At 31.8% G+C, this 108,101-nt stretch overlaps 3 protein-coding genes across 9 annotated transcripts; 2 read left to right on the forward strand and 1 right to left on the reverse strand.

Moving 5' to 3' along the window:
- Positions 1-15,683: 15,683 nt before the first annotated feature.
- Positions 15,684-31,065, reverse strand: LOC134711222 (serum response factor-like). Its single transcript, XM_063571691.1, has 8 exons — positions 30,644-31,065; positions 30,048-30,314; positions 20,705-20,933; positions 20,054-20,161; positions 19,323-19,433; positions 18,533-18,685; positions 17,616-17,671; positions 15,684-16,661 (listed from the first exon to the last, which is right to left on the reverse strand). The coding sequence occupies exons 1-8, from the start codon at positions 30,926-30,928 to the stop codon at positions 16,572-16,574; spliced, it is 1,299 nt and encodes a 432-aa protein (XP_063427761.1). The 5' UTR covers positions 30,929-31,065; the 3' UTR covers positions 15,684-16,571.
- Positions 31,066-38,704: 7,639 nt separating this feature from the next.
- LOC134711224 (calcium permeable stress-gated cation channel 1-like) lies at positions 38,705-85,016 on the forward strand. 7 transcript variants are annotated; one of them, XM_063571693.1, is made up of 25 exons: positions 38,705-38,793; positions 47,913-48,088; positions 50,148-50,230; positions 51,757-51,792; positions 53,808-53,898; positions 55,056-55,093; positions 56,369-56,508; positions 58,711-58,762; positions 59,583-59,691; positions 60,104-60,177; positions 61,009-61,089; positions 63,120-63,240; positions 65,931-66,064; positions 66,884-67,009; positions 67,625-67,781; positions 68,517-68,623; positions 69,339-69,425; positions 70,197-70,253; positions 71,224-71,386; positions 72,229-72,334; positions 72,839-73,006; positions 74,577-74,692; positions 78,002-78,022; positions 79,240-79,290; positions 81,356-85,016. In XM_063571693.1, the coding sequence occupies exons 2-25, from the start codon at positions 47,948-47,950 to the stop codon at positions 81,500-81,502; spliced, it is 2,406 nt and encodes an 801-aa protein (XP_063427763.1). In that variant the 5' UTR covers positions 38,705-38,793; positions 47,913-47,947; the 3' UTR covers positions 81,503-85,016. The 7 variants fall into 7 exon arrangements, 6 of the variants coding, with proteins under 6 accessions (XP_063427763.1, XP_063427765.1, XP_063427762.1 ...); XR_010106155.1 differs by lacking the exons at positions 38,705-38,793; positions 78,002-78,022 and adding exons at positions 46,238-46,363; positions 76,348-76,380 and having other exon boundaries at positions 81,356-81,411; XM_063571695.1 differs by lacking the exons at positions 38,705-38,793; positions 78,002-78,022 and adding exons at positions 46,238-46,363; positions 76,208-76,225.
- Positions 85,017-95,511: 10,495 nt separating this feature from the next.
- On the forward strand, positions 95,512-96,620 carry LOC134710652 (uncharacterized). Its single transcript, XM_063571040.1, has 2 exons — positions 95,512-95,739; positions 95,865-96,620. Exons 1-2 carry the CDS (start codon positions 95,512-95,514, stop codon positions 96,618-96,620), a joined length of 984 nt encoding a protein of 327 aa, XP_063427110.1.
- Positions 96,621-108,101: the final 11,481 nt, after the last annotated feature.

Raw genomic sequence — 108,101 nt, forward strand, 5'->3', positions numbered from 1 at the left:
AATGGACATTTAAAAAGTCAGAATGTGAATATATAAAAAAATATGGACATGCTTTGATACTACTTGATAACATTTTTGTTCGCTTTGGAGATTCCGTATATCGTCAGGTTATCGGAATTCCAATGGGGACTAACTGTGCACCACTTATTACGGACCTGTTTTTGTATTGCTATGAGTTACAATTTACGACAAAAATAAGCAAAGACCCAACGAAACAACATCTGATAAACAAATTTAATAATACTTTTAGATATTTGGATGATATTTTTGGCTCTCAATAATGACGACTTCAGTATGTATACTAAAGAAATTTATACTGTTGACCTTACTTCAAATAAAGCTAATACTAACAATGACCACTGCCCTTTCCTCGATCTTGAAATCTATATCACTAACGGAAAGCTTAATACTAAAATGTATGATAAAAGAGATGATTTTTCATTTCCTATCGTTAATAATTACTATCCATTTTTTGGAAAGTTTGCTATAGCATAAAAAAGTGATTTTTGATAGTTACTGACGAGACAATGGTTTCGTTTAAAACATCAAAGCTGTGATGAAATACATATTTGAAATAATACACGTCTATGACCTTTTTGGAATAATACACAGCTACAGTTGCAAACTTTCCACCACTTTTATTAGATGGTGACGTTTCCTTGTCACCATCTTACGTTGTTTATATATCTCAACTTCTACGATTCGCTCGTGTATGTAAGTTAAACAATGTTTTAGATTAAAACGAGCGAAATTTATGTATTACTGAAAAATTATTACACCAGGGTTTTCGATATCACAAACTAGTCAAAACATTTACTAATTTTATCATCGGTATATAGGACATCATTCATAAATATAGCTCAACATGCAGACTTTTTATACATGTACATGTACGTTCAGGTATTTCACATCCAATTTTTTATGGAAATATTCTTTATAAAGCACAAAGGTGTCAGTCTTCACCTCAGAAACAATCAAAACCTTTAAATAGACTTATTACGAAGGGATATAGTTACGATACTGTTGTCAAGTCATTAAAGATGGCATATTTTGGCGTTTATATTGATTCACTTATAGGGTCTTTGCATCGGAACTAAACACATTTATTAAAAAAAAAAAACAGTTGTTGGCATGACACATTTATGTTCTTCTAATATATGTTATGATGGTATGATACCAAACCCCTAACGGGAAGGATTATGCCTGATGTTCCTATGATAAAATCATAATCTTTTAGTCAGTTTAATTGAAGTCTGGAGCTGGCATGTCAGTTAACTGCTAGAAGTCTGTTCGCCAATGTATTGTATTGATTGTCACATGTATTAATCTGTATTATCTCCCTTACTCCATGTGTCATGGTTATACATGTATGATTGATGGGTTATTTCCCTTTACTGTTTACCGCCTCATGATCATTATTAAATGTGCCTTTCTAACGATCACATGTGTTATGTTTTCTCTGCTTACTGGCGTGGCGGCAGCGGTTTAAGAAACCCACATCTCAAATAACTCAACAATTTGAACATTATTCCACTCTAAAAGTAAAAGGTGAGCAGGAAAATTTGTCATTTATTCTGACTAACACGACAACATTTTCTATTGTTGGACTTAACTGATCTTTACAAAATGGCAGGCACACGTGCTCCAAAACAATGGTCACTCTCAAAACTTGAAACAATAACATCGTTTGAAGCATGGAGACAAAACTTACAATATACCTTGTCCCTTGATCAAAACTTCGCAGCGTTCCTTGTAGATGGATTTACATGGCTGAAGAAAACCAACGCCAATCCTTTACGTGGCATTGTTGACGATGGCGAGGCGGTTGCCGAAGCTAACCGACGAACAGCAGCCCAAAAGTGCACACATTTGGACCTTATGCTTGGGCAAATAGCAAATTACTGTCCGATTATTTCAAGAAACACTATAATTAAAAATTCGACATCCATTAATTCTATTTGGCAGTCAATTCGTCTACACTACGGATTTCAGTCTACTGGTGGACACTTTCTTGACTTTAATAGCATCTTTTTGGAACCAGACGAGCGTCCTGAGGACTTATTTCAGCGATTGGCTAGTTTTATAGAAGACAATATGCTTCGTGCTGGTGGCAATATTCATCACCACGGAGAAGTACCTGAAGCCGACGAAGAACTATCGCCTTCTTTGGAAAACCTGATTGTACTAACTTGGTTAAGACTTATTAATCGTGACTTGCCCAACCTAGTGAAGCAGCGATATGGAACTGAGTTACTGTCAAAAACATTAGCTTCTTTGAAACCTGAAATTTCACAGGCACTTGATAGTTTACTTGACGAAATTCATTCAGCCACCGATGCCAAGGTTTTACGGGCGTCAATAAAAGACAAACATTTTGACAGAAGTGCAAAAAAAACAGGTAGTATAAGAACTGGTCGTCAAATAAAGTGTTGTATTTTATGTAAGCAAGCAGGTCGTCCATCCCAACATTTTTTAAGTACTTGTAAATATTTACCTGATGAAGACAAACAATATATGTCCAGAGTAAGGCAATCTTATTGTACAGAAGCACAGGCGTTTGGGTCTATGATACAGATTTTTTTTTTTTTTTTTTTTTTTTTTTATTAAAATATTCAATTTTCTATATTTATAATACATATCTATCACTTCTGTGCATGTCTCACTAAGTTTCCAGTGATTTAAACGACCCAGAGAAAATACCCAATTTTACTATCCATACTAAGAATTTAAACGACCCAGAGAAAATACCCAATTTTACTATCCATACTAAGAATTTGTTTCTTAGTATGGATAGTAAAATTGGGTATTTTCTCTGGGTCGTTTAAATCACTGGAAACTTAGTGAGACATGCACAGAAGTGATAGATATGTATTATAAATATAGAAAATTGAATATTTTAATAAAAAAAAAAAAAAAAAAAAAAAATAATCTGTATCATAGACCCAAGCGCCTGTGTACAGAAGTAGGTGATAGTGAGTCTGAGGACAATGTTGATAATTAACAAGTCTCATTTTTAAATGATAATGTAGGTCCTAGTAAGCTTAGAGTTGTATCTGCTTTAAGACGGGTGAGCACTAAACAGTCCCCTTACTTTAAGGCATTTTATAAACATTTCCCGCTTGAGCTAACACTAGATACGGGCGCTGAGGTGAGTATGATAAAAGCTTCTTCCGCGGATTACATCGGCGTAACAATCAAGAAGAGCAACCATTCCGCTTTACAAGCTGACGGTGTTACCCCGTTAAATATAGTTGGTGAATGTCATTTCACACTTTCGAGAGACGGAATCGAGTTACAGTTAGAGGCCCTAGTAGTGAACGACTTGGACGTTGATATACTCGCCGGTATTCCTTTCATGTCATCGAACGACATCGCGATTTTCCCTAGCAAACATAAAATCGTAATACGAGACAAGGTAACTGTTATGTATGATAGCCCAAACGAGGAACTTAACTCTAGTAATACTCGCGTACGTAGAACACAGGCCTTTCTTATCCGGGCTCCATCAGCAAGTTCAGTAGTTTGGCCAGGATGTTACGGCGAATACGACATCCCATCGGAAATAGAATCGGATTGCATTCTCGCGGTCGAGCCTCACACTGACGCTTCTCGTACTAAAGATTGGCCCAGTCCCCAAATTGCTCAGTCCGTCGCAGGCAAAATACGCATCGTGAATGACACGTCGGTACCGCAGTTCATACAACGAAATGAACATTTCTGTCGAGTACGACTTACGACTACCATAGACAACGCACCAGAGGCTCCGGACAATATCCGTGACATAAAAACAGCAAACTACATAGACTCCACACATACTTCCCAATTTTTCAAACAAGTCTCTGTAGACCCAGATAATTTACTTAGTCCAGATCTCCAAACCCAGTTTAATGAACTTCTCCGAAAGTTCAGTGAAGTTTTTAGTCCTAACTTTGAAGGTTATAATGGGGAAATAGGTCCTTTTGAAGCATCTGTTAATATGGGTCCTGTCCAGCCTCCCCAACGGAAAGGTAGAATGCCACAGTATTCAAAAAATAATTTGGTAGAACTCCAAAACAAATTTGACGAATTGGAATGTAAAGGAGTGTTCCGTAAACCCGAAGACGTCGGAATTTCAGTCGAGTATATTAACCCTTCATTTCTTGTCAAAAAAGCTTCCGGTGGTTTCCGACTTGTAACAGCATTTGCCGATGTTGGCAGATATAGTAAGCCGCAACCCTCTCTTATGCCTGACGTGGATTCCACACTCCGTACGATCGCACAGTGGAAATATATAATCAAGTCTGATCTTACGAGCGCATTTTACCAAATCCCACTGGCAAAAGATTCGATGAAGTATTGCGGAGTCGCGACCCCTTACCGTGGAGTTCGCGTATATACACGTTGTGCGATGGGAATGCCTGGTTCCGAAACGGCTCTTGAAGAACTAATGTGTCGTATAGTGGGGGATTTCTTACAAAAAGGTTGCGTAGCTAAGTTGGCAGATGACTTATTTTGTGGCGGTAATACCCCGGAGGAGCTTTTATACAATTGGGAGTGCGTTCTTCAGTCGCTACAAAAATCAGGAATTTGCCTATCACCTAGCAAAACTGTTATTTGCCCAAAATCCATAACAATCCTAGGTTGGATTTGGTCACAGGGTTCGATTTCCGCTAGCACACACAGAGTAGCAACACTAGCCTCGTGTCCCGTACCAGACACTGTGCGAGGTCTTCGATCATTTATCGGTGCGTACAAGATGCTAAGCCGCGTCATTCCGAATTGTTCCAACTTAATTACCCCATTAGAAGAGAAAATAAGTGGTATGAAATCAGCTGACAAAATTATTTGGTCCGACACGCTAAGAGACCATTTCGAGTTTGCCCAAAAGTCTCTGAGCTCCCGTAAAGCCATCACGCTACCTAAATGCAGTGATCAACTGTGGATAGTCACAGACGGTTCCGTCACTAAACGCGGTATCGGAGCGACCCTTTACATAAATCGTGACGGTAAAGTGTCCTTAGCAGGATTTTTCAGTGCTAAGTTGCGTAAACATCAAGTGTTGTGGCTACCGTGTGAAATCGAAGCGCTTTCCATTGCCGCTAGTGTCAAACATTTCAGTCCCTTTATTATCCAGTCAAAACTGCAAGCTAATGTGTTGACAGATAGTAAACCATGCGTACAGGGATTTGAAAAACTATGTCGCGGTGAATTTTCGGCCAGTCCGCGTGTCACATCGTTTCTTTCTGTTGTAAGCCGATATCAGGTCAGCGTCAACCATTTATCCGGTCGTGCAAATATTCCATCCGACTTTGCAAGCAGAAACGCTCCCGTTTGTACAGAGCCTAATTGTCAGGTTTGTTGCTTTATATCGCGTACCGAAGATTCTGTCGTTCGAGCCGTAAGCATTCAAGACGTTCTCAATGACGAATTTCGCTTACCTTTCACCACCAGGTCGGCCTGGATTAATATTCAATCAGAATGCCCTGATCTTAGACGCACTCACGCTCATTTAAAACAAGGCACTCGGCCCTCCAAAAAACTGACAAACATCAAAGACGTCAAACGTTACCTGAATGTTGCATCAATCGCCAAAGACGGTTTGTTAGTTGTTCGACGTTGTGATCCTCTTGCTCCACCCAACGAATTGATCATTGTTCCACGTAACGTTCTTGACGGACTCGTCACCGTTCTACATATTAAGTTGGACTATCCGTCAAAACACCAATTAAATCTCGTCTTAAAACGTCACTTTTACGCTTTGGACATGCCAAAGGCGGCCGAACAGGCTAGTGACTCCTGTCACACGTGTGCGTCTTTAAAACGGTTCCCTAAGAGCCTCGTCGAGCAGTCTTCAGAAGACCCACCGGACTTGGTTGGCATATCTTACGTGGCCGACGTTCTTAAGCGCAACCGTCAACTCATACTGGTCGTCAGAGAAACTGTAACGTCGTACACTAGTACATGCTTTATCAAAGACGAAAAACTTGGTAGCTTGCGAGATGGGCTCATACACTTATTGATACCTTTAAAGCCTTTAAACGGTCCAAGTGTTGTCGTTCGAGTTGACCCGGCCCCGGGTTTTCGCCCTTTATGTGACGATTCATACTTAAAGCAACTCAACATATCAATTGAAATTGGCCGTGTTAAAAATCGGAACAAAAATCCAGTTGCCGATAAAGCCATCGCTGAGCTCGAAGACGAGTTACTTCGTGAGGAACGCGATCATTCTCCTCTATCTGAAAATACACTAGTTATAGCTACTACGAGACTTAATTCTAGGCTTCGCCAGCGTGGATTGTCATCCCGCGAACTATGGACTCAAAGAAGTCAGTTTACTCATGAACAGTTGCCAATTTCTGACATGCACCTTATTTGCGCACAACACGAGGCTCGAAATAAAAATCACGGATTTAGCGAAAAGTCTAAATGTAGTCGACCCGGTCGTCCGACCCCTGATATTAATATAGGGGATTTGGTTTACCTATATACCGACAGATCAAAGACCCAATCGCGAGATCGATACCTTGTTGTAGCCCGTGATGGCGAATGGTGTTTCATCAAAAAATTCTCAGGCAATCAACTCCGCGCCTCGTCCTACAAAGTAAAACTTTCGGAATGTTATAAAGTTTTAAACACTATTAGTGCCCAGCAAAATCCAAGATATTCTCAGAATGTCTACAATCAGGAGTCTGATTCAGATGGCCATGACGAAGATAGCCTTCCTGGGCCTATCCGTGACCTACCACCAGATCGCGCGGAGCCCCCGCCTATTCTTATTTGCGAAAATATCGACGACGTTGAAAGTCTGGACGAGCCGACTGCGCAACATGATAATAGTCTCGAACATGACTTGACACTTGGTAACTCGAGCACTGAACAAGATAAGCGCGTTCTCCGTAAGCGTTCCGAATTGAAAAAGCCAGCGTGGTTTAAAGATTTCATTTCCTTTTAAATGTAATGCTCACTCGTCACCTTGGGTAAATTGTTTAAGAGATACAACAAAATGTACGTCGTTTTTCAATTACTGCTTATTTTTATGTTTACAACAATGTATATGCAAAGTATTTTTTGCCTAACTACTTACCGGTATATAGTAATATGTATTTGATGAAGATATAGAGACTTTAAAGGAGAAAAAAAAATGTCAGAATTATTTTGTTTCTTATTGATAGCTATGTGTTTAGTTTATGCATATTAATAACATTTATTTTCATTCATGTTCTTATAATAACAGAGATTATTAGTTGACAATTGTAAAGAGAGAGAGAGAGAGGGAGACTTTAAAGGAGAAAAGAAGTTGCGCCAATGTATTGTATTGATTGTCACATGTATTAATCTGTATTATCTCCCTTACTCCATGTGTCATGGTTATACATGTATGATTGATGGGTTATTTCCCTTTACTGTTTACCGCCTCATGATCATTATTAAATGTGCCTTTCTAACGATCACATGTGTTATGTTTTCTCTGCTTACTGGCGGTTGTTATTTATGTATTACTGTCATTTGTTTATTTTCTTTGGTTACATTTTCTGACATCAGACTCGGACTTCTCTTGAACTAAAATTTAATGTCCGTATTGTTATGCGTTTACTTTTCTACATTGGCTAGAGGTATAGGGGACGGTTGAGATCTCACAAACATGTTTCACCCCGGTATCAGGTCCGTTCGCGCCCAATATACTTTCGCACCCTACACGTTCGCACCTCGCACGTTCGCACTCTACACGTTCGCGCCCAATTTTAATTCAAATTCCAGTTGAATAATTAGAAAATCATGATTGTTGTTTTTAATTGCATTGATGTAAATACTGAATGTATTTATAGCTTGGTATGAGTAAAAGATAAATATTTTAAATGAAAAACACAAAGGATAATTGTTTTTAACAGCTTGGTCCCTTTGATCTGAAGCAATGAAATAAGGAAATATAGCAATACACTATTATATAAACCAAAACGTGATAAAATTTATTGAACGCAAAAAAAAACGTAGTCAGAATTTTACTTCATTTTGAAACAAGTCAATGAAACAAAGTTATAGGCAATACACTAAACAAAACATGATGAAGTGTTATTCAACACAGAATAAAACGTTGACAGAATCCCTTTTAATCAGAAAGGAATATTATTTTTTTTTAACAATACACTCTAAAAAACATGATTAAGATTCATTAAACACATAAAAAATGCTGTCTCGCTTTATTTTGAGACAATAAAATCAATGATACTTTTAAGAATACTACTTGCCAAAACTTGATTACAAAGTTATTAAACACAAAACCTGCAAGGACTTAAAACATATATACGTCCCTGACAAAACCAATTAAAATTGGGCGCGAACATGTAGGGTGCGAACATGTGGGGTGCGAAAGTGAAAGGGGGCGAACATGAGTGGGTGCGAACGTGAATGGCCTTTGTTAGTCTTGTATTATTTTAATTTTAGTTTCTTGTGTACAATTTGGAAATTAGTATGGCGTTCATTATCACTGAACTAGTATATATTTGTTTAGGGAGCAGCTGAAGGACGCCTCCGGGTGTGGGAATTTATCGCTACACTGAAGACCTGTTGGTGACCTTCTGCTGTTGTTTTTTCTATGGTCGGGTTGTTGTCTCTTTGACTCATTCCCCATTTCCATTCTCAATTTTATTAAAATCCTTTTATTGTATACTTTGATTGAGTTAAGTCTGCCAATTGATATTTTATTGTATGTTTTTCTATTTTGTGATGTTATGCTATTGTTTCAGAAAAAGGGAAAAGGTTTGGATCCATTAAAACGTTTAATCCCGCTGCAAATGTTTGCACCTGTCCTAAGTCAGGAATCTGATGTACAGTAGTTGTCGTTTGTTTATGTAATATATACGTGTTTCTCGTTTTGTTTATATAGATAAGACCGTTGGTTTTCCCGTTTGAATGGTTTTACACTAGTAATTTTGGGGCCCTTTATAGCTTGTTGTTCGGTGTGAGCCAAGGCTCCATGTTGAAGGCCGTACTTTAACCTATAATGGTTTAATTTTTAAATTGTTATTTGGATGGAGAGTTGTCTCATTGGCACTCACACCACATCTTCCTATATCTATGAAGATGCATTAAAAATATTTGTTTGGAACTTCTATGTTGGCATGGAAACGACAGCAAAAAAGTCAAAATTACAAAATGCTCCAAAAAGTACTAAAACTTCATAGACATATTGACTGTTTGTGTAAATGTCGTCATTTGAAGGGGATAATTTCATTCTGAATTGGTTTTTACCTTGCATAGAATTTCCAAATGTCTGCCTTAAAGAATGATTTTCTCAGTTAAAATGGTAGGTCATACCCAAAGAAACTTTGAAGGTAATAAAAAAATTCCCAACTTGGCTGCAGCTTAGTGGCAATGTGGGAATGATGGGATTCAATATTGCTTGCAATAACACTTCTACTATATACTTCATTTATAATCTATTGTGTAGAGCCCAGAACTGAATACGTGTGTGTGTTTGTTAATGCTCTTCAACTTTCTACTTTATTTTTTCTTCGTAACTAATTGTATTCATGAAAATGCATGTCTCACTTATACAACTTTGAAGCTTCTTTCCATGGTGCGTTTATTTGTATGAATTTGTATCAAGTTTTCCATATCCCTGGTTCATGCCTTTTGAAGGATCTACCAATCTGTAATTTGTTCTTGTTCTGAACATGTATGAATCATTTGCCACTGGATTATAATAAACAACAATCAATTTATCAAATGAAGAGAAATCTAATTAATAATACTGATAACCTGTCATGTGCATGTTAAAATCGAACTAAATGAAAGCAGAATGACATGTGTACTAGTTTTACATAGAGGTAGATTTTTCAAATATGACAAATGTTACAGTCCAACATGACATTCTGATCTTTTTCTTTTTATATTTTGCAATATTTTTAGTGAACATTAATTAATTTTTGTGTAGTAAATCTATGGTATAAATAGGATTAACAAGAGTATTCTTCAATAAGTAAGTGAACCACACCACAACATCACATGATCTTTATAACAATGCAAATACATTACTGTTTGAGGAGTTTGGCATATAGACAAATAGGTAGACAGGGTAAGATGATATAGCTCCTTACTTTTGTTTCAGGAATATAACAAAAATCATGTTAGCGATATAACTATTCACTATTTACATGTTGATTTAAGCAGAGTGAAAAGGGGACAATTTAAAGCCCATCTGTTGGAGAAAAGCAAACAACACCTATTTGGTAAAAAAAATAATGTAAATACATGGCAAAACTGAAAGAAAGAAAATATACCATATAAAGTTATAAACAACAGACTGTAAGACAGACAACTGGAAAGAGTTTTCAATAAGTAAAGAGTATTTTATCTTAGATATATTTATTGTGACATTAATTTATCCTTTGTTGCATATTTTAGGGAATGGTGTCCATTTAGTAATGAAGGGGGTAATTTCATTCTGAAAATTGGTTTGTACCTTGCATAGAAATAATTTTGGGTCTGGTAACCTTGAATGAATAGACAACTTTCGAGTTCCATGCATTGACATCAAAAACTTTGGTTTTAATGAACATCATTCATGGGTTTAGGGGCATGGTCATTTTCATTTCTATGTTGAGCGAGTGCTTTGAAAACTATGATGCTATATTGCACGAATAATTAGGCAAATTGGAATCTCATGATCGACAAACAGCAGTACTGTCATTAGGAAATTGTGATGAAGTACCTACAGAACAAACATTATTTTAGTTAATCCTGCACAATGTATTCACTAAGACACTTGATGAACGTTTATAGTGCAGAGATACATGTGATGACCATAAAAAGTGCAGAGATACAGGCGATGCTCTCTATCGGGTAAATACATTATAAAGGCGTGCATAATTGACAAGTTTTTTCCATGGAAGGACAAACTCAAAAAATATCGATTGAGAAATAACTCACCAAGCATTGAAGATAGAATGCACAGATATCCTAGTTGGTACCCTATTTCTGTGGCACAAATAAAATAACACAACTTTTAATATTATATCAAAATGTATTTGTATAAAAATAACAATACAAAATCTAAGCAAAAAAAATCAACAAGATGACATAAGTTATACAATTCAATAACTGACTAGAGAAAAAGATTTCATTCACAAAGAAAATGTTTTCATAAGGCCACACAAAATAAATATCAAGCTTTTTGTAGAAATTCTATAAAAGGACTATATTTTCCATACGAAATTTAAGTCAAAATTTCATAAAAAATTATGTGATAATCCTTATTACGATAATGATAATTTTTTTAACAATACATTATAACAAGATCCAATTTTAAGACAGAGGATGGATGAGAAGCTAAAAAAAATGTTTTTGCTGGAAGATGAAATTTGATATGTGCAATTTAGAATATACATTTTTAAATTTATTTGTATCAATAATTCAAAATTACCTTATCAATTTTATATGGAACATAAAAATTATCTAAAGTGTATGCATACAGTAATAATACATTATGCATACATGACTGTATTGGGAAGCACTACGAAATTGCAAACATTTAGGCAAGTAAAGTTAAGAGTTTTACATTATCATTTTTTTTCAAGTCAAACTCGCAAGAATCTACTGACTTAATTAAGTTTCATTTGCAACAAAATTTATTTTAAACATAGCTAGAAAATGCATGTAGATTTAATCAAGATTTGGTAATTGGCAATGATAACTTTGTCAAAATACTTTGTAGCATCTATATTTTTCTCTGCAATAAATATTGAAACCTATTCCATATAAAAGCTCCAACCACCATTGATACATGGTAAACTAAATCTATCAAATTGAAAACAATACTGCTGATATTTTGTAATCTTATTCCATTTGGATATGTTAGTTTTTTTAAATGTTCTGACTTAAAATAAATCAAATGCAGATTTTATGATTTTTAAGTAATAAATAAGCAAGTGACAGTTCCAGGCTCCACATAAATGTGCAACACTTGCAAGCATATATGTTAAAATTTGCAAAATCTGAATTTATTTTTTACAAACAGTGATTGCATTAAATGCATCTATTTTCATATCATTAAGCAAATAAAACCTAAAAGAATAACAATTAGAAGAATAAAATAAATATGCCGTCACAAAATAAAAGTGAAAATTTTTATGATAATTAATTAAACCTTGTGGTCAATAATATTTGGCCATAGTTTTTATGGAAATTGAAAAAAATTGAAATAAGTAGGATGAAAAAAGTTTATAGAACATTGGTCATTAATATGGAGTGAACATTTACAATATTTTACATGACTTAGGATTATTACATTTGTTAGGAAGTCAAACTAAACTTTAAAGCCAAAAATAAATCATTTCACAATAAGAAAAAATCTTAAATTTTCAAGCCTCAGCAACAAAAAACAATTCTTCAAATCTTTGATTTCCTTATTTCATTTGCATACACATTTTAACTACAAACCATTCTTTTTCCCCGTCTATACTTCCATATTTAATTTATTCGTGTAAATTGAATAACCTGGTTTAAAATCATAGCCAAATAAGTATCAGTTGCTGAATAAGATCCTTGTAAATATATTTTCAGGAATAAATTAGAAAAAAAAAATGATTTGCAAACTACCATTCTGTAAATAAAGAAAGAAAAAATCAGTTAATTTACTGGTGACTGAAAATGAATTAACTATTTATGCTTTGTTTAGAAAAAATGACAATACCTGAAAACATCATCACAATTAATAGAATTTTGTCCAACGAGAAAGATTGTAGAACTCATACATGTATGCATACAAAAGACAAAACTATTTGTACAAAGATAATAGATAATAAAGCATTTATTTATTCTACAACCCCTTTAAAATGATATGATTCTCATAATTTGCACATATTAATAACTAACTTAATGTATCCATGCATAACACACATTAAATGACTTAAAATATACATGTATATACATACAAATGCATATTAATAAAAACCTATATATATTTATACAAAAATATAACAGATATATCTGGATTTCTATTTTGTAGTATTTCATAGTAATTTGATATTAAGGATCCCTAGGTTAAAAAATAGAGTTATTTCCCCTTTTTTTCCATCATCAACATTGATCAGGAACATTTTATTGTCTAATTATCTCCCCTTTCAAAGCAAGACATTACAACATTTGAAAGATTTGTTCTTAAGCAGATTTTTTTTTTCCGTGATGGATTAATTATTGTTTGTCTAATGTAATTAATGTCTACAAAAAGAATTCAAATCTGAAATGAGACAAAACATTTAGCATTGCAACCAATAAAATTTCACAATTTCAACAGGTGTATTTACACTTTTCCAGCATGTTAAACCAGATGCTTCGCAGGGCGTAGCTTTATACGACCGCAGAGGTTGAACCCTGAACGGTTGGGGCAAGTATGGACACAACATTCAAGCTGGATTCAGCTCTAAATTTGGATTGTGATTAAATAGTTGACACAGCATAGGTTTCTGACACAGAATGAATGTGTTCTAATGAACTTAAAAATTTTGTTTTCTCTAAGAGCAATTCACTATGCTGTTCAATATTAATCCTCTCAAAATAATGTTTGAAGAAATTTTCTTTTTATTTATGAAATTTCAAATGAGAAAAATTGAACCCAATTTTTTAATCACATCCCCCTTTCCCTTATTCCAAAACTAATCTCAATTAAAATATTCTAATGGAGTTTGCAACAATAACTACTTATTTAAATACATCATAAAATAAACTAAATAAAATGTAAAAAAACTGCTTGTTATCACTGAATGGTAAAGATTATTTAAATTTATCAGTTGGTAGTAAAAAGTGAATATACATTGTATATTGTATATAACAAAGATTTAAGTTGATTCTGGACAAAGAAAGATAACTCCAATCAAAAAAAAATTTTGCAATAAGATATTTCTTGCTTACTATTTTGGACAAAGAAAGATAACTCTAATTGAAAAAAAAATTTGCTATTTCACAATATTGTGAAATTAGATATTTCTTGCCATTGCACAATACTGTGCAATTGAAAAGACTTGCTATTCCACAATACTTAATATAATAATTTTAGATCCTGATTTGGACCAAATTGAAAACTGGGCCCATAATCAAAAATCTAAGTACATGTTTGGATTCAACATATCAAAGAGGCCCAAGAATTTAATTTTTGTTAAAATCAAACTTAGTTTAATTTTGGACTCTTTGGACCTTAATGTAGGCCAATTTGAAAACGGGACCAAAAATGAAGAATCTACATACACAGTTAGATTTGGCATATCAAAGAACCCCATTTATTCAATTTTTGATGAAATCAAAAAAGTTTAATTTTGGACCCCGATTTGGGCCAACTTGAAAACTGGGCCAATAATAAAAAATCTAAGTTCATTTTTAGATTCAGCATATCAAAGAACCCCAAGGATTCAATTTTTGTTAAAATCAAACTAAGTTTAATTTTGGACCCTTTGGACCTTAATGTAGACCAATTTGAAAACGGGACCAAAAGTTAAGAATCTACATACACAGTTAGATTCAGCATATCAAAGAACCCCAATTATTCAATTTTGATGAAATCAAACAAAGTTTAATTTTGGACCCTTTGGGCCCCTTTTTCCTAAACTGTTGGGACCTAAACTCCCAAAATCAATACCAATCTTCCTTTTGTGGTCATAAACATTATGTTTAAATTTCATTGATTTCTATTTACTTAAACTAAAGTTATTGTGCGAAAACCCAGAATAATGCTTATTTGGGCCCTTTTTTTGCCCCTAATTCCTAAACTGTTAAAACCAAAACTCCCAAAATCAATCCCAACCTTTCTTTTGTGGTCATCAACCTTGTGTCAAAATTTCATAGATTTCTATTAACTTAAACTAAAGTAATAGTGCGAAAACCAAGAAAATGCTTATTTGGGCCCTTTTTGGCCCCTAATTCCTAAAATGTTGGGACCAAAACACCCAAAATCAATACCAACCTTCCTTTCATGGTCATAAACCTTGTGTTAAAATTTCATAGATTTCTATTAACTTTTACTAAAGTTAGAGTGCGAAAACTAAAAGTATTCGGACGACGACGACAACGACGACGACGCCGACGACGACGACGACGACGCCAACGTGATAGCAATATACGACGAAAATTTTTTCAAAATTTGCTGTCGTATAAAAATAAATATACTCAAAACAGTTTAGATAAAATTTCACAAAGTCATACAGATGTATTACAGTATGTTAAAATGAAAATGCATAAAAAAGTTTACAAATATTAAAGAATACAAACATGATCAATTAACATAATCTCATAAAGTTTGCTTTGCTAAATACTGTAAATTCAGAAATTATTGCGTGCATTTATTATTGCGATTTTGTCATTTTACACTTAAATGCAATTTTAATTATAACAATTTTGAGAAAAATCCTGTTTCATTCATAAGAAATATTTCAAAATGCAAGTTTAAATTATTGTGTTTACAACTCTGTCGCATTTTTCGCAAAATTAAAACCTAGCAATAATTTCAGAATTTACAGTACATAAGTATTATGAATTTTCCCCTCTTAGTCAAACAACAGTGGCTGAATAACAATTTTATGCTTTCATAATTTACACACTATTTAACATGTTTATGAATATAAAATGTACAAATATCAGCCATACAGTTAATACGTTAATATTAACCATGATAACAACATGTGTCAAAACATTTAAATATTTCCTATGATGACAATGTTTATAGCACAAATTGATTTCAATAAACATCTAAACTGGAAGCATGCCAGGCAAATAATTTAAAATTGTTTAAGAAATTAATGTTCATACACCATTAATATACTTTACTTTTGTCTACAAACATAACTACATGTACTGAACAAGAATGTGTGCCCATAAAACTCTATGCACCATTGACAAAATCAAAGAACTTGAAATATTGGTCAAAAACTTAATGCAGCATATATTTTCAAAAATTTACAATTTAATGAACATGCACACTTAATTTCTTACTTCTATAGATGTGATGCAAGCTTCATAGTTTTTAACTTCTTTAAACTAAAACTTGTATGTTGCATTTGATGATAGATTACGTATAATATATTTATATTTTGTATTCATCCAGAAAATTAAGGATTTTAGAGCTCGACGAAAATATGTTCATGAGAGAAATGAAAATAAATTTATGAAATCAATGTCCTATACAGATAACTTATAGCTTCCATAGAAGACAAATTCTTTTTATCAATCTATATATATGTACATTTGTGGACCTAACTACTGAGTACAATCACACTCAAAGTCATACTGACCCCATCCAATCAAAATACAATATGAGAGGATGGATCTTTAAACTGTTCCCTCTTTACCATCAGTCTAACATTACAAGACAGGTACCCAGTCTAACATAAAAAGGCAGGTACCCTTTCTAACATTACAAGACAGGTACCCAGTCTAAAATTACAAGACAGGTACCCAGTCCAACATTACAAGACAGGTACCCAGTCTAACATTAAAAGACAGGTAAGTGACTCTACATAAACTAGTACAAACACTGGGGTCACTAGGAAGACGACCTTCACTGAAGGTCAAAGCACCATCATATCATTAGCACAAAGGAGAGACGATCACTTTCGCACTTTCTTAGCTGCACTGGGCTGTGATAATGTAACCTGCTGAGCTTGTTGTTGTGAATCAGCTGATCCTAACTGTACAAGCTGTAAATAATCAATGATATAATTTAGTATCAAATATCTTCTGAAGATTTTTTAACAGGATAACTTTATCAAGTGAATTGGCACCAACTTTTGTCAAATTTGAAAAAAATATTGAACATAAAGCAGGGTATAAAACTATTTATGAATAACATAATAACCAAATTATTCTTTTATTGCTGTTGTGTGATACGATGTTAACAAATTCACCAGCACAAAAACTCATATTTAATTTAAATGTAGAAATTGTAGGTGTTTTTATCTGATAGTGATGATTTTTTTGCAAGAAATCATAATGTCAATGAAAATACTATAGAACATAACTTTCTAGAACATTGTTATACAAATTGTTATTAAAAAAAAATCTTTTTTACTTCGTAAAGGCTTGTTGAAGACTGTATTTATTGGCAATCAAAAAATATCTTTTAATTTTAAGGACGCTGGAGGGTATTAAAATTTCAGAAAAAAAATAAACAGTTATTTTTCATTACAAATTTTATTTATTACCCTTAGTAGTTGTTAATTAATCATATGGTTCAAAAATTATGTTGTCCCCAGGTGACTTTTAACATGTATATATCATTGAGAAAGCTCCAAATTATCTTCCTTTAGTGCAAATAGGCCTATATTTTTTCTTATAATTTTCAAATAAGCTGTACTTAAACCAAACTTTTGTAAAATTTTAGCAATTTCTGTGTGTAAGTTCTTTTTTTATTTTGATAATATCTCTATTTTTCCTTTTAGTTCAGGAAAAAAGTGCCTCTACGAAAATGTATGCTTCTTTCGAAGCCAGATTGTGAGCGTAAATTAATGATGACCCCATGTTTTTATATTATTTTTCTACTAAGTATAAGATAAAGTTCTTATATAGAAAATATAGCCAAATCCTATATTAGAAAAAATATTGATTTAGACTAGCGAGCCTCCTTAATAAGAGAAAAAAATATTAGTACATACCTGTGTGGTGCCATTCATTGACACGGGTACCGGTATCGTTATATACTGCTGGCCCCCTGAAATTTTATAACATATTATCAAAAGGGAGATATTTCAAATAGTTAAAATAAAAGCATTAAAATGTAAATTTTCCTCTTTAAAAAATGGACAAGTGTCAGTCTGTTATTTGTATCCTTGCCTTCTATCATTATTATCAAATTAGGCATTCATATATGAAGCAATACTTTCAGACCTCACAGGTGTTGTCATTGAACCCATCTACAAATGTATCAAAACTTTTAAGTTAATACTGATTATATCTGTAATAGTAAAAGCATACATGAATGATTGAATAAGTATATGAACTTGCTATATTTGTTGTGTCTGATCAAAGCCTAAAATCAAGCATTTATTGGCTGTCAATGGTATTGAATCGTACATCTTTCTTTAAAAATAAAGCATTTGATTTCTTAATTTTCCTAATTACAGATTTTAAAGAGGTTCATATAATCATTCAAGTTTGGCTTGATCAGCATACTTGAAAGATTAGACCTGAGTAAAGGGAGATAACTCAATAAATCTAAGAAGAGTTTCAAGTCAGTTCCAGCATTCCTGAAAGATAAAATTCTGTACCAATGATTGAGATATTATGTAATAATTGAATGTATCTTTTGGTAATTTTATTGGGGTGTAAAAGCTTGAAAAATCTGAGCATGATAAACACTTTAATACCTTATAAAATTCAATCAGAAGAATTACATTCTTATTATTTCATTTTATGCTACAATCAAGAAATTCGGATTAAAATAATATTTGTTTTCCAATGTGTTACTGTGATATTTCTTATCAAGAAATGTAGTCATACACAGCTACAACTTTTTTTTTTTTAATTTTCCTTATCTATCTATACACTACCCTATCACTACACACTTATTTACCTTCATTTTGAGATAATGACAATGGCTGAGCAGGCTGTTGGAAGTTAAACACTTGTCGATCTTGTAATGTTGCTGTTGTAGGGGCATATACGATTCCTTGTGGTGTCTGATACATTACAACACCAGGTGTCATGGCCGTAGCTGAAGGTGTACCTGAAAAAAATCAAAATACATTGAACATAACTTATACAATTAAAGCAAGATATGATAAGATAAAACTCTGATCTGTGGATTCATTTATTTCAATGGATTGAGAAAATAGTTTTTTTGTTTATATATATATATTTGATTTTGTTGATTTGTCAAAGTCTGTACACTGCCAAGATCAGAGAGAACATGCCTCATAAAAAATACATTTGTATTGGTGTTTTTATATGTATTCAATTTTTTTCATTTACATGTTGTACTGTTAAATCAATCATCGTTAATCAGAACGATAGTTGTATGTGTGAGTGTATGCAAGTGGGAGAGAAAGGCTTTTTATTTTTACTTTGTGTGATTAAATGCTTGTTATGAGCCCTATGATTAGGAAATAAAAAATATCTTATCTTATCTATCTTATCTTATGTATACAGGCCTATAGATAATGTATATTTTGTTGAACAATTAAAATCTTGAATAACCTAAACCAACAAATTATGTTCAAACTTTGTTCACCATGTTCACTAATTGAAAATGAAGCAATGTTCAAATTCTTTCATTGTGAAATCACGGCAAGATTTGACATGCACATACCAACCATTCACAATCAATCTTTATCAATATTCAAACAATGCTATAACTAACTTACTCAATGTCTGTAATACATTAGATGATGAAGGTGCTGTTGATGATGAGGATGCTGTTGTAATAGAATGAGATGTGTCTGCAAATGTCTGTTGATGTAAGCTGGTCCCTACATCTGTAAATAAATAAATAAATAAATGAACTCAGATGTAGATCAATATCAACAAGAAAGCAAGCTAATGACAACTTATAAAGTCTTTAACAAGCAACAGATTTCAGACCCTTACAAGTTACATGTAATTACACAAAAATATATTCCTCATAAAATCAGTATTAGGAAACTTCTATTTTATCATCTTTTGTTTGATTTTACCTGACATAGAAAAAATCCAATGCAGTGTTGTAGTACCATCGTTATAGTATTTGTTATTAGCAAGGTACTGTAAATTTAGAAATTATTGTGAGGTTTTTATTATTGCCGAAGATGCAACAGGGTTATAATCGCAATAATTAAAATTCGCAATTTGATTTGTTAAATATGAATTAAACAGGATTTTTTTTCTCCATTTCGCAAAAATAAAAATGGCATTTAAGTCTAAATTGACAAAATTGCAATAATAAATGCATGCAATAATTTCTGAATTTACATGTACAGTAACCGGTTTAATTTCTGTCATACATGTATGCATGTTCCTTGTCTTAATATAAACACTTACTAGGTATAGAAACAATCTGATTGGAGTTCAGTAACAGTTTAAAGTCTGTATTGTTCCCTGTTTGAATACAAACACTTACTTGGTATAGAAACAATCTGATTTGAGTTCGGTAAGCGGTATAATGTTTGTCCCTGTTGTTGTAACCCTGTGTGACCATTTTGTTGTTGAATTGGAATCAGAGGTGTCCCTACGAAAAAAAAATACAAAATGTTATTATAATGGTTTATCAACATGATCAATGCATAAACATCTTGCAAAAGTAAGTGGCAAGTATTATACTAAGTATGTGCCAAGGTACCTTCCCTACACTCAATTTTTATGACATAAATGTATGGCAATGTACCAAATTTAGAAATTTTGTTCATCATTTTATTTTTTTCTGCCCATGTCTGCATCATCTTTTTTTTCCTTCAAAACCTAGCACAAATGAACGCAGCAAATAACACAAATGAACCAAACAGACAACCTAGTTTGACTACATGTACAGTTTTTTACATCAAAATTGCCTTGTTCAATAGTTTTAACTGCCAATTGCAAACTATCCACTAAATGACTATTACAGAATGTAATTTTTTAAACCAAATAATCACTCAATTCTATATCGACCTTTATAAAAATTCTGATTATATTGAACTTAGTACGTGGAACAGCCAAAGCGCTAACAACAAGTGATTGTAAAATAAACACAACTTAGACTAAAGTAAATTGAAGAGACGTTGTAAATAACTACCTGGTGGAACTAAAACTGTTCCCGGAGGTAAACCAGGAATTTGTACTGCCACATTTGATGGTTTGTGCGAGACCTGTTGAGAAAATCCTGTGGATGTGACTGTTACGGGGGCGGGTGAGCTAGATGATGTCTGGATTGTCTGAATAACTTCCTGTGCGATGGATTGATGTAAGGGTGACGATTCCGCCTGACTGGAAGTTGTGTACACAGGTTTGTTGTTGTTCTCATTCTGAAATACACAAATAAACCCTTCATAAGAAACATCTACAATCTTTTCCTGGTCTGCCTTTAACAGGATTGTACAGGTGAGTTCTACCTACATGATGTACATGTATGGACAAATAAAAATGTTTCTATCTAGATTATCATTATTTCTATCAAGTTGGAAGTATTTGACAAATAAAATTAAACTAGACTCTTCTGAACAGTCTTCGTGTATAGGCAATTCCTTTTTGGTTATACTACATTTTGTTTCATTGTATCCCTTTTACATCTCAGAGAAAGCAAAGCAAGACAGTGTCTGTGTGCATTTACAACTTCTGAGATCTAATTCAATGCATTAAATTAATATTAAGTTCTTCCATTCTTTTATTTTCCAATGACAAGGGAAATAAGAAGTGCAATACAAAACAAGTGTCATGTTAAAGAATATAAATAAGAAGATGTGGTATAATTGCCAATGAATACCTCTTTTAATAACAGCAGTTTATTTAAACAATCAATCAACAGAAGAAAAAAAAAATAACATTAATTTTATATTATGAATTTTGTATATGGAAATTACAAAATCAAAGAAAAATTAGTGTATTATCATTTAATTGAATGATCATGAAATATATATTGATTTTTTTCCTTCAGATATATCAACTATCCAAATTATTCACAGTGAAGAAGTTAAAATTTAAGTTAGAGTTATTTCCCATACACCTTAAAGTATAAAAGGCAGTTGGCCTTTTAAGCTGCTTAAATTGCAATCACAACTAATCTGTTTTTTCTGTTTTAATAATTAATTAAATGTATTAAATGCAGCTATGAGATTTAAATTCCTATCTAAACATGTAAAGGGTTTATAAGCTTTATATCCCCAAATATAAACCTAAACCAATAAAATCTATAGACATTTCTTTTTTATCTGTATACCCTCATTGGTGCCTCCATCTTCATAGCTAAGAATGGTGCCTTATATTCTACATTCCTAGATCTTAACAAAAAATGTTTATTTGCAAAGTAGCAACAATTTCCTTACCAATTTGATAAAATTTGCACAAATTTAGTGAGAATAAACTTCAAATGAGTACTTGGTCATAAATTCATTAAACCTACTTAAACAGTAGGCATCCAAATCAAGATTGCCATGGCTAAAAGGATGAAATTGTCTATTAGGATGATTGGAATTGATTAGAAACAGATGTTGAGAAAGATAAGGTCTGTATGTAAGAAAATTTGCTATGAATCATTTTCACCTATATATAAACACAGATAAATATTTTGGCAGCTGATGTTTCTATACCATTTCAGATATATTTACAACACATGGTCAAAATATGCCTAAGGCAATCAGCCAAACTTGTAGGGTGTACAGCACACTTATATCTCTAAACTTCTGTCTGTCAAATCAAGTGGAATAATATTCATGCAGTGCTCTTACTACACAAATCACTTAATCTTTTAGTTTTCTCAGGGAAAAGTTTTTACAAAGGTTAACCTGGCAATCATGTTTATGTATATTTTAGATGAAATTTTTACTGATAGTTGAAAAAGATAATGCCTTAACGATTTTTTGTATTCCTTTTCCTAGTAAAATAATATTTGAATGCAAAAAATCAATTTTCACAAGATAATAATCCAGAATCATTTGGCAATAACCCTTTACGAAAGTTGAAAATCAGATGAAGTAGGTTGTAATTATTTAATGGCAATACAAAACATATTTTGGAACAATAAAGAAATATATTTTCTCTTTTTTTATGTCTTGCCATACATGTACAACAGGTACCATATATCTGAGACTACTATAAACATGTGTTATAGTAGTCTCAGCATATATATACAAGTATGCATGTGTTAATAGGAAAAAAATCAAATTTTATAAATTTTTGGGTCTTGCTCGAATTGTGCACATTTTACTGAAAACAAGTCCTTAAAATCATAATATGCATGGATCATATTGGTCACCATTACAAAATAGTCAAACCTGTATATAAGGCTGTCCTTGGTACCAAAGATAAACTGACCTAATCAGGTAGATTGAATTTGTGTTTAATGACGCTTTCAGCACTATAGTTCTATTTTGTGGTGATGAGTTTTTATTGATGGTGGAAGACAGAGTGCCCAGAGAGGACTTTTGAGAGAGAGGTGACATTTGAATAGAAGTTCAAAATGCTTATGTATTGCTATAGCTAGTAAACAAGAAGAAGAATATATAGATGGAACATGGGGTTTAATGTCAAAGTCTATATGCATTCTAAATTCTTAAACTCCAATTTAAAACAAAATGGTTAAAGAGATCACAAAGATGATGAAAATAATTTACAAATTGACGTCATAGATATTTGTTTATAATACATCAAGAAAAACTCAAATCTTGACATTCAATAAAATATTAGGACCAAATGATGTAAAAGATTAGCAACTATAGGTCACAGTAACACCTTCAAAAATGAGCAAAACCCATACCACATGGCAAAGCTACAATGTATAACAGGCCTAGAAATGAAATATATGTAAAACAATTTGATAAAAAAAAATAAGCCTAATTTATGAAACAATAAAAAAAAAAAACTACCCCCCTTTTCTTTATATTATTAAGATTTTTTTCCAATTTTGTTGATAACAGAATCATGAGAATCATCATATTATATATTCAAATTTTGGTTAATTGAATAACCTGGCAGATAAAACAATATAATGTGAAGAAAAAAATATGAAAACATTCCCATAATATCAATTTAAAACATCAAACTTCTTATGTATCATTTAATAATTTCTTGTTTATTCCCCCAATGCTAAAGTTCATTAACTCCTAGGATTTATTATATATATGTGTATAAACCCAGAAATCTATTTGGTAAAGCAAGCGCCCCTGCTGTGTAAATGGAATGAGTGAAAGCAAATTTTATCTATAAGTGTCAGAATTGTGTATAATGGCAGTGATTATATCCTGGTAAAAACATCTGGTATCCTGCCAACAGTAGCAGATAAGGAGGGCTCCAGTTACAGCCTGCACCTAATAAGTACATCACTGCCATAAGAGAGCTCCTACTGGGTGATTGATCACACATGTGCCTCTGTATATACATCTGTTTAACTATATCAGAAGACTTTCTTCTTTGTTCTCTGGCATTTATTTGGAACTGTTAAAATCTTTTGAGAATTGGAGGAAAAACTGGGTAAAAAAATTGAAAAAGAAATTCACATGAATTCAACTACCTTTACCATTGTAATTAAGCCAAATAAAAAAAAAATGTTTTTTTTTGTTTCACATTTTTTTTTAATATATTGATAGATCTGTGTTTAAAGATAAACATAACATATATACATATTTCAGATTGTTTGTAACTATTTTCGTCACACTTAAGTTTGTAAGAAGTACATGAAGTTAATTATTTTGGACAATATTAGATAATTTTTTATAATCTTTATTCCACAAAAATGACTTTTGAGTAAAAGCATTTTGTACATGTACGAACAGATCAGCATTTATTAATCTATAAATAAGAAATTACTATAATTCATATCCCGTTGGAGTCAAAATAAATTAGTAATTATCAGACTTTGGAATTATGCACTTAATTTGCAGAGTATTGCTATCTATATCTGTATATAGATCTACATACCAAGGCCGTAACTACCCTTGAGGCAAGTGAGGCAATTGCCTCACTAAAATTTCGACACTGATAATTTTTTTTATACATTTATATAAATATAATAGTCATTTGTTGTTCTCTCTCAACCTTAATTTCTATAACTTGACATCATTTCTTTTAAACCATTTTTCCTGGATATAACTCAGCATCTCAACGGGTGATGTTTCTCGATAACATTAACTAGTAATGATAATCATCATGGATGATGATGCCGATCTTTATAAAAAAACAGGCTCTTGCAGAAAAAGGAAAAGTCACTGAAGGTAAAGAAGGAATAATTCTAGTAAACTAGTTTTTTTGTGAACAGAGTATGAGTATTGCATATAACGTCATTAGAACAATTCAAAAACGATAAGTAGACTGACAAATGGAGTACTGGTCTTCGTCTTCGGAAGGGGGTAGTCATCTTATATCATTCTATCCCTAGTTTGTCTACTCTTTGTCAGCATAAAAGCGAGTTTAATATTTTGTAACTGCGACTGTATGATGGTGCTTACAGGAAAGCTTAATTCCCATTTGCAAACAAAACTGTTTCTACCGATGCTGCTACCGAATTGCTGATGGAGAAGGAATCGGAAGAAGACATTGATCATTGTGTTGATGATAATGTGCTACCTTTAGAAACACAGACTGCCCTGAAAATACGAAAAATTTGGAAAAGAGCATGCATGAGTGGCGAGAGATTGTGCGGTCTTGCCATGCTCCATGTTCAGTGGCGAGAGATTGTGCGGTCTTGCCATGCTCCATGTTCATCGCGATAAGGATATCAGCAGACCAAATTATGATTCTGAAACGATTTGACTGAACCGGCAATAGAAAATTTTGGCAAACTCTACTGAATCGATGTTTGTTCTATGTTCTGGCAGCAGACTCAAATCAGTGATATTTGGATGATTATCTTACATATAAATTTAATTAAAGTTGTTAAAAATTTGGTGTTAGTAAGTCTTAAAATATGAAAAAATTATATAAAAAGTGTCAAATTCAAAACATTATCAAACTCTCTAAAAATGCCTAGAATGCAGGATTTTGCACCATTCATTTCATACCCTCCAAAAAAAATTTTCGCCTCGCTTCGCTCGGCTCAATTATTTTGCCTCACTAAAATAAGACGCCTAGTTACGGCCTTGTATACATGCACATACTGACATCATGTCTGTTGTAACACAAAAGTTAACTAAAGCCAAATTTTTGGTTTTTGGTCAGATTTTTGCTTTCAGGTTATGGATAGAATTTGACTATATTATATATTAGCAGATCTACCTACTTTACAGGAGGTTAATGTGTGAAATTTGGCCAAAATTGAAAAGATCAAAGAGAAAACACAAATTAATAAAGATGAAAGGAAAATGTCCCCAAAATAATTAGCAATGTCAGGAAACTAGTTATTTAATTTCTTTCTATCATTATAAGTATTTCAGTTCAATTATGAAACTGTTAGTGGGACAATTGAACAATGGATTTTTACAGGAATTAAGGAATTGTCAAATTACAAAAATTAATGCACAACTTTCAACTATCAGTGGTGAATCCAGGAATTTTCATAAGTGGGGGCTGCTCCAGTCACGCTTCAGTGATTCCCTATATATAAGAAACCAAATTTTTTTCCCAAAAACGGGGGCCCTGGCCCCCAGCCACCCCCTAAATCCACCTCTGACTATTGACAAAAAAGAAAAGAAAATCCTTTTACATTTTATATATATAGATTTATGGAAATCAAAACAGATTTTAATAAAAAAAAAAAAAAAATTGGGGGGGGGGGGGGGGGTGTAATATAATGAAACTAAATATATTCTTTTTGAGACATTGGGAATTACTGGTCAGATATTATGTATAAAAAATTACTAACTTAAATTTGGTTTAAGTTTTTAGCTACACCAACAAAATAAAAACTTTGGTTTGATAATAAAATTAAATAGAAAAAAATAATATTTCTATAAATAAAATGCCAAATGAAAAGTTTGTTTTATTTTTTGTCACTACACAAAAACAAAAATATATACAGGATTTTAAAAAAAATGGGCGAAATATGAAAAAAACAAAAGCAAATATGACAAACAAAACTTGATAATAAATATTGATTTCCTGTTGCCATATTTATATTTTTAATACTTCCTAAATATGGTGTGAACATCCTTATACAGTCTGAGTCAACAATTAACACATGTCTATTATCAACTCTCATTTTGAATCATCCATTGAAAACATATTTGTCCGTTTTTAAATAATTCGAACATTATGATAAATAATATAAGGATATATATGACTCAAAAAATTTAATTTTGAAGATTTAATAAATTTCCCTACATGATGTGTATTTACAATTATTTATCGTCTTATACTGATTAAATGGAAATAAATATTATTTTGATCCAGGGGCGGAGGAAATATGATTGTCAATAACAGGGGGGGGTTCCATTCCCCGGAACCCTTTTTTTGGACAATCAATGCATTTAAATGGTGAAATATAGTTGGAACCCATGTGCACTGTGCTCATATTGTTATTTCAAATATGATCTGGTATTTAGGAAAAAAAACTCAAATGGATAACTTTGGCTGAAATTAATATGTAATGGCATATTTTTTTAATATAGAACCTCAACCATTGAGAAATTTATTTTTGATATTCTCCTGGTGAAATTTTCAACATTTTGTCCATAAGGCCAAAAAAATAATATATGTTTCGTATTCTTTCAAATAAATAGGGAAGGTATTTGGGGATTTTATTTTATGAACATTGAGTCTTTGGGAGGGACATTTGGACTTTAACAGCACTTAATGAAAAATGACAAAAAACTTTAGTGTAGTCTATTTTTAAGCTTAAAACTAGAGGCTCTCAAGAGCCTGTGTCGCTCACCTGTTACTGTATTTACTGATGTCAGTCATCTTGGTTGGTAGGTTGGGTCTTAAGACACTTTTTTTTATAGATACCCTAGTTATGATTGTGGCCAAGTTTGGTTAAAAATGGCCCATAGTTTTAGAAAAGAAATTTTTGTACAAGTTACAAAAATGACGAAAAGTTGTTCAATATTGACTATAAAGGGCAATACCTCCTTATGGGGTCCTCTAACAATTTTAATCACGCTGACTTATTTGTAGATCTTATTTTGCTGAACATTATTGCTGTTTACAGTTTATCTCTATCTATAATAGTATTCAAGATAATAACCAAAAACTGCAAAATTTCCTTAAAATTACCAATTTTAGGGCAGCAACCCAACAACAAGTTGTCAGATTCATCTGAAAATTTGTGAGGAAATAGATCTTATTCTGATGGACATTTACATCTTGAAAGATTTACCCTAAATGTCTTAGTTTCAAAGATATAAATCAAAAACTGCATTTTACCACTATGTTCTAATTTTAGCCATGTCGGCCATTTTGTTTGGAAGGCGGGGTTATCGGACACATTTTTTAAACTAGATACCCCAAGGATGATTGTGACCAAGTTTGGTTAAATTTGGCCCGGTAGTTTCAGAGGAGAAGATTTTTGTACAAGTTACAAAAAATGACGAAAAGTGGTTAAAAATTGACTATAAAGGGCAATAACTCCTTAAGGGGTTGACTGACAATTTTGGTCATGTTGAATAATTTGTAGGTCTTTCTGTGCTGAACATTAATGCTTTTACAGTTTATCTCTATCTATAATAGTATTCAAGATAATAACCAAAAACTGCAAAATTTCCTTAAAATAACCAATTCAGGGGCAGCAACCCAACAACGAGTTGTCAGATTCATCTGAAAATTTCAGGGCAGATAGATCTTGACCTGAACAACAAATTTATCCCTTTTCAAATTGCTCTTAATGTTTTGGTTTTTGAGTTCTAAGCCAAAAACTGTATTTTACCCCTTTGTTCTATTTTTAGCCATGGCGGCCATCTTGGTTGGATGACCAGGTCACCGGACACATTTATTAAACTAGATACCCCAAGGATGATTGTGACCAAGTTTGGTTAAATTTGGCCCAGTAGTTTCAGAGGAGAAGATTTTTGTAAAAGTTTACGGACGACGGACGACGGACGACGGACGACAGACGACGGACGCAGGACGACGGACGACGGACGCCAAGTGATGAGAAAAGCTCACTTGACCTTTCAGGTCAGGTGAGCTAAAAAGGGAGTGTAGTGAAATAGGATAAATCAATAATTTAGCCTAAAGAATGAGAATGTCCTTGTGTATATGACTATAATGACAGTTTTTTTATGACTATTCTTGAGTACTTTAAATATTTATTTGTATTTCAGTTTAATTTCAAATGTGTGTCATTATGAGTTTTTTAAATTTCCAAAGAAAAAAAAATGATCTCTTATATCATGAATATAAAAAAAAATTTTTTTTTTTTTTTTTTATCATTGTTTATATGGAAAATATCTGGATTTTCTCCAAAGTTGAGGTGCATTATGTGTCTCTCAGTCAATAATATATATATTTGTAAAAATAAATGTAAAAAGAGCCTGGTGAGAAAGGTAGGTAAGAGATTGTGAATAATCGTAATTTTGTAATGTTTAAATTCTAATAGACCACTTTCGAGTTCATCTGTCACCGGAAAAAGATCGTCAATTAGGCGTGCCTTTGTGATGTCATTTACCAGATAGAGGGGGTCGCCTGTATCCCTGCACTATCAACGTTCTAAGTGATCATCATTGTGCAGGATAAACTAGAAATATGTTTTGTTTCGTAGGTACTTTGTAATGCCTTGTAAATACATTTGTAAATATATTGGTTCCAACTTTTTTCCAAGCTCAATTTCCATGTATATTTAGTGTTGTTCTAATTTTCAAATTATGATTAAAAATTTATCAATGTTTGAAATTTAGACAACTGATGAGAAAAAATATTTGTAAATGTTATCTTTCTTTTAGTTAACCTTTGAAACCTCCTTGATATTAATGTAAGGAAAACCAATAAAATATAAAAATAAGAAGATGTGTTATTCATGATTGTCAATGAGATAACTCTCAACAAGATACCGATTTGATACTCCTTTTTAACATACAAGTACATGTAGTCAGTGTAAGTTCTATTATGGTGTCCAGTTCTCTGTATTATTCAATTATAAATTAAATTTTTCCAGTTAATGTTCCAAAATCAATTTCTTGTGGTTTGAGAGTATGCTTTTTTTATATTGTTTAAATTGTTGAATGACATTAATGATATCATTAGAACTGCCTTCCATATCCCTCTTTCTGCAAGATAAAATGTGCAATTGATGGTTTCCCATTTGAATGGTTTTACACTTGTAATTTTTTGGGGCCCTTTATAGCTTGCTGTTTGTGAACCAAGCTCTGTGTTGAAGACACTTCTAGGTCCTATAATCATATATGGTTTACCTTACAAATTGTGACTTGGATGGAGAGTTGTCTCATTGGCACTCATTCAACATCTTCTTTTGATCTATGTTAATATCGAAACTTTCAAAACAACTCTTTAAATAAGTCCCAAATTTAATTATTCATCATAAGGAATACTTTACGTACCTTAAGATTTTCTTCTTCACTAACTGCATATGACAATTCTGTTTCTTCAAATCCAGTAGGATTCATTCTCTGTTCAATAGACATTGGTGCACTATTACTTCCGGGTGGAGGATCAGGGGAATTCAGACAGGTTTGGATCAATGCTTTACCACTGTCACTTGTTATCATCGGCTGTAACTTTCTTGTTGCAAATGTGTAAACATGTCCTGTTTCACTAGCTACCAGCAACATCACTTGGGTACCAGTTAGGGTGGATAGCTCATAAGCCTAAAAGTAAAAGGGAACATTTGTTCAATACAGATAATTTGTTTCTGATGCACGCTTTGCTTATAAATTATATTTTTAATGGTATTGTGTATATAATTTACATGTTTCAGTGTTTAGATGAAAATATTTCTTATTAAAATTTCATTGAAATAATTTTTCATGAATGACATTCAGTGATTAACCTGAAAAAGTTTATTTATGAATTAAAAAATATATATGGGTGTAAACAATAGTATTATTTTCAGAGTGAATAATCTTAAGAAACACGTGTGAGTTTACCTGTTTACTACGTGCACATAGTAAACAAACGTACATGCATGCAGCCTTACCTTTTTCATTATTCCAGTTTTACGCTTACTGAAAGTCGTGTATCGTCTTAGCTTATTTTCAATGAATTCCATTTTAATTTTAACCCGACCTCTGGTCTTTTTTCCAAGTTGGACACCAGTGTATGATCCATCTTCGGAATCTGATCCCTGTTCCAAACTTGACGGATCAATGTTTTCGTACACTAGACCACCTGAAGTTGTAATATTTTTCGGTAATACACCCGTTCCACCTGAAATAGTGGGAAACGCTGGTTGATTAATTGAATGGGAGTTGTTATTCATCATGTCAAACCTTAAACAACAAGTTTTCTTTCTTGTTTTGGCAAAACGTGTTTACTTGAACTCGACTTTCGCAAGAATGGGAGAAATCAGCATCAACTTCCCTTATTCTGTGGATTTGCCATAAACGGATATGGGGTTAAGCGTCCTGATATCAATACACAGAAAATAGTGCATAATATATAATGTGCAATCAACATTTCGTATGTTTACATTCTTCATTACACAATATAGGTAGTTACTGCGTATTTATATAAGTATGCTCCTCGAATTATGAGCATGCAAAACTTAAAACTGTAAAGCAACAAAATTGTGTCACGCGGATTAATTTTGCATTATAATGAGGTTGCCTTGTAAGGTAATGGCAGCCGTTCTAAATATGGTTGTCAAGGCCAAATATGGGAGCCATATTTCCATTTATGGAAAGAAATAAGGATATCAACAAAAATAAATGCAAAATAGCACGTGTTTAATTTTCATGTAAAAGCAAGAAAATTTGTTAATTTATTTTTTCCTTTTTTTTAATAACAATTAAGCTAAGGTGCTTTCAGCGAGGTCCGTATAATGCAGATATGCGCAATTTGTCATATCTTGTCACCACTAGAAAAAGTCCGCTAGACTGCTAGCTCTTCACTGGGGTAAAGCTGATGACCGTAACTGCATTCACGGTCATCCCAAGATGTCGGACGAAAAATTAGGTCAGTATTTGTATTGACTGTTAAGGTGTTTCTACCTCATTTTCTTTACAAAGCATACATTGGTACAATGTAAATTTATAAAAGATTCACACGGAAGTCACAAATCTCTACCGAGGAACGTGTATAGAACGGGAAATTGGCTTTGAAAAATTCGCTAAGATGACCGTAAATCATCTTTAAAATATTTTCAAGATGACCGTAACATATAATAATGATGACCGTGATTGGTAAAATGATGACCGTAATTTCGAAAGGATGACCGTAATTTATAAAGGATGATCGTACCTTTCATAGTATAACCGTCATTTCTAAGAAATAACCTTTTTTGTATCAAATAATTAACCGCGTTGGTGTAAGACGTATTTATAAGAAAACATAATCCTAAAGGTAGACAAAAATAAGACGCTTCAAATACATGGTTCTTCATATGTAGCATCCAACTACAAGCCAAAGGATTTTTTTTTATTTCTGAGATTCCTATCTATTTTATATAATAAATACAGCTTTTTAAAACTGCCAAAAAGGCAATGGATGTACACCCATTTATATAATATCGTTTCAACTACCATTGCAGATGTTGTGGTTTTTTTTTTATTTCAGATACGTACATGTGTTATCCATTTTCCACTTGCAAGTTCACCTCATCTAATGTAGACAGCATTTTAATACACACTATATATACAATCATGTTGGTCCACAAACATTTAGTTTTAGGAAGAAAGTTTTGGATGAAAACACTGGTCATACTGCATATATATAGGAACAAGTAAAAACGGTATAATAGTCGTAAGCTCGGGATCACATAACAGTTTTTAGTATATCTGCAGATGCGTATACATACGTCAACGTTTATGATACGATTGATACATTTTTAAATGACCGACCTCTAATAGAAAACCTACGGAGTGATTCAAAATGTTGCAATAACTCAAATCATGAAGTTTACATCATTAGAGTAATAACAACTAATAGCTAAAATAAAATTACTAAATGGATCATGTGTTCATAAGTGTAAGTGTCCAGACTATCTATATACCATCAATACTGTCCAACGATATATCCTTAAAAAGTAAAATTAATTCATTTAAATAGAACAAATTTAAAAAAAAAAAAAGTTTGTCAATTGATTAGTTGTGATCCATAGCATGTTATTTACAACTTAATATATAGAGAATTATTAATTTTAAAAGAACATCAAACATGTAAATATACTTTGATAAAATATTAACAAACAAAAAAAGGTTTTACACAGACTTTATTACAAAGATTTTAGTTATAAAATTTAAAACATAGATTACTCACTTGCTTTTCTATGATGTGCTAGTGTTCATTTTCTACAAAATGTTCTAACCAACCTGTAAATTCCAAAATACCTCAGTCACTAAAGTCGAGCCCACCCTTAAAGGTGTACTTGATTTGCCGTCCATATTTTTATTTGTTTTAACCAATAACTACATTAATAAATTAGTTTTTAGAAAATCAATGCTAGCACTGCATGCACTAATTCTATATCTATCAGTCATCAAATTGCCAAGTATGAGAGAACAAGGATAAAGGCTGTGGATTTTCTATAAAATTTCCATATGTTAAGCATTGAATCAACACAAGGGTACATCATCCTTAAAATACTCCGACCAAACTAGTGAAGGTGAGCTACAGCAAAATAGATCCTAAAATAGTCTTGTATGCATAACGAATTTCAAAGGGGAGCCATGTAAATTGTATTACAGAAAAAAGAATTGGTTTTTTTTACATATCAAGACAAATCAGCTTTTATTCTGCTCCCCTGGAACCATACACATGGGCTCAATTACCGGATATTCATAATGTTTAAGGTACATCTGAGGGAATAGAAAAATATGGCCGTTTTTACACACTCATATCTATTAAGAGAACAGACAAACTGATGCATCTAGGAAAGTATTAAAGCATGGCAGGATCTTTAGATATGTAAAAGTTATATAAAGTCTATGTTTGAGAAAAAAAACTAACTTACCTGGTTTCTGAGCTGCATTTTTTTTAAATATGCAGAAGATAGCAAAATAAACAGACATACGAGTTTCATTTGATACGGTCCACTCAGTTACACAGTTAAAATCACCTATTGTTTGCAGGTGTCTATTGTCCATCTATTGTCCATATAAATCAAAACTACTCACAACATCGATTATACTATTTACTATCATTTTCATATAAACTCAAAATACGCCAAATAGTTAAAAAGAACTAACCGAGCCCCTATTGCGACAAACTCAACAAAAAATAATGCATACACATATGGATATTTCTTTCAATTGACGGTCATCCTTTTAAATTTAGTCATTCTTTATAAATTACGGTCATCCTTAACAATTTACGGTCATCTTTTAACCAATTACGGTCAGCCTTCTTATGAATCGCTAATCCTGTTACGGTCATCTCGATTACGATTTACGGTCATCCTAGCGAATTTTTCAAATCCAAATTCCCGTTTTATACACGTTCCTCGGTAGAGATTTGTGACTTCCGTGTGAATCTTTTATAAATCTACATCGTATCAAAGTATGCTTTGTAAAGAAAATGATGTAGAAACACCTTAACAGACAATAAAAATACTGACCTATTTTTTCATCCGACATCTTGGGATGACCGTGAATGCAGTTACGGTCATCAGCTTTACCCCAGTGTAGCTCTTTGAACTATTGTTTTTGATAAATTAAAAAATTGCCTGAGGCCGTGGCGGAATTACAATGCGGAACCACACTTCCTAAAAAAAAGCTAATAAATAAATTCTGCTTAAAAACTGAAACTACTACAGGTTCTATACAGTGTAGACCTCATAAATACTTTTATTTAGATTTAAATGACCAAATAAAGTGTTATAGATCTTATAGTAAACTGAGACAAAAAAGTGCCGGTGATAATGCTTTTTCAAGTATAACGATTTCTTTTCAAAATCGTGGATACGCTCCAATTATTACCAGCAAACTGTTGATAGTCGAGGTTGTAACAATTATTGGGTAGAATGAATATTGATATAAGCTCGGGAAAACAAGAGGTATATAATGTCCCATATTATCCTGGTCGAGTTCCAAACATTCATTTTACCATTATGCTGACCCGGGCCTTTGCTTCTTACCATTTATTCCGGCACTTCAGTTTTGGTGGAAAGAAGTTCCGTGACTAATATGCTTTTAGCGATCGGTCTTGTTGTAACAATTTATAAGAAAAATCGTCTGCTGCGGCATTCAAGAAAAAGCTTAAATGAAAACTGTGTATATAATATATAAACATGATAAATAAGAGTTAATGGTAACTATAATAAGTGGAAACTGTTTGAACCAAAAATAATATAAGTACCCATAGAAGTACTACAGTGGCGGATCCAGGGGTGGTCCGGGGTTGGAACCCCCATTTTTTTGACGATCGATGCATTTGAATGGGGACATGTAGTTGGAAATCCCCCTTTTGTCCTGGGTTAGGACCCCCTTTTAAAATGACCGGATCCGCCCCTGTACTGCTTTATGGTAATAGACTTCTGGTATTATTGAAATCCTCATTGGAAAACTGGAATTATACCTGATACCTTTATCCCGTTATACTGGAATTCCGGTTATACTAATAACATTACTGTTGAAGTCAAAATTGTCACACGAAGCGGGATTTCATGCGTTGCTATTGTGAAGTTTTTTGGAGAGAAGTTTACATCAAGGAAATAGTACTTGCTAGTAATAATAAAATAGCGGGAAAATGTAAGACTATAAAAAAAACTTTATTATTCTTTTCGTTTGTCACTTTGACAGCAATCCAGTACCATTTTCAGAAGGACCCTCTCACCACTCAAAATCCAACAAGCATAACGATTTCAAAAACAGTTCAAAGAGGGATAACTCGATTTCATTTTCTGAAAGATTTCAACTGTGAATAATAATATAAAAAAATAATCTTAATATAAAGAGGGTACGTACCTCAATTATAAAATGTAGAACTAGTCTAATTCAGTTTCATTGAAACCCTCAAACAAAAACAAAACATGCATACAGTTAACACTCATACATTCATACATTGATGAACAATATATATTACAATATATATATAACTAGTTTGTACACAATTCAATAATTCAATCATTGAAACATAAGAAGGGCTATAAATGGCAATTATTGATAAGTTTTGATTTAATTTTCTTATATTCTATTATTACTACTTGCATATAATTTTCAAGAAAATGATTATAACAAATGTAATTTGAAAAATTCCACATTACGATTTATTATTTTTTATTTGAGTGGTAAATTATTCCATACCTTGTTGCAGAATAATGAAAAGATTCTCACATAACTAGCTGAACTTTACTTCGAACTGTCTTAAGTCACTCTGATATCAGTTTCGTGTGTTGGTTGTCTGTGTTTTTACAACATTTCATATCATAAATCGTAAAAAGTTTTAAGGTCCAATCTGTTTTGTATTTTTTCATTTCACGGAAACATATTGTAAAGTACTTTTATGTTTATATTTAAAACTAAGTTTTATATTTCAAGAGATTTATTTGTTAAAATAACAGCACTTCCATATAAATGCAAAACTAAATGACGTGGTCACATATGAACTGGTATATAAAATACATGATTTATTGAATTCATGCAGTAGAAGGCCATTCTAATGTACGACATGATTTCGAGGTTGCTGCAATGTGACCTCAGAAAGTCTTTCAGAAGGAATTTCGGCTGATTTTTGCTTCACTAGTTTTTACTGGAAAAGATATTGAGTGGATTTGCAGAAAAGAACAAAATAACATTGCCTCAACAGCCCGGATAACACAGGACGAGAAAGTTAGAACTTGACTGGTAACTGGAAAACGTCAATACCAATTTAATTTGTACAGAGTATTAGCTCTTGGATAATCCACCTATCAAAGGACAGGCTAAAATTATAAGTTATATGGTTCGCTACTGGCCCCCTACGGATCCATAGAGGGTTAGTAAAATCCATAGGGGGTGAGGCCGGAGGCCGAGTCCCCTATGGATTTTATTCACCCTCTATGGATCCGTAGGGGGTCAGTAGTTAACCGTATAACGAATTTATCGCACGCCAGTCTTTTTCTGCTGCGTTTTGTTGTAAAATAATCAACGAAACATAACAACATTAATATATGACGTCACCATTACCGCGTCACGAACCCCCTATGAAACCTACTAACCCCCTACGGTCTCATAGGGGGTCACCACGTGACGGCGTTAAACCAATCACAACGTGATAATTTACCCGTGGTGCGATAATTAGACAATATACGTATAGTGTCTTGAAATATGAAATTTATTTGTATGAGGCTTAGAAACGGGAAAATGCGAGGTTCTACCGAGCATTTTCCCGTTTCGTGCCGAATACAAATAAATTTCATATTTCAAGACACTTTACGTATATTGTTTTTATACTGAAATCGAAAAAAAAAATGAAAAATGAAAAAAAACATGTAACAAAAATTGTTAAAAAAAGTGTTTGGAATGTCCCGCTTGAGGTACCATTTTGGGGTATTTACCTATGAGCGTAGTCCAGGTGGTAAGACATTGGCGTATTAAGGAATTAGAAAGGGAAAATGAACTTAATTAATAACATTTGATAAACATGATATATAAATAACCAATTTGAAGACATAAAAGTTTAAATTGAAAAAAGTTTGACCATTGTTACTTTACGTTGTCATGGTCGTGACGTGATGTTGTTGATGAAATACAATAAGGAGGCGGGGCTTATAGGTCAGTTGGGGTCACTGACGTATAAAGCTAACGTTTATACGTATAGCTTTATCTGTACAGTAAACTAGCTGATTGCAGTATAAATAATTATTCAAGTTCTGTAAGCGGAATTTTTATACAGCGTTAACTTAAATGCAATATATAATGATGATACTCTCCGTATACACAAGGCATTAGATTTTAATTCACAATTACTCAGAGATCAAACAGTCATAATACTGAATACCCGGGTGTTTCGAGCACAAATTTCAAACTTCAATTAACGAGTAAATGAATGAAGGACAGACAGTCAAACACGAAAAACACCAGACGAAATTCACGGACAAAAAAGACACAGAACGAACAAAAAGTCACATATTCTGAGCCTAGTATTACACTACGGTTATATGTGCACGGTATAACTTCCTATAATTGGGTATACGGGGATGTGCCAAAAATATGAGTCATAATTTTGCGAGATTTTATATAAATATGACCCTACTTTTTAATTACATCCTATATTAAAATGCATTTACGATTGATAACTGTATATAGATTTGGGGTATGATCTACATATCATATATAAATATGCTATTGAGAATCTTGCATTATAAAATGAATATGTATGTGCCTTCTTCTTGACTTCTTCTTCTTCTTCTTCTTCTTCCAGTAAGCGGCCACCGTCAACTAGTTGACTATTCTGCCACATTTATGGAGTGCGCGCATGTATAAATTTTTAAAATTTAACAAAAACAAAAACTAGGTGAATTTTATATACAAGTGCAAATAAAAAACATGTCAATTTAATTACTGACGGAGCTGAGCCTTGAAAGAATCAGGACTCGGGGCAGAGACCTTACAGTTGGGCAAGGTGTTCCACTCTCTTATTGTTCTAGGCCTACCAAAACATATCGAAGTTATCCCCCCCCTCCCCCTCCCCCCGTGTATATGTGTTTTGGCACTCACACGACATCTTCCTATATATATATTTTAGTAGTCTCAGGTTGTATGTGATCAGATTTAATTTGACTGATTATAATTTAAGCTGTTCACACTGAAACCTATTTCTTATGGGAGTTTGTTGTTGAATTCAAATATATTTAACACTGAGGAAATATTTTAGTGACTCACTTTTTCGTGTATAACTTTTTTATACTTTTTGTGAATTTTTCAATTAAAATTATGATTCAAAATTTGAATTTTCTGAAAATCATATAGATGGAAATTTAAATTATCTAAATCAAGATTGTCAAGAATTTTTACAGATTTTAAAAATAGTATTAGCAGCAAGATTGCAAAAAACGCGGACTCTTAAAATTATTTACACATTATGGTCCGCAATCGAGTTCGTAATTACTTTTATCATTTCCGGTGAAAATAGTGCAGACAGCAAAACACTTTCTTCGAACATTACCAATATTTAGCAGTTGTTTGTACGTCGTACATTGATTTATTCAGAGTAAGTATAGAAAACACACATATTTACAGTAAATAATTGTTTTGCAGGAACCGTATATAAATATTCAGCTTTTTAAACGTCTTGTGACAAAAGATGATCATAAGACATGTTTATTTATAAATGTCTGACAGGTATGGTAATCAAAACCTGTCACAAAACGAATGTTTACAAGACAAAATGTTTTACCATTGTCAACCTATTGATGTTTACAGGAAAGAAGGAGACGGCTTTGTACTTATAATCCAGTTTAATTTGGTGTACATTAATTACATTAGAATTTATAGTAGAGGCATGTGTCTGATTACACTATGAATAGATAGTTCTTCTTCTTCTTTCTTCTTTCAGTACAGAGTCGGACTCTTCTTGAGTGTAAAAATGACTCTTGCTCGTTAAATCATGAGGCCTTCCCTCCTCACTTAATAAAAACTATTTACAAGAAAATTTACAAATAAAACTATGTACATCTGGGGTCAAAGGAGTTCTAGGTGTGTGAAGCTCCTGTCAAGGCCTCTGGCAGGATGGTAAGGCTGGCCTTGAACTCTTCTAGTGTAGCTGCTGTTGTGGCTTTTTCAGGTAGAGTGTTCCATTCCCTGGTTGATCTTGGGAAGAAGGAGTACCTGTATTGATCTTTTAGAGTGCGCTGTTGGTGTATGCGGTGGCCTCCTCTGGTCCTTGATTCTCCAGGTTTGTAATAATTAGAGGGGTCAATATCCACCAATCTATTGCGGATCTTGTATGCCATGGTGAGTCGGTCTTTGCAGCGGCGATCTTTAAGAGGCTCCCATTTTAGTCTATCCATTAGGGAGCTGACACAACCTGGGGATACGTCTTGGTATTCATTGTACACGAACCTAGCTGCCCTTCTCTGTACTTGTTCTAGTTCTTTTTCAAGGTTATGTTGATAAGGGTCCCATACAGTGGATGCATATTCCAGGGTTGGTCTGACCATGGTGATGTAGGCGTTGACTTTGACTTCTGGTTTACACCGTCCTAGGTTCCTTCTCAGAAAGCCTAGTGTCCTTGATGCTTTGCCTACTGTCTGGTTGATATGTGTCTTCCACTGTAGGTCATGGTTTATGGTGACTCCCAGGTATTTCCCATGCTCGACTGCATCTAGTGTGTGACCAACAGTAATTAACTGTTCATACATGACCCTATTGTAGTATAGCAGTGCACTGTTTTCAGTTGACTAGAGCACCAGTCTTTAATGTCCCTTCCCCATTCCTCACTTAATTCTCATGCTCCACGCCTTGAAAGGCTGTTTAAAAATTTGTCTGGGACGCCTAAAATAGCCTTGCAAGACGTTATAATTATTTGGACAAGGAGAGGTCCTGATCTAAAAACATGAAATCCATCTACAAATGTAGGTCTCGAAATTAAATAAATTTAAATCCAGACATCCCGAATTTGAATAAAGAATTCCCGGATCTCAAAAAGGGTCAATCATGAAATCCTGAGCTTAAAAACACCTGATCCTGGAGTCTTGATAAAGGTCCTATCTCCCCTCTTTATTTGTTGTTTGCCATGCTTTTAAAATTCATAGATTGTTAAATATGGGATACCTGTAATACAGTCCAATTACATGTATCTTGTCAGTGGCAAATAAGCAGTCTAATTTTTAGTCAGTGGTGTGAACAGTGCATACAAGAATGATTACATTGACAGTTGATTTCATAAGTTACCTTCTTATGTCTTTTTACATGTATAATTGAACAACACCATGAACATGGAAAACTCATACTGAAATAAAATAGTCATTTAGGCAATGCAATTTAAATGAAAAGAACACAAAAAGTAAGTATGATTGCAGATTCAGCTACTGAAATGTTTAATTATCATTTTGAATCATTAATAGTAATTTTTGGGATACGATTGCTTTCAAACAATCTGTAGACTTATACCGGTGACTCAGAGCATTGCTCTCACGTCAGTCGTTTTATTCTTAACATTAAGGAACATCTCAGATTCTTATGATTGTCTTGCTTTAAAAGGTAAAAACAAACAAAAGGATTGAACTTTAACAACTTTCCTATAATCATGATAATATTCTTTTCATAATCTTCATGTTTGATAATTTCGTGACTTATATGCATGTTTTTAACAACACGGAAAATCAGAATTAAGCAGTATTTATATTTAGTGTATTTAGAAATTTGGAAACACGTCAGAGGGAATTCCCAGTTTTGATAAAAAAAATCAATCTATTTCTGTCATACAAGAACTGAAGTGGAGTTTTTCTTATATGTTACCGTTTTGAAACTGATATTTGAGATTGTACTTCCATAAAGAAATAGGGAACCATCTTGGTCGGTTAATAAACATTTAATATACTTTCTTGCTCCAGGGATAGTTTGGGAAATTGTGCGTATGAGTATAGTTTTCTTGACTTCAAGGGGTTTTAGATTGAATGGTTGCTCTAGATTCCACACTCAATAAATTAATTAATAACGCATGTGATCTTTTCTATGTATGTCTGCTATTGAGGATTATTGTTGTTTCAAAATTTAATTAAATCATATGCATCATTTAAATTAAAATAGATGTCGTCCAGATCATAGAACACCCCTTCAGACGAAATAGAGTCTTCCATATTATCGTTTCGAGTTGTCTCCCTTCCGGACGTAACTTCCGCGAATTCTGAATCACAACACGTCAAGTATTAGCTCGTTCTGTCAATAAACGTTGTATTATAATAAAAACTATTGCAATTTAAACCAATAAATGTGTACGGAAAGGAGTCATGATCACTGACCCAAAGGAAATTAAATATTTAAAGAGTTAGGAATGAAGTTCCTCCTAGAACTAAGGTAGGAAAATAGGTGATAAGATACGAAGTGAAACATCTTCTCTCACTCTGAGTCTCATGAGAGACTGCAGTGACTGCTATGGAAAGTAAACTTAGAATTGATAGTACAAAAGTAAAATACAATAAGCCTTATTACATTGTTCATACACTTTTATCCGGGATTGGCTATTTTGTAACTATTTCCATGTCATGCATGTGCAGTTGAATTAGTTTTGAAAATAATATTATCCAGCTACATGTAAATGCTATACATACATGTCAATGAAACAACAGGGTTACAGCAATCATATCCCTCAGAGCAATCTGCATTGTATACATACAATAATCTTTTTCTGATAACCATGATAACTGGAATTAAAAGTGACCCTATATACTTAGGCAGTGATAAGAATTTGAAAAATCCCTATGCAGTGTTACTGTTGTTTTTCCTCTATACAAGCCACAAGGATCAAACATTTTTACAGTTTGCACTAAAATCTTTTCCAATCGCTAGTCGAAAGAACAATAATCTTGATAATTAGACATTTTTTCTTATAAATGTGTCTATTAAACATCAACGAACATGATTTTTCAAAAATAAAATTTCACTTGTCTGGGGCATCAGACAGATTCCAGCATTCAGTGCAAAAAACCTTTGCCAAAAATATCAAACAAGATAATGTCAGAAAAAGAAATTAATTATTATCCAGAGTGTCATTTTCTGAAGAAAACTGTCAAAATATAGTTGATTAGGATTGGAACTGCAAACATGGCAAAGATGAGGGTTCTTAGCATTCGACCTTAGTGTTGACAGCTAGCGATATATATGATCAACTAGTTATTTTTTGAAAAACACTTTTAATACTATTAAAGTCTCCTGTGTAAGTAAGACTTTTGAATAAATTTCCAATTATGCAAATAGAGGACCCATTAAAAAATATGTGGAATTATCCATATCCCTGGATGGGTGTTTCATCTTCAACAACAAACACATGCCCAGCACTCACTTCCTGAAGACATTATTCTTAAACAAGCTTTTCTTCAAATTGCCCTAAAATCCTACGAATTTCAAAAATTAAAATGGAAATGGGGGATGTGTCAAAGAGACAACAACCCGACAAAAGAGCAGATAGAAAGATTTCATATTGAATGTACTAAATTTGGGGTCCGACGTCCATGAACTTTTCACTCTTTGAAATACTATTTGGGAACCACGTAAAAGGATCAATATATGAATCTGTTATTTTCTCTGTTATTGAAGCATATGATAAAAAGATTTTTCATATCGCATGTATTATCAGCCCTTGGTCAACATCAGCCCTCGAGCTGCATGTGATATGAAAAATGCCATGTAGTAATCTGATATTATCATACAAATGTACATTAAACACACAAAATTAGTGAATTACAAAATGTACCATGATAACAGGTTCTCATACATGTATGTCCCAAAAATGGTCTTCTTGAGGATTTTACATATAACTGTAAGTGACATTGTTTTGTAGAAAAACACCTTTTAGCCATTAGACATGTTATGTACACACATATTTTACTTTATAAATACATTGGGCTTAAATTAAAATATTGTTTGTTTGCAGTTTACCGACCGACCCTTGAAAATCCTCCCGACTGTGAAAATTTTATTGCTTTAAATTTGAAGAATTTTTTTTAATACCTCTATTGACGCGATCCGGAACTTTGGGTCCTTTCCGGAAATGATTTAAAGTCTGGGTCAATTACGCATGTCAAGATCGGTTTTTCTTAGCTTCCCGTCAAGCGTTCATGTGACCATTTAATGATAAAGCACATGAAAATTGTTTACAGGTATCCATGAAGTCACGGAGGAGTACTTTATGCTGCCGTCTCGTGTCAATTTTAAGACAAATAACAAACAAAAAAGTTTATTAGTAAACTGTTTATATAAATACAGATTCAGGCACATGTAATGATGTGTGATGATATCATTTACGACGATGCAGCGGATATTCATAACTGACACGATAACCACTCTGAGTCTGTCTCAAACAAATCGGGTTCAGAATCTGTGGAGCCTGACTTTATGGAACCAATTTCAGTGGTTAAATAATTCGACAGCAGCTTTAAGTATGGCATATTTTCTACAAATCGTTGTGAAGACGACAAAGATGAAACCACTCCTCTGTGACTTAAATCTTCATGGATATCTGTAAACACGCCTGTATGGAGGAAGGGCTCATTTGAAATGTTCATGGATATAGATCATGCCAAATCCATAAGAAGCAACCCTAACTACACAAAGATGTAGAGAAAATGAATGGTTAGCTTGAAAAATAAATATACTCTCTCTATATTAAATCTATCTTCTATTGCAATGAGTATGCTCCTTTAGGATAAGGGGGGCTGCCCCACTCATTGCAATTATTCTCTTTCTTACAATATTAAATATACCCAAACTGTGTGGCCTGTGTGAATTCAATTAAAACATGTCCTTAGGAGCTATGCTGCCAATTTTTTTATGCATTAAAAACATTTCAGTACAGACCATTTACTGTTAATGGGGTGCTATGGATTTCACTCCAAACTTTAAGATTTCTTTGGTTTTCATTAAACCCTGGCAAAAATATAACCTTATCACATAAAATTAAGTATTGTTAGAAATATGAAAACAGTCGGAGGTCTTTATACTTTTTTTTCAAGTTGCCTTTTTTTTCAATTGAGGAAGATTCAATGGTTAATTTTTTTTATAAAAAATACACTCTTTAATAATTGTCTTATAAATCTATAATATATACATTTTTCTGATGAAAATACTCTACTCATAAAAACATTCTAGTCAAGAAGCATACATGTCTAAATATATTTCTTTAAAACAGTTCTAGTCATAATGACATTCCTTGTTTATAAGTGTTCCAGTATTTAATAATTATACCATATTTTATGTCATAAATTGGATAATGACACTATGTTGAAGTTTCAGTTTTGGTTAAAAAGTTTTTTATCTGAAAATGCCTGTTCATTTGATGTTGGTTTTCAGCATGTCCAGTGTTTGTTGTTTTAAAATGTTTTTTTTTCTTCACAAGAAACTTGGTTTAGTGTAACTGTTTGTTTAAACTATTTTGGCTGATAAAATAAAATATTTTTCCTACCTACCGACCCTTCAGTCTGAAGGTACAGTCGGAAAACTGCAAACAAACATATTTTTAAGGTTGGCCTTGTGTACATGCTTACAACTTTACTGCTACAATTTTATTATGTTCCATTATTATGGTTCTTTTGAAATACATTTAGATGATTTAGACCTTTTTTATTGAATGTTTTATTTTTTCCTTACTGTTTCATTATTTGTATTATTGTAATGATTATATAGCCGAGAAAAAGCATTGTAAACAGTTTGTAAGTCTTGTATTATTTTAATTTTAGTTTCTTGTGTACAATTTGGAAATAAGTATGGCGTTCATTATAACTGAACTAGTATATATTTGTTTCGGGTCCAGCTGAAGGACAACTCCGGGTGCAGGAATTTCTCGCTACATTGAAGACCTGTTGGTGACCTTCTGCTGTTGTTTTTTCTACTGTCGGGTTGTTGTCTCTTTGACGCATTCCCCATTTTCATTCTCAATTTTATCTCTATTGGAAATAAAAATATAAAAAAAGGAAGATGTGGTATGATTGACAATGAGACATGTCTCCAGAAGAGACCAAAATGACACAGAAATTAACAACTATAGGTCACCAGACACGTACCGCCTTCAACCATGAGCAAAGCCAATACAGTTTTTTACTGCATAGTCAGCTATAAAAGATATTATTGAAACTTCATTATCTGATAACAAATCAGCAAGTTAATTGTTCTCTATTGCAAATCAATATAGTAGATCTATATTATAACACTTAATATAATTTTCATATTGAACATGCTGCCATTTGTACCATTGCTATGTGTTTAACAATGCCCTTGAATGATAATTTCTGATTATTGATTTGTATGTTTAGTTATATTACCAAATAAGCCTAGAGGCTGGACAAGTTGTCATTATCTGGGTATATTTTTATTTGATCAGTTAATCTGTTGATGAAATTGCAGACAGTAGAAATTAATGTGTTTGAGCCTTAGTAACATTAAACAACCTGTATCTTTTGGATAAGAATGACATATAATTGCTTTGATATTCAATTGTATATTCAAATTAATTTTCAATGATATTATATTTAGTAGTCATGGTAGTAATTAAGTACAATCAGTATAAATTTTCAATGATATTTTTACATCCAGTATAATTAACTGATACATGTATGCAGCTCTCTTTATATATAGACAACTGAATATTATAAGAAAAGTCAAATTAATTTTCAATGATATTAATTTTAGTAGCTAGTAATTTAGTACACTAAGTATAAATTTTCAATGATATTTTTACACCCAGTATAATTAATTGATATGCAGCTCTCTCTTTATATATATATAGACAACTGAATATTATAAGATTATCATAATCTTGTGAAGTAGCATCAAAAGTTAAAGGACCTATAGAGAAGGATGTTAATTTGACACATTTACATATCTAGTCTTTAAAGGTTAATCTTTTATCCATTAAAATCAGTTTTGAGACAGAAAAAATATTGACAAATGAGTTGATCATGTCTCTATACATTAATATTTGATTGTAAATTATAATATTGATCTGGCCAACATGAGGATGTGATGAATGAATATTGATCAGTGTGGGGAGGGTGTAGTAATAGTCAATCAATACACAGTTTGTACTACACTGCATTCTCTTTATTGTGGTCATTTAACATCTCATGGTAAGACATTTATTGCTCAATTTGACATTTATTCACATTTTTAACAATTTCATATACAGTCTTCACGATGAACTGCTAAATCTACAGGCCTGGAGCTCATTTTTTGAAAATTTTTAGTTAGATTCTGTTGGCCTGTAGATATGATTTTGACAGGCCCGAGAGCAATTTTACAAGCCTGGGCTGCCGTTTAGCATGAAGACTGCATATATGTTCATGATTTTAAGCTATGAATCTGATATTAACTATGTACATGTAATTCAAATTCTCTAGGCTAATTGTTCTTTTTGTCTGTATCTTTTTTCCCAATTTCAACAAGTATAGCATACAGTTATGTTTATTGGGTAATTATACCTGTTTTTACAATTGGTGATTAGTTACAGCAGTATTTAGTAGGCAGTTTGACTTCTAGTCTCATTGATTTTCCATTTAGGGTTATGTTTGTATTAATCAACTTTCCAATCAGATTTTCTTGTTATGAGGTCCTACGATATTGGTCAGATATATTAGCATTTAAATATAATGGCTGTCTGAGTGTCAGTTCTGTGAATTCTTGAACATATGGTAAGAGAATGGATGCATGTTAGGGCAATATTTTTATAGATGAGCTTTAGTTGGCAGGTGCAATGTATATATATATATTGCCTATTTTGGCATAGCAAATAATAAGTTGAAAAAAGAAACACTGTATAAGCAGTAGATGTCATGGAAAAGAAGTTCCTTTATAATATAAGTTCCAAATGGAAAAAATATTCTGGAATATTATTTCCACAGGAATAAATATAACAGTAGATGTTCCTAATGGAATAAATAGTATAGAATATTTGTTCCATCAGGTACAGGTATTAAGACATTGTTTATAACAAAGTTTCCACTGGATCTTCTGTTAGGTGGAACACATATACGTTGACATAGATACTGTGGTCTGGTGTTATTTTGTTGTAGGATTTTGTTTTGCAGTTAATGCCATTAAAGGGACAGTTTAATTATTCCTGTATTTATTATACATTTTATATCCCAGTTTTCACGCTTAACTTTTTAGTCCACAAGCCAGAAGCTCAATTTAGAAAAAAAATACTTGGATTCTGTTGCCTTGTAGAGAACATTTTTACAAGTCAGAAAGCAATTTTACAAGCTATGGCCGTAGGACTTGTGGTTAAGCGTGAATACTGATATCCATTTCCATACCATATATATAAAGTGCTTGTGAATTGATAGTGAAATGCATGCATAGAAGCTTATTTATTTAAAAGAATCAACAATTTTTATCAACTTTGGCATAAAAAAATCTAATTTAAAAAATTAATTGATGGTAATGAGTGTCAGCTACTCAACATTAAAATTCAAAATATCTTGGTTTCTAGCATCACTGTAAACTTGTGGAAATAAGAATCTGGTGTATTAAAATATTGGTAATGTATAATGATTTTGTATATATGTGTGGCCTTTCATATTCTTAATCATGTTAATATTTCTCATTTTGAAAAAAAAGATTCTTGTACATGCCTCATGAACAACTATATGAAACTTGATATTTGTACTTTCTTTTCAGATGGGTATATAGTTTAGAACCTTCATTGAATCACAATGTCTAACGATTCTTTCGAACTGCCATGTGATGTTCTGACAGGGACAAACCATTCCACTCCCTATGGCAGACTCAATGATTTCTGGGACTTATATAATGGTGTTCCTTTCAACCTCACTGTCAATGTGGCTGGATTTTTGGTAAGGAAAAAGTATAAATGTGGATTCCTTATTATTCGTTGGATACCAATTTTCGTGGATTTCGTGGGCACAGTCAAACCACGAAATTAAATATTCAACGAATGATAATTTTTCTATAGGTTTGTATATATGCAGACTTCAGCAAAACGCAGAAATTAAATATCCACGAATATGCAAGTCTTTCTTAATCCACGAAAATTGGTACCCACGAAAATAAATGAATCCACAGTAAATGTGTTAGGCACCAGTATATTTAAGAATCATGCAATATCTTTGAAATTCATTTAGAACTTTTAGAAAAGTATTAAACAGGAAAAAAATCAGCAACTTATCATGCTTATGATAATAAATATTTAAGGTTTTGACAGTGCAATGTACATGTGACATGTATGCATTTTATCACAATTTATTTTGTATTCCTTCAATGCATAAAAGGAAAGAATGCTCAATTTGAATCTCACAATTGTATTTAAAGCTTGTTCCAAACATTATGATGGAGTATCCCTGATAACCTTTATAAAACAGCTCCCCTTTAGAAAAATCTTACTTTCTGACTAATAATAATTACTACCTGAAAGTAACAAGTTTATTTATTTTGATATATGGAAATTAGATTTTGCAATAATTCTTTAAAAAGTAAATTCACAAAAATACTGAACTTAGAGGAAAATCAATTTCGTAAAGTCCATAATCACATGGCAAAATCAAATTACAAAACACATAAAAAACGAATGGACAAGAACTGTCATATTCCTGACTTAATACAAGCATTTTTAAAAACAGAAAATGGTGGATTAAACCTGGTTTTATAGCCCTAACCCTCTCACTTTGGTGACAGTCTCATCAAATTCTGTTATATTTACTGTGATGGGTTAACTAAACAGACACAATAAATAAAATAGTCAAAATATGGGTACAGCAGTCATCATCCTATAACAATTTTAAAAGGAACATTTTAACAGAACACAAAAACATCAATCTACAAACACATTCATTGATTTGCATGTCTAACATCAGAATTTTGTTTATACGTCACATATATTTGTCTGTTCATGTACATACAAAGAATTTGAAAATTTCACATAGGCAATGTTAGCATACAGGGTTAAAAAATCAAAAGTATGTAAGAATAAATTTCAGAAATAGACCAAATTTAAAGTAGTCCAAAAGTTATATAGAATTTATAAGAATACACAAATAGTTCATTCCACTACGTGATTGAATGTTTTTGATGTTGTGGTTCAACATATTTCATAATACACCTTATCGCTATTTGTCCGCCATTACTGGATATCACACGGGTTCCCGTAAAATTTTGACGTCATAAACAAAATATCTGATGCCACAATGGAAAAGTGATTGTTGTTTGCGTCAGAAGTTCAACCAGGCGGGTCAGCCGGGATTAGCGATAAGGTGTATAGAAAGATATCATAATGACATAAAATAGAACAATATCATACTGACAGGATCTTTTAAAGTACAGAGTCGCCTTATAAGAACCAAAGAAATATAAAAAGTCGCATATACAAATCACACCACCAAAAAATAAAAGACGATACAAACACATTGACAGGATGAATAAGTACCAAGCCACGTTAAACAGATATCACATAAAACCATAAAACATGTTGTTAAGATGATAAGCAACATCAGTGCACAGAATCTATACATCAAGACCATCATGTATTATTTGTGCAGTTGATACGGAATATTTATCAACAAGGTCTTGGTACCTTCCGATGAACTTTTTAAAAAAAGGACAAGACATTCTTTGACATACCCCTGGTTCATCAACTTTCTACTCAGACACTGATGACATTTTACAAAGTCTGAGTAGGAACTGCAAGCTCTTGAATATCAAATATGTTGGGAAATATATATACAATATGCAGGTGAAGTTGATATATTGCTACTAAGGTGGGGGGAAATCAAAATTAAAATCGTCTCATTGCAAAAAATTCTGAGTTTATTTAAAAGATGCAGAGAAATTCTAAACAGCATAAAATACAAATACATTAATAAAAGTACATGTATAACAATTACTCTCTTGCTATTTCAGATTCTGTTACTCCTGTTTGCCCTCTTGAGAAAGATTGCCTGGGATTATGGTAGAATTGCTCTAGTCAGTAGGACTGAAGAGAAGTATGGACAACTCTTGTAATGTTGTATCATGTCTGTTATATAGACTATTTTCATATGTCTGACTTTTTTTACTCCTGAGTATACAATTTGCCACAGGTTGTTTACTTTGTGGTCGGACATTTTAGTATCCATTCATGTAAGAGTAAAGTAAAGAAGTAAAATCAAGCTTATGATTGGTGCAATTTGGAGGTAAAGTAACTGTTTTTTGTTTTTCAAAGCATGACAAGAGTTAATTTTGTCACCAAATTGTACTGATTGTACAACTGATTTTAATTCTTTTAGTTGCTCTTACTTGACAGAGAACCAAAATGTTCTTCAACATATTAGGTAACCCTAATTCGCAAAATTCAAAAGTCAGTAATTTGAAAATTGTCTATTACATATCTTTATTTCGTAGTTGTAACGTAAAACACAGATACATTATTTGATTTTAATTTTCACATTTATCTTTTTCAGTTTAAGACATTTTATTCAAAGATAAATCACCATTGCCATAAAACTATCCTAAAAATTAGTGAAAAAAAATTGTTATATAAAGATCTGGTTATATATTATATAAGAGATATACATTGCTAACAATTAAGAAGAAATTAAATAACGCAGGTTTAAGACTGTTTGTAGTACATTTCCTGTTGGTTTTTTTAACAGATAAAGTATTCAAAGCAGTTTGTATATTAAAAAATCACTACTACAATGATTACATTTTACAACTGTTTTCTTATTAGATTAAGTATATTTAAAAATCACTTGTTTAAACATACATTTTACGAGCAAGTATTACAACTGTTACATATTTCATTGAAAGGTATACAATGTACATTGAATTTAAATAAAGTATTTCTATCTTCTTGATTGTAAACACTTTTACACTTATTCAATGTTAGTTTTGTGGTTTATATTATTTTGTCTGTTGTATTCAGTGAAATTTCCCATCCTTTTTCTTATAAATCATATCAAACATATTTTTTGACTTTGGCTTTGAATCATTTAAAAATTTCAAATGTGGCTTCAGTTTCATTATAACACATGGGATACTTATTGTCAAGGATTTTTGGGGTTATTAATGACTGCTGAACCATGCAATGCCTCTAAAGTTTTGTTCAGTTAGAGATCCCTTAAGTGGATAGTGGATACCAATGGTATGCAGGTTTGTCTACAATTTAAATGTTCAACAAACAAAAATACTCTGTAGGCGTTTATGCAAACTAAATTTAAAACCAAGAGATCAAAATTCAACAAACAAATATTGGATCTATAATCCACAAAAATTGGTAATCACAGAAATAGTTAAATCCACAGTATATGAATTTATATAGAACATGGCTGCTTCTCTGCCCTGAATTCCCAAATCAAGGAGCCTGTTCTCTCCTGCACCAAAAAGAGTTCAAAGGCGAGATAAGCAGTCAAAGTTTACTGACTCCCTCCCTGACTTCGACTGAGAGAATCAGTTCAATGAGAAATTTCACTGAATTTTATGTATATATGTGTGCACAATATATATTTATGTTGTATTTTTTATTTACCAGGCCAGAGGAAAAGAAGTCCAAAAGCGATTACAATGTGTAGGAATTTTTATTATTTAGTAGTTATTATATTCTTTATATTATATAGTCAAGTATTTCATTTATATTGAATTATAGTGGAAGGAAACAGTAAGTTTATTATACTTGTCCAAAGATTAAAAAAACATAAAAACCATAAGAGCTGCTGTTTAACCTAATTATAACAATGTTAAACACCTAGCTTATGAGCATGAAATAATTATTAATCAAAGCACATGTATAAATATATTGAAATGACTTGCTAATGGGTTACATTTGGCAGGAAAATTTGTTGACTGGTGTAAAAGTAATTGCAGGCCATTTCCATTGAAAAATTCCAATGTGGGAACTATATTATGTTATAATTCAGCTCACATATACATGTACTTTGGATTCATTAATATTTGTTGGAGCCAAATTTTTTGTTCTGAGGGTACTTAATTTTGTGGTTTTAATAAACCTCATTTGCCACTAAAAGTATTAAAGGCTATTCCTTAAAAAAACTACAAGGGATCAAGGGAAGGCACTTGGAAATGTCAACTATGGGTAGTTGATAGACTATTTTGTAGAGTCGAATTGTTTGAGAAATCTCAATAGATGGGTACACCATTTTCAAAATGCCTTTCGTATGTACCATGTATGTTTAAAAGGAACAGCTCTAACTAGATACTTGTATTGCATAGAGTATCGTCTTGAGTGATTTACATCTACCAATTCAAGGATATAAAAAAAAATGGCATTACACAAATATTAATGAATCCAATGTCACTGCTCACTGCTTAATCAATTGAGTATACTTATAATATAATCCTCCCAGGGATTTAAAATATAAAAAAGGCATTCTGAACATATTGAAAAACTAAAAGATTAATTGTAAATACGTACATTGAAATATATGTTTCTTTATTGTGATGTATGAAGTACAAAATTAGTTGCCAGTCAAAGCACTGTGATTTCTTTGAAAAAAGGTTAAAACATTGTTCTGTTAGAAATACAAAATGCCTCTATAATCATTCTAACTTCCCAATAAAAGTGCTATTCACATTAAAATAAAAGTATACACATATATTTATTTCTGGCTGAATTTTTATGGTGAGAAATAGGTATCCATTCTTGACAGATTATTTAAAAAGGTATATTTGACCCCTGATACCCTTTAATATAATAATAAATTGACCATAATATATGAGTTAATTTTTACAGAGTTGAAGTATTCTATTGAAGAATTCTATGCAAAAATATGCAATCACTAGGACATAGAATTGTAAAGCTTCTGTAATAAAGCCACATACTAGAAATTCAGTTACACATATCAGGTTTATGTTATAACAGTGTATAGAAATAATTCTGTGCTAAGCTAGAGCTAGTTACTATATTGATTAACTATTGTTTTTACTTAAAAGCTACAAAAGTCTGAAATATGACACTTATTTCGTATGTTATTAGGTACAGCTGTCAAAAGTTATTGTTTGTTCAATAAATTTGTCTAATGACTGATGCAAATTGAATCAGTTTAATGACAAAGTCAAGGATTATTGCTTTACTGCCGAATTGAAAATTTGACAGATCTTTCATCACTCACTTCTCTTCAAGGTCATCCTTAAATAAACTTATAAATAAAAAATTTGCACATTCATTAAAAAAAATATTAAATTATATTCATTGTAAATTAATCTTTATGCCTGAAGCACACTCACTTTGTGAAATTGAAGGAGATTTAAGAACTTAAAGTTAAATTTACCTTGAAAGGGGCCAATTACCTGAAAAAAAACCTGCTTGAATTTTAATCTCTTAGATTAAAATGATTTCACAGATTATTTTTTTAAATGTCAAATTGAAACAATTAAAAGCAATTTATTGGCATACTGAATTATCCAACATAGATGGATACAAAACATATTGGATGTTCTCATGCTTAGATATTTATTGTGGAAGCTCTTTAGAATATAATGAGGTAACATCTCAAAACAGTTTAAAAAAAAAGGAAAATAACATTCTTATAACATGTACTCATTTTAGTGATTATATTATTGTAGATGGACCTCACTTTTTTATGGAGATCATGATGAAAAACCAAAGATTGGCTCACAAGAATCTTTGGATACACACATACATCTACATGATAATGTGAGTTGTAAAATAAATATTATTGAAATGATAAGATGCAGGATGTATAAATTAAACAACAACCTGTCTAACCAAAAATGTATCTAGATGGCAATATATGGTATTCAACAAAAGACAAATTGTCTTTACTTTGTCAAGCTCTTACTGTTTTTGGTCAAAATAGGTTGGGAACATATGAGAATATTAAAGATCTTCAGTCAACAGCAAATATTTTTATGCCTCCGTCCTAGTGAGTGGGCATAACGGTTAACCTTTGCTATCTGTATATCCATCCTTTCTTACTTCCATCAGTTCGTACCTATGTATGTTCCTACAACTGTTCGTTCATCCATCTGTATATTCTGAAATTGGTTTCTGTTCACTAATTTTAGTTTCACTTGACCAAATGTTATGAAATTTATACTCAAAGCTTATTACCACAAAAGATTGAATTTGGGTGTCATCACATTTACAATTCTCTAGTTATCGGTATGTCCCCCAACAAAGTTATATGCAAGCTGGGGCATCGTCTGTGTCCCATAGATACTTTCTCCATTTATTAATGTCCAAAATAGTAAGAGACAGGCAAAGCATGGGGCTGACAAAGTTTTGTTTTGATTTAGTCACATCAAACTGGTTTAAAAAAACGTATTTAATACTCTTTCCATGCAGTATTTGGTCTTTTGTTTAGTGAAATACAAGTATCTGAACTTTCATAGATATTAAACATTCAATTAAAAGGATGGATATACAGATAGGGGGAGGGTTGAGATCTCACAAACATGTTTAACCCCGCCACATTTTTGCGCCTGTCCCAAGTCAGGAGCCTCTGGCCTTTGTTAGTCTTGTATTATTTTATTTTAGTTTCTTGTGTACAATTTGGAAATTAGTATGGCGTTCATTATCACTGAACTAGTATATATTTGTTTAGGGGCCAGCTGAAGGAGACCTCCGGGTGCGGGAATTTCTCGCTACATTGAAGACCTGTTGGTGACCTTCGGCCGTTTTTTTTCTTCTATTGTTGGGTTGTTGTCTCTTTGACATATTCCCCATTTCCATTCTCAATTTTAGTAATTAAAAGGAGAACATCTGAAAACAATTAAAGACAAAAACATTATATGATTTGATGTCAGATGATGTCTAATATAATTGATTTATTATATTTTTTTATTTTTCAGCATTTCTTTGCTTGGATTACTGCATACTTTAAAGTCAAGTAAGTGTTGTAAGATTTTTACATGGATATTAAATTTTATCATTCTTAATGCAGAAACAAGTTTTGTCTGCAAAAGACTGATCTGTGATGATTAAAATAAACAAATTTAGAACAACAAAAAAAATACAAAGTTGAAGAGCATTGAGACCCAAAATTTTGAAAGGTTTTGCCAGCTAAGGTAATCTATTCCTGGGGTAAAAATCCCAAGTGTAACCTGAAGGGTTGACAGATCTGATGGGTTCAGTAATGGGTTTATCTTGGTTAGGACAAGGACATTACTAGTATTTTATTGTGGTCAACATGTTTCACCATTAAGAGTTGGGTCTTCAGCACAATTTAAAGATAGGAAACATCCACTTTTAAAAGTACATTAAATAAGGTTTTTGTGGGGTTACAGAAAGGTTAACAAAGTGATGTGTCACAATAATTGCTTCACTCTAAATTTTTCCTTCCAATTATGTGCAAATATTGTGAGATGTATGGTGGTTGATGTTTAATATGATTTGAATATACCTTCATGTTCAGGAAATTTTAATCACATATTTCTCAAAAGTTTTTTTCACCATCTATGGTTTTCATACAACTACCAAAAAAAATTTGGATTAATGTTATCATGTCGTTGTCTTCATCGTCGTCTGAAGACACATTGGTTTCTGGTCAAAAAGTTTAATTGAATGGATTTCTATGAAAGATTAAAAAAAGGTTCAATACCACAAAAGGAAAGTTGGGATTGATTTTGGGGATGATGGTCCCAATAGTTAGGAATAAGGGACCCAAAAGGGTCCAAAAACAAGCATTTTTCTAGTTTCAGGATAATAACTTGTGTATATTAGAGTATTTCCATTGCTTTGAAATTGAGTTTTGAGGTTAATGTTCCAAGGGGGTTTAAAAAAGTGGGGGGGGGGGGGGGGGGGGGTACTCAGATTTTTTTAAGGGATTCATATTTTTTTTAAAAATTTTTCAAATTTCAAATTTTTGAAAAGTTTCGAGAAGAAATATTCATTTGCATAGTATTGCGCAAAAGATCTTTGACCACATTTATTTTGTGTCAGAAACCTATATTTTGTCAAAAATTTTGATCACAATCCAAATTCAGACAGTATCAAGCTTGAATATTGTGTCCAAATGTGCCCCAACTGTTCAGGGTTTTGACTTCTGCGGTTGTATCAGGCTGCGCTGCGCTCAGCGAAGCATTTTATTAACACTTTGTAGAAAATTACTTTACTAGTAACTAGAAACTAGGTAATGTTGTGATCAATTATTTTATCGTTACAGAGATTCAGATATAGCACAAAAGAATGGCAGAGATGCTATGCAATACCTGACTTTCCAGAGATACCTCATTATATATACAGCTATGATTACTGTGTTGTCTGTTGTAGTTATACTCCCTATAAACTTCCAAGGCGACAATAGTGAGTACTTTTGATTATTTAAAGATTTGACGTTTCCTAAAATGTACGAAGGGATGATTTCAACTTCACCATTTGGAACTCTTGGTTTAATAGTTTCATTGTGAGCAGCAACCTTCTATTAAGGAATGATGATAGGTAATACAAGCCCGGGAAGACTAGGGAGATATATACTCTGTACACTGGCGCTGCAATAAACCTACCTTTTAGAAGCATTTATTCTTAAACCAAGTCTGATACCATTAAATTATTAGCTCACCTGGCCTAAAAGGCCATGTGAGCTTTTCTCACCACTTGGCGTTCATCGTCGTCGTCGTCGTCGTCGTCGTTGTCCTCGTCTGTCGTTGTTAACAATTTTTCAAACATCTTCTCCTCTGAAACTACTGAATGGATTTAAATGAAACTTAGCATGATTGTTCCTTAGATTATCCTGGACAAAGTGTGTGCTTCAATTTTTGATCCGTCAAAAAACATGGCCGCCGTTACTTAAAATAGAACATAGGGGTCAAATGCAGTTTTTGGCTTATATCTCAAAAAGTAAAGCATTTAGAGCAAATCTGACAGGGTAAAAATGTTCATTAGGTCAAGATCTATCAGCCCTGAAATTTTCAGATGAATGAAACAAACCATTGTTGGGTTGCTGCCACTTAAATGGTAATTTTAAGGAAATTTTGCAGTTTTTGGTCATTATCTTGAATATTATTATAGATAAAGATAAACTGTAAACAGCAAAAATGATCAGCAAAGTAAGATCTACAAATAAGTTAATATGACCAAAATTGTCAATTGACCCCTTAAGGGGTTGTTGTCCTTTAATGACAATTTTTCACAATTTGTTCATCATATTTGCTAACTTTCAAAAATCTTCTCCTCTGAAACTATTGAATGGATTTGGATGAAACTTAGCATGATTGTTCCTTAGGTTATCCTGCACAAACTTTGTGCTTCGATTTTTGATCCGTCAAAAAACATGGCCGCAGTTACTTAAAATAGAACTTAGGGGACAAATGCAGTTTTTGGCTTATATCTCAAAAACGAAAGCATTTAGAGCAAATCTGACAGGGTTAAAATATTCATTAGGGTAATATCTATCAGCCCTGAAATTTTCAGATGAATCAAACAACCCATTGTTGGGTTGCTGCCACTTAATTGGTAATTTTAAGGAAATTTTGAAGTTTTTGGTCATTATCTTGAATATTATTATAGATAAAGATAAACTGTAAACAGCAAAAATGATCAGCAAAGTAAGATCTACAAATAAGTTAATATGACCAAAATTGTCAATTGACCCCTTAAAGGGTTATTGTCCTTTAATGACAATTTTTCACAATTTGTTCATCATATTTGCTAACTTTAAAAAATCTTCTCCTCTAAAACTACTCAACCAAATTCAACCAAACTTCAACTGAATGATCAGTAGGGTGTATAAAATAAATTTGTGCTTTATTTTTTATTTTGTCAAAAAACATGGCCGTCATGGCTAAAAATAGAACACGGGGTAAAATGCAGTTCTTGGCTTATATCTCAAAAACTCCAGCATTTAGAGCAAATAAGACAAGTTAAAGTATATATTAGGTCAAGGTCTACCTGTCATGAAATTTTCAGCCGAATTGGGTAACTGGTTTTTCAGGTATAATGCCCCTGAATTGATGATTTTAAAGAAATTTTGCAGTTTTTGGTTATTATCTTGAATATTATTATAGATACAGATAAACTGTTAATAGCAAAAATGTTAAGCTAAGTAAGATCTACAAATAAGTCAATTTGACCAAAATTGTCAATTGACCCCTTAAGGAGTTATTGCCCTTTAAAGACTTTTTTCACAATTTGTTCATCATGTTGACTTACTTTAAAAAATCTTCTCCTTTGAAACTGCTGTATCAATTTCAGCCAAACTTAGGCTAAATGAGTTTCAGAGTATCTAGTATAAATTTTATATTTCATTTCCTTGTATGTCAGAAACATAGCTCCTATGGCTAAAATAGAACATAGGTGAAAATGATTTTTTTTTGCTTTTGAAGAAAATAGGACGATTCAAAGAACATTTAAATAAATTGAAAAGCCAAAATAATCATTGATGAGAGATTTAACCCAAAAAATTAAGGTGAGCGATTCAGGCTCTTGAGAGCCTCTTGTTCATAGATTGAATAACATGACCATTTAATTTTGAATAAGAATTATAATATATTTTTCTGTATATTTTAGTTGGAAGTGATAAAGATCTCGGTCATACAACTATTGGCAACTTAGATCCAGAGTAAGTAATCTTGTATTAATGTACATTGGCTAGAGGTATAGGGGGAGGGTTGAGATTTCACAAACATGTTTAACCCCGCCGCATTTTTGCGCCTGTCCCAAGTGAGGAGCCTCTGGCCTTTGTTAGTCTTGTATTATTTTAATTTTAGTTTCTTGTGTACAATTTGGAAATTAGTATGGCGTTCATTATCACTGAACTAGTATATATTTGTTTAGGGGCCAGCTGAAGGACGCCTCCAGGTGCGGGAATTTCTCACTACATTGAAGACCTGTTGGTGACCTTCTGCTGTTGTTTTTTTCTACAGTCTGGTTGTTATCTTTGACACATTCCCCATTTCCATTCTCAATTTTAAACATAGAACATATAGTGATAAAGATCTCGGTCATACAACTATTGGCAACTTAGATCCAGAGTAAGTAATCTTGTATTAATGTAAACATAGAAAATGAAATCTAGTTACTAGTAATAAGTTTGAACATTTGACATTATTTAGGTTATTTTTTTTGTACATAACATGCTTTCCTGCATCACTGAGTGTGGGATGTGTTAGCATGCTCACAAAGGTTCTATCATTTGTATGCCCCACTTAAGGGCATAATGTTTTTTGGCCTGTGCGTCTGTTCATTCATCCATTCTTTTGAGAGTCTGTTTTTTTGTGATTTTACTTTTTTGTTGCCCTTCTGTCCCACTCCAGTTAAAGTTTTGGTCAAGGTAATTTTTGTGAAGTTGAGATCCAATCAACTTGCCACTTAGTACACACCATTATAGGATATTTCTAATTTTAATGCCAGATTTAATTTTAATTTTTTATATTTTTCAGCTCTAAGTACTTATGGGTACATGCGATCCTTGCAGTGGTATATTTAATTATCTTGGTGGCTCTAATGAGGCATTTCTCTCTCAACCTAGATTTTACAAAAGATGAACAGGTAAGCTTATGTTTTCCAAATAATATAGTCTTCTGATAACATTCAGAAAACCAAGGTTATCCAAACTGAAGATAAAATGTGTAGGGTAAGAAATTTGTTCTCAAATTTCTCTATTAAAAAGAAATATTGTATTTATCTATAAATAGGTTAAATTAAAATCAAGTTAAGTAGAACCATGACCATAGTGGAGCGTCTGTTTGACTGTCTTGATGTACAAGTGTTTATTGTTAATTTGTTTTTGTCTGAAACATGCATGAAATATCCTTTACCTATTTTTTTTTCTGAACAAAATAAAAAGTATCTTTTAGTAGACAAATCTTATGTAAATGGATTTGGGATTAGTCAAAATACTCTAATGAGAATGACTTTGAATGTACTGCTGTTGTAAAATATAAATGATTAATATTTACAGGTATCAAAAACTTTGATGGTGTCCCATATACCGAGGGATAAATGTTACAAGAACACTATACAACAACACTTTCAGTAAGTTGGTTTTAACTATTTTGCGCCAAAGTAGTGACAAATCTAAAACATTATTATTTTTCTGCTTTAATGAATTACTTTTTTCTTTAAAAATGTATCAATGCATATCACTGAACCAATTATCTCAACATTTTCATCATCAAAACCATCATATGGAGACTGTTGTCTGTCATCGCTTGTACTTGTCCTTCCAGTGTCAAATATTTCAAACATCTTCTTTTCTGAAATAATTTGAACCAATTCCAACCAAACTTAAACTGAATGATCCATAGAGTATCTAGAATAAAGTTTGTGTTTTACTTTTGTTTTGTCAAAAAACATGGCCTCCATTGCTATAAATAGAACATAGGGGTGAAATGCTGTTATTGGCCTTTCTCTTAAAAAAAACAAAGTATTTAAAAAAAATCTTACATGGAGCAAAAGTATTCATTAAGTGAATATCTATCATCCCTGGAATTAAGGGTTATTCCCCTCAGGCTAAAGCCCTTGTATAATAACCCATCTCGGGTTGACCATTTTTGATATTCACCTCCGTAGCGGGCAATAATTGTATAATATCTTTGAGAGTTATTTTTGAAAAAGTTGATAAGAAACAAAACAATATAATTTGAAGTTATTGTCCATGGACCGATACAATATATATTATATTCTTTGAGAGTTATTTTTGAAAAAGTTGATAAGAACCAAAACAATATAATTTGAAGTTATTGTCCATGAACCGATACAATATTATATATTATATTCTTTGAGAGTTATTTTTGAAAAAAGTTGATAAGAACCAAAACAATATAGTTTGAAGTCATTGACTGATAAATTATTATTTTCTTTTAGAGAGGCCTACCCAGAAGTAGTAGTACTAGATATACAGTTTGCCTACAATATTTCTAAGCTGGTTAAGCTGGACAAGAAAAGGTATTTGTATATTTATGAATAAAACTTCTATCATTCAATGTCCTATCTTGTTAATTAATACTAGTTGCATGTTATTTGTTGTTGATTTTTTCAATCAAATGACATTTTCACATATTGTAAACCAATTTATTTTTTCAACTTTGGTGAGTATAAAAAATTGCCAATATGTAAAACTTTGATTTTTTCGTTACTTAACTACATCAAGTAAAGGAGTAGGTCCGGTAAGGACCGATTTTGGCCTCAAATTTCAGTTTCATCTGACGAAAGATTTTGACCACTTTTTAAACACTTAAGTGTCTATTTCATATGATTCAATTAATTTATGTGAAAGATTTTAACTTATTTAGTCATTAAAAACGATCTGATTCAAGCTGAAATATGAAAAATCTACCAAATGTGCAAAAAAATGTCACTTTTCAGATGGTTTTTGTCAAAAACGGAAGTGGCCGCATCCGTGTTCATTCTCAATCTTTATATATGTTATGTATTATCACCAAATACAACTTCCATTACAATATTTTAGATGAACACGAATGCGGCCACTTTCGTTTTACACGGAAACTGTCTAAAATTTAAATAAAATGCTGGAATTGTGAAGATTTCAGTAATTTAGCATGACTTAATGGTGCTAGTACCAAATATATGTGCATTGTATTGTCAAAAACAGCCCATATTTCTGTAGCAGAACGATTCTACTATCCAATAAATAACTAAAAGTTTACATTTTAACAATTTTGTAAAACTGCTATATTTTGGGGCCAAAAAGAGGTCTTACTGAACCTACTCCTTTGCGAAGTTCTCAATTAAATTGTAGCGAAATTGCCTATAAAGAGCTCAACAGGAAATAAAGTATTAGAGAAAATAAATTGGTTAACAGTACATATTGTTCAGAACAAGGCTTCCAAAAAATATTTATGTCAACCGGACATTTTATATCTGATCCCGATTTTAATCCCTAAGACTAAGTCACAAAAGGCAATTTTAAATGAATTATAGTAATCAGATGGCCATCCCAATGATTGACATTAGATTAAAAGAAAACGTTTATTAAACTTTACTTTGATATGAATTTGATGTTCTGACGTTAACTTAAATTGAAAGTGCATAATTTAAAGTGTGCACACCTGCGTGCTCATATCTGCCTTAGTCTCTTTATTTGGGCAAAATGATGTTGTCAAAAACTTTACTCTCGTTTTAAAACCGGATGTTGACATGACAATGGTAAAACATGGACCATATACGGATACGTAAAATCCATGTACGTTTACAAAGCATGACTGAGTGAAGAAGCTCTTTCCACGTTATTTCTTCAACAAAATACTTCAAATTGATACAGGTTTCAATGATAATTTTAGCATTTATGAAGAAATGTAGGATGCATGATTAAACTTCCCACTTGTGCACATGCGCACTTGTGTTCTAGTTCATACTACGTAGGCCTAGTTCTGACGATTTTTCATTTAAAACCTTTTTTAATTTTTCATCAAATCATGTTTATAAATTTATGTATCAATAAGATACAAACCGCTGAAATGTTAAAAAATAATATTAATAGACCAATCAATTTATACGATGTCCGGTACTGAAAATAGTTTACCTGTCACCTGAACAGGTAGATTTCAGGGTTCACCAATTTCAGCTTTTCAACAACTAATTATCCTTGATCAAAATTAGAAAGTATTGAAGATGGGGTTGTTTTGATAGTAATTAATCATCATGTCACTTTTATGACCGGAAATGTGTGGCTGTGAAAGGCAAAATATTGGGTCAAAAAGATCGTGAATTATGTAAAAATTACCGAAAAAGCCTTGATATCTAAAAAGTAAAAGACCGTTTCATGCTTTTCCCAGCCGGACTTTTATCGGACATTAGACAATTGTCCGGAATATATGACCGTTTTGGAAGCCTTGGTTCAGAATGGTAACTGATTTTTAACTTTTTAAAATCTGTTAAGATTATCTTTTTTCTATTTAGGAATTTAAAAAAACCAAATATTTCTCATAACTTAAATAATATCTTTGACATTGTAGAAAAATGATGGCAGAAGCAAAGTTTATGTCAGAATTAGAGTATGATGGCACAGGAACAAGGCCTACTCTGAGACCATATCTCTGTGGGAGATGTTTATGTGATTGTTGTGGTTGTGAAAAGGTAAGAAAATATGAACTTTCTGATTATTTTTTTTTCAACAATATTACAGTTATCTCCCTTCAAGGTGTTATGGGTGTCTTCCTCCATCTTGGATTGTACAAAACAGTGAACCAAAGGTCCAGATTTTCTATCAAGTTAGCAAAATGTGATGCAGGAATGCAGAAATTTAATATGAATTTTCATTAAAAAGAACCATTTTATAAGAATATACCTTATAAATATTAATATTTGGCCAATCACTCTAAATCATTCACAGTAACACGTGGACTTGATGTGGATGTGCCTTCAGAAAGATTATCTTTTCACAATCAAATCTTTAAAATTCAGAAAAAAAACTATTTTCATTATACTCTCCAGGAAACAGGGTTTATTTTTTGGGGTGAAGCAAATGAATTACCCTGTCTGTCAGTATGTCATTGACCCTTGTTACTGCAACTGTTCCTATACATGTAGATGATAGTTTAACAACTTTACACAGTTATAGAACATAATTACCTGATAAAATTCACTAATAAATATAATCCAAATCCAAACATGTGTATTTTTTCTATGTTCTGATGTTTCTACTACTAACTGTTTCAGGCAAGGGTGAAGGTTGGTACTTTTTAAGCATTTAAATTTACTGCATTTGTCTGCACCTGTCCTTTGTTGGGGGTCCCATTGGGGGGTTCCGAATCCCGGATCCGCTCTCTGTTTTTATACACCTGTCATCTTTTAGACGGGACGTATTATGGTATACTGTTGTCCGTCCGTCCGTCTGTCAGTCCGTCCCTGGTCCACACTTCGGACAATAACTCAAAAACACTTTCACCAATTTCCATGAAACTTAAGTGAATTGTAAATATCTTTTGATGTAAGCTCCCTTTCGGTTTTTTTTGAATTTCATGATTTTAAGTTTTGGATTTATTGGGCTTTATTCATAAAAAAGGGGGGATTTTCAACACCTGGGACAATCACTCAAAAAGGCTTTCACCAATGTCCATGAAACTTTGGTGAATTGTTTATATCTATTGATGTAAGCTCCCTTTCAATTTTTATGAATTTCAGATTTTAAGTTTTGGATTTATGGGGCTTTATTATTTGACAGGGCTTACACTATTTCTAGTTGATCATATAAATTCATTTAAAGCATAAAAGACAAGTTAAAAGAGCAACGGGCGTGTTATGCGCTAAAGCGCAGCCCTTTATTTCAGATTCCCGTATGCCGCTTACACTATGTACGTAACTAATTCCCATTCCCCGCTAGACCTCATTTCCTTTTTTCATGACACAAAAATTTGAATTTAATGTGTCACGCTACAAAAAATTAGCAATCCTGTGTCACGCTTAGACTGCAATGAGACCCACTTTGTCAGAAACACGATGTTCAGAAGTTGTTGTTTGTTGATGTGATTCATCAGTGTTTCCCTTATCTTGTCTCTTTCAAATTTACACATTTAAACGGATAGATTAGACTGTTGGTTTTCCTGTTTGAATGGCTTTACACTTGTCATTTTTGGCTGTTAGGTGTGAGCCAAGGCTCCTTGTTGAAAACAGTACTTTGACCTATAATGATTTACTTTTACAAATTGTGACATGGATAGAGAGTTGTCTCAATCGCACTCATACCACATCTTCTGATATCTATGTTAAAGGGGAGATAATCTAACTTTTAAAATACACCTAAAAATATTGATAAATGAGTGAAAAAGTATCTTAGTTCAGTTAAAAAATAGTCGGAACCAAATTGTGAGTGAATTCACTAAAAGATACCACTGCCCACCAATTCTATTTGTTAATTGATGTAAGTGAATTTGTCCATCTAGCCATTTTAGGAGGATAAAGTATAAAAATGTTTAAAAGAACAACTCTTGCATGCAGGGATGCTATTGAGCTTATTTATGGCAAGGCACTGTTTTGAATGATTTTTTTTAATCACTATTACTTAATGTTGCACATTATTCAGCTGTTTCAAAAACCATGTCTTGATTGGGAAGATATATAATATTCATAGATAATAATATTCATAGATATTTTGTTTTGTTTAGTGATTTCAGGTACTGGTTCCATATCATAGAAACATAAATTTGGAATGTTACCAGTATAAATACATATGGATAGTAAACAAATTGAATTCTGAGGAAGACCCATAGTAAAGGGAGGGGTAGTTCTGATCTTTTAGAAGTTAAAAGCATATAGATGTTGAAAATATGCCGTACAGCCCTATGTGTTGACCTTTGAAAAAAAATAGAAGTGCATATGAACTTTCCATTCTAGGATACATTTTTAAAAAAAACTTGATGGGTAAAAGTGACACAGTTTAAGCTGTAAAGGGAATTCATATGGAATATAGCATTATCTATATTTACAAAAGTGCAACCTATAATGTCTTTTATCAGAAAATATTGCAATGTGGTATCCCAAACTTCTAAACTGATGATGAAGTCTAATGGTAAAATATAACCTAAGTTGACAAATCAATATTCAGAATAAGGGCTATTTCATAATTCATAGGTCATAGAAAAATTTTCCCACAATAACATATTAAACTTGTAGGTGTCAGTTAAGTCTTCAGGTAAAACATGCCTTCCAACACCCTTACACTTTATATTTTGAGAAAGCCCTTATACCAAACACCTGTTCAAATTGGAAGATCTCTAATATCCTTTAATATTCTTCATATTCTAAAGTTTACACATTTATACCTACAGGTTGATGCTATTGATTACTACAAATACGAAGAGGATGTGCTCATAGCAGAATCTGAAAGTCAGAAAGTAACAGCATACAGGGACCCAGCTGGCATAGCTTTTGTTACCTTTGAAATTGATTATATGGCTGAAAAGTAATTATAATATTTCAATAGAAAATACCAGAAATAGACAGGCGTTTTGTAACTTATTGTTCTGTCTTTGTATGTCATATTTTCTCTTTAAACATTAACTATGATTAATTGTTCAAACACCCCTCTTTTTATTCAAATTTTTCTTTTGATCTTTTAAAGTTATATTAATAAATATACATGTATATTTACAAAGGATAATTTTTTTCTTCAGAAGAATTGGTTTTATGATAAAATACTGTAAATTCAGAAATCATTGTATTTATATATTATTGTGAATTGTCATTTCTTAAATGCTAAAATGCAATTTTGATTTTTCCCATATTGGGAAAAATCCTGTTTAAATCATATTTAAAATTTCAATATGCAAGTTTAAATTATTGCAATTATAACGTACCCTGTTGCATTTTTCTCAATAGTAAAAGCTGCACAATAATTTTTAAATTTACAGAAGGGTGTTTTATTTATTTTTTTATTTTTATTAAACTGACTAATAGAATATAAACTGACTAATAGAATAAAGCTTTGAACTCTGTTTTTAATTTCATTGTCTCATTATGTTGATGAAAATATAAAATAATACTCGGGGCACAACATTAAAATCACACATTCTGATATATGATACATATCTGTATTCAAATTTTCCGTATATAACAGTTATCCATCTAATATTTCTGTCCATTATTCACAAATTGCAAAAATAGATGCACAACAGTAATTTCTGAATTCACAGCAGCAATGTGTCATAAAATAATATATAAGATCTTATCACTTAAATCACAATTTTGAGCTACATATACAATTTATGTGTTATCATTACAGAGTTCTGACAGATTTTAAAGCTGCATGTAAAGGTACCCATAATCCACTACAGTCAAGTTTGTTCACAGAATTAGCAGTGGAAGATTGGAGAGTCAAATATGCTCCTTCTCCAGAAAATATTTATTGGTGAGTATAACTTTACCATGGGTGGATGACAAGAACAAAATGAAATTAAAAAAAATAAAAAAAAATTTTGGGTTATATATAGCTTTTCCATTGATGGATGACAGAAAAAATGAAATTAGAAATGATAGAACATATATATTATCCAGCACTGTTTGTGTTCTTTGAAATGCATTGATGAACATTAAAACTGTGACTGAAGACATATTATTGTACCGGTATACAGGTACATTTATTTGTCCGCCGATCCTAAGGACTGTCTGTCACTATACACTTTGTATGATATTTTAAATTTAGTTGAATCAATTTTCATATTACTTCAACACACCAGTCGAGTTGACGACAGAAAGGTACCTCTCAATTTTTGATGCCCCTGCAACTTTAAGTTGGGGACATATTGTTTTAAACCTGTCTGTCCATCCCATTACTAAAAGTTGGGGAGGCATGTATGTCCTCCCTATTATGGGTTTATAGTTAATCATCATAACTCCTCCTACAGTTTGAATCCAAGGAAGTTTTCACTGTCTGTTTGCACAAATATTGAAGGTGTGCATGTGGTTAGAGTTTTGATTTTAATTGCATGAGTGCTTTGATGGATTTAAGAAACTTTTTTTTCAGGGAAAATCTTTCCAAGTCAACTTTAGTATGGTGGATCCAAGCTATTATAATCAATATGTTTTTGATTATTTTGTTGTTCTTCTTCACAACACCACTTATTGTTATTAATAATCTTAATGAAATCAATATAAATGTATCAGCAGCTACAGAAAAAATTGTAAGTATTTATGAAAAACCTAATAGATGTGCGCATATTTAATAGTCTTGATAATCATAGTAAAACTATCAGAATAAAAGACCTTTTGAAAAAGCAAGGAAATAAAAATGAATCTTTTACAGTCCATATTGTGTAAAAGCTACAAAAAAATGAATCCTAGTAGTCTATATTAGTTAACTTCCCTAGCTATAAGCTTTTGAGAAAATTGTTTTACATTTGTAAAAAAGGGAGGCATGTGGTAACATTTGTAAAAAAAGGGAGGCAAGTGGTAACATTTGTAAAAATGGGAGAGAAGTGCTTATATTTGGTAAAAAAGGGAGACAATTTTTATGCATTTTCATTTGCAATTGGTATTCTTCATGTAAACAGAAATATGTGCCTTTGTATTCATATTACAGTGTTTGCCGCAAGGACAAGGCGTTATGGTTTTTATCACTCCCCAACCCTAAGTCAAAGTCCTTAAATTGATATTTTACTTTAAATTGGGGAATGTGTTAAAGAGATAACCCGACCAAAGAGCAGAAAACATTTTCTGCTTTTGGTATATCATTGCAGACTGGTTTGAAAGCATAAAAAAGTGTGAATGTTACTTATAATTGGACAACAAAATTTTTAATTTAATTTATAATGTGTTTGTCTTCTACAAATTAGGTTTTTTATATCACATTTGCATGTTATTGTTCTTAATATAAAATATTTTCTACTTGACATCCATCAATCAAATATATATTTCAGAGTCCATTTGTTGAGCAGTTTGTACCTACTATTCTCCTGTGGACCTTTGCAGCTTTACTTCCTAACATAGTCTATTGGTCTGACCAACTAGTAGGGCACTGGACAAGGTAATTAATACATTGTTGTTTGGCCTTAAACAAGTGACATATAATTTCAAAACCATAGGATTTTATATTTCAGTATATTTTTGCACGATATATGTAATTGTTCATTATTGAAATAATATTGCCAAGGTGATACAGCTTGCTTTTGATGATATACATTACTTTACTTTACATTTGATTTTGGTTTCTACACTTTTAAAGAAAATCACTTTATTACATCAGAATGAGTTTGCCACTTGGCAAGTGTTGCAAAAAAAAATTTCAAAAATGTGAATCATTTTAGTTGTAATTATAAATGCAGATTACATTATGTTACTGATTTTCCACAATGATTACAATATAAGAAATATAGAAATAAGAAAATGCAGTATGATTTCCAATGGAATTTCTCTCTACCAGGGACCAATTTGGTCTTACCAAATGACATAGAAGTTTACAACTATTGTTCACTGTTCAGCCTTCAGTAATATAGGCAAAACCCAATAATGTTTTTTTCTATCAAAGACTAGCTATTTATTACAATATGTAATTATAAGTATTATGTTGACCATTTGATAATTTCTTTCTAATCTTACTTAGAAACTTGCATACGTTTTTCTTTGTTGAGGAGATTTAAATAAGAATAATCTTTTATACCATCATCAAAGTTAATGCAGTTTTAATTTAAACAGGTTTTCTTTATGCATGTCAACAATCTCCGTTTTATTCCTATTTTCAGAACTGCCGAACATCACAATATAATGGTAAAGTGTTATGTCTTCCTGTTACTGATGGTGCTCATACTTCCATCACTTGGTTTGACAAGGTAAGTCTCTTATTATAATAAACAAAATACTGTAGAGTAGAAACAAAGTCTTGCCAATCATATTACCTATAACCCAAGGTTTTTTATGCTCCAACTACAATAGTAGAGGGCATTATATTTTCTGGTCTGTGGGTCCATTGGTTCCTTAGTCCATCTGTTTGTTGTTCTTCTGTCTGTTCGTTTTCTGTTCGACTGTCCGTCCATTCATCCTTCTTCAGGTTAAAGTTTTTGGTCAAGGTAGTTTTTGATGAAGTTGAAGTCCGATCAACTTGAAACTTATTACACATATTCCATATGATATTATCTTTCTGATTTGAATGCCAAATTAGAGTTTTTTCACTAATTTTATGGTCACCAACACAGAAAATGATAGTGCGAGTGGGGCATCTGTGTACTATGAACACATTCTTGTTTACACATATTATTGTGAGAAACAAGACAACAGAGTTAACATGTAACATGGGTGTTTCTAATTATTAATTTATAGTCAACCAAATATTGTAACAGCATAATTATGAAAATTAAGCATCTTTTTGGTTCAATTACATTGACGTATCCAGGAGGGGGGATGGGGGTTGGAACCCCCTCTTTTATTGGCCGATCAATGCATCTGAATGAGGACATATAGCTGGACCTCCCCTTTTTGAAATGGAATAATCTGCCCCTGAATTGTTGAGTATTTGATTAAACATATGTGTCTGATTTGCTAACATGGTTCTATAAAGAAAATGCAATGTTTACTGCAAATTACAAAATGATTTATATTTTCAGTGCAAAAGCCTTATTCCAGTGGTTTGTGATGGATTTACAGAAAAATTTCAGATGGAAGTATGTAAAGTAAAACTAAACTATCAAAAAGTAAAATCACAAAAATACTGAACTCAGAGGAAATTTAATCGGAAAGTGCATAATCGATCATATGGCAAGATCAAATGACAAAACACAAAAAAAAAGAATGAAAAAAAACTGTCATATTCCTTACTTGGTACAGGTATTTTCAAATGTAGAAAATGGTGGATTAAATCTGGCTTATAACTCTAAACCTCTCACTTTGATGACAGTCTCATCAAATTCAGTTTGATTCAGTTATATTTACAATGATGTGTGAACTAAACAGACATAATAGATAAAATAGTCAACATATGGATACAGCAGTCATCATCGTGAAACAATTATAAAAGAAACAATTTAACAGAACACAAAAACATCTATCTACAAACACATTCATTGATTTGTGTGTCTGATGTCAGGAAATTTTATACGTCACATATATTTGTCGTTCAATGTATATACAAACAATTTTAAAATTTCACATGGGCAATGTTAGCATACAGGGTTAAAAAATCAAAAGTATGTAAGAATAAATTTCAGAGATAGACCAGTATTTAAAATTGTCCAAAAGTTTTTGGCAGCTATTCTTAGACATTTGTTTTGAATGCTTCAATACAGGATACATTTTTAAACATCCCTTACGCTTTGTTTCAAAGCAGACTTATTTATTCTCTATTTGTCTTATTGTGATGTCAAGGAGCTAAGTTTTAAACAGTTGATATTGAAAAAAATATGCATTATCAAGTATTATCTGCAAAGATTAAAATAAAACTTTCCATTCCATAAATTCTGATAGTACTTTGATACAACTTTTCTATGTGGAGTACTCTTCCTGAATACTTACAAATGATTTTCCAGTGGAAATTACTAAATCAATCCATTACATTTTGTTCCTACATATTAAATGAAAGTAAAATCTTTTAGATGGATAATAATGTACTAAATAAACATCTTTTTTGTATTTCAGATGTATATTTCTGTCAGGGAATGGTGCTTTCTTTATAAATTACATAATTACTGCAACTTTCATAGGAACAGCTTTAGAATTGCTGAGATTTTCAGAATTGTTTATGTATGCATTTCATTTGTGTATGACCAGGTCAAATGCTGAGAAAGTGGCAGTCAGAAAGGTATGTATAAAATTGATTTACATAGTTTTTTACCAATGTGTTTAATTTAATAAACAAGAAGCTTGTCCAGAATATTGTCTTCTTTATACTCCAAATAGTTATCTGGCTCAGACAATGAGGGGGATAGGACCTTTATCGGGACTCAGGATCAGGTGTTTTTAAGCTCGGGATTTCAGGATTAACCCTTTCGGGATCCGGGATTTTTTTTTCTTCAAATTTCAGGACCTTGGGATTTCGCGTTTTTAAGCCAGGGATTTCGGGATCAGGTGTTTTTTGGTCCGGGATTTCGGGATCAGGACCCCTCCTACCCCCTCTCGACAATGGCTTTCTACAAATTATTAATTTACTTTATCACCATATTTGTCTCAAGAAAAATCAATTCGTAGAAATGTAAAATGAGATGTAGATAGAACTGCATGCATGGTGTATAGAATCATCTGTTTTACTGAACATTTTATTGACAAAGGGAAATAACTCAATTCACATTATTGTCTCAAAAGCCATTTGGTTAAATCTCCACATAGGAAAATTGAGTGGGGATCAGAAATAGAAAGACAAAGTTTTAAACTTAGGTCAAGTTACAATTAATGTGTCATATCAGAAATTGTTGTCAAATTACATACAGCTGGGTTATGTTAAACTTTAACTAAATATTTATAAAATGATACATATTTCTCTTTTAATTTTCAAAAATATTTCAGAATGAATTATTTTTAAATAGGTGAGCATGCAAAATTGGTATAAAAATGAAATGAAATGATGAACAATGATTTGTATTTTTAATATATGCATCTGTCAAAGAAATATACTAATGAATTATATATAATTTTTGTTCTTTTCAGTCCATGATATGGGAGTTCCAGTTTGGTATTCAGTATGCTTGGATGTTATGTGTATTTTGTGTTATAGTTGTTTATAGTATACCTTGTCCTTTAATTGCACCATTTGGTAAGTACATGTAGTACTATAATGATAAAAGTCTTTTGCTTTTATCTTCTGAAATTTAAAACAAAATCGGTTCTTCTTAAGCTTTCAGACTAGCAATGGCCTTTTAAATATGGTAACAAATATTTTTTTGTCTTTATATATTTAACTGTCAGACCACAATTTTACATTGATTATTCTTAATATGATGTTGAAAGTTTATGTCGAAGTTCATTTATGTTCCAATTAATTTTCAATGTCTTTTTATATTGTTGAACATGAAAATAATTAGCAGGGGTTTAAATAATTGAGTGTCTGAAGTTCAAAACTGGCCAATTTTGATTGACAAAAACTAAGGACCTGCCATTCTTTGCACTGATGCTTTATATAAGATCTTAACCTTCTCAAGCACTTGATTTTTTACAAGGTCCTGGACGTTTATTCTTTAAAGTAAATTTGAACCCCTAATTAGATAACACTGAAGACTTTAAAATTTATTAGCTGACATCTCATTTTATTCTATTTCAGGTTTGTTGTATATGATATTTAAACATGCAGTAGACCGTTACAATATTTATTTTGCATACAAGAGGTCACGCATCAATAAATATATTCATCAGACAGCAATCAACTTTGTAGTGGTAGCTGTCATCATGTTACAGTGTAATATTGTCTTCTTCACGATCGTTAGATCAGGTAAGAAGACTTCATTTGTTTTCCACCGTTCATGTAAGGATCCTACAAATTTCTGAACTTTGTGGTGCAGTCTTTAGAAATAAGAAAGCCTGTTTCAAAATTAAATTCATGTGGGCAGTGTGTCTGAGGGGAATAATAATTATTTATAACCTATCTGCAAATTAAAAAAATAAATTGTATGTGATTCTTTATCCCAATATCCCTGAAATCTCTCCTAATTACCAAATCACCTCAATCATCTTTGCCAAACTTTCTACAAAATCTCCCCACTAATGAAAAGGAGTTAATCTGTCTGAATGAGATCTGCAAACTCGCCCCACTGATAAAAGGGAGTTTTTAATGTAAACTACACATGCAATTACAAAAATAAAGAAAGTCATATAAAATTGCTTACAAAAACCAAAAATAAAAAGATTTGATGTGATTGCCAATGAGACTTTCAACAAGAGACCAAATGGCACAGAAATTAACAACTATAGGTCATCAAACATCCTTCAACAATGAAGAAATCCCAATCTGCATAGTCAGCTGTTATTATGTTTTACATTTTTATACACCCATCAAAATTTTGATTGGAAATATTATGGTATACAAATGTCGGCTGTCTGTCTGTCTGTCTGGCCTAAACATGTCGCACTGTAACTTGAGAACGACTTATCAAAATTTCATGAAACTTAATATAGTTGTTCCTTATTTTGGGCGGGAATTTGCCCCAAAGTGGGTCATCCGGTGCAAAAAGCGTCAATTTTGCTGATTTTTCATCCCTACTCTTGACCCCGAAGACCCAGGCCAGGGTATCCAGCTGTAGCCTGCCTGTAGAAGTGACCTTAGTGAACAAATTGACCCCAACAGTTTTTAGGTCGGAGTGAATCTGATCTTGGTTCAGCAGTCTACAGAAGGTCATTTGGACCCAAAATACCGAATTTCACGATTTTTGCCTATTTTTGATTTGGAATGGACCCAAAACCGGAAGTAGTTGTTTCCTATGCGTATTTCAATAATAATAATGATCAGTAGTTATATGGCCGTGTGTTTGCACTATCTTTGCCAGTTTTATGCCTCTGAACTTCTTGTGTAAGATACAGATGTGAAGCCTACCCCTTCAGAAAACCGAGTTTTAGTCAATTTCAATTTTCCAAGTCCGTATTTGTGCTCAAAATGCTGCTTATACGTGAGTAACGTGAATATGGATAGCCTCAGATTGACGGAACATGCATATCTTTTAAAATAAGTATCATAAAGTGGACTTCTAAAAGTATGGAACGCCATTGGAGCCAAATAACGGTTATTAGGGTCCGCCCGTCAAATGACGTTCACCGCATGGTAAGGGTTAATCTTAATATCTGTATACTTTTTGGTGATGATTCAAAATTTCATTTTTGAGTTATTGAGTATTTTGTAAAAAAGGGAGAGGTTTTTTTTTCATGTCACACTGTATAAATGGTTATTGCTTAAAATTTTCTGAGAAACTATTTATGATTATTGCATAAAACTTCCACACAAGACATTTGCCGTATCATGCGCTCATGGCGCAGCTGTTTATTAAACATGATGTTATATTTCTTTTCAGAAGGAACAAATGCAGTGTTTGTGTTTTCTGCTGTGTGTTTATTCCTGTCATTAATTATATTTATTGGCAAGGCATTTTTTGGATGGTTCAAACATCTAGATACTAACAGATACAAGGTAATAAAAACTTATAGACAATTATTTCTTTAAAATTTCCTTTATTTTTTTTCAATTTCAATCAGCATGATCACTCTTTAACTCACAAAATCTTTCTTGATCTTGTATAGGGTAAAAGGTTTGCACCTTTATTTATTTTAATTTTGAATCTTGTTTAAAATGATTCTTTCTGTTATTTGATTGATGGAGTAAATTGTTTATTTTGACAATTTTGATAAATGTTCTTTCTTTGTGTTTTCTTGCAATTGATAAAATCAGATTGATAGAAATGTGAAAGTTGTTGAAACTAATAGAACTGTAAGCAGATCTTAGATATCAGATAGAAGTAAATCAGAAAATCTTGCAGCATTGATAATGACATTCATATATCTATCTTTTAAAAAAAATAAATGATTACTGTTGATTGGTTTATTTTTGGGGGTATCAATTTTCATGGGTATTTATAGGTAAACCATGAATTAAGATGCTCTACAAAGTTCCAATTCATAATATCTATGAAAATTGTTCAAATAAAAGTAAATTCACAGTAGTTTAGATAAAAATTTTAGCTGGAAAAGCTTTCTACTTTTTGAGTATTTACAATTTAGCAAAATCACAGTCATTCTATTGCAAGTTTTTCTAATTTACTTCTAAAACCATTGATAAATCATCTAAGTTAAGCTTTGCTAATTGTCAGAGCTTATTTGTGATTTAAAAGTAAACAATTTTTTATAGTCCCATCTTAAAGAATATCATTATTTATTATCAGCTTTGAAAAAAAAGTGATATGATATGTTGATCCTTGTGGTAAATAAAATAGGTAAAAATTGAGTAACATTTACATTTAAAAAATCATTCAAAGGAATTTTGTACAAATTAGGGCATATAAAAGATTTAAGAAATTAAGAGTTCAATACTGTGGATTCATTTATTTTCGTGTTTACCAATATTCATGGATTGCGGAAAACTTAAATTTTCATGGATATTTGATTTCGTGGTTTTCCAAAAGTCTGCATTTGATCATACAGTAAATTTGCAGTTCGTTGAACATTTAAATTTGTGGTTTCCATGTACCAACGAAATCCTCAAAAATTGGTATCCAACGAATAATAATGAATCCACAGTACATCAGACTATGTTAAGGTTTTTAAATATACATGTATTTTTACACAGAATAATGTAAATATAAACAGTAATTATGCGATACTGTAAATTCAGAAATTATTGAATTGTCCTTTTTGTGATTATTGAAACAAATGACAAAAATGCAAGACTGATTATTGTGATATAACAGGAAGTGCGCTACAAAAAAAATGATGGGTGATTTTTTATGTTCGCACAACATATCCTGTGAAAGAATTAGCAGTTAAAAACGTCATAAAAATTTCCGAATTTACAGTATATATTTTTTTTTCATGAATTAAGTTATGTATTGATGTCAAAAAGTGTTAGTGCATGTGAATGGCTTTTATTTTTTGTGTGAATGCAGCTTTTCAATCATTTGTTATTTGATTTTTGTTTATTTTTACCTATTAGTTTTTCTGTTGTTTTCCTGTAAGTAGATATAATAGAGAATGATGGTGAACTTGGTTAGGTCGCCTATATAAAATATGCTAATGCATGGCAGCAATACTGATCCGTATGTCTAAAAATAACTTATTTGTTTATATTGTCAGTTTCATCCTCTGTAAAAGTTTCCTAATGAAAGGGTTAGTAGATAAAGAATATTTCCTAAGTTATGATATGTAGGTATAATAGCATTGAGTTATACTATACAGATATTCATTTCTTGAAGTCACATTTCTTAACTGCACAAATATCTGGAATACAAAATTCTAGATATCATTTTAATCATTTCTTAGCACTTTAACATATCAGTCTGGTTTTGTTTGTTTACTCACTTAGAAAGCAGAGTTTTATTGACCCCTGAAAACATTCTTTATACAATTTTTCATTGCTTTTAATACACTTGCTTAATGCTATCACTTAGGCAATAAGCTGAAATATTTTACTAGTTGATCAGTTTGTACAAACACATTCAAACTGCAATTGGGTAAAAGATTTTAGAAAATTGTTATTGTGTAAGATTTATGTTGGTTAATTGGCTATTGTAAACAGAAGGTTTAAGTCTATATAACTGGTACTATTAATAATTTACGAGGTAATCTGTTAATTTGACCTTTTAACCCTGAAGGATATTTTTGACGATGAAAAGAGTTATATTAACTTATGTTTGTCTCCTGTGTATGTTGCATGCTTTGGACATATATCATATGCTGGTTGTTGGATTAATTTGTTCCTAAATAGTGTTATCTCAACTCTAGCTTGTTGTAGTTCTTAAGGGACTATGGTGAAGGGCATACAGTTAACAGAGAAAAGGTTGTAAGGAAGGCAAAAGGGAGTGATTTTAACATTTTGTTTTATCTTAATTAATGATCGAGGCAAAAGGACTGTAAAACTGATACCAATTTTGACTTTCCTGTCAACTATTATGACAGATTTATCTCTCTTTTAACATGCAGCTTTTCATATTTATTTTTTTACAATGTTTTATTAAAGTTTTTTGTTGCTTATTTAAGTAAATATCCATTTGTCATTATGCTTTTTAGTTTAATTTATTCGTTTTAGATAATTATTTAACAAATTGAAAATACGCAATATTCCCTCATGATATATTTTTAAGATAGACATATCTTGGCGAGGGAACTATGTATAAGGAGTTTCCCAAAAAAAAAAAATAAGATAGGGAATAGCTGCAACTAAGAAGACAACTCTTTAATTTGTTTTAAACTACATGAAATGATATTGATGCTAGTTCCACTTTCTCAATTTCTGGCTTATCATACTAACTTAGTCCGTTATTCATTACCATAATCTCACATTTATAAAGACTTAATAAATTGAAAGTAATAAGATGTTGTACAATTACTAATTAGACTGGTTTGAACCAACTGATGTAGATGTAAGCAGCTGCAGGTCACTTTTCAGTCTTCAACAATAAACAAAACCCATACATATACATGTAGTAACCTATAAAAATTTGCTGGGAGAACACTAACCAAAAATGAATAAAAAATTTGCTACAGTCAATGTTGTTGTAGTAATTATAAATTCTTGTGCTTGAAGTCAATCTATGTTGTTTCATTGTGGTCAATGTGTTTTGTTGCTAGCCATAATCAGAACATATATCATCCCATTGCATCAATATTAGTTGTTAGATGTCTTAGATCATGTAGAATCCTCTCCAAGTAGTCTATCTGTGACTTTCCTTGATTAACTTACAGACTCAAAATTGTACAATTTTCCCTTTCTTATTTTCATCTGCAACAGTCAGCTGGATTGGATGACGAGGTTGGTAAATAGACTCTGCTTTTATTGCCGGCTTGCTCAATACTTCGGAATCATGGTTTTCTAAAGTCTCTAGGTCTTTTTCATTTGGGATATTTCTGCTATTATCAATTCAATCAGGGTTTCTTCTACTGCATAGCATGATAATTTATATCAAGATAATGCTGTTACAACAAGATGCGATACTCTCTGTCCAGCATTTAAATTTTGGTGCACAAACTGTTCAGCATTTTAACCATAGAGTGGTAATTTTTTTCTGTCTATTTTTCGCCAAGATTGCAGTTACAGATGTATTTTAAAACTGCTTACCTCCATTAAGAAATGAGCTGAGTTATATTCGTGATACATAATTGAAAACATTTCAACATTTTTTAAACCTTTTTTTCAGTATGTTGATAAATATTGTTAAATTTTATTATCTTATATAGATATTGTCCAGATTCAAATACTACAGTAAATTAGGATCTCTTCTAATGAGTGAGGTATTTTGATGACATTCCCATTTGCACAAAATATCATTAAGATCCATTACTGCAGTCATTCACATCTTATTCCAAGATTTATTACCCAGAATTCTCAATTCCCCCATGATGCAAATCACACTACTTCCTCATGAGGCACAGTGAATTTGGCAGTTTATCAAATAGAATATCAATTTTTTTTCATGAAGATTTATGGTACAAATTTATGAGAAATATTATCCTTATTAAGTTAAGTTAGAGACATCCATGATATTATATGGATGTGTTCTGAAATCAATAGTTAACTGCAGAACAGTATTTTACTGTATAGAAACTTTTGTGAATATTTTCCTGGCACAAGGCTTTTTGAGGAATAGGTAAATCATTAGATTTTGCATTTGATAATTCCTTCCCATTACCAATTTCTATTTGCATAAAAAGAGGAAAAAAATTAATAAAAGCTTAGCCAAGAAATATTCTAAGACTTAATTTGGTTTCATTTTATCACTAGGTATTTGATACTATGAGTGTTACATCTTTTTATTTCTCAAACTTCTGTTATTTCATTAAAAACCTCTTTATTTACACTGCTAAAAATGACTAAATTTTAGATTTGATTGAATTTCAACAAATGACTTAAAGAATTGATAGGGAATTATATTCATATATTGAATTTATCTATAAACTGTTTAAAATAATACATAATTAGCAACAATTTATGGTCTAAGATTGTTATGAAACTGATATTTACTATTTCAGCAATTTGGGGAGAGTGATGGTTTAACAACACCACCCGAGACTAACGAAAAGGTATGCTATGTTATAAATAATCTGTAAAAGAATTATGGTATGTTTTCCCTGAATTGAAACACATTACAAATATACTGGAAATGAAATAAATTATTTTTGTGTCATGTGGGAGTTTCTGATATTGTACAATGAATAACAAAACGAAAAAAATAATAAATGGATTTGTCTGATAAAAGGAAATTGATTGATGTCATTAGCTCATTTTATTCAGTCTGTATGGGGTAAAGGAGATGAAATGAATGCCAATAAGACATCTATTCACCAGAGTCCAAATGGATGCATGTGAGCAACTATAGGTCACCATACAGCCTTCAATTTCTAGTATAAGCTATCAGTTGACCCTATACTTTGAATAACTTATCTCCTAATCATATAATGAATGTCATAAAAGTCTGGTCATACAATTCCCTTTTTTTATTATTTTCTATGTAATGTTTTGTAACAACATTAAATTTAATGACATTATTGTTTTGTAACAACATTTAATTTAATGACATTAATGTTTTATAGGACTTAAACACATTTCAAATAAAAAAGCTGGTGGGACACATCCGCATTGTGGTGAACCAATGTCTGTCTGGCCATTTGTCAACACTTTGTGTGATAACTCAAATTTCTTTTCCAAATTCTCATGTAATTTTAAGAACACCTTAAGATTGACGGATTATAGCTGCCTTTGATTTTAATTTTTTGGTCTTAAACAGTTTGAATTAAGGCAATTTTTCACCTTTTGTGCACTAACTCCATCATGACCAGATTGGTTTCCTGAAAACTTTACATTATTGTTGGGATTGATTAAATGAAGCTCCCTTTCCATTTTTTTTCTGTTCCAGAGCTACAGGACTTGAACATATTTTAAAAACAGTCTGAATTAGGCCAATTTTTCATATTTTAAACATTAACTCCAGTATGTCTGGACTGGATTTCTTAAAAACTTTACATTATTGTTGAGATTGATAAAAGAATATTAAAGCTCCTTTTCAATTTCTTAAATTTTCTATTTTCATCTTCAGAGTTACAGGACTTTTATTGTCAGCTTTAACTTTATCAAAATGTGAGTTTGCTTGCATTGATTTACTGACAACTTTACATATTTGTTGGTTAGAATTGGTGAACATAATACACTATTTGGTTTGAAAGAATTCTGATATGTCATTCCAGAGTTATGGTACTTTGACCGTCAGATAAATGAGAGGTATTTTTTTTAAGTCATGCTTATGCTTTGATCAAATTACCATAAATGTAAAACTGTTTGGATTGGTTGGCATTGGTTGGGATTGGTGAATATACTCTTGATTTTGCTATTTTCTGGTTTGTCATTCCAGAGTCAAGTGACTTTATAAGTCATAATTGACACAATAGTTAAATGTGTCTTAGGGTATCCTGATGTAAGTGTTTCTACAGAGCCATTACAGTTTCGTCTGTTAAAATACATGCTAAATATCCCATTTTACTTCAGGGAACATTTCAATATGCAATGACAATAGCATACTAAGGTTGTTTCATGTTCTCCTGATGCAGCTGTTTATTTAAATAGGTCTTTGATACCTCAATTTTGCTAATGTACTGCCACACCAAATTATAAGTCCTTAGAACCTATTCATAACTGCAAGGAAAAAAAAATCATTGTTACAAATCTGAACCCAAACTGTAAACAATGAAATTTGGTAAGGAATTTTTGATGTCGGTCTCAAGATTTTGTTCCATTTTTGGAGGTTTTTTTTAGTAGTGCCTTTGGTAGTGGACATAGCTGTGCATTTTGTTTTCTCAATTTTTTATTTTCCCTGTATTAAAAAGTAGGCTCAATTATGACATTTTGATGAAGAATTAATATTTGCCAACCACTCACATAGATTATTTGGTTACCAAGTCAGGGATTTGGCAGTTGTTTTTCATTTTTTCCATTGGCTAATAGTTTATTATTGTCAGTTTTTATGAACCTCCCCATTTGGAATTTACCTTGGAGTTTGGTAATTTTGTCATACTGTTTTTACTTATTATTATATATTGTAGTAAATTAATTGTAATATTCTAATAATGAATATCAATTTGTTTTATTTTTCAGCCATTTATAGCCAGTGTTCTACTCAACAGGAATAGTACAGATGAAAGTGTGCAAGTATCTACCAGTTCTGAACCAGTAGGGGTGCAAGGCAAGACAAACTACGGGTCTGTCAATGAAAAACACACACAGGATCCTTATGAACCATAACTTTGATAGTATGTGAACCTGTACTATTGAAAGATCAAATTTAACTATGATTTACAATACAGTGCATGGAGTACACTTTTGCTCAGTTTTCTATAAGAGGAAAACGTGAATTTAATTCAATAAGAATCGTTTCAATATTGTATTAGTGTATCTGATCATATTGCAAGGTTTGTACTTCTGCAATACATCAGTTATAAAACCCTGTATACAATTGCGAAGCAGATCAAATGGAATATTGTGTGAACTCATACATAAAAATTGAACGTAAACATTTTACTTATTGAAATGTCGTAGTTTAAATTTACTGACAGGATTGAAGAAAATATTAGACAGATTATGAAAAATATAATAAATCAATGCAGAAACAGATAAATTGAAGTACAGAAAAGCTGCAGAAAATTTGCATAATTTTGTGGAATGGACTGAAGACTATTGCTTTTATTTTTAAATTATATATAATCAATGCATGCTAACATTCCTTAATTGGCTTGTTGGCAGTACACTTTGTGATATTTACCAGAAAAAAATGAATCATCATTTTTCTATTTATAAGTTTTATATGCACAAATTTAATTGCACTCATAGGGTAGCTGTTCTGAACATTATTGGTTTGGAGAAAAAGCTTATTAACTTCAGAGTTTTACAGTACACAATTTGTATTGTATCCCTTCTGTAACTGTATTATCTTCTATATTTGATCTCCTTTGCAGCAACTAAATTAACTGTAGAAGGATTTCTGCAAATCAAAACCAATCTTTCAGAAACAAACATCAAATTTCTATCTGAAATGATTATTTAAGTCTGCAATTTTCCTAAAACTAATAAAGATAATTATTTTGCCTATTTTTCATGGGTCAATTTTGTGATAATTTTTCATATCAAGCTTATCACTTTAGATCGAAAATTAATCATTAGAAACTAAAAATATGTGCTGTTGTCAATGTTAACAGCAACAATGTCATAGAAAAAGTAGCAATAAATAGATTATCAATAGTGGTACAAATTCAAGATGCTTCTCTGCCACACCTCTGTAGCTAAGAAACAACCCTTCATTTGGAAAATTATTGATAATTCATAAATTATTCAGGGGACTCCAAAAGAGGGGATATGTGTTTATGGAATGGAGTTCAAAATTTTATGAAGTCCATTAGTGTTACCAAAACTACTGCATAATAGTATTAGTTATATACTTTTTGTTATAATCTGCAAATTCCTAGTCAACAGAACAAAGAAGTTTAATAATGGAGCATAAATCATTTTGAATCATAGCAGAATGACTAAGAAATTTAAGCACAAGATGTTATAGTATGGAAGGTGTTACTTTGCTAGTAAATTCATATTCATAACAAATCGTAATTGAAATTTGCTTAATTTGCAGTGATTTTGATAAGATGCTTTTCATCATGTAGTTCCTAGTCAATAATAGTGAATCATAATACAATGATAGTATGTTTTACATATAAAACTACAATACATTAAAAAAATGTTAATTTTAATGATCCTTTTTTGAAAGGCTGAAATTTCATATTGAAAGTGACATCAATTTATATCTAAATTGAACTACATCTCAGACTCAAATTTATCTGTTTAATATTTAAGTCTACTCAACATTTTCTTTCAATTTAGAAAGGTGAGGCAACATTTCATCTTGCCAAAAGTAAAATAAAGAGTTTTGACATTTTTTTAAATTTTGAACCAATTTGACCTTCTTCTTTGTGTACTTAGCTGTCAAATCCTTAAAACCAAAAATAGATTTATGCATTTTTTTTGTATATATGATACATGTCATTGCTCTCAGTATTATCAGCCCTCTTATTTCCTTTAGCTTATAAGAATTATATTCCTGACATGTAGAATTAAGATTTTAAGAACTTTGCTTTAAGATGTGATAGCTTTACTTTACTCAAGGGAACAAACCATAATGTTGTTTTCCTATTTATGACTTTTATGCACTATATACTTGTGATATGAATTATGATATATATGCTATAACTTCAATACTGCACTTTAAAGATCAATAGATTGTCTATTTAGCTGAGAAGTTAACTAGATTAATTTGTTTTATTATTGTCATATGGAATTTTTTCCTTAAAGATAAATATCTTATTATTATTCTAAAACTCAGACAGAAAAACATTTGGTATTGAAAAATTGTTGAATACTCTAGGATTTAAGAGAATATTTTCACATACGGTCTGATTAGTGAATATAATTTGCAGTCTTCTGTATATAGATGGTTATTAATCAATAAATAAGAGGTCGTCTGAAGGTTATGAATGTGATCTATAATTCCTTAACATTCCCTTTTATATCTGTGTTTTCTCCCCCTATATTTAATGTCATTGATAAAGACAGCTTCCTTATATGTAAGGCCAAACCAAACCATTTCTTTGTTAATGTATTTTCCCTTGACAATTTAATATAATTTTTAAAAAAATAAAATAATGATTAAGTTTTATGCATTAGGTTCTGAATGACTAAATCATGCTTTATATTTTTTCTTAAAAATGCTTATGAAGCATAAAAAAATGAACCAACACTCTAAGTAGTGAAATTTTGGTAGAAAATCATAAGAATGTAAATCTCATGATGCAAAAACCAAATAACTTCAACATTTGGAAAAACAGTAGAGTTTTTTTTGAAATACTGACTTTAGACAGTTATTTTTTTAACGAAAACTTGCTACAGTTTACCACACATTATAAGGAGATTATTTTGTTAATCTAAAAAATATAAGGCTCCCTTTTCTTTTCAAAAAGTGATTTGTACTTGTTTCCTTTGTCTATCAATTTCTTTTTACTTAAAGCACAGATCTCATCACAGCATAGAAAAGACTTTTAAGTTCTGTTTGAGCTAATAACAATAAATTATTGGTAAAATGCAGAATGCACCATAACACCTAGTAATAAAACATAAGGCTGCCCACATTGACCAATTAGGATTAGACACACTTTTGAGTAGTACCATTAGGACAGTACACTCACTGAGTGCAAAAAAAGTGTTTGTGATTTAAAAGGGAGTTTTGTACCATTTAAGTAAACCCTTTCACAGTCCTGTAAAAGCTGTAAAAATTATCAAAAGAAAAATTTGAAATTTTTAATAATGTATTACTAAACAGATTTCAATGAAAACACCTTTTAAAAATGTATTCTGAAGTTTTTGTTTATCAACCAGAAACGTTTTTTGACTTCCAAAGTAAATAGAACTGGAAACTAGTATATGTCCTGATTAGCCTTCAGATTTCTAAGCTTTTATATAAAATAATTGATCTGTCAGTTATCTGGAAATAACCAGATTCATCACTGACATGTTAATGGTTCTGACCCTTGCTTATTAAGTCTCTTGGTCAGTAAATAATTGAAGTGTATGTGCAATAATGGTGATTTTATGGCGGATAATTAAGTTCTTTTTATCTGTCTGGGTTCCCTTTTCCTCTTTTGAAATATATCTTATAGTGCATAGAGATTTTAAGCATTTTCTTGTGATAGAATTTTATTTGCAATAGAAGATCAGATTTTTAGCTCACCTGGCCCGAAGGGCCAAGTGAGCTATTCCCATCACTTTGCGTCCGGCGTCCGTCGTCGTCGTCGTCGTCCGTCGTCCGTCGTCGTCCGTCGTCGTCCGTCGTCGTTAACTTTTACAAAAATCTTCTCCTCTGAAACTACTGGGCCAAATCAAACCAAACTTGGCCACAATCATCATTGGGGTATCTAGTTTAAAAAATGTGTGGCGTGACCCGGTCAACCAACCAAGATGGCCGCCACGGCTAAAAATAGAACATAGGGGTAAAATGCAGTTTTTGGCTTATAACTCAGAAACCAAAGCATTTAGAGCAAATCTGACATGGGGTAAAAATGTTTATCAGGTCAAGATCTATCTGCCCTGAAATTTTCAGATGAATCAGTCAATCGGTTGTTGGGTTGCTGCCCCTGAATTGGTAATTTTGAGGAAATTTTGCTGTTTTTGGTTATTATCTTGAATATTATTATAGATAGAGATAAACTGTAAACAGCAATAATGTTCAGCAAAGTAAGATCTACAAATAAGTCAACATGACCAAAATGGTCAGTTGACCCGTTTAGGAGTTATTGCCCTTTATAGTCAATTTTTAACCATTTTTCGTAAATTAAAGTAATCTTTTACAAAAATCTTCTCCTCTGAAACTACTGGGCCAAATTAATTCAAACTTGGCCACAATCATCTTTGGGGTATCTAGTTTAAAAAATGTGTGGCGTGACCTGGTCAACCAACCAAGATGGCCGCCACCGCTAAAAATAGAACATAGGGGTAAAATGCAGTTTTTGGCTTATAACTCAAAAACCAAAGCATTTTGAGGAAATCTGACATGGGATAAAAATGTTTATCAGGTCAAGATCTATCTGCCCTGAAATTTTCAGATGAATCGGTCAATCGGTTGTTGGGTTGCTGCCCCTGAATTGGTAATTTTGAGGAAATTTTGCTGTTTTTGGTTATTATCTTGAATATTATTATAGATAGAGATAAATTGTAAACAGCAATAATGTTCAGCAAAGTAAGATCTACAAATAAGTCAACATGACCAAAATGGTCAGTTGACCCCTTTAGGAGTTATTGCCCTTTATAGTCAATCTTTAACCATTTTTCATAAATCTAAGTAATCTTTTACAAAATCTCCACTGAAACTACTAGGCCACAATCATCTTTGGGGTATCTAGTTTGAAAAATGTGTCCGATGACCTGGCCATTCAACCAAGATGGCCGCCACGGCTAAAAATAGAACATAGGGGTAAAATGCAGTTTTTGGCTTATAACTATGAAACCAAAGCATCTAGAGCAAATCTGACAAGAAGTTAAATTGTTAATCAAGTCAATATCTATCTGCCCTGAATTTTTCAGATGAATTGGACAACTGGTTGTTGGGTTGCTGCCCTCCAATTGGTAATTTTTAAAGAAGTTTTGCCGTTTTTGGTTATCTTGAATACTATTATAGATAGCGATAAACTGTAAACAGCAATAATGTTCAGCAAAGTAAGATCTACAAATAAGTCAACATGACCTAAATGGTCAATTGACCCCTTAAGGAGTTATTGCCCTTTATAGTCAATTTTTAACAATTTTCATTAATTTGGTAAATTTATGTAAATTTTTACCAAATATAGTCTTCTGTTACTAATGGGCAAAGTTCATTATAGATATAATTGTAAGAAGCAAAATCGTTCAGTAAAGTAAGAACTTCAAACACATCACCATCACCAAAATACAATTTTGTCATGAATCCATTTGTGTCCTTTGTTTAATATGCACATAGACCAAGGTGAGCGACACAGGCTCTTTAGAGCCTCTAGTTTGTAAAACCACTTAATTGATTGTTCTGCTTCATCTAGAGAATGTCGTTTATGCAGTTTTTGATAAACCAATATGGCATACCTGTCAACTGACCCGTATTCTGCGGGTGTGACCCGAGATTTTTACAATTATGAGGGATCACCCGTGACACCCGCCGGGTCATTTAAATAACCCGGGAATTCCGAAAATGACCCGATTTCACCCGTTTTTCTTAGCTTTGAGATTGATTTCATAAGTAATATTCCTTTGAAATACCGGCAAATTCGTAATTCTTCCATGAACAGGAAGTTCATTTAGCTATACAAACTGTCAAATTAAGTGACCCATTAAGTGTATGGCTTCACTTGACAGCTTTGGTGTCAAACAAACTGTTAATTAACACCAATTACCTTAGCTTTAGGTCGTAAATAAATTGTAAACATATTTCAAATAGATGTCTAGAGTTACTTCCCCTTATTTGTCACCATTCAAAATTATTCCTTATATTTACCTTTTAAGGGTGAAAAAGATTAAATCATTAATAAATATAAAATTCAAATACATATTGAAAACTGAATTTTTATTATTTATATACCTTTTATACAATTTAAAAAAAAAGTTGAAAATTATTTTTTACATTTATACCTTCTTTAACTATATTACTATATTTTATCACAGTCTAATTTCCTTCTCTCTAAACTTAGCATGTAAACAAAAGGCTACATAGCTAGCAATCTTGAAACATTTAAAAATCACTTTTGAACAATTTTAATTTTTTATTTAGACGAATACAAATAGTAAAGAACATAAGACTTTTACACAGAATTATAAAAATCTTTAAAAGTGCAATGAAATAATAATTAATAGGATTTAAAATGACTTAACCAAGTGAACATGCATTGATGTTGTGGTATCTTTGATATACTTTACAAGAAAATGTACCATAAATACTGAAATTCAGCTCGAAAAAGTTCTTACGCGTTATGACCTGAGATTTGATTCTTCAATGCAGGTCATGACCTGCATTTTCATCGTCACAGGTTGACAGGTATGATATGGCCAAAGTGACTTTTTATAGAACATTGGGTCAAAATTCAGCTTTTGGTTAATGTCTTGATAAATATAGCCATAAGGGAAAAAAGTTATTGCCCCTGGAATAATAATATTTTTTTGTGCTGTTCTTGGCTATTGTTTATAAAACTATAGAAAATATTTCTAAAGTGCGATATAAATGATCAGCAGTGCAATTTCTATCTTCTTGGAAACTTCTGAAAAAAATCAAAAACTTTTTCTTATATCAATAAAATTTTGTATCAATTTTATTTGAAATGATGTCAGACATCTTCTTAAAAGTTGATTGAAGTATATAATTTGTAATGTATAGGTTGAGAGAAATTAAAAAAAATTGCATGAACTACTGTATGATGGATAGCAAGAATGATCATCAACACATGATCTATCTACCCTGAAAGTTTTAGAAAATCTGTCCCCTCTATTGGAGTTATTGCCCCCATAAAAATAATTTTGTTTGCCATCACGTTAATTTTCTGTTATTTTTAAGGCTTAAAGTTGATAATGCAAAAATGATTAGCAACACAGAAAATGTAGTACAGTGAAACCTAGCTAAACCGAATCCTGTATAAACAGAAAACCTATATAAACCAAACATGTTCTTAAGCCCAGTCATACTATATTGTATGCGTTGTGAACCTGATAAAACCGAACATCAGCCAAACCGAACAAAATCTTAAGTCCCGAAGAGGTTCGGTTTGAACAGGTTTCACTGTATATGCAATTGAAAGTCCTGATTAGAGGATTGACATATATTTGTTCGAAACTATTTACAATATCGCTTTACCTCTATTAAATTAAAAGTAACGATTCTCTTCCAAAAACAGACAACCCATTTTGGAATTTTTGGTCGGTTTATATGGGGATGTACGGAGGGCGGCCAGGCGGCCGGGCAGTCGGTCGTGCAGGCAGCAATCGAATGTTGTCTGTGCATTAACTCATGAACCGTTCAACCAAAGCTTTTAAAATTTTAATATGTTGTTACTGACAACTAAATGAAGGTCAAGTTCAATAATGGCGATTTTGACTTTTACCGTTCAGGAGTTATGGTTCTTGAAAGATTGAAAAATGGACTTTCCAGTTGTGTCCGTGCATTTACACATGAACTGTTCTACCAAAGCTTCCCAAATTTTAATATGTTACTGATGACAAAGTGGAGGTCAAGTTTAATAATGACGATTTTGACTTTTACCGTTCAGGAGTTATGGTTCTTGAAAGATTGTAAAATGTCGTTTCCATTCATGTTGTTGCATTTACTCATGAACCATTCAATCGAAGCTTTTCAAATTTTGATATGTTGATACTGATGACAAAATGGAGGTCAAATTTGATATTGATGATTTTCACTTTCACCATTCTTCAGTAATGGTTCTTGTGATATTGCCAGGACACTAATAAATATAAATAAATCCGGTTTGCTGTCGTTGTGACAGCCTCTTGTTTATTATGGGCCCAGTTATCGAGTTGGTTCAAATTGGGGTCCAAAATTTAACTTTTTGTTTGATTACGACAAAAATTGAATTTATGGTGTTCTTTGGTATGCTAAATCTAACCATGTATTTAGATTTTTGAGTTTTGGGCCATGTTATCAAATTGGTCCACATTTAGGTCAAAAGGGTCCAAAATTAAACTTTGTTTGATTTCATCAAAATTGAACTCTTGGGATTCTTTGATATGCTGTATCAATCCAAGGCCATGCATTTAGATTTTGGATATTGGACCATAATAGGTAAAAAAAAATAATTTTAAGTTCATTAGACAACATTCATTCTGTGTCAACTATCTAATCACAATCCAAATTCAAAGCTGGATCAAGCTTGAATGTTGTGTCCATACTTCCCAAATGTTCAGGGTCTAACCTCTGCATTGTATAAAGCTGTGTCTGCGGAGCATCTGGATTTTACCTGAAAATATTGATACATTGAACGAAACTGAAAAAAAAAATTAGTTAAAAAAGATCTTCAAGTTAGTCAACACTGACAAAGATCCTAGCATCTGGTCTTGTAAAGCACTCTCACAGATACAATTCTCTACAGACTATTAGAGATTTATATCAAACGTCCATATCAGCAATGGCTCAGATGGGTTTGCAAATAATTTTAAATCCCGTAAAGGAGTAATGCCCAGCTCTACTAAAGGAGTAATGCTCCTTGGAAATTTAAGCTGTATTGAAAATTTCGATTGCTTTGTATTTGCTTTCAAATTAAGTTAATTTCAAAAAGTTTATATTAATAATGTAATGTCAGGAGGGAGTTTGAAAATCAGTGTTGGTCAATATTTTAAAAGAGTTATGCCCCTTGGAAATAAAAATATCTATTGAAAATTGCAATGTCAGCCTACATTTGTACATTTCTTGGGTTCAATCATCAGCAAGCAGGAGATGTGATCACATATTTGACAACAAATACTTTGCCGCTTAAATGTTTTCTTGAAATTCTCACAGGAAAAAATGATAAATTCCTCAAAATGTTGACAGAAATACCCAAGGACATTAAATACAGGCATCTAGTTAATTAGTTTTTTTTTTTTTTTTGGCATATCAATAATTTGCATAACGTGTCAATTTATGTAATATCAGAAATTAACAAGTGACATAATATTGGCAATGCTATTTATTTGCACAGATAATTTGAGATAACAGATGTGTATATTTTTATCATTAATACATTCGCCACAAACAATACATACCACAATACAATTTTTCGTAATGTACAAAATTGTTTATTGGCGATCTTTTTTCTTGATATAAAATTGATGATCTCGGGATTGTGTAAGTTGATAATGGAAATCTATAGACATTCAAAGGCTTATCAGATTATATGATGTTAATTGGACAATAGTTGACCGTTAATCAGCTTTCAGCTGACCATCCAGTAACCCATCTTATCAAGCGATCACTTTTCTCAGCTGATTACAGATTTACTAATAAATCTTGAACATTTGGTTATAGAGCTATGATTTTATTATCTGTAGGTTATTGTTAAATTGGTTATAGGGAATAACATCACAGTTTTTGGTTGTTATAGTTTGGTTTCAAACAACAAAAGTGGTAGACTTCTGTAGGTGACAGTCATTTGGTAACATGTTACAAAAATCCCTCTTTTTTTAGCTAACCTGGCCCAAAGGGCCAAGTGAGCTTTTCCTATCACTTTGCGTCCGGCGTCCAGCATCCTCCGTCGTCTGTCGTTGTCCGTCATTGTTAACTTTTACAAAAATCTTCTCCTCAGAAACTACTTGGCCAAATTAATCAAAACTTGGCCACAATCATCTTTGGGGTATGCAGTTTTAAAAATGTGTCTGGTGACCTGGCCATTCAACCAAGATGGCCGCCACGGCTTAAAATATAACATAGGGGTAAAATGCAATTTTTGGCATACTAAGTATAACTCAAAAAAACAAAACATTTAGAGAAAATCTGACATGAAATAAAATTGTTTATCAGGTCAAGATCTATCTGCCCTGATATTTTCAGATAAATCGGACAACCTGATGTTGGGTTGCTGCACCTGAACTGGTAATTTTAAGGAAATTTTGCTGTTTTTGGTTATTATCTTGAATATTATTATAGATAGAGATAAACTGTAAACAGCAATTATGTTCAGCAAAGTAAGATTTACAAATAAGTCAAACATGACAGAAATGGTCAATTGACACCCTAAGAAGTTATTTTCCTTAACAGTCAATTTTTAACAATTTTCCACTGAAACTACTGGGCCAATTTCATTATAGATAGAGATAATTGTAAGCAGCAAGAATGTCCAGTAAAGTAAGATGTACAAACACATCACCATCATCAAAACACAATTTTGTGATCAATCCATCTATGTCCTTTGTTTAATATTCACATAGACCAAGGTGAGCGACACAGGCTCTTTAGAGCCTCTTGTTTATTTTTGTTGTACAGTTGAATAAACAAAGTTATTTTAAAAAAAGTATCAAATAATAAACACTTTTGAACTAAGAAAAGGGTGCAAATTTGATGTGATATTTGAATCAAAATGTATTTTGTTTTTCAATGGAGTTGTGGATGACAGCAAACTTAACTCTTGGGTTATATGACCTATGACTGAATCTTCTACTATCATGAATAATCTGATACTAACAAACCCATTTGTTCAAAAGTTTTAAACTGTTTTGTATATAATTTTCCCAGTGAAAAAGTTTCTTCTATTTCTGACTTTGCCAGTTTAAAGAGGTGATCATTTTTCAATCAATCTACAATGATATACTGGTAATTGTTTTTTTTAGTATGGAGTATGTTCTATTCATTAATACTGATATGAAAAATATTTTTTTCAGACTTTAAATTTCTTTTGGAATAATAAGGAAAATCAGGGTGTTTTTATTCAATTTCAGATACAACCTTACTTGAAATTATAATTTATTTATAGTGTACACTTATATAAGTATTAATATGTAGATATAAGAATTAAGTAGTAATCAAAATATTTGTTGTTAGTATATATATAAATTATGATTATTTACAAACGTATCATGTTATTTCAAATCATAATTTATCATTGTTTTGTTATTTTTTTGTTTTTGTTTATTTACACTCAATAAATGAGTGATGTAAACATTGCTTCTTAAACAATAAAAGTTATGACACTTAACAGCTCGTATTTATTTACATTGATTGATTTGTTAAAATGTGCTTAATACCACTTGTAAATATTACACCTAAAGTGGTATTTTGCAATCACCTTATGTCGATGTGTGTAATGCAATCGTCCTTTTGCTATTTTGTTTGTGCAATAAATATTCCGGCATTTTCATTTTTGGGAGAATACTGATAAGAATGACTTTATATTTCGTAAGTAGCTTGCCAGTGATAAATTGTTACATGGTAGCGTATATGTCAGACCAATAATGCTTTCTGTTAGTCTGAACTACTAGAGATGATGATATGTCATTATGTCTTTTTTCCCTCTTGTCTGTCAATTTTTTGGTTTCCCCACTTTAACTCAAGTTTGGTTCCTATGAAACTCATTCAAAATTGTAAGAACCAAAACATGCAGAAAGAATGGACTTTGGGTTGTGATTTATTTGTCGTTCTAAGAGTTATGCCCCTTTTTAACTTGAAAAGTCCAAAGTGTGTGTCATCAGACACATTCTTTTTTTCATTTGATACGTATATTTCAGGATGACAATTTGAATATAAATATGAAATGCTTTGAACAAATCTAGCTGAATCAGACTATATTTCATTTGATACGTATATTTCAGGATGACAATTTGAATATAAATATGAAATGCTTTGAACAAATCTAGCTGAATCAGACTTTATACTGTGTAGCTTGCAAGAAAAAGTTCTGCAAGAAGATATGTAAGTAACTACTACAAGGTAAACATATCATGTTGAGATAAACTATGTACTTATCAAGCAATGTCAAGAGCATTATTATTGGCAACTTCTTCACCATAATGTGTCATATATTCGGAAGTTCGAGGGTTGGCATGTCACAAGATCAGGTTTAACCTGTAATTTGTTTTATTAAAATTTCCTGTACCAAGTCCGGAAAAGGCCATTGCTATATTATTGGTCGTTTCTGTGTGTTTTATATTTTAATGGTGTGCTTGTGTTGTGTCGTAGTTCTTCTCTTATATTTGATGTTTCCCTCAGTTTTAGTTAGTAACCCGGATTATGTTCTTCATCGATTTATGAATGTCGAGCAGCGGTATACTACTGTTGCCTTTATTTACATATATTCAAGCCAGGTTGGCGAAAATGGCGATTAATGATGCCTCTTAAACATGGAAATAAAATTGAGAATGAGAATATGAAAACCAATTTGTACCGTTTAGATTATTTTTTTGGGAAAGACGCAATTTATATTAAATTTTAATTTTCTGTTTAGCAGTCTTGTTCTGAAAATAATCCTTTCGTCAGGAAAAAGTCGAATCCAGTGTTGCAGAAACTGCTTTTAATGAATTTGACATTTTGATGAAGTAATGTTTAATGGAGAGTAATGTTTCTGCTATAATTCTAAGACAGTTTTAAAGTTATTGGAAGTATTGCAATCATCAATTCATCGAAGGAAACTAATCTCCAACGCTTTTTTTTTAATTCAAAATTACATAAACTTGCAAGGAAATCAATTCTGTGCATATTTATTTGTACTTTGTTAGTAGCAGTGTTAACATTTATCTTAAGAACATGGGAACTTATTTTTTCTTATATATGTACCGATATCTTTTGTGCCATTTAAACAGCACAGAAAGTCTTTGAAGTATGTTAACATATGATGCTAATAGGGAATTTATTACATGAAAATATATATTTTTTTTTACGAATTCTGCATACAGTATAATGTATACTTGATAGTTAGTGTACTGTGAAGTATTGAAATTGGTTTTATTTCATATTAGATGAGAAGAACAATACAGTTTTACTTGTATTCATCCTGCTGTACAGATATAAAAAAAAGAAGAAGAATGTTCCCGAGGACACGAATGCCTCCACACAATCTATGACATTTTGAAAGTTATAAAAGGTGTATAACTGTAGAACAGTGAGTAAATGAATCAAAACCTTAACCTTGTTATATAACGCTAACATCAGAGGTATTGATATTTACAATGTACTTCTTTGTTCGTTTCATTGGCAGGTCTACAGTCGGAAAATTTGAAATATTAGAACTATGTGTTTCGATTGATATAATAAATAGTACAGATAAAGACACTAAAAATTTTCTCACTTATTTAAATAAATACAAATGATGTTTACTCCAATTTGTTCATTACCACTGCTGGCGAAATTTTACTTCCATACTCTTCCATATGACACGATTTTCTCTGATGACCGGAACTGACTTAATTAAGATATAACGTGGGTATTTGATAAAATCTCTTTTCGTATTTGTCTCCAAAGATTTTGAATTAAAAAAAAATATTCTAAAATTCCTATTAAAGGTAACCAAAGTAGACAGATTCAGAATATTGAAAGGCTGCACAATTTGCACCAGTAAACATCAACACGAATTTGTTGAAATGAAATTTAATTATTATATTGACGGTCTGCGTAATGTATTAATTATATGTATGTCGTCATAAGGATTACCACATCCAGTTTGCTAGCTCCTTCCAAGGGAACAACTGTTTGATTTTCTTTGAGACCAAGAGAATTTGATTCAGATTCAGTTTAAACGTTTACATCTGTTGGTACGAATGGGTGTTTTTTTCAGATTGAAAATTTATTTTCAAATTTGTACACAATTATTACAGTTATTTCAGAACCCGAATTGAGGAGGTACCAAAATTAGGCGGATAAGGATAATAAATGATGCCTTTGTGAATTTATCCCAGGCTTTTAAATATATCTTCAACGCGTCATGTACAAAATAAATGAATATTTGATTTTCACAATTAATCCGGATTTGATGTGGTCTTGACAGTTTTAAAAAATATTTAAAACAAAATCTGTATTGACAAGAATTTGAAAATTGAAATATTTATTCGTATTTATTCTATGGGTAACGCTTCACGTACTGTAACCTCGGCAAACAGAAGTAGTTTTACGGTATGACTTCACAAAGTCTTTACAATTTGAAGAAAATTAATTTACATACGTACACATGAAACCATGACACAAGGATGTAAATAAATTGACTAACAGGTAGACATATTGTCAAGTGATGGCGGAATCTACACAGACGGCCCAATCTCCAATGTCCTGTCAACTTTGTAATAATAATGTTGTCATAATTAAATGGAAATGTACCGATTGTGAATTATTGTTGTGTGATAACTGTAAAATAAACATTCATTCTCGATTTAAATCGTCGGATCAACACAGAGTCGTATCCATCGGAGACATTGGTAATGATATCACAGATCACCTTAAAGCTCTAGACATTTCAGAGGTAATATCCCACGTTTTCAACACATACCAAACAGAGTTACCATGTATACATAAAATTATTTGCAGAGACGACGATGATGTTTTTTGTTATCTTCTATTGATACTCAAAATTGCCATTTAATTAAGGCAAAATTACAAAAGAACTCTATTAAAGTATTACAAAAGTTCGATATTGAGTGTCAGGACTTTGCAGTGAATCGAAATAGTGCAATAATCTTTGCACCATTCCCTAGATCAGAGTTACACGCTGAAACATCAACTGGCGATTTAAGAACTATTTTGAAAGCTTCTCCGTATATTATTTTGGCAATTCATATGAACAAACAAGGTGAACTTCTTCTTGGTCTAAGAGAACAGGGACCTAAATATCCAGTGACAGATTTTTGCACAAGACAAGTGGTTATTCTTGATACCGATATTCTACGTAAAGCAACTTATGAATATGATGACTCAGGAAAAAAGTTGTTTAGTTATGCTGTTTTAATTGAAAGTGACTCAGATAATAACATTTATGTAGTAGATATCATTAGCGACAACACAAATGGGCGAATAGTTGGCTTGGATATCAATGGAAGAAAAAAGTTTATATACCAAGGATATAACATTCTCAATACACATGAAACGCCCTTCACACCTACTGGCATTGCTGTGACATCAACAAATATTGTATTAGTAGCAGATGGACAAAACCACGCAATTCATGCTTTAACTCAAAAAGGGGAAATATGTGGACTACAAAAAACTGAAAATATGGGAATACGTTTCCCATACAGTTTATCTTTTGATTCGGAGGATTTTTTATTGATTGGATGCTCTAGAGGTAATACGGAAATCGAACAGTACGCAAAAGTACACGCTGTAAAAACATCTATACAGAACTAAGTTCATTCTGATTTTAACTTTTATAATTATTATTTATTTTGCATATTAGGCAATACGTTTATATATTGGTTGATAGTGCTTCCGATAGTGGTTTGTGAAATTATTCATTTTTCGATAGACAACATCGTTGACCAAACTACATTTTGTAATCAATGTACAGAAACCGGCGGTGACGTTAAAAATATTTATTTACATCTCGTTCATCGTTAAATAAAATAATAAGCACAAAACATGTATTTGAATGATAATAAGATAATTCTGTAGTTTAAATTTTATTAGATAGTTTTTTTAAGAGTAGATTTTTTGTTGTTGCTTTAACCAACAAATATATTAATGCGCTAGGCCTATTCATTGAAACAACTGTACAATATACCTGTCATATAGGTGAAGAATGGGTAAATACACATCGTTGTCAATATTATGAAATTTTGTGCGACTGTCATACAAGTGAGAGGTTAAGATAGCTTTAAAACCAGGTTTTATCTTCCATTTTCTGTATAAGAAGAATGCCTGTTCCAAGTTTGGAATATGACAGTTGTTTTCCATGAGTTTGATGTGTTTTTACGCACACGAATTTTTCATTCCATTATTTGACATTATTAATCGAGGGTGCATATTCAGGATTTTAAAATGAGACATTTAATGTTAAGAATATGTCGAGAACTTCCAGTGCACTTTTATTTTAATTTAATGGAATTTTTGTTTATTAGTAAAAATCGCTTTTTCAATCACGTTCTAGTGCTGTATTTGATAGTAATTTAAGGTTTTAATACATACAACAGAATATATGTTATACAATCAAACCTTATCCCCTATAAAACTGTTCGGATGCCAACTGCTAAAAAAGAATCAATCATTTACGTTCATACTTCAATACACTTTCAGTGTCACTCAGCATGCAATGATATATTCGATCTGGTAATTTTCGAAAGATATTTTCATTCCTTGGCTAACTCAAGAAAATAAAAATGTTTGTACTGAACAACTTGTTACTAAAGTAGCCGTACACTACTTGTTCATTCCTTGTTTCTGTGAGAAATGTCTTTCTTTTTTACTTCATATTTGCTTGTGTGATTTGTCAAGATGCTATTTTGTTTTTTGAGATATTTGTTTGTTTATATTGTGATTCGTATTATAACACAATGCAGTTTTATGTAACCCTTTTTGTTTACATCATTACCTATTACATGTATGTCTGTTATTTCCGATCACACATTGTTGTCAATATGATGGAACTCTATGCGACTGTCATACAATGAGAGCTTATGCTAGCTTAATAACCAGGTTTAATCCACCCATTTCCTATATAAAAAATGTCTGTACAAAGTCAGGAATATGACTGTTGTGTTCCATTCGTTTGATGTGCTTTCACCTTTGATTTAATGATTTTGAAAATTGATAACGCACTTTCCGATTTAAATTTTCCTTGGAAATCGACCGGTATTTTGTTAATTTTTTCTTGCAGTAAAAAATTCAAACGCACCAAATATTAAATGTTCCACTTTAATTTCTTTGTGATCAACATTTATCTATAATGTGTTTGCTTAAGTTAAGAGGCAAATATTTCATTCGGGTTAAGGACCAGAAAAAGTTCTTATATCACAATAATTCAGTTATAACTTACACTTGGTCTCATACGGCCACCTAAAGGAGCTTTGGCTGACAAATACATGGTCACCGATTTAACTCAAATTTTTATATGTGATTTATAACATACAAAAACGTATATTGCAATTATTTTAAATATAAGCTCCACAGGGCGCAGCTTGATACGACCGCAGAGGTCGTACACTGAACAGTTGGGGCAAGTATGGATACAGCTCTGAATTTGGATTGTGATTAAATAGTTGACATAGAATAGCTTTCTGACACAGAGTGAATGTGGTCTAAGAATCTAAAAAAAATGGACATTTACCTAGTATTATCGTCCAATACCCAAAATATTAATACATGGATAGATTCAACATATCAAAGAACCCCAAGAATTCAATTTTTGTTGAAATCAAATAAAGTTCAATTATGGAACCTTTAGAGCTCAATGTGGACCAATTTGATAAAGTGGCCCAAATATCAAAAATCGAAATACATGGTTAGATTCAGCATATCAAAGCATCCCAAGTATTCATTTTTTGTTGAAACAAAGTTTGATTTTGGACCACGAATTGGACAAACTTGAAAACTGGGCCCATAATAAAAAATCTGAGTACATATTTAGATTCTGCATATCAAAGAATCCCTAGTTTGTTAAAATCAAACTAAGTCTAATTTTAGACCTTAATGTAGACTAATTTGAAAATGGACCCAAAAAATAAGAATCTAAATACAGGGTAAGATTTGGTATATTAATTGATTGATTGTTGGTACATCAAAGAACCTCAGTTATTTAATTTTTGATCACATCGTACAAAGCTTAATTTTGGACCCTTTTGGACCCTTATTTCTTAACTGTTGGGACCCAAACTCCAAAAATCAATTCCAACCTTCCTATAGTGGTCATAAACAATGTGTTTAAATTTTATAGTTTTCTATTGATTTAAATTAAAGTTATTGTGCGAAAACCAAGAAAAATGGTTATTTGTGTCCCTTTTTGGCTCCTAATTCCTTAACTTTTGAGACCAAAATCCCCAAAATTAAGCTTCCTGATAGTGATTTTAAACCTTGTGATAAACTTTTGTAGATTTCAATTGATTTATACTTAAGTTATTATCCGGAAATCATCAGTCTTTGGACGAAGCTGACGACAACGACGACGCAGACAACGTGTACCAATATACGACCCCAAAAAAATATCATCGTTAAGAATAAATGAAGTAATAAATAAAGAAATGTTTGAGTTTGTTTATTAATCGTTTAGGTTGCTTTACCTGGGACATCGTTTCATTAATTACAAACTAGTCAAGGAAGGGGATAAAAAATCGAACAGTTTAAAAAAAATGTCTGTCTTTGAGAAAAAGCGATGATGTTTTTATATTTATTTATTTATTTATTTACGAAATGCACATTTATACCCCTGGGGATTGAAGGCATATACAAACAATACAATACAATATACACAATAGAAAAATTAACATATTAAACATCATATATAAAGTGGTAAAAAAGTTATATTTATGCAGGCGTTGTGTCCTCTCCCCTAAGTGCAAATGACTTTTTAATGAACGGAACAGTAAGCTGCATAATATCAAATGAAGAAAGAATTAATTGTAATCTATCTGTTTCAGACAAATTAAAGTATTCTGGACACATATTATTTATATCTTTTTCAAGCTGATTACGTAAAGATTTATTAATTTGACATTTTATAACTTGCATATAAGTTGTCTGTACAGTGTAACCTGCCTAATCTTACACCTGAGTACTCCAACATCCTGCTTTAAATGACACATTTTCCTGGTCCCTCAATATGCTTATCTTTGTAGATAAAAAAAAAAAAACAGTATTTTGACAGCCTGCTTAATCTGTCATTTTTCCTGGTCCCTTGGAGTGTCCAAAAACACAGGTTATACTGTATATGATTTTATCATTGGCTAAGAAACTAAAACATTTGCTGTTTTTTATCTGCCCTAAAGATTAAACTTGTGAAAGTGGATAGTTGCAATTCTACATAAATTGCAAAATATCAGTGAAAACAATCCCTTTCCAAAAGTTTTATTTTTACAGTAGGTCTTTTATTTTATTGTGCTGTTGGGTTGCTTATTTACTTACATGATTAATAAGACCCAAACTCTCGAAATTCATAATTCTAATGATATGGTTACAACAGTTAACTACATCCTCTTATTTAATGCGATACCAAATGACTTTTTACAGATGAAATCTGTAAGAAATATATACTTACGGACAAACTATTTTGATTTGCTCATGCGGAGGATATCCTTCAAATTCCTCTGTAGTCAAAGATCCAAGCATCTTAATACATTTCATCAATTTTGGAGCAGCACATCCTATGAGAAATTTTAAAGTTGTGTAAGATTACATTAATGCATAAAAAGGTTTTTTCGTAGGCTTTAAAACAAATTAATACTGTATTGGAAAATAACATCCAACAGTAAATATTACATGCTTTCTTAGGACTAACCATTGAAGTTAAGGAATATGATATACCCTGCTTTGTACAGAACTTATAGACTGATAAAAATTTCACAAGGTACTATCTCACAGAGGCAATTCACTGTAAAACATGTAAGCTTATCAAGAAACATTATTACTTCGATCAAAGGGAAATTGGTTGTACATCTAGGTCATTTTCATAAGTGAATTCTTGGCTTCTTACTTATAATGGTCTGTAGTTTTTTTAAGGGCATACGATACAGTTTTGATCCCGTATTTACAGTTTGATGAAAATTTCCATATAGGCTATTTTTTGCCTGATTAAATCAAAAATGTAATAAAAAATATACCTTCATGTGCTACTTTTTGATTTAAATGAGGTCAAAATATTGTATATTTACTCAAAATTCGGATTTGCGGTCGTATTTTCCCTTTCGAAAGAAAGCCATTACTGTTTTGTAAAAAACGTATTTTTTTGCTGTATATTCATTAAAATTCAACAAATTGCACTATTTACAGTTTTATAAAATTTGGTCCACATAATCTCCCTGCAAAATGAAACAAAATGTCGTTTTAAACTTTTATTTTAAACATGCTTTGCATGATTGATCATTAATGAACAGTGTTTATTTTAATTCTGCTTTGCATGATTGATCATTATTTATCAGGCTTTTGTAATACCGGAATTAAAAAAAAAAGGGAATAGACTTCAAAACAATTTGTCAGATATTGGCCAAGACCCATGGCAATATAAAAAAGTACGAAGAAACGTGTTCATAGTCAACAGCACGACTCTTATAGTAGTGTGTTACAGGATACAATAAAAAAAAGGCCCCAGTGTGTTACAGGATACTGTAAAAATAAAAAAGGCCCCCGTGAGAAGACTACTGTGAAAGTACTTTAATTCGTGGGTATCAATTTTCGTGGTTTGAGCAATATTTACATGTTCGTGGGTTTTTAAATTCGTGGATTTTAGTTTTCTAAAAAAATAAAATTGAAAAGCCTTAAGAAATGAAGGTTACAAATAGTCTTGATTGAAGGAAATTGCAAAGTAAACATTGACCCGTGTAAAATCGTAGTGATAACACTAATTAACCCATGATAAAGTGATCAACAGATTGAAGACCATCAGATGGTGTTAATAAGGCCATAAACATGTCACCTGAAGAAAACAGTAACAAAAACAAATGCTATAAAGGTATCTTGAATTTTCAAATAATTCTTATCAAAATCAAGTCCAACATGAAATTATTATTTCTCATATGTACGAGAACTATGAGGATATAAAATGAACACTTTATCATACTTCTAGCATATCAATACCGGAAATCTGACTTTCATTCATCAAAACTATTTTTTATGAGAAGTAAAGATCAAAAGTTGTACAGTTTAGGTTATTAAAGATGAAATGGGTATAATCCTGCATGCGGATGTAGTTCTGTGACTGCTATTAAAGCATTCTTAGATTTGACGTTATTCAATACATTTTCTAGATCATATCAGTAGTCAAACCTACCGAAGGGGATTCTTCCATGCCTTGATTTATTTGGACAATGGTTGTTTTATTTCGTTGGACACTTAAATTCGTGGATAAAGTCATCCACGAAAACCACGAAAATTGGTACCCCACGAATAAAAGTACTTTCACAGTAATTAATAGTCCAAATCAGACAAAACTAGAGGCTCTAAAGAGCCTGTGTCGCTCACCTTGGTCTATGTGAATATTAAACAAAGGACGCAGATTGATTCATGACAAAATTATTTTGGTGATGGTGATGTGTTTGTACATCTTAATTTACTGAACATTCTAGCTGCTTACAATTATCTCTACCTATAATTAACTTGGCCCAGTAATTTCAGAGGAGAAGATTTTTGTAAAACATTACTTAGATTTACGAAAAATGGTTTAAAATTGACTATAAAGGGCAATAACTCCTAAACGGGTCAACTGACCATTTCGGTCATGTTGACTTATTTGTAAATCTTACTTTGCTGAACATTATTGCTGTTTACAGTTTATCTCTATCTATAATAATATTCAAGATAATAACCAAAAACAGCAAAATTTCCTCAAAATTACTAATTCAGGGGCAGCAACCCAACAATGGGTTGTCCAATTCATCTGAAAATTTCAGGGCAGATAGATCTTTACCTGATGGACAATTTAATACCGAGTCAGATTTGCTCTAAATGCTTTGGTTTTTGAGTTATAAGCCAAAAACTGCATTTTACCCCTATGTTCTTTTTTTAGCTGTGGCAGCCATCTTGGTTGGTTAGCAGTCACGCAAAACATTTTTAACCTAAATAACTCAATGATAGTTGAGGCCAAGATTGGTTAAATTTGGCCCAGTTGTTTCAGAAAAGATATTTGTAAAAGATTACTAAGATTTATGAAAAATGGTAAAAAAATGACTATAAAGGGCAATAACTCCTAAATGGGTCAACTGACCATTTCGGTCATGTTGACTTATTTGTAAATCTTACTTTGCTGAACATTATTGCTGTTTATAGTTTATCTCTATCTGTTTATCTCTATCTATAATAATAGTCAAGATAATAACCAAAAACAGCAAAATTTCCTCAAAATTACTAATTCAGGGGCAGCAACCTAACAATGGGTTGTCCAATTCATCTGAAAATTTCAGGGCAGATAGATCTTTACCTGATGAACAATTTAATACCGTCAGATTTGCTCTAAATGCTTTGGTTTTTGAGTTATAAGCCAAAAACTGCATTTTACCCCTATGTTCTATTTTTAGCCATGGCGGCCATCTTGGTTGATTGGGCCGGTCACCGGACACAATTTTTAAACTAGATACCCAAATGATGATTGTGGCCAAGTTTGGTTAAATTTGGTCCAGTAGTTTCAGAGGAGAAGATTTTTGTAAAAGTTAACGACGACGGACGACGACGGACGACGACAGACGACGGACGACGGACGCAAAGTGATGGGAAAAGCTCACTTGGCCCTTCGGGCCAGGTGAGCTAAAAATATGTATTAATACTGCCTAATAGAGAAGAAAAACTTGGATTAAAAAATCCAATACTCATACAAAAGTTAATGAGTTCTACTATAGGTATTGTAAAAGACCTTGGGTCAACTAGAACAGGTCATTTAATGGTAGCTTGATTTGATAAACACTAGTTCAGTCAATTATCTATAAACCTAAAACAATTAGGACAATGGTCAGTAAATGTATTTCAGTCTTGATACTTACAACTAGACATTTGCGGAAACTAGGTCTATACCTTGGAGTACACTTTATACTAACGATTATTGGTGACAATAACAAGGGGTCATCTCAACGAACAATAACAAACAAACAACACAGAAACATGTACAAAAAAATAATAAAAAGGTGTCTTCTATATATATGCTACAGGGAATTTGTATAATCAGGGGTTATGAAGAATCCCTGATTTTTTCAGGGATTATGTAGAATCACTAAAATCATTAGTGATTATACAGATTCCCTGAAAATGACCAGTGATTTTACATAATCACTGATAATTTTAATTAGTATTGTACAAATTCCCTAATATGATTTCAGGGATTATCAATAATTAAAAGCTCCAAAGATGATGAAACAAATAAACATAGACAAATTATCACTTTTTTTCTTATTCCTTGCAAGTTTAAGTAAACAGTTTTCATTTCTGATCTACTATGTGAATCTTAAGTGATGTGTTTTTTCCTTTATATTTTATATAAGTGTTGAACCTCATTATGTTTCTAACAAATAAGCTCGGCACAGGCACAGATGTTGCTTGGGTTGAAGAAAACGTATGCTCAAAAGTAAATGAAAATTGCAGAGGAAAAACAAAATGCAACATATATCTCAAACCAATTCCACTAGTGGTTCCAGGAAAGGGAGATAAAAAAAATAATGGTCATTATTCACAAAAAGATTGAAGAAGGATATCGCCTTGCCAAATAGTATGGACTCCTGCTGGTATCTTTAATCACGAAATCAGTTTGAGGTTGCTGATTTCCCTTCATTGGTACCTTCAGATATTTGTGCTGAAAACTCTATTTCTCTGAGACGTGCCGTAAAATATGATTCGATATGGAGGACAAGGTTTTTTAAATGTTGACATTGTGGTAAAAACAAATATGAATTTGGTAGATATACCTTTAGAAAAGCAGGGCAAATGTGTATTAGTCGATGCCATCCAAATCTAGTTTTTAAATAAAATGTTTCTTTTTAAAAATATTGTGCATAAAATTTTCATTTATCGAAACGATTGTACGCATAAAAATATTTTTAATGACAATTTCATTTTAATTCATATTTTCAACCTTAAAACAATTGCTAAAACAATACGATAAAAAGAATAATCATTATGCCATTTAATATTTTCATACTAACTTCCAAAAAACCCGCCCTTGTGGGCTCGCTTGATATTATTAATACTGATACAGTCGGTATCAAAAAGGGCACGCTTGATACTAATACTGATAAAATCAGTATTAAAAACAAAACATCAATTATTCAATATATATTTTGCTTATCATTTAATTATATTGTGTTTAACATTTCAATATTTTTGTGTCTTTCATATTAATATATTATGCCTGACGTTTTACAATATTAAGGTTATTAGTTTGATATAATACTGTTAACTTTTATTATATTTCAATATGTTATATATTTTAGTATTATTTTAGTTATTCTGTATAATACCTAACGTTTTTTTCTAGTGATTATACATAATCCCTGAAAATTTGAGTAATTATATATAATCCCTAAACTAACCAGTGATTATACATAATCCTTGAACATTTTAGGGATTCTACATAATCCCTGATTATACAAATTCACTGTAACATATATACGATTTAAGCAACATGTTAAAATTGCATGTGTCCAAAGCGCTTTTCTGGATTTACCATCAGGATCGCACAAAGCCGAATATTTGAAGACAATAATTCAAGGACCGAAGGTGTAGATAACTGTGTGATATATTTATTATAAGCAGGATCAATAAACTTTCCCCGCGAAACAGAGTCCTTTTAATGCAATGTTTAGTATAAGAAATCATCAAAAATATTGTTCTGAGGACACTCTACAAACAGTTTCATTTGAAATAATAATATTTGTGTAGTTTTTGTTTTGCACGATTACAACATGACTTTGTATTCGCATATGTTGCCTTGCCGACTTGAATAGATTGTGATTGTTATGACAATTTCCTTTCGGCTGCTACTCTATTACATTATATTTTTTATCTATAACAGTCAATCTAAAAAAAATGCGTATAAACTTTGTGTTGAAATAAACAGCGACACAATGAGAGGTCAGTGCACTCTATATTACAATTCTATGAAAATAGGACAAGTCTCGGAACAGGGGTAAAAGCTCATGTTTCGAGGATACCAGTCCCACCCATGTTCATCGGGAATAATTATCGACACCGCGAGAAAAAAAAACGTCCATATTAAATGATTTTCAAGATCTCTATTATAATAAATGCATAAACGAAAAACAACTTGACACTCGTTTGTCATATTTTTGTGTTGTTGCTGTAGACATAGATAGCAAAGTTTTAACTATTTTAGTACACCTTTTCTTACATTTCAACTAGGTCTAGCGAACTTTCTAAAAATAAAGGAGAAGTTCGTTGATAACTGATTTTTTTTCTCTCGAAAAGTTTTGATTTCAAAGTCATACCGAACGGCAAGAGAAATAAAGAATTAATAGCTCAAAAACACCCGTCCGCTGTATTTCAATATTTTCTTTTAAACTAAATAAAAGAGAGAAAGTATGTCTTAGCATCAACATGCTTACATCCTCCATGGTTGATTGCACATTAACTAACACAAAGTATTGCTGACTTTTTTCAACAATTGTCACAATCTAGCTACTGCAACGACAATTGCGATAGTTTGTGAGACTCATATTTAATTAATTTTTAAAACGATGTTACTTCATTCTATCATGCGTCGTACAATTACATCATCTTCAACTTAGAAAACACACTATAAATAAATAATGTTGACACATTACTGCACATATATTATTTGGATCGACGATTTATTTTAACACTTTGAGAAAGCCCAAAATTTAAATGCTACCTGTAGGTGTAATTGTAATCCTAATCGTAGGTGTATGACAGTTTCCGCAAATGTCTACTTCTCGTTCAATCAAGTTGCTTGAATTTGCCTTTTAATTTTCATTGTACATACTTTAACCGTGTACTAATAAACTTTGCATGAATGACCACAAGGGTAAGATTTCATTGTATCGTAATCACGATATTGAAATAAAAATTGCTACTGGCTATTTTGAAAAAAAATGTTGTGTTCCAAAATTTAGCACATACTTACAACTTCTCGTCCAATCAAATTGCTTGAATTTGCTTTCTAATTTTCATAGTTCATACTTTTCCGTGTACTAAGTAACTACGCATGAATGACCACAAGTGTAGGATTTCATTGTATTGTAATCAAGAAATTAGAACAAAAATTGCTACTGGCTATTTGAAATAAATTCTGTGTTCTAAATAGTTTGTAATTATTTTTAACATCCTACTAATCAATTTTTTGATTTAAATTTTGTTTTGACAATTAAAAAAGTTTCTTTCATTAAAATAAAGAGTAATAGTTATGGTTCTTTATACCTTGATTAAAGTACAACTCAATTTAAAATTTGTAATCCTTTATCTTCCATGCAATTACTTTGTACACAAAAAGAGTCAACCATGAATCTTTTGAAGGGAAATTATTAATGAAGCAATTTGATATATTTAGTCATAAATTAATCGATAATTGGTTGCCTAATTCCAGTGACAAATATGTCATGCATATAAACTATTCACTAGACTACCTATGGGTACATACCAGGGACAGATCCCGACATTTTTAAAAGGTGTTTCAACCAAAGATGTGGGAGGGGGATCCAACTGTTTGTACTTATTCAAACGCATTTTCAAGATAGTTTTAGGTTTTATGTGAAATTAAAAAAATGTTTTCAAGGATGTAAAGCTTTCATTGCAATTTAAGAATTGTCTGCTCTTGGTCAATTCATTTTTCCATGTAGATAAGTACATGTATAGTAAAACAACGCTTTATATCAATAAACATACTTATACCAGCAGCTACCTTCTTTACATTCTAAAGTCATGAGCCTTTTAAAATCCCAGTTTTACAATGATATTATAGTGAGTAGATTTACAAAACTATGTAAATGAGCTACATCCCGTTAGCCAAAACATATCAATAGACTTGTTACAGGATTACTCAAGTTGTAAATATGTGCTAAATTGGATATTGTATAGAAAGGTATATACTATGAAAATAAGAGCTTGGGTCAAAGCCCCGCGCTCTACTTTTCATAGTATATACCTTTCTATACAATAACCGAGACTAAACTAAATAGTTTGTAATTAGTTTTCAAATTACTTTTTAAACATCCTACTATTTAATCTGTG

This window comes from Mytilus trossulus, chromosome 3, assembly GCF_036588685.1.
Source record: "Mytilus trossulus isolate FHL-02 chromosome 3, PNRI_Mtr1.1.1.hap1, whole genome shotgun sequence".
Taxonomy (NCBI): domain Eukaryota; kingdom Metazoa; phylum Mollusca; class Bivalvia; order Mytilida; family Mytilidae; genus Mytilus; species Mytilus trossulus.

Bases quoted from the DNA above. Each gene is read 5' to 3' on its own strand.
- LOC134711222 (XM_063571691.1), bottom strand. From the start codon at position 30,928: ATGATGAATAACAACTCCCATTCAATTAATCAACCAGCGTTTCCCACT. The intron at 20,934-30,047 runs GTACGTAAAGTA...TGTGTATTTCAG, and splicing joins GTGAAGAAGAAAATCTTAAG to AATGAGAACAACAACAAACC. The intron at 17,672-18,532 runs GTAAATAAGTGT...ATAAAATTTCAG, and splicing joins GTCATTATCTCAAAATGAAG to GGGGCCAGCAGTATATAACG.
- LOC134711224 (XM_063571693.1), top strand. From the start codon at position 47,948: ATGTCTAACGATTCTTTCGAACTGCCATGTGATGTTCTGACAGGGACA. The intron at 68,624-69,338 runs GTAATTAATACA...TCCTATTTTCAG, and splicing joins CTAGTAGGGCACTGGACAAG to AACTGCCGAACATCACAATA. The intron at 71,387-72,228 runs GTATGTATAAAA...TGTTCTTTTCAG, and splicing joins AGAAAGTGGCAGTCAGAAAG to TCCATGATATGGGAGTTCCA.
- LOC134710652 (XM_063571040.1), top strand. From the start codon at position 95,512: ATGGCGGAATCTACACAGACGGCCCAATCTCCAATGTCCTGTCAACTT. The intron at 95,740-95,864 runs GTAATATCCCAC...CATTTAATTAAG, and splicing joins AAGCTCTAGACATTTCAGAG to GCAAAATTACAAAAGAACTC.